At 34.4% G+C, this 144,179-nt stretch overlaps 7 protein-coding genes, 1 long non-coding RNA gene, 2 other non-coding genes and 1 pseudogene across 13 annotated transcripts; 7 read left to right on the top strand and 4 right to left on the bottom strand.

Moving 5' to 3' along the window:
• The first annotated feature begins 9,671 nt into the window (after nucleotides 1–9,671).
• On the top strand, nucleotides 9,672–11,521 carry LOC120175255 (vacuolar-sorting receptor 1-like). Of its 2 annotated transcripts, none has more exons than XM_039181925.1 (6): nucleotides 9,672–9,994; nucleotides 10,063–10,832; nucleotides 10,917–10,986; nucleotides 11,075–11,158; nucleotides 11,229–11,301; nucleotides 11,422–11,521. In XM_039181925.1, exons 1-5 carry the CDS (start codon nucleotides 9,700–9,702, stop codon nucleotides 11,294–11,296), a joined length of 1,287 nt encoding a protein of 428 aa, XP_039037856.1. In that variant the 5' UTR covers nucleotides 9,672–9,699; the 3' UTR covers nucleotides 11,297–11,301; nucleotides 11,422–11,521. The 2 variants fall into 2 exon arrangements, with proteins under 2 accessions (XP_039037856.1, XP_039037857.1); XM_039181926.1 differs by having other exon boundaries at nucleotides 11,410–11,521.
• A 12,772-nt stretch (nucleotides 11,522–24,293) lies between these two features.
• On the top strand, nucleotides 24,294–26,202 carry LOC120175191 (vacuolar-sorting receptor 1-like). Its single transcript, XM_039181874.1, has 5 exons — nucleotides 24,294–24,570; nucleotides 24,739–25,505; nucleotides 25,621–25,690; nucleotides 25,763–25,846; nucleotides 26,144–26,202. The coding sequence occupies exons 1-5, from the start codon at nucleotides 24,294–24,296 to the stop codon at nucleotides 26,200–26,202; spliced, it is 1,257 nt and encodes a 418-aa protein (XP_039037805.1).
• A 16,890-nt stretch (nucleotides 26,203–43,092) lies between these two features.
• Nucleotides 43,093–45,436, bottom strand: LOC120175056 (serine/threonine-protein kinase STY13-like). The gene is made up of 6 exons (XM_039181765.1): nucleotides 44,980–45,436; nucleotides 44,516–44,648; nucleotides 44,244–44,439; nucleotides 44,011–44,135; nucleotides 43,482–43,640; nucleotides 43,093–43,391 (listed from the first exon to the last, which is right to left on the bottom strand). Exons 1-6 carry the CDS (start codon nucleotides 45,141–45,143, stop codon nucleotides 43,104–43,106), a joined length of 1,065 nt encoding a protein of 354 aa, XP_039037696.1. The 5' UTR covers nucleotides 45,144–45,436; the 3' UTR covers nucleotides 43,093–43,103.
• Nucleotides 45,437–62,069: 16,633 nt separating this feature from the next.
• Nucleotides 62,070–82,655, bottom strand: LOC120175052. Its single transcript, XR_005521223.1, has 3 exons — nucleotides 82,440–82,655; nucleotides 66,459–66,460; nucleotides 62,070–62,081 (listed from the first exon to the last, which is right to left on the bottom strand). It is a non-coding gene; the product is annotated as an uncharacterized LOC120175052 (long non-coding RNA).
• LOC120175051 (calcium sensing receptor, chloroplastic-like) lies at nucleotides 76,157–82,869 on the top strand. 2 transcript variants are annotated; one of them, XM_039181761.1, is made up of 14 exons: nucleotides 76,157–76,240; nucleotides 76,595–76,700; nucleotides 77,290–78,201; nucleotides 78,371–78,471; nucleotides 78,567–78,681; nucleotides 79,048–79,125; nucleotides 79,214–79,306; nucleotides 79,714–79,797; nucleotides 80,234–80,332; nucleotides 81,012–81,074; nucleotides 81,287–81,317; nucleotides 81,639–81,685; nucleotides 81,944–82,002; nucleotides 82,482–82,869. In XM_039181761.1, the coding sequence occupies exons 2-14, from the start codon at nucleotides 76,653–76,655 to the stop codon at nucleotides 82,699–82,701; spliced, it is 1,950 nt and encodes a 649-aa protein (XP_039037692.1). In that variant the 5' UTR covers nucleotides 76,157–76,240; nucleotides 76,595–76,652; the 3' UTR covers nucleotides 82,702–82,869. The 2 variants fall into 2 exon arrangements, with proteins under 2 accessions (XP_039037692.1, XP_039037693.1); XM_039181762.1 differs by having other exon boundaries at nucleotides 76,171–76,236.
• A 2,677-nt stretch (nucleotides 82,870–85,546) lies between these two features.
• Nucleotides 85,547–86,303, top strand: LOC120175038. Its single transcript, XM_039181740.1, has one exon. It carries the CDS (start codon nucleotides 85,629–85,631, stop codon nucleotides 86,184–86,186), a length of 558 nt encoding a protein of 185 aa, XP_039037671.1. The 5' UTR covers nucleotides 85,547–85,628; the 3' UTR covers nucleotides 86,187–86,303.
• Nucleotides 86,304–98,783: 12,480 nt separating this feature from the next.
• On the top strand, nucleotides 98,784–106,444 carry LOC120175260 (cysteine synthase, chloroplastic/chromoplastic-like). 2 transcript variants are annotated; one of them, XM_039181928.1, is made up of 11 exons: nucleotides 98,784–98,904; nucleotides 98,944–99,115; nucleotides 102,358–102,467; nucleotides 102,977–103,034; nucleotides 103,808–104,071; nucleotides 104,152–104,289; nucleotides 104,537–104,588; nucleotides 104,692–104,771; nucleotides 104,939–104,998; nucleotides 105,397–105,477; nucleotides 106,196–106,444. In XM_039181928.1, exons 1-11 carry the CDS (start codon nucleotides 98,840–98,842, stop codon nucleotides 106,286–106,288), a joined length of 1,173 nt encoding a protein of 390 aa, XP_039037859.1. In that variant the 5' UTR covers nucleotides 98,784–98,839; the 3' UTR covers nucleotides 106,289–106,444. The 2 variants fall into 2 exon arrangements, with proteins under 2 accessions (XP_039037859.1, XP_039037858.1); XM_039181927.1 differs by having other exon boundaries at nucleotides 98,785–99,115.
• A 236-nt stretch (nucleotides 106,445–106,680) lies between these two features.
• Nucleotides 106,681–108,798, bottom strand: LOC120175043 (protein FAM136A-like). The gene is made up of 3 exons (XM_039181753.1): nucleotides 108,574–108,798; nucleotides 108,122–108,259; nucleotides 106,681–107,077 (listed from the first exon to the last, which is right to left on the bottom strand). The coding sequence occupies exons 1-3, from the start codon at nucleotides 108,700–108,702 to the stop codon at nucleotides 106,895–106,897; spliced, it is 450 nt and encodes a 149-aa protein (XP_039037684.1). The 5' UTR covers nucleotides 108,703–108,798; the 3' UTR covers nucleotides 106,681–106,894.
• A 4,922-nt stretch (nucleotides 108,799–113,720) lies between these two features.
• Nucleotides 113,721–113,854, top strand: LOC120175275. The gene has a single exon (XR_005521240.1). It is a non-coding gene; the product is annotated as a small nucleolar RNA snoR86 (small nucleolar RNA).
• Nucleotides 113,855–113,897: 43 nt separating this feature from the next.
• Nucleotides 113,898–114,028, top strand: LOC120175276. Its single transcript, XR_005521241.1, has one exon. It is a non-coding gene; the product is annotated as a small nucleolar RNA snoR86 (small nucleolar RNA).
• A 383-nt stretch (nucleotides 114,029–114,411) lies between these two features.
• On the bottom strand, nucleotides 114,412–117,498 carry LOC120175109 (annotated as a pseudogene).
• Between the last annotated feature and the right edge of the window lie 26,681 nt (nucleotides 117,499–144,179).

The raw sequence follows: 144,179 nt of genomic DNA, 5'->3' as shown, positions 1-144,179 counted from the left end.
AATTAAAATAAAAAAAATTGGGTTCGAAATATAAACATGCATAAAGTACAGTGGCTATTTCCTAAATATTCCATTTTTCCTAGCCTAAAATATATATTCGAATAAAAAAGGAAGAATTACTAAATCAGTCACTAAGCATTTTAAAAAAATTAAACAGCCACTACACATGACCAAAATGCAAAACACACATAAACATACAAGGACTAAAAAATAAATAACCCTAAAAATAAATATCATACACAAATATGGGTAAATTACAAAAACATTCCCTACAGGTGACTAACATGCAAAAACACGACTAAACTAAGGGGACTAAACAACAATTAAACAAAAAATTACATAGCATAAACATAAATGGGTAAATTATGAATCAGGTCCCTACACATGACTATTCTGCGAAAATACACTAAAAGTCAGGAGACTAAACAACAATTTTCCCCGAAATTTTTCTATAAATAACAACTTTTACTTCTTTTCATTTCAAACCAATATTTAAAAAAAATCCAAAAAACGCTCTCTTCTTTCCTCTCTGGTCAACCCACTGCCAGCCACCTTTCTTCGTCTCAGTCGCCGTCTGACTGCCTTACACGGTGGTCGAAATTCTCAAAATGAACCAAAACTTCCCCCGAGTCTAGATCTACTACCCTAGCCCTAAATATAAACCTAAAAACCACCTAAACGCCCCAAAAACAAGCCTCGACCATTCAACTTTTGGGCTTCCTAGCTAGCTCTGGCGACGACAGACCGGCTCGGTTCAACTCCTCCCTAACTAAGGTATCACTCGACCTCCTCTTCTCTCTGCTTTCCTTACATGCAAGGTTGCTTTCAAAAAAAAAATTAGTTAGTTTCGAAATTGGAAATAAGACAAAAAATACATATACCTTTTTGCTCTAAAAATGTTTTTTTATTGTTTTCTTCCAACTGAAAGTCAAGGGAGATGACCCATTTTACAAGTTTTGATCAGGGTTTTATAACCTTTATTTTACAACCTTTTTTCTCTTTTTTTTGGGATATGAAAATGATTACAAATAACATTTGTGTGTGGTGTTTGTTTAATTTGGCCTTGCTTGTGTGTTGACTACGTTTCTGACATGGCAGGGGCCCGGTTGGTGGCAGCAACGGTGGTCGGGGAGTGGGTGAAGTGGGCGGCAGTAGACACTCTATCTGGACCGTTGGATAGGTCCATATTCGACGGTTCTCGTTGGGGGTGGCTGGAGATAAGGGTAAAACTCTAATTGTCTTCTCATCTAGACTGTTTGGGCTTGTCTGATGGGCTTCGGGTACCGGGTCGAGTTGTAAATCGGGCTTGGGGGTTTGATGTAATTGGGGCCCAATTTTGGGTTGTTGTAATTAGGATCTATAAGAAATAAAATAGAATTAATAATAATAATAAACGGGATGAAAATCGTTGTCGAAAACTGCCCTCTTTGCCATTCTTGTTAACACAAGAATAGGGAAAAGACGAAGAGACAACGAGTTTTCGTCCTGTTAACTCCGTTCTTTGAAATTTGATGAGGGATTTGTTTCACTTCTTCTTGAGGGAAAATCAGATATAGGATCGTTGATTCATTCCATTGTTCTTTAGGGAAGATTGAATCGAGGCAGACTTGTTCCACTATTACTCAGGGAATATCAAATCTTGAAAGAGATTGATATGTTCTACTTCTTCCTTAGAGAAAATCAGATCTGGGGACGTTGATTCATTCCACTGTTGATTAGAGAAGATTGAATCGAGGCAGACTTATTCCACTGTTACTCAAGGAATATCAAATCTTGAAAGAGAGGGATATGTTTCACTTCTTCTTAAGGGAACATCAGATCCGGAGATGTTAATTCATTCCACTATCACTCAGGGATGATTGAATCAAGGTAGACTTGTTTCACTCTTACTAAGGGAATATCAAATCTTGAAAGAGATGAATCTGTTCCACTTCTTCTTGAGGAAAAATCAAATCTGGGACGTTGATTCATTCCACTGTCACTCAGGGAAGATTGAATCGAGGCAGACTTGTTCCACTGTTACTCAGGGAATATCTAATCTTTGAAACATAGGGATATGTTCCGTTTTTTCTTGAGGGAAAATCAGATCTGGGGGCGTTAATTCATTCCACTGTCACTCAGGGAAGATTGAATCGAGGCAGACTTGTTCCACTATTTCTTCAGGGTAGATCGGATCGAGAAATTTTGATTCATTCCATTGTTCTCCAGGGAATATTGAATCGAGGTAAACATGTCCCACTGTTACTCAGGGAATATCAAATCTTAAAAGAGATGAATCTGTTCCGTTTCTTCTTGAGGGAAAATCAGATATGGAAATGTTGATTCATTATACTGTTCTTCAGGGAAGATTGAATCGAGTTAAACTTGTTCCACTGTTACTCAAGGAATATCAAATCTTGAAAGAGATGTATCTATTCCGCTTCTTCTTAAGGGAAAATCATACCTGGAAATGTTGATCCATTCTATTGTTCTTCAGGGAAGATTGAATCGAGATAGACTTGTTCCATTGTTACTCAGAGAATATCAAATCTTGAAAGAGATGAATTTGTTCCGCTTTTTTTTTAGGGAAAATCAGATCTGGAAATGTTGATTCATTCCACTATCCTATAGGGAAGATTGAATCGAGTTTGATTCGCTTCTCTTGTCTTCAAGAGTATCAAATCTGAAAATTAAACATTACCACTTATTAGTATATGTTTGAAATTTTGAAAATTCATACTTGAAGATTTAGATTTCAAGATAATCTTTGAAAATTGATTTTTCTTGTGGAAACTTGTCTCGCAGCCACCGAATATGGGAGTTTGCCTCCTAAACATAATTCTCTACATTTGAGGTTTGAATTCTAGCTTCCACTTGTTGGGATTTTGATATAATGAATATTCTCTTTTTATTGGAAAAATTATAAAAACCATACGTTTATGTGTGAAATACAAATGCAATGTAATGCATTTTCTTTTATGAAAATGATGTTCTCATGCATGCATAAATGCTGATTCAATTTTCCTTTGACTCCAAAGTGGGGAACCATGCCTTCTTCCTCTTGATCACTCTTCTCTAAGGTTTACCCAGATATCGGTGTAGCAACTCATAATTTTAAGCTTGCAACTTCTGAAGACCTGCCCAATCATCTCGCGGTCCTTGTTTTCTGTCTTTATTTCGGAAAAAATGTTTTCTCTCTCGAATTCTTGTTGCGGTCAGCAATATAAACTTGATGCCCCTTTCCGTCCTTGGAATAATTACACTTGCAGAGTTGTTTTTTTTTTTGAACTCTACAGTTAAGTGATGCTGAACTAGTTTGTTTTACAAGGTAAGCTCTGTTCATATTCATGGTCTACCCCTGACACTTCAAGTTGTGAGACTCATTCTCAATGTCTTTTTGGTATGGACGTTGTTATCTCAACATGATCTAGGTTTCTGGTCATGCCTCAAAGTGTGTATTTTCATGACCCATCCCTATTTGAGTGCCAAAATTTCATCATTGACTGGTCTCACTCGTGCATTCTGCTATGAACTGGGATATGTGCCCTTTTCAAATAAGGCGATCATCTGCTTCTTGATGGGTTACCGACAACGTTACGAGGAAGTGTTACAAGATCTATCATTTAGTCATTATGATATCTCGGACAATTTGCTTTCAAGATTGTGGAATGCTTCATTATTATTGTAACACCCCCAACCCGTACCTGACCCGGATATGAGTCAGAGATACTACATTGACTTTAAAACACAACTTTTAACAAATAATAGCAAAATATTTGAACTTATATTAAGAAAATACGATAATATACATATTGTAATATAAGTTTACCAAAATATTCAGAGCATACACAACTTAACCCTTTCATTACATGCCAACTACCATTTACATAACAAAATGACCTACTGATTAAGTTGCTTCTGATCTGGTGGTTGCAGGAGTAATGTTGTCAAGTTGCTTCACCTGTCTCGTCTATTTTCTCGGATCCTACGTGTGAAACACTCACACGCTAAGTCATCGACTTAGTGAGACAATAATAATAACAAGGCAATGTAATGAAAATGTCATGATCATATGAAATAAGATGCAAACATGTACTTAATCAATGTAGTCTACATCATCAATATCCATACCTGTAAGCGTATGACTTTAACATTCATGAATTTGTATTAATAAGTTTATTGGCCCATGATATCATACTGAGAACCTAAGGTATCTGAGTAATGTGAGGTTGTGCACTATGCTGTCACCACAGCTCGTATAAATGCACCGAAGTGCCGCGTAGAATTGCACCGTAGTGCCATATAATGATGTCCATAAGGACCACATATAATTCCTTAAGAATCATATACATATACTAGGGATCAAGTATGTGTCTTTCCAAGACTTCACACATGTTCCACAGAATATATATATATCCCGAAGGACCGCGTAGAATTGCACCGTAGTGCCATATAATGATGTCCATAAGGACCACATAGAATTCCTTAAGAATCATATACATATACTAGGGATCAAGTATGTGTCTTTCAAGACTTCACACATGTTCCAAAGAATATACATATGTCCCGAAGGACCGCGTAGACCCTCTACCCTTGGCATGCCAGCTATACCTATAGTTCTCATCTACATAACATGGGCTTTTACATTTCACGTAGTCTATATCGCGTAGACATGTAAATTCTTACCTTTTCACATAGCTCATAACTTTTCCCACATAGTCATGTCATATAATGCATTTTATATTAACTCATGTCATGTCTCATAATACAAAATATGCTCATGTACCAAGATATAAAATCTAGACTTATCACAAGTCTAGAATGGAGTATATTTCTATAATTATGCTATGCATATGCACTCACCTATATTTCTTTGCCTTTTCCTCGATCGATCCTACTTGTAGATTGTTCCCGAACTCGTGTAGGCTCAGTATCTACATAATAATTCAATGATACTTATCAGTATACTAATTAATATATTCTAAACTATCATTCCTTAGACTCATAGAAAAGCCAATTTCATCCTTTAATGAGGGTATGCATCGATGCACTACTGATGCATCGGTGCATAAAATGCATTCGATGTTGTATTATTACTGGGATGCATCGATGCATGACTTATGCATCGATGCACTAATTGCATTCGATGTTTCTATTTTAAAAGAGTGCATCGATGCATTACCAATGCATCGATACACCTTCAAATAATTTCTGGGTTTTAAACTTTATGCATCGATGCACTATGAATATGCATCGATGCACTCTGCCCAGAATCCTCTTTTATGCCCGAAAATCCACTCTTTTCAGCTTAATACTTCATATATCATCCTCTTTCTTATTTCCTAACTTGCATACTCTTACTTAAGCTAATTATTATCCATTAAATATTTCTAAAACTTAGAAATCTAATTCTCCATGTAGAATTTAAGAATCTAACCCAAATTCCAACATGTTCTAATTTGAATTCTAACACCTCATACTTCTTAGTTAGCTTATTAACAAGTCAAAAATCTTATTCAAACTTCAAAAACTCATCCATATCAAAATTTCATCTAAAAACTCATTTTCCAAATCTATCTCTAAAACATTTATCTTGTTATCTTAATGTCATATAAGCTTTCCTTTAGCTTATATAACATCCAAACTTCAATTTCCAAGCTAAACATCAAAGAAACTACCAAGGTTCAAATTCTTACCTTTACTTGCAAGCTTCACGTTTGGAGAAGGAAGAGAAGAAGATAAGGAAGAAGGAAGAAGAAATGAGAGGATTCTGGAATACTAATGCCCCACGTGGGTTATAATATAACCCCATAACATTTTTTTAATTATAATTTTCCTTACAAATGACCATTTGGTCCTTACATTCATTTCATATTTACTAACCATTCTTTTTAAACTATATAATTATTCTACTTTAATCACCAAATGTTGAAACTTTGCAAATTAATCACTAACCCGGCATGGAGGATGTTACAATTATGGCATCACTTATTCTTTTTCTCCAATAGAGGCAGAATGAGCCTCACCTGCTTCAATGACCTTTCGCATTTGAGATTGTCATGTTTGAAAATGTTTTTCTTATTTCTTTTAATTTAGAAATCAAAGAATGAGAGAATTTTTTAAAGTATTGCCCCTTAATTCAGGCTCATAATCGAAACAAATCATAAACATGAGTTCACAGAATATCAAAAGAATCAACATCTCTTTAATATTTTCAAAATTGATGAGTTGGTTTCAGGTTTGCTTCATATCTTCTAAGGTTTTAGTCATCAATTCCTTCTTCTTGCCATGATCTTTGGAATGTTGTACATGCCCCTTATTTCTGACTTGGCATTTAATTGGGTGCAAACAAAATGTCGCAACTAGTATAATCAATTGTTAAATATTATATAACACTTCTATTTCAGTCCTCTGAAATCTTCTATTCGTTCAAGCTTTGTAAACTCCTCTAACAAAGGCAATGCACAAATATCGATCTAAAAATGAATTTCCCGAGTGCTCGTGTAAAATTAACTATCACATGTATTCCTTAACTCCCTTAGTCCATCTGTATCGAAAATCTTTATTTAGTAAATTCGAACTAATTGACCATTGTTTAGCTAGCTGAATTCAGCTTTATTGTATATGTATATATATATATATATATATATATTATAATCACCTTTATCGGGCTAGCTGAATCTATCCGTAAAGCTGGGTCGTTTAACCAATTGCTCCAGAGGGATAACTCAAGCTTTATCGTATACATATAGTTACATTCTGGGTATACATATTCAATTTCTTAAGCTTGTCAAGAAGAACATGTTATAGTCCAAGTGTTGTTAAAAGCAAGAAAATCCCATCCTTAGAGTTAAATTTCTAAGCAACTGATCTAAACTAGATTCACCTACTTGACTATTCCATCTGTGAAGATCATGATCATCATTGAACGTCATCAACAAAAGTAGAAACCAATAAGCTTTGCAATATCATGTGCAAGATACCCCATTTTTTTCCACATCCTTACATACCTGAATGCCAAGTCTTTAATTGTCTCTTTATGCGGATAGAAGGCTAGCTTGGTCCCTGCAAGACAAGGGTATGGTATTCGAGTGTATCTTATGGGATAAGGTCAAGGGTCGTTGTTTTATTAGTTTTCAATCTTGTCACTTTTTCAAAGAACCATAACTCTAATAATTTAAAGAGTTTTTAATTCATTTGATATTTAAAGAACTTTAAGATTGCAAATTTGATTCAATGCTCACCATCTTTAAAGTAGCATAAATTCATTTAAATATCCTTACAAAAAAAACTGAGAAAGTAAAAAAAAAAGTTCAAACAAGATGCTACAAACATAAGGTGCGACTGTGGTAGAGAACGACCTTCACTTGTTTAGCCAGAAGGCCCTATTTCTCCTAAAATGGTGGGTGTCCAATTGGATTAGAGACTTTACCCTTACTTGCTCCCAATCTCTCGATTATTTCTCTTGTCAGGACTCATTTGTCAACGAGCTTTTCTATCTCTTCCATCAATGGTATGCATTTGTCAGTGTGAAGGCCCAATGCCCCAAATGAAAATCGCATGCACTATTCGGGTCATAGCCATACGAAAATGGGCCAGTCTTCATTTTCAAAGGACTTGGAGTGAGGTATTGACTCTTGATTAAAGGGGATAGCGAGTCAGAAAAGGGCACTTGAAAAACCTTAAGGGTCGTATTTTTCTAAGACATCTTTTGTGGCCAGTCTCAGATTACATCTCTTTTAATTTCCTTCTCGTCATTTCCCACATCTTTCTCTTTTTTTAGCGTCAGAGAAGTCTCGGGAGTTGAATCTTTTAACTCTGCCTCACACACCTCGTTTTCCTTGATTTTACTCTTTTCTTTCTTCACGTCCTCTTCCGTATGCACTTCATTTGTTTCGACCTCACTAACTCCATTATGGGGGATGACTTCCAAATGTCTGACTGAAACCGACTGATCGTTAACATCCACCTCTATAGCTCCATGAGCCAAAAGGTCTTGGACTTGTCGTTTGAAGTTACTGCAATTCTCGATGGAGTGTCCTTGGGCTCTGGCGTGATATTCACAAAAAATTTTCTCGTTATACCAACTTGAAAAAGGGGGTAGTAGAGGCTTAGCTAGACATAGAGTAATCAGTAGGGCTTTGAGCAACTTGGGATATAACTTGTTGTACGAAAATAAAGGAATAATGAGCATAAGCTCTTTTGACCTCACTTTCTCCTTGTCACTATTATGACCATCTTGAAGACCTTGTGACTGATCATTGAGATGTTTGTTTTGAAGGTTCAACTTTTGACTAACGTCTTGCGAGAGACATTGGTTTGAAGATTTCCCTTTATCGACAAGTTTTGAGGTTTTAGGGGTACAAAACGTTGATTGGTCATCGTTTGGTTATGATTTCATAGGGTTATTGATCACCCGTGGAGGTGAGATCAGATGAAGCTTCGTCGACAGTAAATAGTGGCAATTGATGTGGGTTTAGGGTTGAAATAAATATTTTTAAAGTTTTGGGGCTATTTCAATTTTTTTTGTGTTTTTAAATATAATTTTTTTAAATAAAATTTTTAAAACACCATTAAGTGACACGTGTCACTTAATGAAGAAAATTAACAACATTTCTGGTCTGGGTATCTAAAATGATAATGTTTTGTAACGTTAGATACTTGGATCATTAAAAAAAGGGTTTGGACCTATTTGTGGGGAAATGATCACGTGCGGCAGCCTTAATATATGGTTAAAAAAAAGCGCTACCGGTTTTGTTATTATTTAAATAACAAAACCGGTAAAAAATTACCGAAAACATTATTTTTTCTACCGATTTTGTTATTATTTTTTACTGATTTTGTTATTATTGGACACTTTATCGAAAATATTAAAAAACATCAATGTTTTCAATCCTTTCCATTAAATAGCTAACGAAAAATACTATATATATATATATATTATATAATGAACTGAGTAAACCACTAAAGATACAAAACAAAACCATAAAAACTCTTACAGTAGCTCCATCGTGAAAATATCACTGCTCTCTCGATCTTACTGTCATTCTTTGTCTATCATCATCAATCAATATTCGCACTTCACCCGGTGGATCCAATAAGCCATACCCACCAAATGGTCCTTTCCATGTCAGTATCGTCATTGCATCCGCAACTCTATTACCTTCCCTTGGGGTAAACCGAAACTCCAAGTGTGCATTCATCTCCATTAAATTGAGTATGAGAGGAACCATAGGTGAGATATGATCCATCGTCGTTCCTTGTTTGAGTAAGAGCCACTCTCCTTTAGAGTCAACTTCGACACAAAGTTGCTTAATTTATAGAATAATAAATTTTAGGGTAAACTACATTTCATCAAACTTTTAGGGTTGTTAAACTTTTAATTCATTTTCAAAAAGATTCCTGACATTATCTCTCATTAATTTTATATGCTGCGACATGTTTTATACGTTGTTGTTTGTGGTAGATACGTACGCTATATACCATGTCAAAATTGGGTTATGTAGAATTATTATTATTTTTTTAATTTCTATAAATTAATATTTTATTTAAAATTTATAATACTTACCAAGTTCCAAAGCAAATGCATTGGAAATTGCTCCAGCTTTGACCCAGTAAACAACTGGAAGCAATCAAACAAAGCAACTTTGATGTTGATATATTGAATGCAAGACTGGGCAATTTTCATCATTTTTCCTTTTCACTTTGGGTGAAGCAAAGATGAGAGAAAAGTTTGGATTTTTAATTAGCATAGGCATTTTGTTATGGGGTACTTGTTTCTGCAGCTTTGTAGGGAAGAACAGCTGCTTGAAAGTGACATCGTTATGGTCAATCAATGGAGATTTCGATTCCGCCGTCGGAAACTTCGGGGTTCATCGGCCTGGCGGAGTCTTGAACGGCACGGTTGTTTATCCTAGACCGAACAAGCGTGGATGCAAGTCCTTTGATGAATTCCACATCTCGTTCGAATCGGGGCACGCCGGATGCCCCATTGTTCTCCTCGTTGATCGCGGAGGTATTTCTTTAACTCGGAATCACATGAACGAATAACTCGAATAATCTGAATCCGAAATGTTGTGGCAGATTGCTTCTTCGCCTTGAAGGCGTGGCGGGCTCAGCGAGCTGGAGCTGCCGCTGTTCTTATCGCCGACGACATAAACGAGCCGTTGATTACCATGGCTACCCCTGAAGACGGACAAGGTCACGGAGATTACGAGCAGGATATCACAATTCCATCAGCCTTCATTAGTAAATCAGTAGGCGACCGCATCAAGGAGGCACTTAGTAATGGGGATATCGTTGACATACAGCTTGACTGGAGGGAGGAGTCCCTCCTACGTCCCAACGAGCAAGTCGAGTACGAGTTTTGGACGAATAGCAACTACGATTGCGGTCCGAAGTGCGATAGCCAGCTCGAATTCATCGAGAACTTCAAAGGTGCTGCTCGAATACTTGAGCAGAAAGGGTACATTCGTTTCACCCCGCACTACATGACTTGGTATTGCCCCGAAGCTTTTGTTTTGAGCAAACGATGCAGGTCACAATGTATCAACCACGGTAGGTACTGTGCCCCGGGTCTCGACCGAGTATACGACGGTAAAGACATGGTGATTCAGAATCTTCGCCAAGCTTGCCTGTTCAAAGTTGCTAATGAAAGTGGGAAGCCATGGCTTTGGTGGGATTACGTTACCGAGTTTGCGAACCGCTGCCAATCGAAAGACAAGTATACCAAAGAATGCGCAGATAAAGTCATCCGATCTCTCGACATCGATCTAGTTAAAATCGACAATTATATCGGAGACACCGAGGCCGATGTGGAGAACCCTGTTTTTGAAGCAGAACGACATGCATGGGTCATGTTACTTCTTAAACTTTATTAGCCATCTTTGTGTATTTTTGCCATAACATTCTAAATTATGCTGTAATTTCGGTTTCAGATAGGCAAAGGCTTCCGTGGAGACATTACTATATTGCCAACTCTTCTGATAAACAACATACAATACAAAGGTTCAATTCGAATACGAATTTACCGTCGGAGGCGACGGCGATACGATTGCATGAATTACCTAATGTAACCTTTTTCTGATGGATTCAGGGAAGTTGAAGAAAGGAGCAGTTCTCAAGGCAATTTGTGCAGGTTTTCAAGAGACAGCGCTGCAATCATTTTGTTTAAATGAAGGTAATCATCTACTGCATGCATGCACTCAATTCACAAGCATTTTCTCATTATATCCGATTATGATAAACAGTCTTACCGGATATACAATCTACCGGCCGGTCGCTGGAGCCGCTGTACATGCCGATTTCAAGTGCATGATCCCGGTAAGATGGTTGCTGTGCTCAGGCCTCAGAAATCAGATATTGTTCCTGTTTATTTCCTTGTAGATTATAGTGTCTAGAATCATTTGTTTTTTTCTATCGACGATGAAGAATTTGATGCAGAGGCGGATGGATTCCCAGATGTGGCGATCGATGGCGGAAGACACGGCGATGAATAGAAAAGCATCAGAGGCACCACCTAAGCTGCCTATTATCATTATGTTTAATTATGTGTGTTATTATTAAAAGGTGTGAAATATTCAGTCTGTTGCTATACATGTCTCCGGTGGCTCTTGGACGTTATATTGGTTCTTTTATCTATATTATTAAGGAAAAATTAAAATACTTTTTTTTATGAAGTAATGATGAAAACTACACAAACTTAAAACTCTGCTGCCAACACACGACCAACAGCTTCCTGTTGCACGCTTCCTGTTGCACCAAGTTGACAACTTCCATTGGTGGAGTGTAGAAAACCATGTGGACTTCACCTCTTGCTGTAGCTAATTTTGCTAACGTATCTGCCACCTTATTTGCATCCCGGTATATATGCTTCAAGATCACATTCCAATCCCGGTTTAACAAGCCATTAACACAGTCTAAGAGCGTGATAATCGAACCTCTTTTATAACTTTACTGCAGCATTCGAACAGCCTCCAAACTATTAGTTCCCACCATTACTTGCCTCCCCAAGATTCCAAGCATGAGAAAGACCTTCATGGATACCCTACAATTCCGCTTCAACGATAGAGCAAATTTCGATCGTTTTAGATAATCCAATCATCCAACCACCATTCGAGGATCGAATAACACCCCCACATATAGCAAATCCATTACCTATTTTAAGGGAACCATCGGTATTAACCTTACACCAATTAAGAAGAGGCGGAATCCAAGGATCAATCATATTCAATGAACGATGAGAAGATTGAGCTAAGGATAAGGTTGAATCTAATTCACGACTAGCTTCACGACTAAGGCACCTACCCTGCACTAGGACAGAATCATTCTCAATATAATACGGGTCAAAAATTCTCCTATTCCGATCCTTCCAAATTAACCACATAATCAAACCAAACAATAAATCCCAATCCCCTTCTTCTCGCGCATAAAACCCCAGGGAAACGATATTAATCTGCACCCATTCTCTAAGGTCACTTGTGAAAAAATCCTCTATCTTTTCAGTTTTAATTAAAGATGCCCAAATTACCATGGCCGAATGACATTGGCGAAATAAATGGTTCGTTGTTTCACCCGAACTCCCGTAAATTCCACAGATGGAATATGTTGCCATATGACGTCTTACTCTTTCGGTATTCGTAAGTAACTGATCATTCACTAATAACCATAAGAAAATCTTAATCCACTGTAACCCTCGGTATTTCGATATCACATCCCATACCTTATGTATATCGTCGCTTAAACATTCCCGCCTCAAATCATAGGATGATTTAATCAAGAAATGTCGATCAACATTTCATTTTCAACCCAACGCATCCATTCTACAATTATGCTCAGGAGGCATCGTTGTTGCCATTCTATGCACAATATCGCTTGGTAATTTATCGATAATATCCTCCCATCGCCATTGCCCATGTCTATCTACCATAGTAGCCACCGACACACTTAGAAGATTAGATCTCTCTGCTTGATTCACAACGCAATTTTCCAAAGGCCCCACATCGCTAAGTCAATCGTCCCACTAAAAGTTCACACTACACTCATTGCCAACATTCCAAACCAAACTTTTTCATACATCCTTCCACACGTGAGTGATACCCTTCCAAATATACGAGCTACCTGTACGGTTAATAGTTTCGGGAAGCATATCCACTCATTTATATTTAGATCATAGCACTCTAGCCCACAATTGATCGGAATTAACCACCAGTTTATAAGCTAGCTTCATGAGAAACGTATCATTTTGAATGTTTAATTTCTTCATATCGAGGTCACCCTTGATGGTTGGTTTGCAAATATTCTCCCATTGAACAAGAGATACTCCACCTCTGGACTTAGTACGACCCCAAATAAAACCCTAAATTAATCTTCTGATCTCTTCGTAAATCTCTTTCATAAGCTTAGTTGATTGCATGTAATACGAAGGGATCGCCGATAGTATTGCTTTTGCCAATGTGATCATCATGGCCAATGATAGAAATTTTGCCTTCCACCCTGTGAGCTTATCTCTAACTCTCAAAACAATATAACTATACGAAGCCCTCGTAACCCGAGAGTGAAGAAGAGGCACTCCAAGATACTTGCCCAAATTTGAACCTCTTGGAAACCAAAGGATGAATTGATGGAAGTTCTAAAATCCGATGCCACATTCTTCGAGTAATAGATAGTAGTTTTCTGAATGTTAATTCTATGACCCGAGAACTTGCAGAATAGGTCCAAGATTTGCCAAATAACATGACATTGATCAATTGAAGCCTTTTCAAAAAGTACAAAATCATCCGCAAAGAAAATATGAGAGAGAGAGAGCAGGCCCATTACGGCATAAACGAATAGATTTTCATTGCCCATTATTGACCTCTCTCAAGATTGCATGTGCCAACCTTTCTCTACACATCACAAACAAATAAGGTGAGAGCAGATCACCCTGACGTAGTCCTCTTGTGGGAGTAAAAGATTCAAATAAAGCACCGTTCTAAAGTACTTGAGTCGAGACAAAAGTTACACAACGCATGATAAGCATCCTTAGGACCGCTGGTATGTTAAGCTCTCTTAGAGTATCTTCGATGGAAGGCCATTCCATTCGGTCATAAGCTTTCTCTAGATCAATTTTTATGGCCATATAGCCGATCTTTCCTTTCTTCAATCTCATGGAGTGCACTACCTCTTGCGCAACAATAATATTATCAGCGATTGACCTGTCCGGAACAAAGCTCGTCTGGATCTCCGATATCCAATGGCTCATCAGAGGCTTCAGCTGATTCACAATAATCTTTGTAACCAGCTTGTATAAAACAGAGCATAGACTAATAGGGGTGAAACTGATTAAACGATTCCAGAGCTTTAACTTTTGGGATTAACACCAAAAGAGTATGATTGAGCTCATTATCAAAATCACCTCCTGCAAAAATATTCTAAATCAATCGACACACACTATAACTTACTATATCCCTATTCCTCTGATAGAAAAATCATGTAGTCCATCTACTCTAGGTGCCTTTAGCGGACTCATGCTAAATAAGATGTCACAAATTTCTTTCTTGAACAGTCGTCACGTAAGGTCGCTTAACTTAGAATCAGGAATTACGGGGAAACAACCCTGGACCGAGTACCCATCATCGTATTCATTGGTACTAGTGAATAGCTCCTTATAAAATTTTACCACCATCAAACAATGATTTTGTTAATCTGATACCCAACTACCATCCAATGCTTTAAGAGTACCAACGTAATTATAGCGACATCTCATCATCGTGCATGCATGAAAGAATTTTGTTTTTTTATCCCCATGGAGAACCCATTGATTTCTTGACTTTTGAAACCATAAACTTTCCTCTTGTTGAAGGACCTCTTCCAACTCACTTTTCAATGTGAATTGCAATTCCACCAAACGCCGAGAGTAACAAGAGCTTAGGGCCTTATCAATACCTTGTATTCGTGCTATTAGTTTCTTTCCTCCCTATATGCCCAAACACCTTCAAGTTCCATTCAATAGATTTTCTTTTGAAGGAATTGACATTGGTTAAAACATCTACATCTTTATTCCAAGCTTTCGAAACAAGGCTCTTGAATTGAGGGTGATCTTTCCATGCAGCAATAAAGCGAAACGGCCTGGACCCATAAATCCTCGTGATGCTCTGTACGTGTAGTAAAAGAGGGCAATGATCCGAACCCACCCTGTCAAGGTACAACACTATAGTACCCGAGAAGGCATCAGCCCAACAACTATTCATAAGACAACGATCCAATCGTTTACAAAGATTGCCTCTTCTCCACGTAAACGGAGATCCCCTATAGTCCACTTCGAGTAATCCCATAACAAAAATAAAATATACAAACAAATTACTGACCCCTGATCCACGACTTGAGCCTCCCATCCTCTCATTAAGACGAATGATGGAATTAAAATCACCACTCATGATCCAAGCTTCATTCTCGCTTGGATCAAGGTTCATAAGATGCTGCCATACTAATCGTCGTTTCTCCACTTGAGGGCTCACATAAACTGCAGTAAAATATAACCATCAAGATACTTCATCATAGCAACATCTACCATGAATAAATTGATGCGAAATTGTTATGATTTCAACATTTATCCCGTATTTCCAAATGATCCAAATTCCACCACTAAATCCATGAGCTTCAACTCTAAAAGAGTTTTGAAAATCGAACAGCCGAACAACTTTATCTGCAACCATTCCACTAATCCGAGTTTCCATCAAAGCAACAATACCAGGTCGACTTGACCGACAATGTTCGCGAAAATAACGTCTAAAATTAGAGCTTCCAACTCCCTGACAATTCTAAAATAGAAACTTAACCATTAAAGAATAAAACAACCGAGAGCACACCATTAATGGGGTAGATTCAGGTTAGCATTCTCTCTATCTGGGAATATGGCTTCTTCAGTTACTGTCGTTAATGAATTCACTACAGGCGGGTTTACTTCCTCCCTTTCGTTTCCACACAAATTGGAGGAACCCTCTCTATGCAACGTTCTACAATCAAGTTGAGAATTCAATGTTGCATTCCGCAATCAATCCGTTAAAATTGTCGGGGAGAATTTAAAATCTTTATTATTTTTTTTTACTTTCAACCCCTTGAAACTATCCCCCACCGCTCTTTTATCAAACATAGTTCGAGTATTCTGATTTGCACCTTCATTTTGACCATCCTCCGAAATAGTAACCACTGAATGGTTACCCCTTGATAAAGCATTGCGATGTTCAGTGACTTGGGGAAGCACCACATCCTCTATGGCTATCACATTGACCTATTGAAATGTTCGATTAATCCCAACATTCACCGATCTAACTGGATGTCCCAGACTGCTAATATCCGCCTCCGTTATACCACTACCTTGTAACCCTTTTCCTTTTACTCGTGTCTATGTCTGAGATTTTTCCTGTGTGTTTCAACTACTGCAGTATTATCTCTATTGTAGTATCTTGGGGATTTTTCCTGTGTGTTTCAACTACTGCTTCCTCTGGAGCTATTGCAGAAATCTCATCCAAATTATTACTTTTATCACCTAAAATAGCAAAATGAGAACCTCTCGCACCGACAATGTTTGCTTTAATATTTGTTCCAGGATTTTTCCTCGTTCTCCTAAGGCGCGTTTCGGCGATCATCCATGGCCCAAAACCAGCTTCCTCACCACCTAAATCTTGATTTATTTCCGCACTAGTACCACTTATTGTTCCTCCTTTACTTGTATTCACTTCTGCCAACCCACAACTTTCTTTTGAATGCCCATAAACCCCACATTGGAAACATGTTTGTTGCAAACCTTCATATTCAATCTTTTGCTAGAAACCATTAAGCTTGAGACATGGTATTAATGACTCATTTAGACTTAATAATATTGCCAAACGAGCAAAACGACCTCTCTCCCTCGAATTTGTGTTATAGTCAATCTTCACAACCTATCCGATAACCATAATAATTCGGCGAAATATCGCTTTGGAATAGTATCGATATGGGAGGCCCGACAATCTAACCCAGACAATAACTTGTGATTGATGTCTTTTCATCGTGGAAAACGTATGACTCCATGGTTGAACTGTAAGATAGCTTCCAAAGATCATCCACGACCCTTCCATCAAGACGTGGATATAGTCCTGCTCACTCTCAAATTTCACCAGAAAATACTCATTCTCCAAATCGATCACTTGGTATTGCCCTTGTAACTTCCATAATGATCCAATACGATTCAACAACGTGTTGTAACCAATGGCTCGTCCAAGAAGCCATGTAACATCCCAAACTACGTGTTAGTGACTAAATTGTAAAATTTTAGAATTTGAGGATAAAAGTAGAACAGTTGAATAGTTCAATGATTTATGTTGAGATATTTCCTGAAATTTATTAGTAATTATTAAAAGAATGAAAGGGCAAAATGGTCATTTGACTTAGAAATGATAATAAAATGATATACATGCATGTGGGGGTAAGGATGAGGAGATATTTTTCTCCACTTCTTATTCTTCTTCATCATACGAGAGAAAGAAAGCCAAGCTTGCAAATGTAAGTTTTCTAATTATTTGATTATTTGTTGATTTAAAGCTTGGGTTTTGATCATTAGATGATAACTAAGCTTAAGGAAAGCTTAGGTTATCTTAAAATCAAAAGATAAAGGAGTTATGATAGATTAAAGAAAATGGGTTTTTAAGTGAAATTTTGAATAAGAAGGTTTAAATGAATTTGGAGGATGAATTTGACTTGTCATTTATGAGAATAAGAAGTTAGAATTAAGTTTGGATAACATGGAAAATTTGGTATGATTCTTAGCTTTAAGAATTTGGACGAAATATGGAAGATTATAGGGTGTTGGAATGATAGGAATTGGTTAAAGTTGTTATAGATGAATTTAGTAGCATGATAAGGATTTTATACATGAAAATTTGGGTGAAGTATTGATGAATTTCGGGCTATTTTGGACAGGTGCATCGATACACTATGAGTATGTATCGATGCACTAAGACAATTTTGAAGGTGCATCGATGCATTTAAGGGATGCATCGATGCATAGATATTTCGAAGTTATTTTGGGTATCGATCCACCCATAGTGCATCGGTGCACTCCTAAAGGAAAAGCTGAAATTTGGTTCATTAAATTATCCTAAATTATTAATACGAAGTTATAAGGTTTATGCTTCTGAAAATCGTCTTGAAATTTATGTTATGTAGATATCGAGCCTAAATGAGTTACGGAATAATCGAAGAGTAAGGATTGAATCAAAGCAAGGCTAAGGTGAGTGAATTTAAATTGTACTTATGTTATTGAATAAACATTGGCTTGCGATGAGCCAGTGACAGAGTTACTATGGTAAGAAGTAACTTTTAAAATGTTATGTGATTCTTATGTGTGCATTAGTATATGGAAATGGGTGTATGTTATTATATGTTACATGATCTATATGCTTACATGAATATGCAATATGTGATATATGATGTATATATGAACATATGTGAACAAAATATGACATGCATGTTTACATGAACACATGATAAATAATATAAGTTATATGATACGATTTATATGATTACATGCACATGTGATATATGTTATATGATATGGATCTATGTGACTACGTGAGAAAGAATATATGTATATGAAAAGACATAAGAACAAGGTATAAGCTATGTGACATGTGAATATGAATCATTTGAAAATGTTTTACGTGTAAGTGAACTATGTGCCGATATGAATATGTAATAAATATGAAAGATAATGCCCATGTTATGTGTCATGAGATCTAGAGGTATAGTTGGCATGCCAAGAGTAGAGGGTCTACACGGTCCTTCGAGATAAATTCTACGTGGTCCTTCGGGACATATTTGTATTCTTTGGAACATGTATGAGGTCTTTTGAGACACCTACTTGATCTTTTGTATATGTATATGATTCTTAAGGAATTTCTATGTGGTCCTTATGGACAAATCTTATATGGCACTACGGTGCAATTCTACGTGGCACTTCGGTGCATTTTTACGCGGTTCTTCGGGACAAATTCTACGTGGCACTACGGTGTAAATTTATACGAGCTGTGGTGACAACATAGTGCACAACCTCACAATACTCACATACCTTAAGTTCTCAGTAATGTACATGGGCCTATAAAAGACATCAAAAGTATTTACAAGATTCATATATGATATTGTGTGTATTCCTAAGTGAAATGCATTTGTTATATGAGATTGGTAATTGTTTATGCAATGGTATTGGTAATTGTTTATGCAATGGTGTGATTTAGAGTTTACATTATATGTTGATATGGTATATAAAGAAATTAGTGATGATAGAATGAGAAATGATAAGCATGTTAATGATGTTATGTCACATGATATATACATGTATGTATATATATTACAGAAAAGAATATATGATTTGGTATGATAAGGTAATATCAAATGTTCATGCATTGTAGAATTTACAGTTAGCATATAATTATGTTTTATATGCCTCACTAAGTCAACGACTTAGCGTGTGATTGTTTCACGCGTAGGTTCCAAGAAGAGGAAGATTGGTAAAAGTTATGTAAGACAGATCAGTTTATCCTTTCCAAAGATCAGATCAGAAAAGAAATGTATAGTATGTATTTTATAATAAAGAAAGTGGTTGGCATGTAAATAAAGGATTTAAATCCGATATGTTCTAATCGGTTTTGAAAAGTCATACGATTGAGTTTTGTAATGTGTTAAATGCGTATATGAAATTGATAAATTTTATACGGATGAAAGCTTAGATTTTTACGAATTTATATGTATTTTTACGAAAGTTACTGTATCAGTACTGTAGCAGTGCATCGATATACAATTTATATTCGAAATTTTCATTGTTCATGGTACTTGTAACATCCCAAACTATGGGTTAGTGACTAAATGGTAAAGTTTCAGAATTTGGTGATTAAAGTAGAAGAATGGATTAGTTCAATGATTTATCTGGAAATAAATCCTAAAAGTTGTTAGTAATTATCAAATGAAGTAGAGGACAAAATGGTCATTTAACCAATAAATGAATTAAAAATAAATATGATAAGGATATATATGTTAGAGGGGATAAGGATGAAGAGACATTCTCTTCATCTTCTTCTTCTTCTTTATGTACGAGAGAAAGAAAGAGCCAAGCTTGCAAAGGTAAGATTCCTTGTTAGCTGATTATTTGTTAATATTAAGAGTGGGTTTTGATCATTAGGTAATACTTAAGCTTATGGAAAGCTTAAGTTGTCCTAAAATCAAAAGATAAAGAAGTTATGAAAGATTAAAGAAAATGAGTTTCTTAAGGAAATTATGGAAAAGAGTTAGTAAGTGAATTTTGAGAAGGAATTTGACTTGTCATCAATCTAATTAAGGGATATGGAGTGTTAGAATTAGATTTAAAACATGTTAAAAATCTGGTATGATTCTTGAAGTTAATAAAGAGGAGAGGATATTAAGGTTAAAGACTAGATAATTGATTATAAATGAGTTTAAACATGTATATGAAAGTTAGGAATATGAAAGGGGATGAAATATGAAGCATTTGAGTGAAGATTTGATGATTTTCGGGTTCAAAAAGAGGTTCTGGGCAGAGTGCATCGATGCACATTCATAGTGCATCGATGCATCAAGGTTAAAACCCAGAAATTTGTTTGAAGGTGTATCGATGCACAGGTAGTGCATCGATGCACTCTTTTAAAATAGAAACATCGAATGCAATTAGTGCATCGATGCATAAGGCATGCATCGATGCATCCCTGTGATAATACAACATCGAATGCATTTTATGCACCGATGCATCAGTAGTGCATCGATGCATACTTTCATTGAAAGATGAAATTGGCATTTTTCTTAATCTAAAGAGTGAACCATTAGAGTATATTAGTTATAATACTAATATAGATCTATGTATGATTATGTAGATATAGAACGTGATCCCGTTATGAATCAATTGAAGGATTAGAATCGAATCAAAGCAAAGCTAAGGTGAGTGCACATTATTTAGTATATGATGTTAAATGGAAAATAAGACTTATGATAAGTCTATTTCCAATAGTAAAATGCATGAATTCATAGAGGTATGTGTTTGTTATGATTTATATGTGTGCATGAGTATATGTGTTATCGATATGATTCTATGATCATAGGATGTAAACTATGTGATAAGTGATAAGTGACTATATGAAATTATATGAGAACAAGAGATGACAATGATTTACATGTCATATGAAAACCAGAGAAGTGTTATAAGCAAAGTGGCATATATGTGATAAATGAATGATATGAAAAGTGAGATAAACAAAGTATGGTTGATATAGGGTAATATAAGAATAGTTCATAGGTGATATGATAAAGATGGAACCATATAGGAACATTAATTGAGTACTTGTTAATAAGTCATATGAAATGATCTACGTGAATACATGCACTTGTGATACATGTGATATGATATGAGATATATGGTTACACATACATGTGGTATGTGACAGAAGAGAAATAACAAGTGATATGAAATGTTATAAATGATAATGCCCATGTTATGTGATATGAGAGCTAGGGGTATAGTTGGCATGCCAAGAGTCGAGGGTATACCTATGTTCTACATAACATATGGACAGAATTACCTATGTTTTTCGAGACATATGGACAATATACCTATGTTCTACGGAACATATGGACAGAATTACCTATGTTTTTCGAGACATATGGACAGTATACCTATGTTCTACAGAACATATGGACAGAATTACCTATGTCTTTCGAGACATATGGACAGTATACTTATGTTCTAAGGAACATATGGACAGTTTACCTAGGTTCATCGGAACCTATAGACAGTTACCGAAGATCTTTATGACCTCTGGATAGGTCCATCGGGACATTTATATGAGCTGTGGTGACAGCATATGTGTGCACAACCTCAATGTACTCACATACCTTAAGTTCTCACTAGTGTACATGGGCTAATAAAGAGATTAAACAAACATACTGAATGTGATATGTATACTATGGGTTTATAAATGGTTATCAAAAGTAAGTGGTTTGAAATGTGTTACATGAACCATATGATGTTATATGTGTTTCTTAATGATGATATATGTTCATGTATGCTTTATGTTATATGAAATATTATATGTTTTATATGCCTCACTAAGTCATCGACTTAGCGTGTGATTGTTTCACACGTAGGTTTGGAAAGCGAAAAGAGAAGTAAAGAGGAACAAGACAGGTCAGGTCTCCTTACCGAATGTCAGATCAGAAGAGAGGTGAATAATATATATTTTTGTATATAAAGTTCTAGTTGGCATGTAATCAAAAGAATATATTGTATAAGCTCTGAATAGTTTTGTAAATGTTTTGAATAAGTTAAATGTTACAAAAGTTTTTAAAATTAATCACTATTTTATACGAATAAATGTTTGAAAAGTCAATGTGACACTTCGGACTCGTATCCGGGTTGGATACGGGTTAGGGGTGTTACAGTACTGTTCACGGCACTGTTCACAGTACAGTTCATACCGTATTTTACTGTTCATAAAACATATATTTTCTTAAATTGGTTATAACAATCATGATTCAACATTATATTATCGTATTTTCTTAATATAAGTTCAATGTTTTGATATTTTGTAAGAATATCGTTTTTAAAAGTCAATGTGACATCTCGGACTCGTATTCGGGTCAGATACGGGTTGGGGTGTTACAAGCCGAACTATCACCAAACGTCGCATGCTATAATCGATCCTATCATGGACTTGATCCGCAAATTGGATCACAGGATATGGACCATTGTTGTCCACAATACATTCACCATCAAGAACCACCACGTTGTCCATAGCCTGGAGCGAAACAACGTCTACTGTCTATATCGATTGGCTAATGAATGCACTGGCATAGGATTGCTTCGCCTATTGCATAACATCCTCTCCAATGATTTTCTCATTCGGCTGCATCTCCATTCTATTATGGTCTTCCTTCATACGATCAATAAACTTCTCTTCATTCCTCACTTTCTTAGTGGCGCATTGGTCCTCGTCCGGAAAGGGTGAACCCGGTCTCTCCAGAGACGGAGTTGTCGACACTTTAATCTCATGAATATTCCCAGCAAAACTACCGCCGAGCGGGAGAGATGCCAGTGATGCAGGAATAGTCAGCGATGGATTAACATAGTCCCGTAGGGGAGAAGTAGGGTTTTCCATTTTATAAATCCTTTGAGAAGTAAGGTTTTATATTTCCAATATTTGTAAGATAAACAACTTTTAGTTTCATAAAATTAAAAGACTTTTATGAATGTATGTATCTTATTTCATAAAGATAAACCAAATGAATGCAGATATATAGGAATAGAGAAGAGAAAACTATAATTATTTTTATTTATGTTAAAAAAACTATTAATTAGAAAATAATTAATAAAAAAAACTAAAAAAACCACAAGTTATGAAATAACTATAAAATTATTTTTTATTCTTTATAAAAAATAAAAATTATTATTATTTTTTAATTTTTTTGCACCTTTAATGGATTTTTGCAAAATCTCTCGTGCTCGCTTTGCGATCTTTGGATATAATTTTTTTTTCAAATGCGGATTATTTTTCACCTTAAAAAATAAAGAATAATATCATTGTTTTGGATACATATGACTTGTCACATCAACAATAAATATTGATCGTTTGTCAACTAACGTTTTCATTCAACTGGTGATATTTTATCCCCCAAATGAAACTATGGGATCATAGTGTTTAAAAAAACCATGAGCAAAAATAATTATTCAATCAAACTTTACATATTTTTTCACATCATGTCAACTTTAATAGTTTGAGCTACGATATGTTTATGAATGATTTTGATTACTTTTTTTTCTCAAGAAAACGAGTCTTGTTAAAAATGTATTCTAAGATCTATAAGGGAAAAAGAGTGCTTTAGGACATTGTATTATCAGAAGAAAAATCATTAGATACAACAGATGTAATAATCTCGGGACAAACATAATTAGAATGCGTCCAGACTGCAAAGCCTATGTTTTCTTAATTACTATATATAAAACAAAATTGTAACAAAATCAAAGTGAATGAATTAAGACGGAGTTGTTGACAAGACATGGAATTAAACTTGATTAGTGCATGTTATTTCATAAATATATGTTTATAATTATACATTTTCTAGAGTATAAAATATTTCAATGACATAATGTTTGATAGTGATACATTTTAATACTTGCCAAGTTCCAAAACAAATGCATTGGGAATTGCTTCAGCAAAGTAATTTTGATGTTAATATATTGAGTGCAAGATTGAGCAATTTTCATCATTTTTCTTTTCACTTTGGGTTAATCAAAGATGAGAGAAAAGTTTGGATTGTTAACTAGCATATACATTTTGTTATGGGGTACTTGTTTGTGCAGCTCTGTGGTGAAAAACAACTGCTTGAAAGTGACTTCTTTCTGGCCAATCAATGGAGATTTTGATTCCCCGACCGGAAATTCCGGTGTTCATCGGCATGCCGGAACCTTGAATGGCACGGCTGTTTATTCTAAACCAGACAAAAGCGGATTCCACATCTCATTCGAATCAAGGCATCATGGACTTCCCATGGTTCTCCTTGTTGATCGAGGAGGTATATTTTTTTTAACTCAAAATCACATGGACGAAGAACTTGAAAAAGCTGAATCCGAAATGGTCTATAGGTTGAAGAGGATAATGACATTAGTTGAAGGAAGTTTACATTGATTTCAACTTGCTTAATCTGTTCCTGCTTAGTATCATAATGTTGCTGTTATGGCAGAGAGCTTCCTCACCTCGAAGGCATGGTATGGTCGGCATGCCGGAGCAGTTGCTATTCTTATCGCCGATGACATAAACGAGCCCTTGATTACCATGGCTACCTCCGAAGATGGACAAGCTTATGGAGAATCCGAGCAGGATATCGTCATTCCAGCAGCCTTCATTAGTAAATCACTAGGCGACCGCATCAAGGAGGCCATTAGTAATGGGGACGTTGACATACATCTTGACTGGAGGGAGTCCCTCCTACATCCTAACGAGCGAGTTGAGTACGAGTTTTGGACGAATAGCGACTATGAGTGCGGTCCAAAGTGTGAAAGCCAGCACGAATTCATCAAGAACTTCAAAGGAGCTGCTCGAATACTCGAGCGGAAAGGGTTCATTCGTTTCAGCCCCCACTATATTACTTGGTATTGCCCCGAACCTTTTGCTTTGAGCAACCGGTGCAAGTCACAATGTATCAATCACGGGAGGTACTGTGTCCCCGGTCTCGACCAAGGATACGATGGTCAAGATGTGGTGGTTCAGAATCTTATCCAAGCTTGCCTTTTCAAAGTTGCTAATGAAAGTGGAAAGCCATGGCTATGGTGGGATTACGTCACGGAGTTTGCGAACAGTTGCCAGTCGAAAAAGAAGTATACCAAAGAGTGTGCGTATAAAGTTATCCGATCTCTTGCAGGTACTGAACTAGATAAAATCGACAACTGTGTTGGAGACACCGAGGCCAATGTGGAGAACCCTGTTCTTGAAGCTGAACGAGATGCACGGGTCATGTTACTTCTCAAACTTTATAACTTAAAATGGAATTGCCTAAGTCCCATCTTTGTTGTATTTTGGCATTGAGAGCCCCACCCTCTAAATTATGCTGTAATTTCGGTTTCAGATCGGCAAAGAGTCCCTTGGAGACATTACTATACTGCCAACTCTTCTGATAAACAACAGACAGTACAGAGGTTCGAATACGAATTTACCTTCGGTTACAATTGCATGAATTACCTAATGTAACCTTTTTCTGATGGATTCAGGGAAGTTGGAGAAAGGATCTGTTCTCAAGGAAATTTGTGCAGGTTTTCATGAGACAGCGCAGCGATTGTTTTGTTTAAGAGAAGGTAATCATCTACTGCATGCATGCACTGGATTTACGAGCATTTTCTTCTTGTGGTTTGCATTGGTAGCATGTGCTACGCCCTTTGCCGGGTATATCCGATTATGATGAACAGTCTTACCAGATATAAAAACTACTGGCCGGTCGCTGGAGCCGCTGTATATGCCGATTTCAAATGCATGATCCTGGTAAGATGGTTGATGTGCTCAGATATTAGATATTGTTCCTGTTTATTTTCCCCGTAAATTAAAGGGTTTAGAATCATTTGTTTTTTCTATTGACAATGATGAATTTGATGCAGAGGCAGATGGATTCCGAGATATGGCGTTAGATGGCGGAAGACACAGCGATGAACAGTAAAGCATCAGAGGCACCACCTAGGCTGCATTTTATCATTATGTTTAATTATGTCTGTTGCTATACATATATACTTATCTCCGGTGGCTGTGGGACTTTATGTTGGTTCTCTAATCTAAATTATTAATGAAAAATAAAATACTTTTATGTATGTATGTATCCATTTTTCACATCAAGCTTGCGCTCTTATCTACAAAAACAACATCCTCTATTTCATTATCTAGACATGGAGGTATTGGTGGAAGAACCACATCTTTTTTCTATATGTTGGTCTTGAATTTAAGGTATAGAGTTGATCAAGAATATCCATAAACTTCTTGAACTGAATTTCATCATTATACTTCTTTAGTCTTTGCAGGAAAACTTCCTTAACTGCGCGAGTCAGAATTACTTTTACCTTGGTATCAGAATTTTGAGCTTCGACAGGCTCACTAGTAGAACCATCCTCCTTGTCCTTCTCGGCAATGATATCATCATGTAATTCAACTTCAACTTGTTCGGCAATGGGGTAAAATCATCATGTTGTGTCCCCCAACCTCTTATTGTTGTTTAATTTTCGTTCCGCTCCTAACAGTCAACACATTGTATTGTTCTTTTCTACGCGTTTTAGTGACTTCAGTGTCACTTGGCTAATGTCCTTGCTGACGCTCTTGTAATACTGCAACAATCTGACCAACTTAACCTTCCAAAACTCTCAAAGACGAGCTATGACTTTGAAGTAAGGCGCCTTGACTATGAAGCAAAGCTCCTTGATTTTTATTTAGAGTATAATAGTCTTACAACATTGTCTTCATTGTAGATATGAAATCTTGAATTGTAGCTTCCAAAGAACTCATGATCGCTGAAGATGAAGATCCTTTGTAAGCATTATGCCATGGCATAGTGTTTTGGTAGCCTTGAGATTCAGTATGATTCTGCTAACGAGTAGGTTGACTAGCATTATGAGCTCCTTGATTACCCCATGATAAATTGGAGTGCTGACGCCATCATGCATTATAAGTGTTAGAATATGGATTGTTATTATTTCTATTGAAATTACCTACAAAGTTGATGGACTCATGATTGGTTGGGCATTCGCTCTCGTGATGATTGCTTTGGCATAATAGACATGCCAAGCTAGTTGCTTTCACTTTCTTTACCTCAGTGAAACTTTGTAAATTTTCAGCATATTAGTAATAGCCAAGAGTTGAGCGGACATCGAGTCCTTGGTATCTAACTCGAATGTTCCAGGTGCTTTCCTCCCACTCCTAAACATTGAGGAAAGAAATTGATAGTCATTGTTGGCAATTCTATCCAAAATAGCAAATGTCTCAGTATGTGATTTATCCATCAATGTCTCATTTGCCGACACATCAAGCATCATCCTCGTGGGTGCATTGACTCCATTGTAAACATAAATACTTGAGTCCAATCGTGAAAACCATGATTTGAGCACTTTCGAAGCAAACTCTTGTAATGATCCCAACACTCATACATAGATTCGTCATCGCCCTGGCGAAAGGATGTTATGTCATTCCTTAGCTGAGTGTTCATGTTTGGTGGGTTATATCACAATAAGAAAATCTTACAAAGATCGACCCATGATTTCATCGAACCAGGGGAACACCATTCAACCAAGCCCTTGCTCGGTCACAAAAAGAATATGGAAACATCTTTAATTTTAGCACATCCTCGTGCACTCCTTCTTGGCGGAAAGAATCACAAACCTCTAAAAAGTTGCGAATATGTTGTCTGGCATATTCAGTGGACATACCCCCAAACTGCCCTATGGAATTCAACATATTAAACATGACTGGTTTAAGTTCAAAATGTGCAGCTTGAATTTCGGGTACCACAATTCCATGATTCAGATCATCTAGCATCATATTTAAATGATCAAGAATAACACGAGGCCTATCATTAGGACCAACATTTTGTAATGCCTCGACATTCTGAATTCTGTCATCTTGACCAATGCCCTGGTTCCCAATTTGATACATATTTTCTCAAGCACGTTGATCATGTTTCCTTTGCCTGAAAAGTATCTCAATCTCAGGTTCGATTGGTTCCAATGGCTCGTCAGAATGTCTTTTAGGCATACACCAAATAAGCCTGAAAAGGAATAAATAAAAAATATCAAGTAAACTATACAAAAATAAAGAAGCAAAAATAAAATGCTCTAGCAAGACTAATTAACTTCACGTTGTCAGTCCCCGGAAAAGACGCCAAAAACTTGTTCACGTATTGTGAGTACTAAATATGGACATGAAATATGTTCAAGTATACAAAATCAAACAAGTAATAAAGTGATGAGTGAGTATCGTCTCCATAGGGATTGGTGGAAATTACTAAGTTTAACCAAAGCAAAGCACTACTCTATCTAAGTATAGTTAGTAATGGTATGCACTAATGATGGATGTCAAGGCAATAAATATTGGTGGGGATGGAATGATGCATAATAAAATGGTAATGTTGAGGCAAAATGGATGTAAATGTAGTGGCAACAGAGCAAATTATAAGGTAAACATAATAACAGTACAAAGGCAACACAAAATGATAAAAACAACAAATAAATGAAATGACTTGACAATCCTCACAAGGGAAACTACTTCAAGAATGAGTGATGGGGAATGATTTAAGGATCCTAAAACTTATCTCTCTAGCAGATTTAATCTATTCAAGCTTCACTTGCTTTACGGAGTTTGCTGAAAGTGCTCTCACTATCTCTAGTCAAAGGAACCTAATATAATATAATTTCACGACATCTCCTCTCAGTCTCAACTATGGCAGCCTACGCTATTGATAAAAAATACCCCTTTTAGTCGTTGAAATCCTATATTAGTCTCTCTCAAGCACTAAGGGATTTGGATACAATACCATCATGTTGGGTTTAAGCTTAAGTAAACTACTACACCCCATTGCTTATGTGGATCTTAATTGTGTTTCTCTTGAATACTCCAAGCATTAATGACTACGTTTCTCTCGAACACCTACCCTTCATATAAGTAATGGACACTCTCATTCCTCCTACAAACTTAGAAGATGAAGCCTTCATAAGCAAAACAAGTAAATGCAAAAGATAAACTTCAATCTACCATTAAAACAAAATCAAACATCCATAAAATCAACCCCACCAAATAAGGTTAGTTCATGGTGGGGATCGAATATTCTATGAAATAAAACATGAAAATTATTCGTTCCAAACAACCCAACTAAAATAAATGAAAGAAAACAACAAATGGATGGAGGAAAAAGCCTTCGACGCATGCTATCGGAGCTCTCCTCAGCACCATGAACCGCCTTAGCTCACTAGCTCCTTTAAGAAGCCTAGCTCACCGCTCCCTCGAGCTTCACCAATGGAGGAACACCACCAAGAAGATGAAGGGAAGAAAACGGTAGAGAAGATGTAGAAATTCAAGTTGTCGCCTGTAAGTGTGTAACCTCTCTCCTCTCTCATGTGAGGTGTATTAAATAATAAAAATATCTAAGAGTATTCATGGGATTTAGCACTCCAAAATACCCATCATACCCCTAGAGTCACTCCTTAGGCATGATGTCTATCCTCACAGGTGGCAATGGTCCCCAACAAGCATTTATAACCATGAGACACGTGCCTAACCAGTTGTCAATTTATAACAATTTTTTTTTCCTTTTCTACGCTAGAAATGCCAAGACATTTCTATCTGCTACAGCAACGTGTGATGCCACAGTTTTCCTTCCCAGCTCACCCCTTTTCTTACTGTTTTCCTGCACATCACTAAAAATCATACATTCATCCTCACAAAAGCACCTTAACAACATAAAATAACACAACCACCATAAATGCAATGATATACATCTACATGCATATAAAATGACCTAAATGAGCCCTTAAATAAACAATAACTTAAGTGAAAAAGGCCTTGAAAGTAGCCTTTTTAAGGAGTTATCAGTAGTCCATACTAGGGTGCAACATAACTTCTTGATCGGGGAATATCGAGTTTCACAATCAGTGATCTTCTTATTGAGATAATAGATATCTCGCTCTTTATTTTAGGTCTCATCGTGTTGTACCAATACACATCTCATTGAATTTTTTAAAACCGTTAGCTACAAAATCCAATGGCTTTCCTAGAATTGGGGTACTAGAACTGGTGCGTTTGATAAGTAGTTCTTGACTTTATCAAAACTTTCCTGACATCTATTATCCCAAATTCATGGGTCTTACTTTTTCAAAAGGTGAAAGGTTGGATCACACTTTTCTATCAATTGAGAGGTAAATCGGGTAATATAATTCAGTCTGCCTAGGAATCCTCAAACTTTTTTTAGAGTTATTGGCGGTGACAGCTTCCGGATTGCTATAATCTTATCAAAATCTATCTCTATCCCATTTTCACTGACTACGAACCTGAGCAACTTCCCCGAAGTGGCCTTAAAGGTACACTTGGTTGGGTTGAGCTTCAATTGGTATTTCCTTAATCTCAAAAAAAAAACTTCCTCAGAACTTCAACATGTTCTTATTTGGTTTGTGATTTGGAAATCATATCGTCCATATATACTTCTATTTCTTTTTGCATCATGTCATGGAACAAAGTGACCATGGTTAGTTGATATGTATCCCCGTCGTTCTTGTAACACCCCCAACCCATACCCGACCCGGATATGAGTCAGAGATATTACATTGACTTTTAAAACACAACTCTTAACCAATAATAGCAAAATATTTGAACTTATATTAAGAAAATACGATAATATACATATTGTAATATAAGTTTACCAAAATATTCAGAGCATACACAACTTAACCCTTTAATTACATGCCAACTGCCATTTACATAACAAAATGACCTACTGATTAAGTTGCTTCTGATCTGGTGGTTGCAGGAGTAATGCTGTCAAGCTGCTTCACCTGTCTCGTCTACTTCCTTGGATCCTACGTGTGAAACACTCACACGCTAAGTCATTGACTTAGTGAGGCAATGTAATAATAATAACAAGGCAATGTAATGAAAATGTCATAATCATATGAAATGAGATGAAAGCATGTACTTAATCAATGTAGTCTACATCATCAATATCCATACCTGTAAGCATATTACTTTAACATTCATAAATTTGTATTAATAAGTTTATTGGCCCATGATATTATATTGAGAACCTAAGGTATCTGAGTAATGTGAGGTTGTGCACTATGCTGTCACCACAGCTCGTATAAATGCACCGAAGTGCCGAGTAGAATTGCACCGTAGTGCCATATAATAATGTCCATAAGGACCACATAGAATTCCTTAAGAATCATATACATATGCTAGGGATCACATATGTGTCTCACCAGACTTCACACATGTTCCAAAGAATATATATATATCCCGAAAGACCGCGTAGAATATTGTCCCGAAGAACCGCGTAGAATATTGTCCCGAAGGACCGCGTAGACCCTCTACCCTTGGCATGCCAACTATACCTATAGTTCTCATCTACATAACATGGGCTTTTACATTTCACGTAGTCTATATCGCGTAGACATGTAAATTCTTACCTTTTCACATAGCTCATAACTTTTCCTGCATATTCATGTCATATAATGCATGTTATATGAATTCATGTCATGTCTCATAATACAAAATATGATCATGTACCAAAATATAAAATCTAGACTTATCACAAGTCTAGAATTGAGTATATTTTTATAATTATGCTATGCTTATGCACTCACCTATATTTCTTTGTCTTTTCCTCGATCGATCCTACTTGTAGATTGTTCCCGAACTCGTGTAGGCTCAGTATCTACATAAACATAATTTTCAAGATGATTATCAGATGTCTATGTCTTGAAATTAATCTTTAATAGCCTACCAATTTAAGGAATTAATAGTTTAGTCTTTCTCTTTTTTTTATATAGGGGAATCGGTTCCCCCCCTGGGGGTATCGATTCCCCTCTAGCATTCTGGAAATTCATATACGTTGAGGGGGTATCGATTCCCCTTGAATGGGTACCGATTCCCCTAGCCCAGAAATCCTATTTTGAGCTCGAAAATCATCTCATTTCAGCTCAAACATTCATATTTCACTCCCTTTAATACTCTTAGCTTTCATACACTTACTTAAACTAATTATTATCCATTCAATACCTCTAAAACTAAAAAAACTAATCATCCATGTAGAATTTAAGAATCTCACTCAAATTCCAACTTGTTCTAATTTTAATTCTATCACTTCATACTTCTTAATTAACTTATTGACAAGTCAAAAATCTTGTTCAAACTTTAAAAACTCATCCATATCAAAATTTCATCTAAAAACTCCTTTTCCAAATCTATCTCTAAAACACTTATCTTGTTGTCTTAATGCCATATAAGCTTTCCTTTAGCTTATATAACATCCAAACTTCAATTTCCAAGCTAAAAATCAAAGAAACTACCAAGGTTCAGATTCTTACCTTAAACTTGGGTCTTCACGTTTGGAAGAAGAGAAGAGTGAAGAAGAGAAATGTCTGGAACCTTGTTTCCTACTCAAGCCCCACGTGGGTTATAATATAACCCCATAAAATTTTTAATTAATTTTTTCCTTGCAAATGACCATTTTGTCCTTAAATTCATTTCATATTTACTAACAATTATTTTTAAACTATATAATTATTCTACTTTAATTACCAAATTCTGAATTTTTACAAATTAGTCACTAACCCGTTACTTAGGATGTTACAAATCTCTCCCCCTTAAGAAAATTCGTCCTCGAATTTTCATTGCACGAACAAATGAGGGTATTGATTTCGCATATCTTCTTCACGCTCCCACGTTGCTTCTTCTACTTTGTGATTTCTCCACAACACTTTGACCAAAGGAATAATTTTATTCCTTAGTTGCTTCACCTCGTAAGCTAATATATGAACAGGTTCTTCCTCATACGTCAAGTCAGGTCGAACCTCAATCTCTTCTGGTGTCACGATATGAGAGGGATCAGATCTATATCTTCGAAGCATTGAAACGTGAAAGACATCATGTATCTTTTCCATCTCAGGTGGTAAAGCTAGCTGATATGCTACAGGTCCTACTCTCTTTACAATCTCATATGGTCCAATAAATCGAGGCCTCAATTTTCCTTTTCGACCAAATCTCAACACCTTTTTCCATTGAGACACTTTTAAAAACACTTTATCTCCAACTTGAAATTCAATTTCTTTCCTTTTTAGATCTGCATATGATTTCTGTCTGTCTGCTGCAGCTTTGAGATTACTCTGAATTATTTGGACCTTTTCTTCTACTTCCTGAATCAACTCAGGACCAAGCACTTCTTTATCTTTGAGCTCGTACCAGTTCAAAGGCGTACGACATTTCCTTCCGTAAAGAGCTTCATAGGGAGCCATTTTAATACTCGACTGATAGTTATTGTTGTAAGCGAACTCTGCCAGCGGTAAATACTTTTCCCATGATCCTTTAAATTCCATTACGCATGCTCTCAACATATCTTCCAATATCTGAATAGTTCTCTCTGATTGCCCATCAGTCTGAGGATGAAAAGCCGTACTAAAGTTTAAACGAGTTCCCAACGCTCCATGCAAAGATTTCCAGAATCTAGAAGTGAATCGAGGGTCTCGATCAGAGACTATGGAAACAGGTACTCCATGCAATCTAATAACTTCTCTAATATACAGCTCTGCATACTTTTACATAGAGAAATCCGTTCTAACCGGAAAGAAATGCGCTGACTTAGTTAATCGATCAACAATTACCCAGATTGATTCTCTTTTGTTCAAAGTCAAGGGTAACCCCGAAACAAAATCCATCGTAACATTTTCCCATTTCCATTGAGGAATGAAAAGCGGTTGCAATAATCCTGATGGAACTTGATGCTCGGCTTTGACTTGTTGACATGTCAAACACTTAGACACAAATTCGGTGATGCTTCGTTTCATCCCTGACCACCAAAATCGATCATTCAAATCCATATACATCTTGGTTCCACCCGGGTGCATCGTTAACGGACTGCAATGAGCCTATGCTAATATTTCTTTCTTCAAGTCGTCATTGTCGGGTATTACAATTCTTCCTTTACAATATAGATTTCCATCTGACTTAATCTCAAAGTCTTTAATATCTTTGTTCTTTACTTGTTCAATTCTTTTCAAACACACTTCATCTTTACTTTGCAATTCTCCTATTCGTTCCAACCATGCTGGTTTAAGGGTTAATTCTGCACAAAGACCACCGTCTCCCGTTAAAGATAATCTTGCATCCATAGCTCGTAAAGCTGCAAACGTCTTTCTACTCAAAGCATCTGCTACCACATTCGCTTTTCCGGGATGATAGTCAATTATCACATCATAATCCTTTAAGAACTCTACCCATCTACGTTGCCTCAAATTCAATTCTTTTTGAGTCATCAGGTACTTCAGGCTCTTATGATCCGTATATAAGTAACAACGCTCCCCATAAAGATAATGACGCCAAATCCTGAGAGCGAATACTACATCAACCATTTCTAAATCATGAGTGGGGTAATTCCTTTCATGTGGTTTCAACTGTCTCGATGCATACGCTACCACCTTTCCTTCTTGCATTAATACACACCCCCAACCCGTTATGGGATGCGTCACTGTATACTACAAAATTCTTTCCAGATTCCGGTTGAACCAATATCGAAGTTTCCGTCAGAATTCTCTTTAAAGCTTCGAAACTTTCTTGACATTCAGAAGTCCAAACAAATGGTACGTTCTTTCTCATTAGCTTTGTTAGAGGCAGCACAATCATCGAAAAATTCTTAACGAATCTTCGATAGTAACCGGCAAGTCCAAGAAAACTCCGAACTTCAGACATATTCTTAGGAACTTCCCAATCCATTATAGCTTTAACCTTCTGAGGGTCTACTCTAATCCCAACTGCCGAAATCACATGCCCCAAGAAAATTACTTCGTTTAGCCAAAATTCACATTTGGACAATTTCGCATAGAGATTTTTATCCCTGAGAATTTGCAAAACTAGCCTCAGATGTGTGTTGTGCTCTTCAATGGACTTCGAGTAAACCAGTATGACATCAATAAAGACAACAACAAACTGGTCCAGATAGGGCTGAAAAATCCTGTTCATGAGATCCATGAAAGCAGCAGGTGCATTCGTTACTCCGAATGGCATTACGATGAATTCATAATGACCATATCTCGTTCTGAAAGCCGTCTTCGGAATATCTTTCTCCTGGATCTTCAATTGATGATAACCCGAACGTAGATCGATCTTTGAAAATACCGAAGCTCCTTTTAGTTGATCAAACAAGTCATCAATGCGCGGAAGGGGATACTTGTTCTTGATGGTCACCTTATTAAGCTGTCGATAATCAATACAGAGACGCATTGATCCATCCTTCTTCTTAACAAATAACACCGGAGCTCCCCAAGGTGACACACTTGGTCGAATAAATCCTTTTTCTAACAACTCTTGCAATTGATTCTTTAACTCTTGCAATTCTTTCGGAGCCATCCGATAAGGTGCCATTGCAATTGGAGCGGTTCCTGGCATTACTTCAATTTGAAATTCTACCTCTCTATCCGGAGGTAATCCTGGCAACTCAGCCGGGAAAACTTCAGGGAATTCTTGAACTATTGGAATCTCCTCTAACCTTTGCTCTTGAGCTCTTGAATCAATCACATTTGCAAGAAAACCCTGACATCCTTGTAGCAATAATTTCTTGGCAGACATCACTGATATTACATTTGCTAAAGGATTAAACTTTTTACTGCTCACACTTATCTCTATTCCTCCTGGACTTTTCAGGGTTACCTTTTTCAATCTGCAACTAACATCTCCATAATAACGGAACAACCAATCCATTCCCAGAATCACTTCAAACTCGTCAAAGGGTAATTCCATCAGATTAGCAGGGAATTCAATTCCCTGAACCTTTATGGGACACCCCTTACAGACTTTATTCACCCGGGCACTATGGCCTAATGGAGTTGTTACTATAATCTCATTACTCGTAGCTTCTAAGGGAATCCTCAATTCCTTTACTAACTTACTTGTAATATAAGAATAATTAGAACCCGGATCAATCAGTACCAATACTAATTTATCATACAACTGAAAAGTACCTGCTATAATATCAGGGTCATCATGGTCTTCACTTGTTTTTAGATTGTATACCCGAGCAGTAGATTGAACTTCAGGTTGAGCAGAGAATTCAGACGGGTTCCTTCATCTGCCTCTTCCTCGTCCTCTTTGTGAGAAAGAACCAACTCTTCCAGATGGTTCAGACTCACCAACAATCAATGGACAATCCCTGATAAAATGTCCGGCATCTCCGCATCGAAAACAAGTCCCAGCAGCCATCCGACAAGCCCCATAATGGTTTTTCCCACAGTGCTGACACTGTCTCCCTTGACTCGGAGTAGATCTCCCAGCACCAGATTCCACTGACTGCGTCTGTCTAGGTCTTGCTTGACTTGCTCCCCTAGCAGACGATGCAACTGATTCTGATCTAGCTTGTGATCGAAATCCCGAGTCTCTTCCCCTTTTTGATGGTACCGAACTAGAAGAAGCACCCGCTCTCTTTGATGTTTGAACTCTAAAATCCCCGAATCTCTCATTCTGAGCTCTTTCAAGAGCCTTGGCGCGATTGATCACCTCTTGGAACGAGGACAAATTCAACACTATCAACAATTCTTTAAGTCTAGGGCGCAAGCCCTCCACGAACCATTCGCAAGCATCTTTTTCAGTAGGCACAAGCTCAGCTGCAAACCTGCTCAACTTATTAAACTCACATTCGTACTCATATACAGAGCGGCTCATCTGCTTCAAATTCATAAACTCCTGCTTCATTTGTCGGATAAACTGATCTCCAATATACTTGTTTTTAAATTCTTCTAAAAACAAAGACAAAGTCAACTGGTCGGTTGACATCCTCATGGTGACGTTCGTCCACCATATCCTCGCCTGACCCCTCAATAAAGATACAACTCCATCTAATTTCTCCACTTCGGAACAGTGGAGACCATCTAACATGATTTTCAAATCATTCAACCAAAGATCCGCTGACACTGGACCTTCCTCAGCTTCTCCCTTAAATTCGGGAGCTCCTAAACCTCTCAACTCTTTTGCTACATTTATTCTTTGAGTTAGTGGAGCAGAAGGTTGAAGACGCGACAGAATAGCGTCTAACGTTCTGAAGAACGTATCTTGATCTTGCACAGGCACTCCTTGAGATGCCTGTTCTTCACCTTGCCTGGCCAGGGCAGGTGAATTACTGCTTTCAGCATGCCTATCTTCTCCCGCTTCACTTCGGGAGCTATTATGTTCGGACATCTAATAAGAATAAACACATTGTTCTATTAGCAAAACAACATACTCATACTATACCAGATCAGAAGTTCTCACTATTTGTTGGCATGTATTCCATTTAAAGACTCTATAGACTCTGGTTTATGCCTAGAATCGGCTAAACCATAGCTCTGATACAATTAAATGTAACACCCCCAACCCGTACCCGACCCGGATATGAGTCAGAGATATTACATTGACTTTTAAAACATAACTCTTAACCACTAATAGCAAAATATTTGAACTTATATTAAGAAAATACGATAATATACATATTGTAATATAAGTTTACCAAAATATTCAGAGCATACACAACTTAACCCTTTAATTACATGCCAACTGCCATTTACATAACAAAATGACCTACTGATTAAGTTGCTTCTGATCTGGTGGTTGCAGGAGTAATGCTGTCAAGCTGCTTCACCTGTCTCGTCTACTTCCTTGGATCCTACGTGTGAAACAGTTACACGCTAAGTCATTGACTTAGTGAGGCAATGTAATAATAATAACAAGGCAATGTAATGAAAATTTCATAATCATATGAAATGAGATGAAAGCATGTACTTAATCAATGTAGTCTACATCATCAATATCCATACCTGTAAGCATATTACTTTAACATTCATAAATTTGTATTAATAAGTTTATTGACCCATGATATTATATTGAGAACCTAAGGTATCTGAGTAATGTGAGGTTGTGCACTATGCTGTCACCACAGCTCGTATAAATACACCGAAGTGCCGAGTAGAATTGCACCGTAGTGCCATATAATAATGTCCATAAGGACCACATAGAATTCCTTAAGAATCATATACATATGCTAGGGATCACATATGTGTCTCACCAGACTTCACACATGTTCCAAAGAATATATATATATCCCGAAGGACCACGTAGAATATTGTCCCGAATGATCGCGTAGAATATTGTCCTGAAGGACCGCGTAGACCCTCTACCCTTGGCATGCCAACTATACCTATAGTTCTCATCTACATAACATGGGCTTTTACATTTCACGTAGTCTATATCGCGTAGACATGTAAATTCTTACCTTTTCACATAGCTCATAACTTTTCCTGCATATTCATGTCATATAATGCATGTTATATGAATTCATGTCATGTCTCATAATACAGAATATGATCATGTACCAAGATATAAAATCTAGACTTATCACAAGTCTAGAATTGAGTATATTTCTATAATTATGCTATGCTTATGCACTCACCTATATTTCTTTATCTTTTCCTCGATCGATCCTACTTGTAGATTGTTCCCGAACTCGTGTAGGCTCAGTATCTACATAAACATAATTTTCAAGATGATTATCAGATGTCTATGTCTTGAAATTAATCTTTAATAGCCTACCAATTTAAGGAATTAATAGTTTAGTCTTTCTCTTTTTTTTTATATGGGGGAATCGGTTCCCCCCCTGGGGGTATCGATTCCCCTCTAGCATTCTGGAAATTCATATACGTTGAGGGGGTATCGATTCCCCTTGAATGAGTATCGATTCCCCTAGCCCAGAAATCCTATTTTGAGCTCGAAAATCATCTCATTTCAGCTCAAACATTCATATTTCACTCCCTTTAATACTCTTAGCTTTCATACACTTACTTAAACTAATTATTATCCATTCAATACCTCTAAAACTAAAAAAGCTAATCATCCATGTAGAATTTAAGAATCTCACTCAAATTCCAACTTGTTCTAATTTTAATTCTATCACTTCATACTTCTTAATTAACTTATTGACAAGTCAAAAATCTTGTTCAAACTTCAAAAACTCATCCATATCAAAATTTCATCTAAAAACTCCTTTTCCAAATCTATCTCTAAAACACTTATCTTGTTGTCTTAATGCCATATAAGCTTTCCTTTAGCTTATATAACATCCAAACTTCAATTTCCAAGCTAAAAATCAAAGAAACTACCAAGGTTCAGATTCTTACCTTAAACTTGGGTCTTCACGTTTGGAAGAAGAGAAGAGTGAAGAAGAGAAATGTCTGGAACCTTGTTTCCTACTCAAGCCCCACGTGGGTTATAATATAACCCCATAAAATTTTTAATTAATTTTTTCCTTGCAAATGACCATTTTGTCCTTAAATTCATTTCATATTTACTAACAATTATTTTTAAACTATATAATTATTCTACTTTAATTACCAAATTCTGAATTTTTACAAATTAGTCACTAACCCGTTACTTAGGATGTTACAGTTCTTTAGTCCAAACAACATCACCTTATAGCAAAATGTACCCCACATTGTTACAAATATTATCTTTTCCATATCCTCGGGATCCATATTGATTTGATTATACCCTTAGAAGCCATCCATGAAAGAGAACAGAGCATGTCTAGTTGTGTTGTCATTCAGGGTATCAATATGAGGAAGTGGAAAGTTGTCTTTAGGGTTTATATGATTGAAATCTCGATAATCAACACACATTTGAACTTTCCCATTTTTCTTTGGAATGGCCACAATACTAACTACCCACTCGGGATACCTGGATGCCTATTAGAATCCAATATCGAACTGTTTTTTCACTTCTTTTATTTTCAACAACATGTCTAGCCTCATCCTTCGAGGATTTTGATGTACCGACTTGCATCCTGGATTTATTAGTAGCTTATGTACAACAATGTTTGTATCCAAACCCATTATATCCTGGTATGACCAAGAAACACACATCCTTAAATTCACGTTGTAGGTTTATGTGGTCCTGCATTATTTCTACTGAGAGTGAGGTACATATTTTGATCTTCTTTTTGTCTTCCTCTATCCCCAGATTCACTGTTTCAGTACGTCCTGATGAGGCAAAATCTGATTATTTCTTGTTCAATCACCCTGAAAAGTTCAGGGTTAAACTCACATTCCTCATCATCTTTATAACCCTCATATTCCTCTAGACACATATCATTTTTAAAATCAACATTTGGTTTAAAAATATCATTATTTGAGCAATTGATATCTGGAGACCTGCGAATGGAAAAGAACGTGTTTGGGCTATGGACAAGAATTTTATTATATATATTCACCAAAATAATAATAATAATGCAATAAAGAAATAAATAAAATGTTTGACATGAAGAATATGAAGAAAATGCATCATTTCATTAAAGTAATGACAAATAACAATTTTTTCTTTTACAAAAGAAACCTTACTATATTCGGGTTACAAAAAATAACATGATTGTTACTATGCATTACTTTGAAACGAGCTTGTAGAATATAGGCAGTTCTTTGACAGTATAGTTGTCCAAAAACTGTCCAGGGGCAAGGCCGAATCGAAGCTCATGAGCATTCAGCAGTTGACTCATCTGTGATAGCATTGATGCTCAAGTTTTCCATTATAGCCTCAATTTCCACAACCTTTTTACCAACCAATGGGTGCTCTAATGCATCAATCATGAAACCCCCTAATAAGAAGGTCTGAGTGATGTGCGATATAACAATAGGCTTCCAAGTAATATCCTAACCACCTGCCCTTGCATTTCTTCTTTCCCTAAGCTTATAGGCATCCTTAATCATGTCCTAATGAGTGTGTTTGTACATAATTCCAAAGCCATTTCTTTTGGGCACTAAAGCCGAAACCTCAGTGATTCCTTGTAACCTCTTTCCAAATTCTTTCCCAACTTGAGCTCCTCGAGCTATGGTTTCCTTCAACTGCATTATAGTGCTCATTGACAATCTGGGATAGGGCATATTCTTTCCCGAAAGTAGCATTTACAAACTCCAAGGACTGGAATGAGACTCAAGTTCATCCTCCTTCACCACCACATATGGTGCCTCAGTGGTGACAAACGCTATAATTTCTTCTTCAACCTCGACAGTCACCAAAGTTCCTTCAGAAATGAACAGCGATTTTTAATGTAATGATGAAGGAGTTGCCCCATCAATATGTATCCATGGCCTTCCCAGCAGACAATTGTAGTTTGGATGGATGTTCATGAATACAAATTCTACCTCAAAGGTAGTTGAGTCAATGCGAAGGGGAATTGTGATTTTATCCATAATATTCCTTTCAGTGCCATCGAATGCACGAACAGTGTTACCATAGACCTTCATGTGTGAAGTCTCAACAGGGAGTCTATTCAATGTTTCACATGGCATGACATTCAACGCTGATTTATTATCTATCAATACCCTAGACATAATAACCTCTTTACAATAAACAGTTATATGCAATGCCTTGCATATACCTTTCCCTTCATCTGGTATCTCCTCGTCATAAAAGCATATAAAGTTATCAGCATTGATGTGATTCACAAACCTATCAACAGGCTCTATTGGTATATCTTTTGGCACAAATGTCTCATTCAACACTTTTAGTTATTTTGGTCCTTATTTTTTGAGCATTTTAATTTCTAATGTTTCTTTTTTTAGACAAAAAGATCCTTTGTAGATGAAAACTGTTAGTCAACAAATGATCAACACTCTAAAATAAAAGTCATTCTATCTTAAAATGAAATTTTAGCTCAAAAATGCTCCGAAAGAAAAATATAGTTTAAAGTGGTTATTTAATAAAAGTTAGAGACCTTTTTGCTATAAAATAAAATGATGGAACCAAAATACCAGAAAAAGAGTACAAACTAAAATAATTATTTAATCAAATATTAGAAGTATTTTTTTAATATTATACCATTCATTTATTATAGACTAAATCAAGACTTCTATTTTTAATCAATTATAAATTTAACTTTTTCCGATCAGTTGAATCTTAAAATCAAGAAAACAAAATTATTGAATAAAAATTAAATTAATTAATTTTAAATCAATAAATTAAATGAATTAATTTCGAAAAAAATAAATATTAATAATATATTTTATTTTCTATTTTTAATCATATAAAAATCTATTCAAAATTGAATCATAACCTCGAAAAAATCACAAATATCAAAGATTTATATAAAATTTAAAACTTCTTAAATTTTTGTACACATTTTTGTATGTTGTCAATTGCTAAGCAAGATTCCGAACGGATCGCACACTGCTCAAAAGAATGTGTTAATGAAGTAGCCACTTACTGAAGCAAAAAACGATAAACCCCTCGGCAGTTGGGATCGATCGATGTCTTAAACAGATCGATATGGTCCGCATGGACCACGACACAAGGCATTGCATGGTTGTTCAGCTATGGGGCCATGGCTTATACAACCAACCATGATTCTTGAGCTTCTTCCCATGCCATTAGTATCATACCATAGATGAAAGACCCTTTTTCTATTATCAAAAACCATTCTGTTCTGACCATTGAAGAGTAACCCCAAACCTCGAAAACTCAAAAATATACCATAAAACGAACACGAAACATGCTCGGAAAATGAAAAATCGCGGTATGATTGCCTTTTGGTGATGATGAATGTAACATTTAATATCAACATGACAATGTCAAACAAGTGTATCTTCTTTACAGCAAAGTCTAATAGACAGTGTAAATGGTGCTGTATCTTCCTTTTATGTTGCCCGAGGAGTTATAACCCACCAACATCCTTCCTACATTCCCTTCATTTGATGATAATCATCATAAAAATAGGGATGTCTAAGACGAGGTTCGGTTAAAATACGTACCTAAAATATGGCGTGCGTTGGCATGAGAAAGAAAATATTTTTTTTCTTCAAAACTTTAACCTCAATGAGAGTTTCTTGTCTTCTTGGCAGTGAACAATTGGCGAAGGAAACCAAACTTACCCTTTGTTCGAGAGGATAACTCGGTCATGGCTCCGTTACTTGTTTCTGCAGTCTCGCTGGTGTCGGATTCCGGTATGGACGGTGGGGGCGTGAGCGTGAAGAGAAATGCATTCAGCATACGCATTATCTGGCTGAAACTTGGCCTCATGTTAGGGTCCTCGACCCAGCATGACTGTATGATAAACGCCAGTTCGGGGGATATATCGTCTGGAAGGCTAGGTCGCTCTTGCTGCACACTCGTACGACATCAAACTAATTAGTTATCGATGATTTTGAACAATTTATCATGCATAACGGATTATGCAATAAAGACTTGCACCTTAAAAGCAGCAGCATAAGCTGCCTGTAGATTCGACATGCCCTCGAATGGCATTCGATTGGTCAACAGTTCCCATAAGACAATTCCAAAGCTGTAGACGTCAACTTTGTTACTGTAATGCTTTTTCTCTCCCCGACGCAACGTCACCGTGCTATACAACTACAATGACACAAATCGAAAGAAAGATTGGAGTTAATTCTACTAATAGAGATTAAAACAAACGATAACCACGAGAAGACGATGAAGAAAACTGCCCGACATTATTGTCAGTTGTATGTCCAAAGCTCAAACAGGCGTTGAAGAGGTTAATGAGTACTTTACGTCCACTAATCCAGCCATCTACTGAATATAACACTACCAGACAACCCATGAATCTATGGCTATTCTATCTATACAGAAGACTTGAGGCCTCTGAAGAACATTCATCGACTTAAGTATCGAAACCAATGAGATGGGGAAAAAAAAAGAATCAATTTTCATTGAAAATAAGCTTCTTTTTCTGATTTGCTAATGCAATAATGGCACAAACCTCAGGGGCCATCCAACGATAAGTTCCGGTCTCTGCAGTCATCATCTCTGTCACAGTTTCTTCCCTCGCAAGACCAAAATCTGCGAGTTTCACGGACCTCTGGTTTGCAGTAAGCAGCAAGTTGTCTGTATTATTAAATTTCCAAGTAAGGAATCAGTCAAAGGACTTGAGAAATCGATACTAAACTGTGAACAAATGCATTTCATCAAAGAAGAAGTATGTTCAAGAAATACCAGGCTTTAGATCCCTATGTATAATCCCATTGGCATGCAGACAATCCATGGCTCGGGCGATGTCCAGTGCAAAATTCAAAGCCACGCGGAGGTCCAAAACCTTCGGACGGATGCTAACTAAATACTTCCGGAGGGACATTCCCGGTAACAGCTCGGTCACTATAACCATCAACGGGTCCTTACAAGCTCCAAAGAACTTCCAAGGCAACAAATCAATAAAATCAACAGATTACATCAAGTCATATTTAGCATTCCAAGCTTCGAACAATCACCTTGAGAAGGTTATCGTGTTTCACTCGAGACATCATGTTAACTTCGCGAACAAAACGACTCTTGAGCGCAGCCCTTTCCTCGGCGGTCCTCCCTTGGTGAAGAACTTTAATCGCAACAATCCGAGCACCATACCTGGAAAAATATTAGACTCATCCCTATGTAACTAGAGAGCAACCCTCGATGCACAATCTATTATTTTTTTTTTTACAAATTTCTATCCCCATCATTCATTTTCAATAACACAATAAACAAGTTATAACTTCTACAAAATTCTTACAGAAATAATAACAATGTTCTTCATATATTGACTGTTCCTGTTACATCCACGCAAGCATATACATATACATACACATACACACACATATATGTGTGAAATCTAAAAGATTTTTTTTTTAATTTGGGATAATTAACAACAAAAGTTCGGATTACAACAAAAGCTATCACTAGGTGTTTTGAGACTGACCTTCCTTCGTAAACTTTACCGTGAGCTCCTTCTCCGATTTTGGAGCCGATAAATAACAATTTCGGGTCAATGAGCAAATTTTGATCGAAGGTCAACTCTTGAGCAGCCGTCATCGACCCGTTCGAAACGACGACGTTTCTTGTTTCTTCTTCGTTGCAACTCATAGTTTCTAAATTATTCCAGAATTCCTCATTTCAACCAAAAAAAAATCCGTTTGTTCTTCCAACCAATCTTCCACATCAGCTTCAAAGCTCAAACCACCGAACCTCATAACAATCCCTCTGATTCGTAACCATCCAACTAAGCTCTTTTTTTATAATATTCTCTCTTGTTTTTTTTTCTGGAATTTGGATTGAGCTCAAAGGTACAGCCTTTGAAGATAATGGCCAAAAACGGACACGAAACCCTACGAAAAGAGAAACAAGATGAAGCAAAAGCAACTTACGGTCCAAGCAAAACTAGGCCAAAAAAATATTAAAAGGAGAAGAGGCTTAAGCTTTCACTTGAAACAGAGAATCGTATACATACATATATATATATATATATATATATATCGGATTTAAACCGAAAAATAAACAAATAACGAAAAGAAAGAAGAGAGGAGCTTTGGGGTTGGTTTGCTCTATCTAAAGCAAGAAGCTTTTCCGATGAAGATTAAATATTCTGCGATTTTCCGATGAGGGTTTTTACTTAATTAAAGAAAAAAAATTGGAAATTATATTAATAATAGTAAAAGAGATGGGAAAGGGTGAGGCAGAAGGACTAATCAAATAATGACAAGTGGATAACACAGCTTCTTCTCGTTTTCACAGCATCAGAGATTTTGACGTGGCTGGTCCAGGACGGAGGCTTACTTGTCTCTTTTTTTTTTTATACTGAAAAATGGGCTTTTTAACCGAAATATCATCTAAGAAGTAATAATTACCTATCACACACCTTGTTTCCAAATTATACTGATTTAACATTCTTTCGGACAAGACACATATCGTCATCCGCATTTTTATAGAGTTTCATATGAGTTGGCATCACGTCTTGAAAGGTGTGGATGGTCATCCGCGCCTTATTCAAGCTAGTATCACGTAGAGACAGGCGTGAATCACCATCTGCTTCTTAGCATTTTAAAAAATATATGTTTTAAAAAATTAAAAAAATAAAACTATAGGAATTAATATCATAATTTAATACATATTAGTTTAATGAATTGAAGAACTTACTGAGGTAAACTTATATTATTTCACCATGTTCTAATTGCTAAAGCATGCATGAATATTTTAATTCAGAAAACAAGTTCTCTTTGCTTTGAAAATTTTCTAAGTGGAAGAGGTTTAAAATTAGTGATTTTCCTACTAAAACTTTTTCTTTTTACCTTTCTAATGGTAGATTTTCACTCTTGAAATTTTAACATGTTAACAATGAAAGATACCTACTATGAACAGAAAATGGGTCCTTGGTGAAGGGTAATCATTTTCTCTCCAGTATTTGTGTTTTCCTATGTAAATCCAGTAACTGAAGTGAAAAAAACAATGAAAAAGTATGGCAAAATTTAGAGTTATCACAAGATCTCTAATAGGGTCATTAAGTTAACCTCAATATCCTACATTGTCAAGAAATATAACCTAAACACTCTAATATGCTTATATAAATTAACTCCATTAAGCTCTTCAACTCATGAAACTAATATGTATGGAACTAATATATATTAAATTACAATGTTAGTTCCCATAGTTTTATTTTTTAAAATTTTTTAAAGCATATTTTTTAAAAATGCTAAGGTGCGGATGACAATCCGTGCCTTTTCTTACGTGGTGCCAGCTCGGACGAAACCCCACAAAAGTGCATATAACAATTTGCGCCTTGTCAGAAAGGGTACTAAATCGGTAAATTTGAAAAAAGAGTGTCTGAGAGGTAATTATTACCTGTCAGAATGATATTTCGGTAAAAAAGCCTATAAAATGGCCTCAATGTAATCTAACATGGGATTATTTCTCCATCTAGGATGAATTGCACAGTATCAACCCAAAGACGCCAGATGTTCTATTGGTTTTCAAGCCAAATATAAAGACTTCACGACTGTATGACGTCTTCAGACAAATGAAAAAGACTCTTGGATTGCACGGCGTCTTCAGAGAAATAGTGAAGGCTCTTGAATAGCATCGCGTCTTCAGGCCAACGGGGAAAGACAACAAGATTGCATGGCGTCTTCCCAATGTCCTCTGTATGTCTTTGCATGGCAACTGTTACAGCATGGGGAAACGGGAAGGCTGAAGCTGATGTTGGAAACAGATATGGTGTCATTATTGGGCACCAATAATGCAGCATACAGTTGAGTTATAAAATGGGGGAGTTGGGTTTTGGGGTGAAAAGAAAGAGAGTCTGTCGAGAGAGAATATGAAAAATAAAAAGGAAAGAATAAAGTTCAAACAAAGGAATAAAAGATTTGAATTTGAGTGGTCTGGTAAGTGATTTAGTATGTTTAGTGTAAATTTTATTGCTTTATTTTTATTTTTTATTTTAAATATAAATTAATTAGATTAATTATTTTGATTTTACAGATTAAACTGTATTTAGATGGTTTGATAAGTTTAATTTAAATTTTATTGTTTATTTATTGTTTTTATTTTAAATAATAATTTTTAGACCATTTATTTTAATTTTACATATTAAATCGTATTTGAGTGGTGGTAAGTTTAGTGTAAATTTTATTGTTTCATTTTTATTTTTATTTTAAATATAAATTAATTAGACTATTTATTTTGATTGCATAGATTAAATCATATTTGAGTGGTTTGGTAAGTTGAGTTTAAATTTTCTTTAATTATTAGTAATATTATAAATTAAAATATTTAATTTTATTTACATATATATTGAAGCATGGTAAAACAAAATGTTCTTTTGAGACTAGATGATCGACATATTTCTAGTCATTTGGGAGCATTGGTATTATTATTGAATAATATATTTTATTTGATAACGATGAATTAATTATAATTCCACGGATTAATAAATTACAGGATGACAAACAACGAGTCCTTCGTAGTCGAGTGAACATTTGTGATAAGCCACATCGTCTTATTGTTCAGAATTTGCAAATATTGGGCTTTTGTAATATAACATTTATAAGAGAATATAAGTTGGTCACCGGTTTGATTAGTGCATTAATTGAACGGTGGAGACCATAAACTCATACATTTCATCTTTCATATGGTGAATGTACGATCACTTTAGAGGATGTAGCTTTACAACTCGGGGTCCCTATAAATGGGATGGTAGTGGTGGGGAAAAATAATCATGACATGTTTGAAATGTGCAAGGCGTACCTTGAGAAGGTGCCAAAAAAAAAGTTACAAAAGGGTCATGTTTGAGGTTATCATGGTTAGCGAATGAGTTCAAGCTCGATCGTTATAGTACTGAGCAAGACATTATATATGCAACTCAAGCATATATATTACAGTTGATCGGGGAAGTCTTGATGCCGGATAAATCTGGTAATCTTGTTCATATACAATATCTTTCATTTTTGGACAACTTTTTGAATACCCGTTACTATAGTTGGGGATCGACAATATTGGCGTTCTTGTACTGTGAGATGTGCAAGGCGTCATTACTTGTAAATAATATGTGTACGATGGAAATCGGTGGATGACTGATATTTTACAATCGTGGACTTGGCACATACTTCCATGGTTAACATCGATTAGCCGAACTGCAATTGACTTTCCTCTTGCTATAAGGTAATATTGATTTAAAATCTTTATCTTAAATTAATTAACGAAAAAAAATTATACGAAAATAATTAGCTAATTTTATTTTGATTGGTATACAGATGAAGGCATAAAATAGAAGGAACGGGGTTGGTGCACAATAATGTGAAACAATTTAGATTTAAAATGAACATTAAATACAAAGTTGAGGTATATAATTAATTTGTTTAATTTATTATATTGTTTATTTATTTAGTTGAATTTTATAATTAATTAATTAATAATTATATAATTTTGTTTTATAGTTTATTTGGAGGTCGTACGATGATGGAGAAATTATATCGTGTGTGCCGCAACATATTTGGGAGGGTTGTCAATATTGGTGTGATGTTACATCATTGATCCATTTCGTTTTTATTGAGTTCCAAATTTTTGATAGAGTGTTGAGACAGTTCGGCTTCCACCAACCTATTCCGCAAATTCCCGAGAATCATGACGCTCTCCACATATTAGATGGGCGGGGTAGGCACGGTGACGATTGGGCTGTGAGGCATGCCAACTATATCAATCTTTGGAACAACAAAGCTTCATACTTCCCAACTCTCACTCCCATTCAAGCGAATAACTTTGACTTTCAGAATTCAGATTACCTAAATTATTATTGGGAACATGGAAAATCGTTCTTGACAACAAACATAGAAAGACAATATTTATACAATATAAGAAAATTTTTGGTAAAGCCAAAAAATCAAGATGGAGTGGGACTGAGAGTTCGTCTCACCATGAAGCAGAACAAGCGGCAATGAATATTATCCCATCAGAATCTTTTGGCTGTACAAAATCATTTCATCAAGTGTTTGGTGATTATGGTGTTAAGGCCTACACTCCTCAGCTTATTCCTCATCAATCACCCATGTTCTTTCTCATATTTAGAGCAACATATGATTTTGATCAGATGACATCTATAATGTCAAATACAAGTATTTATCCTCAGGTGTGAGAGCAAAGTGGTGGTGGGCATGTATTTACAACATCGGATCATATGCCTCGGTAAATGATCAGGTTGGTTATGATGAACAAACTCCTGAACAACTGCAACGGCCACAACAAAATCGACGTACACCTCGACATTATTATTCAACGACACACCGGCACCGATAGGAGTTGTAAACGCTTCCTTGACTTTTGTAAGATAATTAATATTAAATATTTTTTCTTCAAATGATGGTATATATGTTTAAATTAATTAATGTTAAGTTGAAACTAAGATTGATGTATAATTATGTTATGGCCTTTAGATAATTTTTTGAATCATTCATTTAAAATATCGATATTATTCACATTCATTCAAATATAACATCAACAAATATTCATCACATTCATTCAAATATTGATATTAATCACATTTATTCAAATATAACATTAACAAATAGGCAAGAAATTCAATTATTCGATCAAATAGAAATAAGACTAATTCTAAGCCATGTACCGTGGTAGGTTTCAACAATTTTTTTAATAACCTTAACCTCTACATAATTTACATCTCTTCGGTTGACCTTTCTCTCTGATATGAATATCTATACTGGTATGAATATGAATGGACTCAGGTCGACCCGTTGGACTTATATGAAGCATTAGATTTGGCAACCATTCATCATGATGCTTTTTCAGCCAATATGATTCATTTGGGATTTGTATGAACTCGTGGCTATAAACATTTAATATCCTCTACATGTGAAAGCACTCATCAACATAAGTGTATAAATTTATTACAGTGTGCATACATGCAATGACTGCATGAGCACACGGATATCTCCATGCTTGAAAGCGGCTATAATCACACCATCTTTGTCATAAATTGACTCTAAATGTTTCTCGCTCTGCTCATTCATTGCGACATATGCACGCGATGACAACAAAAATATGTCCAATTCGATCGAAGTCATGAACAAACATTGAGGTTTTCAATCACTCATTTGCTTTTATTGTTTCCACAACTGTCGTATCCCAGATTTTACCTCGATTTATCAGACACTCAATCTCTTTCCCTTTATCAGACCAAACTTTAGCCAACCTAAAGTACGTCTCTTTCACCACACTCGTTATTAGGAGATGACATTTACCTTTTAGTACTGAATTAATGACCTTATCAAGGTTTGTTGTCATGTGTCTGTATTGTCAATCACCATCATATGCTTGTGACCATTTTTCTCACTCGATTTTCAACGCCCACTTCTAAACACGCTCATTTGTGACCTTCAAATTCTCCAATCTCTTATCAAAATTTGGTTGGCGTAGTTCATATCCTCTTTCATAATATATATTGTGTTAATATCAATTTATAAACAAACACATAAATTGATACACGTGTTAAAAATAAAACTTACCCATGCTGACTATCTCACTACAAATGCGGTCATTATGAAACTTCTCAATACAATTCTTACCAATATGGCAGAACAATATGAAGGATATACTTGCGGAGGTGTCCAACGACTTCTTAGTCGTTCAATTTTTACCAAAAGACATGTTCCTCGATCAAATATCAAGCAAACTTCATCTTCTCGGACGACATACTTACCTAGATTAGTCAAAAAGAAATCACAAACCTCTTTCGTCTCTCATTCAACAATGGCGAATGCAATCGGGAAGATATTTCGTTGATCATCCTACGCAATTACTATCAATAATATATGTTTATATTGACCGTATAACCACGTACTATCTACCTGGACCATACGTTTACAAAATGAAAAACCTTCTATGTATGACTTGAATGCCCAAAAGAGTCTATGGAATATTATCTTCCCTTAAATAAGTTAACCTTTTAGGTTATATACAAACATGGTCTGAGACTTCACTATAGTTCCAGGTATGAATCGTTTCATAGCTTATAACAAATCAGGTAGCTCATTGTATGATATATCCCAATCGCTATATATCGACATTATTGTTTTCTCCTTTGCATGTCAAACTGGTTTGTATTTTACATTGTATCTGAACTAGTCTCGAATAGATTCATATAACATTGAATAAGAGATCCTTGGATTTTGTTCAACCAACACCTTCACATATTGACATATTACATCAGAGTCTAATAGTTTGTGATCTTGTTCGATAGAGTTTTGCAAACTTGTGTGTGGACCATTGTACCTTGTGATGACCCAAGCATCTTGCATCTGCATTTTGGACACTCTGATCAGCCACTTACACTCGGGCCCATATTTAAAATACTTTGCGTATAGAGTTTTCTGATTGGACTCTGCAACCTTGTAGTCTACATGATCTTTTATGTAATACTCTTTAATCACCAATGTAACTTCTTTTTTCCTTTAAATTGTTTCCCCACTAATAATTCACCAGAGTTTTTGGATGATTCCGTCATGTGGCCTGAAGTTAAATGTGGCATCTCTGAGAATTCAGGTGCCCTCATCACATCATAATATATCTCGTACAAGTGAGGGGTAGGCTGATATGGTGTCATTTATTCATCAATGGTCATATCAAGTTCATCACCATCGAAAATATTGTTATCCTCAACCATAACGGGTTCCTCAATTTTTTTCATCTTCACTGGAATCATCATGTATTTCTCCCTAGCGATTTTTAGCGTTAACATCAATAGTCGAATGCGGATAATGTATGTTTCTTGCCCCATACTCTGCGGCTGCAGTTGTTCCACTGGCTTCATTTGCACTTTCCAACATCGCCACGAGATTGTTTATCGACCTATATATCGGGTTCTCAATCTGACTTTCGAAATCCATTTGAGATGAAGTTCCAACCATATTTCTTGATGAACCATGAACATCAAATATATTATACACCTCGACAAATAACTCAATAATTGGAATATTTGTTGAGTCATGTAATTCAATCATAGTTGTAATGTCATCATCTTCTTCAAGTGGTATTGCAGCACACCTTACTAGATTGAGACATACCATAAACCTGTACCTCAAACTATCATTTGTAGCTTCGATTTTCCTTTCTATAATCTCATTCATTTCTACAAATGTGATGTATCTTTTAAACATCATATTTATAGGTCATTCAGACTGAAAAATAACTCCGACCTTATTTTCCATAATCTGTCCATTGTAGCGGACAATCATGAAAAATTTGTTGCTCATTATTTCTACATATAAAAATACAGATATTTAGAATAAATAAAAAATAAAATACATAAATAAAACAATTTGTGACATTTTATATATATTATATTAAGGTTATTATTAAAATGAAAATAAAAATAATTATTTTTTACATTTTTACTACAAATACTAAATTAATATTATTAAAATTATAATAATGATCCATAAGGTAAAAAATTAAAATTATACTAATAAATAAAATTAAATTCATTAACCATATTAAAATAAATTTATTACTAAATTATTATTAATTTAATTATAATAAATACTATTAAAGTTACAAAAATGTAAATATATTAACAATATTTTTTAACATTTTTACTAGAAATACTAAATCAAATGTTGATTTAATTATTTTAACATTTTCACTACAAATACTAAATCAATATTATTCAAATTATACTAATGATTCATAAGGTAAAAATGTAAAATTATACTAATAACAAAAACTTAAAAATTATGATTAAAATTAAATTAAATATTAATTATTAAAATATTATAAAACCTTGCAAAAAATGTAAATATATAAACAATATTTTTTATCCATTAAAATAAGAATTTTATATCTTCATTCGTTTAATTTTAATAAATACTATTTGAGTTATTATTTCGAATTTTTTATAACTACTTATGATTAAATTATAATAATGATTAAATATAATTAACAATATTATTAATTATAATAAATACTATTGAAGTTATTATTTTTCACCATTATAATAATTTTTTCAAACATTATAATTATATTTTTTAACATTTCTACTACAAATACTAAATCAATATGATGATCTAATTATTTTAGCATTTCTACTACAATTACTAAATAAATAGTGTTAAAATTATAATAAATGATATTTACATAACAACTAACAATAAATCGTAAAATAGTTTAAATAAAATATTATCACGTTTACTTAAGAGTTCCTTCCGACAAGTTGATGTTATAAAAAAATCTTTTCGAAATTCTTACTCACTTCTTTTTTACCTGCAACAACATATTAAAATTAATTTTTTATTTAAATAATACGAGATAAAATAGAGAAATTTTATATAAGTTTTTCGAATAATACTTACATATTAAATAGTAAAAGAAAATTTCATTCAAAATTTTTTCAAATATTCTTCCCGGGTGCTCACTCTTTTAATTGTTCTCCCCGTGTAGCTTGTTATCCCCTCTCATCACCTGTGTTGTGTTCCCCAATTCTCAATCTAGACACCCCATTTTATAACATGTTTCTCGGGGTATTAATGGTGCTTACCTGTTTTTCGTTCTGAAGCAACCTACCCGGGCTATTAATTGGTAATTAATAGTGCCATTATTACTTACATGTTTCTCGGTCTGAGGCAAGCTACCACATTTTTCATTGGCCTGAAGACGCCATGCATTATTGGTGTCTTCCCCCATTAGCCTGAATATGCGGTGTTGTTCAAAAGCCTTCACTATTGGCCTGAAGACGCCGTTCAGTCATGGAGTCTTCTCTATTTGCCTGAATACGCCAAATAGTCGTGGAGTCTTCATATTTGACTTGAAGATTTTAGAGCACCTGACATCTATGGGTTGATAATGTACAATTCACCCTAAATGGAGAAATAATCCCCAGGTTAAATTATATTTGGAATTTTTTTCCCACATCATTATTGCAGCCATTTTTCCATTTTACCTCGTGTTGATTATTATAATCAACCGATTTTTTTTTATTTGAAACAAATTTAACTCTATTCCAGCCAGTCATCCCAATAAATTAAAAATTAAAAATATTTGTTAGATGGTTTATTTAAGAATTAATTATGATAATTTTATAAAAAAAACATATTTAATATATTATTAATGGCTTTCATATAATTTAAATATTTTTTATTTTCTATTAATAATTCATTTTTATATTTTAAATTTTATAAACTCGTCTCTTAAAATTTATAATTTTGGCCCATCGTAAAATCACGGTTATGTATCGAATCATAATATGTAATAAGACTTTAAATTAATTGTCGGAACCGTCTTTCGGTTGTGCCCCGGAATTGGGCTTCGACTTGGATTAAATGAATTGGAGTCGCCACCGACCACTTTAAAACGAATTTAGGTGGGCCGGATACCATCTTACCTGATCTGCGTCGTACCAGAAACGTGTCGGGTTCGGGAGTCGGTTACGGTCAAGGAAGGATTAGCACCCTTGAACCGCCCTTTCGGTACCAATTAATTTTCCGGTTGTCTTTAATGGCGAAAATTTAAATTGAAATTTAAAAACCCGATTCAAATTACTTACCTTTGATCAGTTAGAACTTCTCTACAATGTTAAAAATGTTAGAGAACACAAATGAATACTAAATAAATACTAAATAAAAAATAAAATAAAAATAAAATAAAATAGCATAAAATAAATAACAAATAAAAAAATCAAAGTAACGATAAAATACAAGAATACGAAAAATGATCAAGTAATAAAAATATTAAATAAACCAGAAAAACAAAGTATGAGATGAAATAAAAAATATAATAATAAGAGGTAATTAATAATAAATAATAAAAACATATATACAAAATTAAAAATTAAACGTAAAAAAACAAATAAAACATAAAAAGGACTAAAATAATGATTAAACCAAATGTAAAATAGTGATTAAAATAAATTTTACATAAATTAAAGAGTCAAATTTGAAAATCATCAAACATAGTGTGCTACATGAATTAGTGACTGAAATTATAATATCACAAATGTAGTGGTCGAAATTCAACTCTAACAAACATAACAGAAACGTGTAATAATGGACTAAAACATAATAATTGAAAATAAATGCTCAAAATCATGTAAAACAAAACTCTATTAAAATGCTGAGACATAGCATTACAAAAATGAAAGGACTTGTGTGGGGGTTATACCACGAATGGAAAAACACGGAAATCCCTAGGCTTAAACGACGACGTTTGGTTGTGATATACATATATGTTACTTAAGCCCAACGATCGATTCAACCCTCACATTTTCATACTTACCTCTCCCTCTCTTCAAAATGAGAGAACAAGCTTCTCTCCAGATTCTCTCTATGCAATATTCCCGATCTCACGCAGGCCGTCGCCTGTGGCCGCTAACTGGCGCACCGACCACCTTGCTGACCGCCGGCGATGGTGGTCGGGTAAACCCAAAGCCCTCAAAACACTCCTCTCGTTCCCGGTAACCAAAATCCTAAACCCAAATACCCTAAAAACCACCCACCAATCGTAGATCTAGGCCACAAGGTTCGATTTTTTTACCTTTCCGATGGTAAATCCTTCGTTTTCCCGATGTGCTTTTATCTGTACCGACGCGTAATGGTTTTTGCGTTATACTTGCATGTGGGTTTCGAATGGTTTTGCTTGGTTTGTGTTTGTAGGTTTTTTCTCTTATTCTTGACTTGTGGTTCGTTGTTGATGGTGATGTCCTTTGGTTTATTGTTGATGTGGTCTCCCTTGGTTCGTTCTTGGTTTACTGTGGCTATGGCTTTCGATCTCCTCCCCCTGTGTGACAGGCTTGGTGGGGTATTTATACCCCACCGTTGGTGGCTCATTTCCGGCGAACTCGGGGTTGAACCCGGATATTTCGGGGTCGTTCCCGATCTTGTTACGACCTGCGTTCTATTTGGCGTTGTGGAACGTGCTTGTTCCGATTTTGTTGCCTGTTTGACCGTTCCATTTCCGGTGACACTTGAGATTGCTCCTGGCCGTTGGATTGGGTCAGATCCAACGGTCCAGATCTGGCTGCATAAATGAAGTCTTAGGGTTTTCCCCTGTGCGCCGCCTGTGTTAAACGTAAACCCTATCTCCTTTGGATGTTGGCTATGGGCTGGTTCAGGCCCAATTTGGACTGTTGCTGGACCAAAGCAATTGACCTAAAAAAAATAATAATAATAATTAAATAATTAAATAAAAACGGGTGAATAATAATAAATAAAAACAATAAATAAAAACTATATAATATATATTTTAAAACTGTTTCTTTTTTTTTAAAACTATATACTATATATAAGTTTTAAAAAATGTTTTTCAAAAAACTAATAATTTTTAAAAATGTTCTTTTAAAAATTATATAATTTTTAAAAAATGTTTTAAAAAATTATATATTATATATAAGTTTTCAAAAATGCTCTAAAAATTATATGTTTTATATTTTCAAAATATTTTTTCAAAAATTACATATTATATATTTTTAAAAATGTTTTGAAAATATATATAATATATAGTTTTTTTAAAAGTGTTTTAAAAACCATACATTATATACGTATTTTCAAACCGCTCGAAAATTAGTGTCTACAGCTGCCCCTCTTTGTCCTTTTTCGTGGAACGAAAAATAGGACAAAGATAAAAAGACACAAATTTTCGTTCAGTAGAGTTGAAGAATAACTCCCTGTCGAATTGAGCTGCGGATGACCCCTCCGTCGCGAAGTCGAGTCCATCTCGAAATAATATGGAATTGAAACCGTAGTTCGAAATTTGAATCGGGATGCGGCTTTTTATTGCCCAATTGTAGTCAACTTCGGTCTTCTTCTTGGTTTAAAGACCTTGGTTAAGAAATTTGGCTGTAGAGTGGTTCTCTGACTCCACCATGTGTTTGATAGGCCCTTGAGCTGAATAAAACCAAACTCGAAAGGTCTTCGTCGACAGATGGCTTTTCTCGACTTAAGCTATGCTGTCGAAAAGCGATTTTTTTTTTTGTCACTAAGGCACGGTTAATCCAGGTGTTCTTCTTGACTTTGAAAACCTCGATTGCAACCAGACAGTAGTGTGATTGAGGTGTCATCGAGCTGATTGGACTCGAACTCGACAATTTTATTGACAGATAACCCTTCTTGCCTTGAGCTATTCTGTAAGCTTGATTTGTCTCTAAGTTGAATATAATCGAACTCGAAGGTCTTTAGCAGATAGCCCTTCTCGACTTAAGCTATGCTGCAAATGTTGTGCCGTTGAGCTGAATGTAGTCGAACTCAAAGGTCTTTTGTTAGCAGACAACCCTTCTAGACTTAAGCTGTGCTACAAATGATATGCCCTCGAAGCTGAGTGTAATCGAACTCGGGGGTCTTTGGCAGATAGCCCTTCTCGACTTAAGCTATGCTGCAAATGATGTGCCGTTGAGCTGAGCGTAGTCGAACTCAAAGGTCCTTTGGTCACAGATAACCCTTCTAGCCTTGAGTTATGCTGTAAATGATGTGCCCTCGAAGCTGAGTGTAATCGAACTCGGGGGTCTTTGGCAGATAGCCCTTCTCGACTTAAGCTATGCTGCAAATGATGTGCCGTTGAGCTGAGCGTAGTCAAACTCAAAGGTCTTTTGGTCATAGATAACCCTTCTAGCCTTGAGTTATGCTGTAAATGATGTGCCCTCGAAGCTGAGTGTAATCGAACTCGGGGGTCTTTGGTCGGCAGATAACCCTTCTCGACTTAAGCTATGCTGCAAATAGTTTGTTTAAAAAAATGGCTTCCCTTAACGGGTCGAAGCCGGTCATGATTCTTCAGGTGGTTCCTCTGAGCGAGAATCAAGTAAGACAATCTTTGGATGACTCCCATTTTATGGGAAAGCCCGTTGATGAATTCTGATAGCCAAATATCTTCCGTTGTGGAATTGAAATCTGGCTTGAAGACATAAACTGGAAACATGTTGCTCATTGTTGAGTTGAGCTGAACTGAATTTGATCTGAATTGGTTCTCGAATCCATCTGAAATTGGTTCTGAGATCTGTAGATATGTAAAGTCGGTTGAGGTGTAGCTTCTTGCTGCTGAGTTACACGATCGTTCTTTAAAGGTGCCTCCAAGTCGAGTAGCCTTCATCCTGAAGTCGAAGCTTGACTCTGAAAGCTGCAAAATTATGCATGCTAAAATGATGGATGTGATGCACCTAGGTATGTCTAAGATGCATGCAATCATGAATGAATTATGATTTATTTCTTGGATGGAGTCTCGTGCTTTGTCTGCCAATCTGGTCTTTGTAATCGATCGTGCCCCATTTGCTTCTCGAGCTTGGGTTTTACAGACATTTCATATCTGAGATTGTTCTGTTTGAAAACGTTTTTCTCCTTTTTCTTGTTTTAGGAGAGAGAAATGATAAAAATGTTGTAAAGTATTGTTCGCAATTGAATCAAATTGTAAATGTGAGTTCAAAAAATATCAAAGGAATCAAGAGCTCTTTTAATGCTTTCAGAGTTACAAATCTTTGACAAATGTTCAAAGGGACGAGTCGGCTTTAGGTTGGCCTCCTTTCTATGGTTTTTGGTAAAAAATGTAATTTTTTTTTAAATATCGCAACATGCTTTGGCACTTTAATTGGGTGCGGACAAAATGACGCAACTAGCATGATCAATTACTAGACCTTTTATCTCAGTCCTCTGAAATCTTTCATTTGTTCAAGCTTTGTAGGCTCTTCCAACAAAGGCAGTGCAAAAAATATCAGTCTAAAAATGAAATTCTTGAGTGCTCGTGTGTAGTTGACTATAACAGGTGTTCCTTAACTCCCTTAGTCCATTTTACCGAAAATTTCTTAGATAAATTTGATTTAATTTGTCATTATCTGGCTAGCTGAATCCATAAAGCCGGGGCATTTAACCAATTGCCTTAGAGGGACAACTTATCATTATAATCACTCTTATCAAGTCAACTGAAGGGTTCATCTCATCACAGAGTCTTCAACCTGACAAGAGCAGTGGAGCAAACACCGAATTGCCAAGTGTCCAAGCAATGTCATGGTTTGAACGTCATCTACTCATAAGGCCAGGGCTTTCAAGCTTCCTCTATAACCAATTGCCTTAGTGGAATAGCTCAGTTTTTACGGATTTAATTTCTTAAGATTGTTAAGAAGAACCTGTTATAGCCTAGGTATTTGTTGAAAGTCAAAAATTTCATCTTTAGAGTTCAATTTTCAAGCAACTGACCTAAACTAGATTCACTTACTCGACTATTCTATCTGTGAAGATCATTATCATCACTGAACGTCTTAAATAAAAAGTATAGTAATCTTCATATGCAAACGATGCCCCATGTTGTCCGCACCTTATGAAAGGAAAAAGTTATATTGCAAGAGTAGGGTATGGTGTTTGAGTGTATATTCTGGGTAGGGTCAAAGTCCTTGTTTTTAAATCATGTTACTTCGTCAAAGATCTTGTAACTTTGAACCATTTACAGAGTTTCTTAATTCAGATGATATTCAAAGAATTGCAAGTTTACAAATGTGATTCGTTGCTCGTCATCATTAAAGTGACATAAACTTATTCAAATGTTCTTACAAAAACTTGAAAAAGTGGAAAAAAAACAAGTTCAAACAGAATGATGAAATGATATTCCTCACTTGGATACCCCCAAGTTGTTGAAGTCGATCCAGTTCTGGTTACGCATCTTTTGTACGACCCTCTTGAATGCGTAACAGTTCTCAATTGTGTGCCCTGGGACTTCGCCGTGATATTCACAATACGCATTCTCATCATACCACTTGGGGTATGGGGGCTTCATGGGTTCTACTGGATATGGTGACACCACATGGGTGTCAAGAAGTTGCTGGTAAAGTTCTTTGTAGGTCATGGGAATAGGGTCGAAATGTTCCCTTTCCCTCCTGGAATCTTGTTTAGAAGTACCTAACGGTACAGCTGCAGTTGATTTTGGGCTGGAGATTGTAACACCTTTGCTGGAGTTGTTTGATGTTATTAACCTCTCCATCCCTCTCCCTCATAGGAGGCTTTTTACTGGCTTCCCCCATCCTTAATCTTGCCTTGCTTTATGGCCGACTCGATCATTTCTCCGGCCATAACCAAGTCTGAAAAGCTCCCTGATGTGATCGCCACCAGATGCCCAAAGTATGGAGCCTTCAGAGTCTGCACGAAAAGTTTCCGAGTTTCCTTTTCATCTAACGGTGGATGAACTTGCACAGCCAAGTCCCTCCATTTTTGTGCGTACAGCCTGAAACTCTCGTTATGCTTCTTTTCCATGTTTTGTAGCATAACTCGATCTGGCCTTATATCATTGTTATGTTTGTATTGTTCCAGAAATGACTTGGCCAGGTCCTTCCAGGTCTTGATATTTGATCGGCTGAGCTGGTTGTACCACCGAATGGCTGAGCCCGACAGACTATCCTGAAAACAGTGGATGAGGAGTTGGTCATTTCCTCCATATCCTGTCATCTTTCGGTAAAACATGGTGATGTGAGCGGATGGGCAACTGTTCCCGTCAAACTTCTCGAACTCTGGGGACTTAAATTTCGGGGGAAGAACCAAGTCCGGGACTAGACTAAGTTCCGTTGCATCGATTTCATGGTAGTCACGGTCTCCTTTGACTATATTCATTTGGTCTTCCAATTGTTTGATTTTTTCCTCCATCTTCTTCGCTTTGTCCTCTTCGTCCAAATCCGGTACATGGTAATAACCCGGATTGTCCTTAAGGTTAAATACAGAGGACGAGGGCTTTGCTTTTGCCGTCGATGAGTCCCCTCGATGTTCTGGTAAGATTTCAGGTGAGATAACCACTTGTGGGGTAGGTTGTATAGTTACCCCTTCCGATGAACCTGCCTCAGGCGCACTGGTCTGTTGTAGGCCAATTAACTTGGCAACGATCTGGTCAACCAAGGACTCTTGGTTCTTTGTGATTGTTTCCAGAATATTTCGACTGTTCTGGTTTATCTTGTCCTCTAACTCCTTCTGTAGTTTTAACATATTCTCCTCGATTTGTGTAATTCTGGCTTCCATCCTCTTCTTTTTCAAATGAGTGTTATGTGGATGGGGTGTGTCCAATACTTAAGGCGGTGTATCCAGTATTTGCTCCCTTTGATGAGACATGTTTATGTTAGTTAATGTGAATGCAGAGAAAATAATAAAATGAAAAGAAAATAAAAAAAATGCAAAATGTCTAAATATATGATGCATGAAATGTCCGAGACATTGATCCAAAAAATGTGCCTGTTATTCTGAATAACCCTCATTGGTGACAAAAGTGTTACGTCTGAAGAGACAAAAAACTCTTTTTGATGGTACGAATCCTGTACAGCTTCTGACAAGTTGATTCGTCTTTTTCACTAGTTGAATATCCTGTCGAACCATTCCGGCTCCTTTGGCTAAAATGTGCGAATAATGAGATGCTTGCCCCAAAAAAAAAATCTCGAATGACTGTATCTCCGACTTTCACTTTCTACCGAGCTTGTTTCTAACGAAAGTGTCATTGGATCCCTCCATCAAGAGAAACTATCCGAAGCTTGTTTCTTGAATTCGTCAGTAATGGCATCCAGCTCAACTAGGGTTTCACCATCTTGTTCTCGCAGTTTTCGAAAGGAGCGACCGAGTCAGTGACCTTTTCCTCGTATTGCCCCTGCAACTTTGTCTTTGAGTATTCTTTGATCACGGTTGGACTTCTGAGCTTTTTATCTCTTTGTATTATAACCCATTCGTCCATTAATGCAGATTATTCATGTTTAACAAACATATTTTTGGTGGATCAACCCATCGTTTTAATTGATGCAAACGATGAACAAAAAATAAAAGAGAACAACAAGTAAAAGGGTTAGTGAGGTAAATCAAAACAATAATAAAAATGAAAAATGCTACCCCACATGATATCTACCCCACATGCTTATTACTCCTACACGGACATGATCTCTATCCCGCATGCTAATTTCAAACAAAACCTAACCACATGTTTGTCTAGTTCGCATGCTTTGAACAGAAAATAAAGTAGGAAATAAAACAGCCTAGGGTTTGGAATGAGGTTTCGGGGTGGGCTCTAATTCCCTGTACTCTCCCGGTTTAGGTTCTAAAAACGGTACTCGAGTTCTCCTTGCCGGTGCCCCCTTGGGCTTGCCAGACCCTTAGTCCTAAACCCATCACAGGCTTGTGTGGACTAAGTTAAACTCGAGAGGACACATTCCCTTATGCCCATACGGAGAATAAATTCACACGAAGGCATAAGGTATATGAATCCCGAAGGCTACTTGCTAGGCATATGCGGTGAATAAATTCACACGAATGCGTCGCTTTCACCCCCACTTAAAATGGGTTCGGAGCTCGGGTTTAGAGCTAGAGATGGAAGCTTTTTAAAAAATCTGAAATCATTGAAAAAATGTTAGTACAACTATTTATTTGAAAAATAATCAAAGGTAAATAATCTGAACCGAATAAATAAATTAAAATTTAAACTTACAATTTTCGCATAAAAAGACAATCAGAAATTAATTCTGGCCTGACTCACTTACCTGTCCCCAGCGGAGTCGCCAAGCTGTCGGAACCGTCTTTCGGTTGTGCCCCGGAATTGGGCTTCGACTTGGATTAAATGAATTGGAGTCGCCACCGACCACTTTAAAACGAATTTAGGTGGGCCGGATACCATCTTACCTGATCTGCGTCGTACCAGAAACGTGTCGGGTTCGGGAGTCGGTTACGGTCAAGGAAGGATTAGCACCCTTGAACCGCCCTTTCGGTACCAATTAATTTTCCGGTTGTCTTTAATGGCGAAAATTTAAATTGAAATTTAAAAACCCGATTCAAATTACTTACCTTTGATCAGTTAGAACTTCTCTACAATGTTAAAAATGTTAGAGAACACAAATGAATACTAAATAAATACTAAATAAAAAATAAAAAAAATAAAATAAAATAGCATAAAATAAATAACAAATAAAAAAAATCAAAGTAACGATAAAATACAAGAATACGAAAAATGATCAAGTAATAAAAATATTAAATAAACCAGAAAAACAAAGTATGAGATGAAATAAAAAATAATAATAAGAGGTAATTAATAATAAATAATAAAAACATATATACAAAATTAAAAATTAAACGTAAAAAACAAATAAAACATAAAAAGGACTAAAATAATGATTAAACCAAATGTAAAATAGTGATTAAAATAAATTTTACATAAATTAAAGAGTCAAATTTGAAAATCATCAAACATAGTGTGCTACATGAATTAGTGACTGAAATTATAATATCACAAATGTAGTGGTCGAAATTCAACTCTAACAAACATAACAGAAACGTGTAATAATGGACTAAAACATAATAATTGAAAATAAATGCTCAAAATCATGTAAAACAAAACTCTATTAAAATGCTGAGACATAGCATTACAAAAATGAAAGGACTTGTGTGGGGGTTATACCACGAATGGAAAAACACGGAAATCCCTAGGCTTAAACGACGACGTTTGGTTGTGATATACATATATGTTACTTAAGCCCAACGATCGATTCAACCCTCACATTTTCATACTTACCTCTCCCTCTCTTCAAATGAGAGAACAAGCTTCTCTCCAGATTCTCTCTATGCAATATTCCCGATCTCACGCAGGCCGTCACCTGTGGCCGCTAACTGGCGCACCGACCACCTTGCTGACCGCCGGCGATGGTGGTCGGGTAAACCCAAAGCCCTCAAAACACTCCTCTCGTTCCCGGTAACCAAAATCCTAAACCCAAATACCCTAAAAACCACCCACCAATCGTAGATCTAGGCCACAAGGTTCGATTTTTTTACCTTTCCGATGGTAAATCCTTCGTTTTCCCGATGTGCTTTTATCTGTACCGACGCGTACTGGTTTTTGCGTTATACTTGCATGTGGGTTTCGAATGGTTTTGCTTGGTTTGTGTTTGTAGGTTTTTTCTCTTATTCTTGACTTGTGGTTCGTTGTTGATGGTGATGTCCTTTGGTTTATTGTTGATGTGGTCTCCCTTGGTTCGTTCTTGGTTTACTGTGGCTATGGCTTTCGATCTCCTCCCCCTGTGTGACAGGCTTGGTGGGGTATTTATACCCCACCGTTGGTGGCTCATTTCCGGCGAACTCGGGGTTGAACCCGGATATTTCGGGGTCGTTCCCGATCTTGTTACGACCTGCGTTCTATTTGGCGTTGTGGAACGTGCTTGTTCCGATTTTGTTGCCTGTTTGACCGTTCCATTTCCGGTGACACTTGAGATTGCTCCTGGCCGTTGGATTGGGTCAGATCCAACGGTCCAGATCTGGCTGCATAAATGAAGTCTTAGGGTTTTCCCCTGTGCGCCGCCTGTGTTAAACGTAAACCCTATCTCCTTTGGATGTTGGCTATGGGCTGGTTCAGGCCCAATTTGGACTGTTGCTGGACCAAAGCAATTGACCTAAAAAAAATAATAATAATAATTAAATAATTAAATAAAACGGGTGATATAATAATAAATAAAAAAATAAATAAAAACTATATAATATATATTTTAAAACTGTTTCTTTTTTTAAAACTATATACTATATATAAGTTTTAAAAATGTTTTTCAAAAAACTAATAATTTTAAAAATGTTCTTTAAAAATTATAATTTTTAAAAAATGTTTTAAAAATTATATATTATATATAAGTTTTCAAAAATGCTCTAAAAATTATATGTTTATATTTTCAAAATATTTTTTCAAAAATTACATATTATATATTTTTAAAAATGTTTTGAAAATATATATAATATATAGTTTTTTAAAAGTGTTTTAAAAACCATACATTATATACGTATTTTCAAACCGCTCGAAAATTAGTGTCTACATTAATTTTTAGTGATTAGAAATAATTGTTTAAATTATTTAGATAACATGCTTAAAATAATATTAGAGGTATTCCAAATTTAACAATGATAAAATTATAATAAATACTAAAATCATTATTTAAATACATGTAATACTGTTTAAGTATTAAATTGTTTTTCAGTTAAATACTTGAACTCGTTTTTTAGATACAAATTGATATTTAAATTTAATTCAATAATCTAAATAAATCATTTACTACAAGTACTAATTTAGAAAAAAATAATTAAATATCTATATTAATTTGAAGCAATAAGATAAGTTGAAGTACCTAACTAGGGCAGTTATGGTGTGTGACATTTTATTTATAGTTAATTTAAGACGATTTTAATCTAAAATATTATCATGTTCAATATAAAAGATTATAACAATTGGTAACATTTTGGCTAAAATTAAAAAGTTATAATAAATAAAAGTATATAAATTTGTAATTTTTATTGAAATTGAAAATAATATAAAAATATAACATTTTTGGTTGATAAATTTCTTATTATAATTAATTTTTATGTTATTAACCTCATATTAAGAGTTTTTACTCAAAACTCACTCAAATATTATAATATTACCTATTAAGCATCGTTTCTCTAAATTTTACCGATCTAGCATTCTTTATAATAAGACGTGTTACGTGAAACGTGCATTTACTTAAATGTTTCATTAGATTGATTGGCAATAGTATCTAATACAAATAAAAATATCTAATCTTAATTAATAAACCTTAATTATAAATATTAACCTAATATAATTTAATAATAGTGTATAAGTAGATTAATTAGATATATATATATATATAATTAAATAATACACTTTTTATTTTTTATCTTACATTGTCAAGAAACATAACATAAATACTCTAATATGCCTATATAAACTAACCTCGTTATGTTCTTCAAGTCGTAGAATTAATATGTATTAAATTACGATGTTAGTTCTTATAATTTTATTTTAAAATTTTTTAAAACATATTTTTTAATATATGTTTTTAAGGAATCTGATGTGACAAGAAAATTTTGGAGGAAAAACCCCTTAAAACGTGCATTTGTATGTGATGTCATGTAAATATTTTTCCTGAAACAATGATTTAGGAAATACGCCTTTAGTTCACCTAAGCATATTTTACGTAACGCATCTTATTACAAAGATTTATTTTAAAGAGTACTAAATCAATAAAATTTATAAAATTTGGATGATTTTTTTTATTTATAAAATCGCTTTCATATTAATAAGCTGTAGTTTAAAATTTTCGAGAGTGGACCCACAAGTGTCAATCAGCAGCCCTCGGATACCGAGTGGGCCCAATTGCCTCTGACAACTCTCACCTCTCAATATCATTCGTGTGAAACATCTCCTTCCATTTTGTCCATTTGTCTTAATGTTGTTTAACACGTGCGGAAATTAAAAATTAAAATAAAGATATTTCACTATTTATGGGATAAAATAATTAACTTGATGAAGACCATAATTTGCCATAATATCATCATTCAATAAAATAAAGTAGAAGAAAGTTTTACACTACGATAATTTTAATATACGATTAAGGAAATATGTTATTGAAAATATTATTTTTTAATATTTTTTGATAAATAATTACCTAAAATATTAATGTACTTTAATATTTCTAGTAAAGTTCTCAATATTAATATTTCAGGTAGAAAAAATAATATTTTAAATAACGCTTTACAAGATATGTTAACAAACCATGTAAAGCACCCAATAATAATATTTCCGATAGAAATAATAATGTTTTAACTAATTTTTTTACATGAAATGTTAAAAAGATAATACCATATCCGATAACGTATTTCCTTAGTCGTATATTAGGCTGCTGCACGTGAGACTTCCCCAAAATATGATGACAAAAAAACTCTCAACATTCTGTTAAATAATTATTACGATCTATTTTTGAATTATTTTAATCCTTAATATTTTATTTAAAGATAAAAAAATTATTTGTGAATAAAAATTATTAGATAACAAATGATAAATTTAAGGATAAAAATGAACATAGAAAAAATATAAGTTAAAAAAATTGTTTAATTAAATATTATGGATATTTTTACTTTAAAATAAAATACTATAACCAAAATAATCCAAAAGATAAAATCTAAAATAATTATTTAATTAAATGTTAGGAAATTGTTTTTACATTTTACTTAAAATAATCCAAATAAATGAATAAATTAGTTCAAATTTGATCAGCTACAATGATTCGAGGTGGTATCAATTTATGATTAAACAAGAGTTTCGAGACTAAAATGAATAAAGTTTAAAAGTTAAAATTAGCGATGAAAACATAATTGAAAAATAATTCGAACCAAGCGACCTAGTGGTAAAGAAATTGTTGTTATTTCTTGAAGTCCCGGATTCGAGCACTAGAAATATTAAGAATATAAACGTTCAATGTCAAATGATTGAGAATCATAACAAATGTGTTAGTGACATAAATTAGTAAAACCATAAATATCATCCCGTAATTGACATAAATCTTTTAAAATTTAAAATTTTCCTTATTTTAGTGAAATTACCAATTTAACCCTAAACTTTATAATTCTTTTAATTTTTATTCTCGTCCTTCAATTTAACACTTCCTTACTAAGAGTGTCACGTTTACTTCTCTTAATCCACTAAGGTGATGTTTGTTTGTCTCTTAATGGAACAATTCAGCGTTGAATGCTGAAGCGTTCAGCATTCAGCGTGTTTGTTTCGCACCTCTGAATGATTCAGTGCTGACTTATTCAGCAAAACAGTGTTGAATGATTCAGCACAGAAGTACATTATGAATGATTCAGCACAGAAGTACATTCTGAATGATTCAGAGTCATTATCAAACAACATGTCACATTCAGAGCTAATTCATACAGAGCCTCTGAATCATTCAGCATTTAAATCATTCAGCGTTTGATCATTCTAAAGTAAACAAACAACCCCCAAGTTAATTTAATGGAATGAGCCACACTACACTACTCTATTAAATTATTTGATTAAAAAATCGAATATTAGTGATTATATAAAAAAAATTTCTTTTATTATTAAATTATTGTCGTCGTTATCATCATCGTATCTAAATAGTAGTTAGGTATAGGTATATTATAAGACAATTGGTTGAACGAGATTAGCAACAAAATAAATTATAAAGTTATGAGGGCCTAATCTATAATTTGACCTTCGAATTTAAAATTTCGATCATGTTAATATTTACACTATAGTTTTATGTCCAAAAAAGTAACAACAATGTTTTTTGAAAAAGAAGTTAACATTAAAAAATAACAATTATAGTAAGAATATGATACGTTATAGATAAAACTAAGGGTAAATGAATCGAGCTTGAACGAACAAAGTTATGTTCGTGCTCGTTTATTTATTTCTGAAGATGTTTGTGTTCGATTCGTGTTCGCTTAAATTTTCAATATGGTGTTATTGCAACTAGAAGAACAATGGTCATATTTTGATCTTTACTCGTTAAGATTTGTGACAATGGGTAAGGGAATTACCCGCACAAAGTTTTGAGCACAAGAGCCACAAATTTATAGGATCTTATCATTTGATATATCGTACTTATTGTAGACTTTTGTACTATATTTGACATTATATTTTACATTATATTTTCGAAATATTAATTCGATTTTGATTTCATTTTTGTCATCTTGAAGATGTTAGAAGTCTTTTTACTTAATGCATCATTATCGATGTTGTTTAGAGTTCTCGTATCAATGAAATTAATATCAAATACAAACATTTTTAGTACCATGATTAAATATAGATAAAATAATTTCAGTAATGAAAAATGCCTTATAATATACGATTTTAACCAATTTTTTTGGATTTGTAAAAATAACCAACAAATTCGCAACGCGAACTCCTATTTCGCAACACAGTTTCCAAATTCGCAACGCGAATTTCACAAATCGAATTCGCCAATTTCGCAACTCAATTACCGATACGGTAGAAAAAATCTGGTAAAAAATCCGAATTCGACAATTTAAAAACTGAGTTGCGAATTTGGCAAATTCGTGTTGCGAAATGTAAAAATCTCGCCTCTTAAAGAAAAAATTAAAGGACATAAAATGCACTGGAGTGGTTTTCAACCTGGGACATCCCAGTTGCTAAGTTCACGTATGAATCACTCAACTAAATGAATTGAACAAACACGAATGAGGGTATGTTCATGTTCGTTCGTTCATTTAACTTTAACCAAACAAACGACCTGTCGAAATGATTTTTTTCTTTAAGAGGCATGATTTTACATTTTACAACACGAATTTGCCGAATTCGCAACTTAGTTTTCAAATTGGCGAATTCGGATTTTTGACCGAATTTTTTCTACCGTGTTTACCTATATCGGTAATTGAGTTGCGAAATTGGCGAATTCGATTTGCGAAAACGAAATTCGCGTTGCAAATAGTTGTGTTTACCTATATCGATAATTAGCGTTGCGAAAATTTCCATGTTCAAGTTGCGAATTTGGAAACTGTGTTGCGAAATTGGAGTTCGTGTTGCGAATTTGAAATCGCGTTGCGAAAATTTCCATGTTCGAGTTGCGAATTTCAAATTCGAGTTGCAAATTTGGAAACTGTGTTGTGAAATAGGAGTTCACATTGCGAATTTGTTGGTTATTTTTGCAAATCTAAAAAAATTTGGTTAAATCGTATATTATAAGACATTTTCGGTCACTGAAGTTATTTTCTCTTAAATATAAACTTATTGAGTGATTTCAGTAGTTAAAGAAAAGGTCGTTCTCTTTAGAGGTTTTGGGTTCGAACAGCTACGTCTGAAGAGTATGTGCATGTTATCAATGGTTAAGAAAGATTCTAAACAAATATCACCTTATAATCACATTAAACTATTAAAATATCTAATAGTTTTTAGGTAAAGTACACAAATGGTCCCATGACTATATGATATTGCTTAATTTATTGAGTTTGTTGACTATTAAAAGTTACAACATGGTCCATCGACTATAGAGAGTTGCTTTGTTGAATCCCTCGACTATTAAAAGTTAAGAAATGATCACTCAACTATTCATTTTGTTCCAAACTCGTCATTTTACATTAAAAATCAATGATCGTTTGAGTTGGAAGTTAACATACTGACTGAGATATGATAGTCGTATGAGATTATTAGATCATATTTTATCATAACTCAATCAACATGTTAAAGTACAGCTCAGACTGTCGTTAAATTTTTAACGAAAAAATACGAGTTTAGAACATAATAAATAATCATTTTGTAACTATTAATAGTTAAGGGGACTCAACAAAACAACTCCCTACAGTTAGAGGATCATTTTGTAACTTTCAATAGTTAATGGACTTAATAAAGTAATATCCTATAGTCGGAGAACCATTTATGTACTTTACCCTAGTACTTACATTGCTTAAACGACGAAGGATTCATTTCCCATGTATAAAAGGTATCAACTATCTGACATTGAACGCTCACACCCCTGACATTCTTAATGCTCGAACTCGAGACCTTAAAGAATAACAACAATCTTTTTACCACTGAAATCATTCGGTCCTTGCAATTCAAACAATGTTTAATTAAGAGACTAACTAGATGATCATCTTCAATGGCATTATACATAATATTAACAATTCACTTCACATTTAAATCAAACTCCTCATAATTTAACTAATGAATTTTCAGTATTATTATTCTTTAACATAAAATCTCGTATTCGATCACTATTTTAATAACAAAAAAATATAAGATAAGAGTTGTAATTTAGAATTTGATGTTTCAATCATATTTCCTTTAACGACAAAACAATCCTTAAATTATTCAATTATTTAATTAAATAGGTTTGTGTTGTATTTAAGTATGCTTTTTATTTTTCAATTCCAAGTGGCCATGAGCATTGAGCACATGCATACATTAAATAGTACTCGCCATTAAAAACTTATCGCGTTTAGTACTTAAACTATCAATTTCGGTCTGTTTTAGCACTTAAACTTTCAAAAAAAATTCAAAACTTAACATTAAATTTTGAACAGGTACTAAAATGAAACAAAAACTAAACTTTTGATATGGTTTTGAAAAAATTGAAAGTCTAGGTACTAAAATAGATAAAAAATGATAGTTTAGGTACTAAACGTATAATTTAACATTTTTTGTAAATATTCAATAACTTAAAGGTAAATTATATGTTTAGTACCCAAGTATCCTTTTTATTCTGATCTAGTCAACTAATTATTTTTTATCTTAAGATTATATTGAATGTTACGTCTCAGTTTTATTTTGGCCACTGATTGTTAAAAAATTAACGATGTTGTTAATGTGTTATCATAAGGTAATGCCACATCATCATTGAATTTTTAAAAAAAATATCAAGTCAGAAAGTTTGCTAATTTTTTTAAGGAATGATACCTTAATTATAGGACATTGATTAGTTGAGTCATCGACTATTAAAAGTTATAAAATAGTCTCATGAATATAGAGTTATGCTTTATTGAGTCTCTCGACAACGGCTCGGGTTTTTGGTTAACATGATCCAACCCGAAAATTATATATAATCCATTCAACTCGACATGACCCAAAAATATATATCCTCTACTCGACTCTGACCTGACCCGACCTCACCCTTTAAAAAATTTGACCCGACCCAAACATAAATTTAAAAAAAAAACTAACCCTATCGGATCGGTTTAGGTCAGAACCCGTCGGTTTTGGGTTAAAATGTCATCATATTCTCGACTATTAAAGGTTATAAGATGGCCACCAAACTATTCATATATTTCAAACTTGTCTTTTTCCATTAAAAATTTGACGACCGTCTGAGCTAGACGTTAATCTACTGACTAAGATATGGTAAAATTTAATCTTATATTTGTTTGAGTTGTATAGTCATTTAATATTCTATGATTGGATTTTATCATATCATAGTCAGTAGGTTAACATTGTGCTTAGACGATCATCAAATTGTTAACGAAAAAGGACTAGTTTGAAATATATGAATAGTTGAGTGACTATTTTTGTAAGACCCCAATTTAGGGGTCAAATTATAAGTTTTTGAAACTTATAGTCAGCTTTAGAAAGTTGCTAAACGTATAATTTAACATTTTTTGTAAATATTCAATAACTTAAAGGTAAATTATATGTTTAGTACCCAAGCATCATTTTTATTCTGATCTAGTCAACTAATTATTTTTTATTTTAAGATTATATCGAATGTTACGTCTCAGTTTTATTTTGGCCACTGATTGTTAAAAAATTAACGATGTTGTTAATGTGTTACCATAAGGTAATGCCACATCATCATTGAATTTTTTTAAAAAAATATCAAGTCAGAAAGTTTGCTAATTTTTTTTAAGGAATGATACCTTAATTATAGGACATTGATTAGTTGAGTCATCGACTATTAAAAGTTATAAAATAGTCTCATGATTATAGAGTTATGCTTTATTGAGTCTCTCGACAAGGGATGACAACGGCTCGGGTTTTTGGTCAACCTGATCTAACCCAAAAATTATATATAATCCATTCGACTCTACTCGACTCTGACCTGATCCGACCTCACCCTTTAAAAAAATTGACCCGACCCAAACATAAAATTTTAAAAAAATATGAACCTATTGGATCGATTTAGGACAGAACCCGTCGGTTTTGGGTTAAAATGTCATCATACTCTCGACTATTAAAAGTTATAAGATGGCCACCAAACTATTCATATATTTCAAACTTGTCTTTTTCCATTAAAAATTTGATGATCGTCTGAGCTAGACATTAATCTACTGACTAAGATATGGTAAAATTTAATCTTATATTTGTTTGAGTTGTATAGTCGTTTAATATTCTATGATCGGATTTTATCATATCATAGTCAGTAGATTAGCATTGTGCTTAGACGGTCATCAAATTGTTAACGAAAAAGGACTAGTTTGAAATATATAAATAGTTGAGTGACTTAAAAGTTATAAAATAGTCTCATGATTATAGAGTTATGCTTTATTGAGTCTCTCGACAAGGGATGACACGGCTCGGGTTTTTGGTCAACCTGATCTAACCCAAAAATTATATATAATCCATTCGACTCTACTCGACTCTGACCTGATCCGACCTCACCCTTTAAAAAAATGACCCGACCCAAACATAAAATTTTAAAAAAAATGAACCTTGGATCGATTTAGGACAGAACCCGTCGGTTTTGGGTTAAAATGTCATCATACTCTCGACTATTAAAAGTTATAAGATGGCCACCAAACTATTCATATATTTCAAACTTGTCTTTTTCCATTAAAAATTTGATGATCGTCTGAGCTAGACATTAATCTACTGACTAAGATATGGTAAAATTTAATCTTATATTTGTTTGAGTTGTATAGTCGTTTAATATTCTATGATCGGATTTTATCATATCATAGTCAGTAGATTAGCATTGTGCTTAGACGGTCATCAAATTGTTAACGAAAAAGGACTAGTTTGAAATATATAAATAGTTGAGTGACTATTTTTGTAAGACCCCAATTTAGGGGTCAAAATATAAGTTTTTGAAACTTATAGTCAGCTTTAGAAAGTTGCAGGAAATTCGGTGACCCAGCCCTGAATTTACCCATTTTCTGTTGGTAGTGAAAAATAAACCCGAATAATTCGCTTCCAAAATCCCAAAATTGGAAATAAAATTCCTAACCCAAACCCTAATCGTCAACCCCTTCATCACCTCACTTCATTGCCGTCCAACCGCCCCAGCTTGCGCCACATCGCCCTCCGAACTCGCCATCGACCGGTGACCTCAACCTAAGTTACCCAACCCATAGATCGCCCAAAACGCCCGTCGTCCGTCACGAATTGGGTGAAATAGCCAAAACCCCGTCGCTTTTCCTTCCTTCAATCCGCCTTGCTTCGGCTGTCGATGAGCGTCACCGCCACCTCCAGTTGAAGCACCGTGACTGTCTGACCAAACCCTTCAGGTTGATCGTCAAAAGTCGTCTTCGTTCACCATGAATCATAGATCGAATGTTCATCGGAAAACATTAGTGTCGCCTATTGTTTTGGTTGATTTCGGCCACCACGTCCATCGGTTCATCACACTGCCTGTCTCGTTGAGTTCCTAGTGTTCTTTCGATCAAAACCCAGTTGCGTTTATCTTTTCATCGTCTTCCATCCGTCCACCGTAGTTGGGTAAGTAATCGAATCTTTTTTTTTTCGGTTTGTTTTCCTTGCTTTTGGATGGTTTTTGATGCGTTTTAGGTTAATTTTGTCAAGTGCCTGAACAGGGTGTAATCGACCGACCACCCTGAAGTCGTCGCTGCCGTCACGCGCCACCACGCGCGTGGGGCTCTTCCCCAGCCATGGTGTCTTCTAGAAACGGTCCAGGTGGACCGGACCGCTCCGAATCGGTCTGAACCGGGTCTGAGTCAACTCGTCCGAGTCAACTCATCTGAGTCAATCCGTTGACTTTGACCGAAAGTCAAAATTTTAAAAATGTCATATTTTATGTTTTTCGACGTCTTGAGTCCGAATCCGAAATCTGTTTTGCCAAATTCACACTCGATAAGTTGTTTTTTGGTGTTTTATCTTCGGATTCAAGTTGGTTTTTCGATTAAGTTCAGTTTTTGACGTAAATTTGGTTGCTATGTATCAGAGGAATTATTGGGCGTTGAATTCTAGTTTGAGAGTGATCGAATGGAGTTTAAATGTTCGATTGATGGAGCACGATTGCGGGTTTTCACAAATACATTAGAATATCTCAACCTCTCTATATAGAACTCTAGGGCATTCTTCTCGATCTTCATACTGCCTGGGATCTTGGCTTTGAACGTGTCTAATGCCAAACATATTGAATTGAAGCTTACAAACTCGCCTCCTCAAGTGATTCCATCTCCAGTCCGGTTGCCACTGTGAGAGCAATAACAAACATGGCTTCCAAATCCTGGATGGTTGACTTCACCTTTATCCACCGTGAAGCTAACTTTGCAGCTGACACCATTGCTAAGATGACACCAAAACCTGATGGCTCCACCGATTACATCTTGACTCCTACGCAAGTGCTTGACTGCATGTTCAGAGACCTGCATGGTCCGTCCCCCTTTTCTAAGACATTAAATCTTGTTTAGGCCTTGGCCTCCTTTTCATTAAAAAAGAAAGGGTAGACATGAGACAAAATCAGAACAAGCATGTAAGAACTGAAAGAAAATCAATAAAAAAAAGCATATTTTTACAACTTCTTTGGTGTTGTTTCCGTTTTTCGTGTGCTTGCATGTGATTTGTGGTCGTTCACAGCCTTACTTCGTTGGAAACCTATTCGATTGAAGAATTCAATGAGCTGAGGTAATTGTTTTTAAAATGATCTATTCTAGATCTAGCACCCTCGGAGAATTTCCAATAAGAACTACGATGGTGTTTTAAAAGAGAGTTGAGTGAGCTTCAAAACGATGTAGAAGTTTAGGGATTAAAATAAAAATTAAACTCTTTTAATAATTTATACAAATAATGGCGTCCAATGTTCCAATGACCAAAATTTAATAAAACCATAAAGTAAGTGATCAAAATTTAACCTTTTTTATTTTAGGGAGCAAAAGTGTACGAATATAATACATAGGTGACCATTTCGGCATTTTACCCAATAAGAAACCCGTTTAATAAACCGGTTTTGCCCAATAAGAAACCAGTTTTTCTATCGTCCCTAGACAGTTGAAGTGGAAATGCGAGTCTGAAAATCTGTCCCCACACATAACAAGAGGCAAAGCGTTGCGCCAAGTCAGCCACTGAAAGGATTAAGTACAATCTAACAGCTTCAACAAGCCACACGATTTTCCATCGTCACCCATTTCTCTGTCGTCATTTATATTTCATTTTCTTCCAATCTTTCCACTCTCCTTCCTTTCCACTCAGCTTGTTTTTATGTTTCATCCGCCTTCAATTTCGTTAGAAAGTTGGTACACATTTTGATATTTGATCTTATTTTTAGTTCTTTGTAAAGCTTACGAGTGTCCCATGTTAAAGAACCCTTTTTTTCTGCCATTTGGGTGTTGTTTAGTTTATAATATTGTCCGGAGATTAAATTTTAAGAGATATAAAAGAAGGAAAAGAGCTAAAGTTTTGATCTTGTTGTTACAAAGAGGAAAATGGGTTGTCATGTAGAAAAAAAACCCATTGACACTTTTGATTCATTCGACTGAACTTTCCCAAAAAAAGTTGCTTTTTTTTGTTTGTTTGTTTCCCTGGCTTTCATATTATGAATTTGTTATTTATCGTTTGATGTGGGTTTTTTGTTGTTGGAATTTTAGCAGATATCGAAGTTTGTTGAGTTTTACCAAGTGTGGTTTGCTATTGAGCTCTTTTTGAACAATGTTGCCCGTTTGCTCAGCCGCTGCTGGCTGTTCTTCACATTCTCAGGTAAAGTTTTTCTTCTGCTATACACTATTTGACTCGCTTGTTTTGATTTTATGGGTTTAAATCTTTTCTGAATTCTTGAATGTTTCAACTTTCAAGCTGGAATAGCTAAATTCTAATCAAAGTTATGAAATTTAACTGCTATGGAATACTGAATCGGTTTCAATGTCGAGGAGTTGATAATAGTTGGTTTGTAAGTGGATAAAGCTGCATCTAGGGGGAATGCTCTGTGTCAGTGAAGACCATAATGTGTCCTGATCATTTTGGGAATTTATGTTTATAGGATATATTAGTAAATATTGCTTGTTTATCTTACTTTTTTCGAGGTATACCCTTTCTTATGTAACAATTTTCCCCCAAATCCCAGCGTACCTTCAAATAATTTTGCTTCAAGAAGTAGTTCATTCGTGTATTTGGAATGATGACATTGTACTAGAGCTGCATTTAGGGCGTGCCTTTGCCAACGAATGGATTTCTTTGTGTAACAAATGTATTTCCTGCATTGTGAGTCTTGGTGTATCTTTAAAATGGCACTGGTTAATTGTCTTTTAAGAAGCAGTTCATTCATTATTCGAACTGATGCCATTAGCAGATTTCATTCCATGGCGGTTTGCGGCCTTTCACTCCATTTGAGAAAGACTTTCAGTTCAGATGTAACTATCAAGACAAGTCTGCTTTGGGCATGTCAAATGGAAATCATCTCCATAGAATGTTTAAGCCACAAGCAAAGAAATCTTTATACTCCAATTCTGTTGAAATCACCGAACAACCAGTATCTATGGACCTTGTTAACAGTTATTCTTGCCCAGATGAGGTAGTTGATGTTAAATGCAAAATTTCTAATGAATGGAGTTCTTCGGTTGAAGCAATAATGTCACCCGCAGATGTCGAACTGAAATATGTTGAAGATTCTAGTATATCTGCTGCAGAAGAGAAACTTGCCGATTCGTCAAACCAGTTAGTTGAAAATGCCAACGATTACATGGGTTTGGAGGGACCGGAAACCATATCAACTATTGACACAACACCCGAGACTTCCACTGCAGCATCTAGCTCCCTGAACTTCGATAACGATTCACTATCCAATGTGAAAACTGGTCTTGATGATTTTCTGTCTGGGGTTAACGAGACTGTTAACTCTTCGCTAGACAAGGGAGAGAATGCTGTGAAAAGCTTATTGGAGAAAATTACTTCTTCTATAACTTCTGTTAAGACAAGTGCTTCTGAAGCTGTAGATAATGCTCAAGTATTAGCTGACAACAAGCTTTCAAACTTGTTAAATGACTTGAAGGAAGCATCAAGTAAAGCTAATATTTTTGCTGTCGACTTGTTGAGGCGTACAATTGTTGGAGTGGAGGATTCTTTATCGAACGGGGCTTCCTCTTTTGTGTATTATTATGCTTCTGCTAAGGACCGTCTTCCGCCAGAGATCAAAGACACACTAACTTTGTATGAAGAGAAAATAGGAAAAGCCTTAAAGCCTGTTGGGGATGCCCTGCAACAGGTATTCTTTTAGTTGGTGTTCATATCAGTTCATGGCTCATGGTTTTAGTGTTCAAGCATATAAAACCTGTTAGAATTCTATATTTTCATCAAATCCATTATTTATTCAGTTGTGAGCTTCTTCTTCTTCTTCTTCTCATTTTTATTTTAATTCAATTTGTTGTAAGCAGATTTACATTGGCATTGAGGGGCTGGAAAGGAGTGTAGGTTTTGATCCGAATGATCCCATTGTCCCCTTTTTCCTTTTTGTTGGCTCCTCAGCCACTCTATGGTATGAATGTTCTTATGTGCTCATTTTAATTATAAGTTTTACCGAATATTTTCTTTTTCGTGTGGGGAGTTATATTTTGTATCAGATCTGTGCAGGGTGTTTTACTGGGTATGGGCATATGGTGGTTACTCCGGGGACTTATCTCCTAAACTAACTTTGGAGCTCTTGTCCGGAAAGGAGAAGGCTTTACTTATCGATGTGCGGCCTGAGGCAAGATACCGCAAACACTTGGCTCTTCCCCCCCCCCCCCCTTTTTGTGTATTTGAGTAAGATGAGAAAGTACGATAGCTCAAACTTAGGTTCTCAGTCCTAAGCCTACCCCACAATCCCACCTGAGCTGCACTCCAATGTGTTTCAGGCCATCTGTTTTGTAGCATGGATTATGTTCTGTATTTTGAAATTCAATTCAAAGAGACTTAACCAACCTAGTTCCAGAGTGTTCTCGTGCTCCTTTTCCTAGGGTGCTATTTTCCCTCATAGATGATTAATAATCTATTATTTTTCTGAAGTTGAAATTTGTTTTTCCTATTCTATTGAATCTGAAGTGGCTTATTTTTGGGCATTAACTCTGTCAAGGTCTTAAGAGAGAGAGATGGCATTCCCGATCTTCGAAGAGCAGCACGGTCTCGTTATGCTAGTGTATATTTACCTGAGGTCTGGTTAAACATAATCATCTTACTTTTAAATTTTACTTTATTTGCTTTCCTGAAGCTTTATCTTTTATGGTCTTCGTTTTCATCAGGTTAATGGTTCAATACGGCAATTAATGAAGAGCGGAAGGGGCCTTGATGATTCCTTGATTGCTGTTGTTATTAGAAACTTGAAAACCATTGAGGTTTGTATCTTCTTATATTTCATTGTTTACCTCTTCCCTGGTTTTAGTTGCTTTTTAAGCTAGAGCTTTTCAGAAAGAGCGAAAGAAGAACTTAAGGTCAGACTAACCAAACTCAGGAATGCATTCATATTTAGGCTACTAAGAACAATTTAGCATATGATTTTGTAGCTTCGTATGTTTATGAACTTTCGTACTTTTTGCTCTTCTTTGTCAACTTAGTTTTATTGTCATACTAAATCCATGGCTCGTTGGAAAGGTTGGAGGAAGAGGGAGGGGGAGTTGATCATGCACATCCAGTCTTTTTCTTATTTGATGTAGCTAAAGTTAACTACTGAGCGTGACTATTATTATTGGCCCTCGAATAGAACATCATAATTTATGTATATTTTCTTTTCTACCACGTGTAGGGCAGGTCGAAGGTCATAATTATGGATGCTGATGGTAGTTGTTCCAAGGGAATTGCAAGATCATTGAGAAAACTTGGGGTTAAGGTAAGCATGTCTGAATTTTCAAAGTTTAAGAAAATAGCTTTTAGATGCCCAAAACTAGGAGGGTGGAGGGGAATACGAGTTACGATACCTGTAACTCATATGTTGTATTTTTTTCTTTTCTTTTCACGAGTTGACATTCATGTCTTAATGTTGTGTCTGGCTGCTCGAATGTGAGAGATACTACTATGCCTCTCTGAAATGTCACAGTTAGATATTTGAGAGTCTTGATCTAAGGAGTGAACATATTCAGCTCAAATTCAATTAACTTTTTTTTATTAATTTGGCCTTTTATAGTTTTTGAAGACTTGTGGCTAAAACCAAACTGAAATATGCAGGACCTAAATGGTTAAATCTGTAAATCCTAATATCTCATTTTGGTAGCTGAACATTGCATTGTTGCCTTCTGACTCAGTTTAATAAATGTTTTATATCACAGAAACCCTACCAGGTCCAGGGAGGTTTCCAGTCATGGGTGAACCAGGGTCTCCAAATTAAGGAACTAAAACCAGAGACATCACTTACGATACTCAATGAGGTATTTATTATGCCGTATTATCTTTCCTGGAAGTTTTTATATAGAAAATGCAGTAGGTTGACTCATAGGATTATGATTCAATTGATTGTATTTCTTTTTCTTCTTTGTTTATTGTTCAATTAGAGGACTCCAAGTAGCTCTGAATTCATTTGTGACGAAACTGCCTAAAGTATGTCCGTAAAATATTGGACCAAGAATAAAAGAGGGATAAAGTCACATACTTTATCGGTAAATACTTGGTTATCATGGAACACAATCACAATTTCTTATGCAGTTACGCTAATGTGATTGATTTAGGTAGTTTTGTTGCATTTCGTCTTCAATCTTCGATGTTACTGGATGTTACTGCTACCAAGTAATATAGCTATTTTAGAGCTGATGTTTAAAGAACCACATCGAACAGTTACAACTAACACATCCCCACCATGTGATGGAGAAATGAAGAAATAGAGAAACAAACAGCTAGGATGTCCATATCCTGTTAAACATCTATCCTTAAAATCTGATTCGCTACTGCTACAATGTCCCACCTTAATATAAGACACTTCCAAGCCTTACTGATCTAGGATTTCCAAATATGTCATCCATGAATGGTTTGAATAAAAAATGCTTTCGACTGTTTTATTTATTTATTTATTTTTTCATTTATGTAACAAATTTTACCTTGTGTTCATCCCAGGAAGCTGAGGCATTCTTAAAAGAAATTAGTCCTTCTCCAGTGCAGGTTCTTGGTTATGGTGTGGTAAGACTCAGGTTCCTTTTATGATATATAAGTTTTAATAGTACATGTACTAGCTAAAAGAAGGGCATTCCTATTATTACACTAGCTTGAGCAATATTCGAAGCATGTTTGGTATCTCGTAAGGTGGTCCAATGTCATCATTATCCTCACTTGTAACAAGTTAATTATATCAGTTAAAACCCATAAAATGCTAATGTATATCTTTGTGGCAGGGTTCTGTAGCAGCAATTTACGCGCTGCTAGGTATGTATCTTGTCCTTCCTTGAATCATATCAATTCCTTTTTGTTTTTTTTTCTTTAAAAGAAATTGAAACCTGGAAGCAATAATTGATTGCGATTTATAACAAGTTAGTCTAGCAATATGCATTTTGCAGTTCTTAAAACTTCTGAAATGCTCATTTGTTGTGAGTTTTGATTTGTTAATTATGGAGAAAGAGAGAGATAGAGAGATTGCTATTTAATATATCTTCTCTCTAATATATTTTTCCAGGTATTTTTCATGCATGTGCCCTTCGTAACTCTTTATGTCGTTTTTATATTTACCAGAATTCCTCTTCTTTGTAGAGTGGGAGAAATCATTACAGCTGATTGGCATTCTTGGTCTAGTCGTGGTACGTAAGCCTCCTGGTTTTACACGCTCTTGTCAAATTCTCGGCATTTGATATCCATTTCCTTGTTTTTCTAAATTAAAACAAACTTATGATGTTTTGAAGGAAAAAGAAAAAAAAAATGTGCCGTTGCTTTGTACTCTTTTCTGAACATCTTTTCTCCTATATTTTACATTGAAGAGAATGTTTTAGCGGCTCTTTTTAGCTTATTGATAATCGTGGTTCTAAAACTTCTTCATCGCCGGTTTATAATTTTTCCAGACCATTTATCGGAGGGTCTCTTCATATGAGAGCTCTGAGGATCTGGAAAAAGACATAAGGTACACCCTTCTTCAAGACATTTATAATACCGATACTGTGATATTCGAAAGATTGTTTTGCTGCATTCATGATTTTTCTTGAAGTAATTGTGTCTGATCCCATGTCCAACTCCAAACTATATGGCTATTAACAGCGTTGTCCTACATAAAACCGTTGTCAAAAAATAGTTGTGGTAGCTGTTGCCAATGCAGTATTTCCGACGTTGTCATGTCTGCAGAATGATGAGAACTAAATAGATCTTATGGACTAGGTACTCGAAAAATGTCTTTTCATCGTCAGTCCTTGGTCTTCCTTCTTTTGTCATCTATGAGTTCGCCGCTGATTAAGTTATTAGGAATGTTTAATGTGTAATTTTACATAATATTTATCTTACTCATGGACCAAGGATCAAGATTTAAAATCCTTCTAACCAATTATAGTTGGATTTTACTGAAACCTTGACCACAGTTTGTTCTTCCAACTGAAATGCTTCTTGAAGGTTGTTGCTAGCTCCTGTCAGATTTGGAGCTCAGGCGCTTTCATGGGTTTCCGGTAACTTAGAAACCAATGGCATTGGACTTCCAACATCACCCTCATCGTCAGATGTTCAAAGCCGAGTGTTGCAGGCTGCTGCGAAGCATGAATCTAAACCATCCGATTCAGAAGATCCCGACGCAATGGCTCCGATGAATGAGAAAGTCGACCTCTCCGAAGCATAGGTGTAGTGCATTTTTTCTCGCGGTAGAATATCTCATTTGATCATCAGATTGGTGAATGCAAGGTGACCGACCCTGATCACTTGGATATAGTGAAAAAATCATTTCTGTTCTATAATACTCATCAAACAATCATACCAACTGCAATCAATAAAGAAGCTTGGTTATTCATTATGGATTTACTTCCGTGCTGCTTGTTATAGAGAAGTAGACGGCATTATTTACTCCGGTTATGGTGCTTCTCTGTGGTGCATGTGCTTGTGTCACGCCTTGAAAAGGTTAGGGACATTACTCCCACATCGGAAAGGAAAAAAGAGATCCGGTTTACAAGCGGTGATGCTACACATCCTATCATGCATGTCTTTCGGAAAGAGGTAATGGACCTTATATCGATGGATGTTTTTCAACCAGTTCAAACCCGAAGCTCTCAAGCTTTAGCATACATCAATCACCTTACTAAGTTCACTTGTAGGAACCTAGTTTCCTTACCGTCGGAGAAATCTGCATCGATTACATCCCCATCAGACCCCTTGTTTGACGAATATGAAGGTCCGTTTTCACCACCAGTGGCACCACCGGCGCCGGGTCGGTTGTAGACTGACTGGCCAAGCCGCATTACTTCTCGGTTGAGGTCTGCCATGGCATCCGTTGAGCTCTAACCCAAATTCATGCGCTGGTCCTTGAAAAACACTTCAAACACTCCGTTACCAACCTCAAGCACTGCACCAATATTACCAAATGCACAACAAAGCTGCGCTTTGACATTTTTATGGGTAATTACATCATTTATCACATTACTATCTTCTAACTCTTATTTTGATCACTAAAGTTCGAAAATTTTCAATTCAACTACTCAACTTTCAAATTGCTCATGTTTTCATCATTATTTTATTAATATATATAATTAGAATAAAAATAAAATTTAAAAGTTAGAGTGATTAAATTATGAGTAATTTGAAAGTTAAGTAATTAAATTAAAAATCTCATATTGATCCCTACGTTTGATTTTTTTATACATAACAATGATATAATATTTTAACAACCAATCAAATTATGATATGTGATATTTAATCAACACAAAAACTGATTTGAGAAAAATTGACAAATTCATATATCAATTTGTATAATAAACCTGAATTCCATATGATATTTATTTCTTTATTAGGTAAACTACGCATTTAGTACCTAAAGTTTCATTTTTGGTACGTTTTAGTACCTAAATTTTCAATTTTTACAAAATCATACCTAAAGTTTAGTTTTTGTTTCATTTTAGTATCCCACAGTTAACCGTTAAAAACTTAACGGCAGAACTAACGTGAAAATTTTAAATTATTTTCTTAATGTTTAAATTATTATTTAAATCACCACCATATTAGAAATGCAACAAAGGAAAAATCACCTCAAAAAATTATTGATATCAATTTGTTGAAGTTTGTATTTAACTTATATAAACTATAACTATAAAATAAAAGAAATTTATTAGATCTATTTTAAAATTATATTTATTAAATAAATATTTATATATATTTTATAAAATTAATATTAATTTATTTTAAAAATTAAATTTATGATATTTATTATAATAGAATACAAGTTTTAAACTATTTCTTATTTTGATATTAATTTAAGATTATAATAGTATAAAATTATATTTATTTAAAATGATTTAAAATTTGTATTCTATTATGATAAATATCATAAATTTAATTTTTAAAATAAATTAATATTAATTTTGTAAAATATAAAAATAATTATTTAATTATTTTTATTTTAAAACTAAAAGAGAAAATATTTAATTTTAATTAAATGTTTTTATAAGTTAAATATTAATTTTAGCATGTACTACATCAATTTTTAAGCTTATTTATTGGTTAAATATTTGAATATTTTTGTGATATGTCTTAAGTTCAAATAATAGATCTAATAAATTTCTTTTATTTTATAGTTATAGTTTATATAAGTTAAATACAAATTTAAGCAAATTAACATCAATATTATGTCTTATCCTTGTAGACTCATTTAAGGATATTTTTCCTTTGTTCTATTTCTAATAAGGTGGTGACATTAGTTGAATAAGACTAATTAAATAATAATATAAACACGTTAAGTTTTAAATGTGAGATACTAAAATGAAACAAAAATTAAACTTTAGGTATGATTTTATAAAATTGAAACTTTAGGTATTAAAAGCGTAGTTTACCCTTGTTTATTTTATTGAGAAACATTGTAAAAGAGAAAAAAAATGCATCAGAGGTCCTGCACTTTTAAAAGAAAATATCAATGTGGGCCAACATATTTTTTTTCTGTTAATGTGGACCTGTAACTTAGAAAATAAACTCAATGTGGTCTTTTGACCAACATTTTTCGTCGTTGACCGTTACAGTGCTGATATGACAGTTCATTGTACTAACATGGTGATCCAAGATACTGACGTGACAATCCACAATGGTTGATAACGTTTTTCGTTGTTGATCGTTATAGTACTGATATAACAATCCACAATGATATGTAGATTGACTAAATTGATAATTCAAACATGATTGAAGGATCGCCATATTAGCACTGTGAACTGTCATGCCAGTATCGTAACGGTCAATGACGAAAAAATGTTGGTCAAAGGGTCATGTTGGATTTATTTTCTAGGTTAAAGGGTCACATTGGGAGAAAAAATAATACGAATTATGTTTATTTTGTTGAGGAACGTTGTGAAGGGGGAAAACTAGACGTTTATAAAGTTTTTGAATTTCTTTTTCAACGGTCACCATTTTTAAAAAATTCGAACGTTGACGCAGAAACTCGTCACCTTTATATACGTGTTCTCCTTTCTTCAACCTAAAGAACACCTTCAAATCTTTCTCCAGAAACAAAATTTCAAGCTCGAAATTTTGATATTCCATCCATCCATCGAATCCAATTCAAAGCTGTCATCAATGGGACTCTCGGTCGAGAATTCAGTAACAGAATCCCACAGCCGAACCCACAAAATCTTCTTAATCAGCAATTACCTCCTCTTGGGATCCGCCTCGAGTTGCATCTTCCTCACCCTCTCCCTCCGTTTATTCCCTTCCCTGTTCGGCTTCTTCTTCATCCTCCTCCACGTCATCGCCATCGGCGGCGCCGTCTCGGGGTGTTCCGTCGCGATCTCGGGGTCCAACAAATGGTACTTGTCTCACATGGTCACGATGGTGCTGACATCGATATTCGAAGGCTCTGTTTCGGTGCTCATATGGACCCGAACCCCAGATTTCTTGGGCTACTTGAAGTCCTACGTAAGGGAAGAAGATGGGGTCCTGATACTGAGACTGGCCGGTGGGCTGTGCGTGGTGGTTTTCTGCTTGGAATGGTTGGTTTTGGGGTTGGCCTTTGTGTTGAGGTACTATGCCTTTGTTGAAGGTCATGGGGTCGGCAATGGCGGATCGCTGAAACAGAGGGATGGGAGAGTTGGAGATGAGGATTTGAAGAACTGGCCTTGGCCTTTCCAAGTTTAATAAAAGCTAGATTCTGGGTTTTGTTTGAAATTCGATTATGTTATGGTGTAAAATAGTGGTGATTTTACTGTTCTTGTACTGTATTGGTGGCTGCCTGTGTGTTGGTGATCTTATTCATTTGATTAAAACTTCAATAAATTGTTGATTTCTGATTCCATATGATTTTTGCTTATCCATCTAAATTTTTGTCTTCTCCACCCAAATTAGTTTAAAAGGAACAAAAGTTAGTTTTTTCCGTATAATAGAAAGTTATTGTAGACATACGATCAAAAGATCTCGAGTACTAAAAGGGTGGCCGAAAATTTATCTTACGAAAACTGTGTAGCTAGCAACAAGTCATTCTGATCACAAGATCAAATATAAAATAGCAATTTTATTTCCTTTTGATCCTCTTGTATTTTAAAGAATTTGATTTCTCTCTTTTTTGACTTTTTCTCATATCACAAGATCAAGTGAGATTTTTTTATGGGAAGAAAAGAGAGATATTTGGGATAAAAAGAAGAAGAAGGGCAACGAGGAGAAGGAAAGGGATAGAGATGGCACGTAAGTTTAGGATGTTGGGTCCTGAAAAGTGAAAAGAAAATAGGGATGGAATGGAAACGTCAATTATGCTGTTGGAGTGATGGGTTCTCTGACATTTGAAGAAGATGATATGACACACAAGGACGACTTGTTTGGTAATGCAAGTAACGATCCAAGTTATGACACCTTGTGTGATTCGGATCAACACTAATTAATTAATTAATTAGTGATGGCACGTAAGGAAAGCTTTTTAAGTGCCACTGTTGGTGGTAGTCATGGCTTCCACAACAGTTCCACTTGTGTTGTTAAAGAAGAGGAAGAAGTATTAGAAGAAGACAGCTTGTTAACTGCCATTGTTGGCTTCCACAACAGTCTCACTTGTGCTGTTGAAGAAGAGGAAGAAGAAGACAGCTTGTTAACTGCCACTGTTGGCTTCCACAACAATCCCACTTGTGCTGTTAAAGAAGAAGAAAAAGGGCTTTGACGGAAGTTATTAAAAATGAACTAAAAATTAAATGACTGTATTATAAATTTTAAAAATTAAATGACCAAAATATAACCGTCCTAAAAGTTTAGGCTATTTATTTACCCTTAACATAATTTATCGACCTTTAGAAATGACTATCCAACTCAGTTGGTAGAGCACAAAGTTCTTAATCTTGAGGTCGTGAGATCGAGTCGCACGGAGGATATTTCATAATATGAAGGTCTCCCACGGAAACTGCTCTCAATCTGACGTTGGGGGCAACCTACTATCTTACCTCCCCTTATCGTATTACATATTAAAATAAGGGTTAACTAGTTTTTTTTTATAATTTATCGATCTTTGTGTACTGTACGATGTTTTCTAAATCACACGATAAGCAGCCCAACTTGGGTCGTGAAACTGACCTCTTCGACCCTCGAAAGGCTGTGTAATTTTTCGTCTACATTCATTGAACCTACACACTATTTTCTTAAATATTTTTTCTAATATTCCTTTTTTTTAGAAAAATATAACTTGCTTCGCGAATGATATTAGTAATACATGAGGGGTTAAACTAAGGATCGGTATAGGTCAGGTTTAGGTCGAGTTTCAGTTAATTTGATTTGATCTAAAAATTTTATATCCTTCATCCGATTTTATTCGACCTGAAAAATATATATATCAACCCGACTCGAATTGATCTGATATTTTTAGGTAAAATCAAAATATAATTTGACTTGACCTGAAATAATAATAAAAATATTATTTTATTCAATAAAAAATGTGATTTAATTAAAAAATAATATATAGAGGGGTGTTATTATAATTATTTCTAAATATATAAGGTAAAATTATATTTTTTGGATAGGGTCTGGTCGGGTTAGATATTTTTCACCTTAAATCTAAATCCAACTCAACCCGAACATCACCTTTAAAAAAACCGATATGACCCGACTCGAACCTGATTTTTTTAATAAAAAAATTTGATCCGATTAAGTCGGGTTCAGGTCTCATGCCCATCCCTATGAGAAATAGTTGAAAATTTGATTATTTGTTTTGATGTAATTATTGATGTTTAATTTTTGATGAAAGAGTATCAAATTAAAATTAAAATTAAATTTTAGGTATAATTTTAAAGAAAAATAAAGTTCATATATAATAAAATAAAAATAAAAAATAAATTATTAAATATATAATTTACCTAATATATATTTACCATTATATCTATTGTTCGATAACATGCGTGATTGTGAGCGAGTAATAATAAGGAGTCTAAAGAATGACAACATAATTTAAGGCTAAATAATAGTAGAGAATGAGTGTGACTAAAAATGTTATAAAAATATAATATTTTCGATTGGACACAATTTGATATGTTAATTTATTTCTAACATTTTTGGTTGATCTAAAATATTAGATTTTTCTTAATATTTTAATTCAACTAAAAATATTTAAATTAATATTGTTTTGATTAAGCTAAAATGATTACAAAGTAATATATGTTCTAAATAGTCTCAAGCATATGACAATGAACGTTATATCACTCTGTGTACAGGGTGGCGTTAGGAATTTCAAAATACAGTGTTATAATTTTAAATTATGGTATTTAAATAAAGCCATATAAATTAATGTGTAACATTAAAATTTGATAAATTAATGTAAAATATAGTTAAACTAACATAAGACTATAACAAAGCTATTAAAGCAATAATAAAAAAAATATACATACATACTAGGGGTGTTTATTTTTTGACTTTAATTGAATTTATCAACCGAAATGAAGTAATTCTGTTGAGTTAATCGATTGACGGAATTGGCCAAGAGGGGGTGAATTGGCAATAAAAATTTTGGTGGAAGCTTTTGCAGAAAATTGAAAAAAATTGCACAGCGATTTAGAGTGGTTCGACTTTCTCAACCAAAGTCTACGTCCACTACCTTAGCTATCCACACTAAGGATTTTCCACAAATTCACTAATTTGTCTTTCTTTTGAGGACAAAGAGTAACCTTACAAACCCTCAAGAATTATACCCCAAATTCTTGATAACACTCTCTCCCAAAGAGAACAATACAAATTTGCAAACTTACAAGGAAATCCTCACAAGGTAGATTGTTTGCACAATTCTAGAACAAAGAAAAGAATACTCAAGAATGAATACAATTGAGCACAATAAGTGTTCTTGAAAGCAAAATGAATATTGAATGAAAAATAGGCTTGAAATGCTCAAACTTGAGGTTTGATGCTTTCTCTTTGATTCTCTCTTGATTCTAATTGCTTGATGTTTCTTGTTGTTCATCAATGGCTTCTAAGCTTGCTTAAATACACCTTGAATCACTTCTGAATGTTGGGGATGATTAGAGAAGATAATATAGTCGTTTTAGTGTGAAAATAATTAATAAAACAACTTGGAGTGTGGGGGGAATAGGTACCCCCTATGGGGAATCGGTTCCCTAAGTGTAAAATTCAAATATTTCGACCGTTACACAAGGGGGGAATCGGTACCCCCTGGGGGGAATCGGTTCCCTCCGAGCATACTGGAATTCTCGGAGCCAAACCATTCAAGGGGGAATCGGTACCCCCTTGGGGGGGAGTCGGTTCCCTCTGAGCAATTTGGAATTTTTGGCTTTGAAATGGTTTGAAATACTTTGTAAAATTATTTTGAAATTGTTTTAAGATTAAAACTTAATTTTACACTTGAGTAAGGATTAAAAATGATTTTTGAAAGATTTAGAGTAATGTTTTGATATTCGAATAATTATATCGAATATACTTAAAAAATCTTTTTGGAAAATCTTAAAATTCATTTAACTTAATTTGTTATATCGAAATATCAAAATATTTTCAACAATCTCCCCTTTTTTGATATAACAAAACATTTTAGTAATTTTAAGATTTTGAAATCAAAAACGACGTTTTTGAAAAATTACTCCCCCTTACTTTAACACTTCTCCCATTTAAAATATTTAACACTTCTCCCCCTTTTTGTTAAATCAAAAAGATTCGTAAAAGATTTTAAACAAGGTTTTTGAAATCATTTAGCCAATTTGATTATAGTTTAAGCTGCTAATATCACAATCAAGAGAAATGTTAGCCATTAGTTTCATAATTAATATTCATAAACAAATTCCCATGGTTTCGGTTTCAGTTCGGTTTTTAACAAATTCTTATGGTTTCGGTTTCGGTTCAGTTTTTAACACAAACGGCATTAGAATAGAAAATACGAACAAGTTGATGGTAGACAATGGGTTCAAGTTCAAAGAGTTTGTTAAATTTCCACTATTGTAAAAGAGGAAGATATTTAAAATTAATATCTAACATAGCTTGACGAGAAGGAATACGTTATTCTCTAATTTTGTAAGAGTCGAAATATTGATAATACCAAAAACGATGATTTATAGGACCAGGATGATTGAAGCACGAGTTTTGGATAGTCAAATTAGGATCAATGAGATTAGGATTAGGAATTGGATTTTCAAGAATAGGATGAGGATTTGGATGTGGATTTGGTTGACGGTGTGAGCGACTAGATGATGACCTAACACGTTTAGGATTGGACATGGTTTAGGAAATCAGAATAGAATGGATAACATGTAATTTTGAAAACACATGTATGCAATTCAATCAATCCCAAAACTCAATTGAGTCCTCAATATTTCAAGGTTCTCTAAATCAATCCTAATGGGCAAAGTTTTTGAAAACTTTTGAAATATACGGTTTTGAGAAACAATATATGTATAGTTTTCATAACAACAACATAATTCAATCAAAACATAATAATTTGTATTTTTTTTATTTCAAAATTTTCAATAATTTTTAGAAAATTCTTGTGTTTTTGATAAAATTAGTTGTAATATCTAGTTTCTAATCACTAAACAATCAATGCCCGATCACTATTTCTATCTAGAACTAATTAAAACTAGTCATATGTTCAAAATCAATGAAATAGAGAGTTTAGAAAATTTTACCTTGAAGGATGAGATTGAGTGGATTTTGATGTTGTTTGCACGATTTTAATGATGATAGCAAGTTTAGAAGATGATATTTGAAGTGAATTCCGATTAAAACCGATGATTTGAGGCAAAAATGGAGATTTGAGAGTTTAGAGAGGAGAAATGGTGGAAGGAAGAAGAAGAAGAGGGTTTGAGCAAAAATATGAGGTTCTGCCCGATAAATCTAGAACCCCAGGGGGTATCGATTCCCCTAGGGGGAATCGGTTCCCCTTAAAAGGGGGAATCGGTTCCCTCATGGGGGTATCGATTCCCTCTCCACCAAAATGCTAAAATCCAATTTTAAACACACAAAATGCTAAATTAATTTTCTCTAGTGGTATTGGCAACTCATATATTGAAACTTAATCATATTCAAACAATCAAATTATTCTTTAAACGATATTTGAACATAAAATTAATTTTTCATCAAGAATCATAAACTCTCCCTAACTAATAGCAATAAATGCAATTAAAAATTAACATTTTTCATTTAGTCTTAAAAGTGCTAAAATTATTTTAAACACTAAGTGAAGATAGTTTGGTTAAACCTAATTCTCTCCTAAGTGTCCAAAATCTTTCCTTGTCTAAAGGTTTTGTAAAAATATCCGCTAATTGGTGCAAAGTATCAACAAATTCTAGAACTACATCTTCCTTAGTGACATGGTCTCTAATGAAGTTATGTCTTATTTCAATGTGCTTAGTTCTAGATTGTTGGATTGGATTTTTAGAGAGACAAATAGCACTAGTATTGTCACACTTGATAGGAATGGTACCAACTTCAATTCCATAATCAAAAAATTGTTGTTTCATCCATAAAACTTGTGCACAACAACTACCAGCTGAAATGTATTCGGCTTCAGTGGTAGATAATGCAACATAATTTTATTTCTTTGAAAACCAAGAAATCAACATATTTCCAAGGAATTGGTAAGTACCGGAGGTGCTTTTCCTATCTAATTTGCATCCTCCATAATTCGCATCAGAAAAAGCATGCAAGCTAAAGCTAGAGTCTCTAGGATACCAAAGTCCTAAACTAGGAGTGTCTTTAAGGTATCTAAAGATTCTCTTAACAGCTAGTAATTGTGATTCCTTAGGGCATGATTGAAATCTAGCACATAAGCAAACACTAAACATAATGTCCGGTCTACTTGCAGTTAGATAAAGTAGAGATCCAATCATTGACCTATATAATTTAACATCTACACATTTACCTCTTTCATCTAAGTCAAGATTTGTTGAAGAGCTCATTGGAGTGTCATGAGGTTTTCCATTTTCCAGTGCAAACTTCTTGAGCATATCTTTGACGTACTTAGCTTGATTGATGAAGATGTCATCTTTTCTTTGCTTGATTTGGAGTCCCAAGAAAAATGAGAGCTCCCCCATCATGCTCATTTCGAATTCACTTTGCATTAGCTTGGAAAATTCTTGGCAAAGAACATCATTAGTAGAACCAAATATTATATCATCAACATAAATTTGAACTACTAATAAATCTTTACCTTTATGCTTTAAAAACAATGTAGTGTCAACCTTCCCTTTTGAAAAACCTTTTTCAATTAAAAAATTTGACAATCTTTCATACCAAGCTCTTGGAGCTTGTTTTAAACCATAAAGTGCTTTTGTCAATTTAAGAACATGATCCAAAAATTTTGAATCTTCAAAACCTGGAGGTTGTTCCACATACACTTCTTCTTTTATAAAACCATTTAAAAATGCACTTTTAACATCCATTTGATATAATTTAAATTTATGAAAACATGCAAATGCTAGTAACATTCTAATTGCTTCCATCCTAGCTACGGGAGCGTATGTTTCATCATAGTCTATGCCCTCTTCTTGAGTATACCCTTGAGCAACAAGTCTAGCCTTGTTTCTCACTATATTACCACTCTCATCAAGCTTATTCCTAAATACCCATCTAGTACCTACAGTAGATTTATTACTAGGCCTTTCAACTAATGTCCATACTTTACTTCTCTCAAATTGATTTAATTCTTCTTGCATAGCCATAATCCAATGTTCATCATTTAATGTTTCTTTAATATTTTTAGGCTCTATGCATGAAATAAATGCAACATAATTACAAATATTTCTAAGAGAAGATCGAGTTGTTACCCCTTTGGATGGATCACCTATAATCTCACCATCATTGACATAGTTGTACTCTCTTGGATAAGATACTTCATTTTATTCAATAGTTGGATTCTCGAGGGGATCATGAGTTTCCTCATCTTTCGTTGCTTCTTTTGATGATGATTCTCCAACGTCATGTCTAACGTCATGTCTAACGTTATTTGTATTTATAATACCTACATCATCATTAACACAAGAATCCTTCCTCGGAAGGGGATTATCATCGAAAACAACATGTATAGACTCTTCTACAACTAAAGTTCTTTTATTAAATACTCGATAAGCTTTAGAATTTAAGGAATAACCCAGAAAAATTCCTTCATCACTTTTAGCATCAAATTTGCCAAGGTTTTCTTTACCGTTGTTCAAAACAAAACATTTACATCCAAAAGGATGAAAATAGCTAATGTTAGGCTTTTTATTTTTGAAAATTTCATATGGAGTTTTCTTTAAAACTGGCCTAATCATTACTCGATTTACAACATAACAAGCGGTATTTGTGGCTTCCGCCCAAAAATATTTTGGCAAATTATTTTCATAAAGCATGGTTCTAGCCATTTCTTCTAAAGTTCGATTTTTCCTCTCAACAACTCCATTTTGTTGAGGGGTTCTAGGTGCTGAAAAATTGTGACTAATACCATTAGAATTACAAAACTCAGTAAATCCAAGATTTTCAAATTCAGTGCCATGATCACTCCTAACACTAGTTATAGAGTAACCTTTATCTTTTTGGATTACTTTTGAAAATGTGATGAATTTTTCTAATGCATCATCTTTAGTACTTAAGAATAGAACCCAAGTATATCTAGAATAGTCATCTACCAAGACAAATGCATATTGTTTTCCACCCAAGCTAGTAGTTCGTAGTTGGCCCAAAAATACCTATATGGATCAATTGTAATACTCTACTAGTTGATACGTCATTAATAGATTTAAAAGAAACTCGCTTTTGTTTTCCTTTAGCACAAGCATCATAGATTTTATTATTATCAAATTTAAGCTTAGGCAACCCTCGAACTAAATCACCTTGAATTAGCCGTTGCAAAACACTCATACTAGCATGTCCTAGTCTCCTATGCCATAACCAACTATCATGTTCATCCTTAGCAACTAGGCACAAATTAGTCATATCAATAGAATCTAAATGCACCATGTATAAGTTTTCTATTCTATGACCAACAAGCATAATCTGATTAGATGCAATGTCAATGACTTTACAACCATTAATATTAAACATGACATTGAATCCCTTATCACAAAATTGACTAATACTCAATAGATTATGCTTTAATCCATTCACATATAAAATATTCTTAATTTGTGTGGAAGAGGTATTACCAATAGTACCAATACCTTCAATGTGACCTTTTGAATCATCACCAAAAGTCACTTCTCCTCCATTTTTGCCATTAAGCTCAATGAACCGGTTTTTGTCTCCGGTCATGTGTCTTGAGCATCCACTATCAAGGTACCATGAATTTGGATTTGTTTCCCGTTCCTTGTAGCAATGCTCCTTTTCCTACAAACATAGATTAATTTCTAATTTTTGGTACCCAAATTCTTTTGGGTCCATATTCATTAGTTTCCAAAATCCTAGTCCCCTTAGGTATCCATTTGTGTAGGATATCCTTATCTTTAGTAGTAATGAGCTCCTTAGGAACCCATATACTTCTAATGATTTTCCATTAGAGGTTCTTTGGGGACCACTATGATTGTAGTTTTTAAAACTTTTTCGAATTTTCTCCACTTTCAAAACGTTTTGTTCCAACTTTATCAAAAAAAGCTTTAAGATCATCAATTTTCTTTTGATGATCATCATTGACCTTTGAAAGTAAATTTTGCAAATCTAAATTTTTCTTTTCAAACTCTTCTAGTTTTATTTGCAAATCTTTGATTTTACTTTCAAGATCGTTGTTGGTTTTGGATATGAGTTTATTTTCATTTTTCAATTTTGAAATATCATTTTTATATTTTAAAAACAATTTCTCATAATCCGAAACCAACCCATTATATTCCTCTAATAGCTCATCATAGGATAAATCATCAAAATCAGATGAGTTAGAGGTTACCTTAGAATCTTCCCCGAATACGATTAAGCACAAGTTTGCTACTTCTTGTTCCTTTTCATCGGAACCTTCTTCATCGCTCCATGTAGCCACATGAGCCTTGTGCTTATTCTTTGATTAACCTTTTCTCTTCAATTATGGGTAATCATATTTGACATGCCCCGGCTTTTTGCATTCATAGCAAATGATCGGGTCCTTCTCTTTTGGTTTATTTTTGAGGCCTTCATTTCGTTTGAATTTTCTTCCTCGGTAAGGTCTCATCATTTTTCTGAACCGTTTGGCAAACAATGCCATTTCCTCTTCATTGTCATCTTCATCCGAATCACTCTCATTTTTTATGGATTTGAGAGCAACTCCAATGTTTTTCTTCTTCTCATTATCCTCTGGTGTCTCTTCAATCTTATCAAGGTCCACCTCATCTTCAAGCATCATTTCATGAGTGAGGAGTGAACCGATTAGCTCTTCAAGAGTTGAGGATGTTAGATCCTTAGACTCGATGATTTCCGTATTCTTTGATTGCCACGATTTTGGGAGGGAGTAGACTAACTTCATCATAAGCTTTTCATTTGAAATGATCTCTCCATATGATTTGAGACCATTGACAATCGTTGAAAATCTATCTGTCATAGCTTTGATATCTTCATTTGGTTTCATCCTGAAATTTTCATAGCTATGCGTTAGAATATTAATTTTAGATTTCTTTACCTCATCGGTACCTTCATGAGTGACTTGAAGTTTGTCCCATATTTCTTTGGTGGTTTTACAAGATGAAACTCTTCCATATTCATTTGGTCCAAGAGCACAAAATATGATATGGATGGCTTTGGAGTTGAGCTGGAACATTTTTGTCTCTCATTCACTCCATAATCTTGGATGAGTGAGAGGCTTGAAGTATCATTCTTCTACGACATTCCATGCTCCCATGTCACTTGCTTGAATGTACATCATCCTATTTTTCCAATAGGCATAATTAGCCCCATTGAAGAAATGAGGCTTGTTGACTGGCATCGAATCGAGACCGGAGTCGAAGTTTGAAGTAGAGGCCATTGATGACTTTGATTATCGATGTAACTCTTCCCGAATCGACTCAAGAGGCGATTAAACCTTCAAATGAGTTAGGCTCTGATGCCAATTGTTGAGTTAATCGATTGACGGAATTGGCCAAGAGGGGGGTGAATTGGCAATAAAAAAATTTTGGAAGCTTTTGCAGAAAATTGAAAGAAATTGCACAACGATTTAGAGTGGTTCAACTTTCTCAACCAAAGTCTACGTCCACTACCTTAGCTATCCACACTAAGGATTTTCCACAAATTCACTAATTTGTCTTTCTTTTGAGGACAAAGAGTAACCTTACAAACCCTCAAGAATTATACCTCAAATTCTTGAGAACACTCTCTCCTAAAGAGAACAATATAAATTTGCAAACTTACAAGGAAATCCTCACAAGGTAGATTGTTTGCACAATTCTAGAACAAAGAAAAGAACACTCAAGAATGAATACAATTGAGCACAATAAGTGTTCTTGAAAGAAAAATGAATATTGAATGAAAAATAGGCTTGAAATTCTCAAACTTGAGGTTTGATGCTTTCTCTTTGATTCTCTCTTGATTCTAATTGCTTGATGTTTCTTGTTGTTCATCAATGGCTTCTAAGCTTGCTTAAATACACCTTGAATCACTTCTGAAAGTTGGGGATGATTAGAGAAGATAATATAGCCATTTTAGTGTGAAAACAATTAATAAAACAGCTTGGAGCGTGGGGGGAATCGGTTCCCTAAGTGTAAAATTCAAATATTTCGACTGTTACACAGGGAGAGAATCGGTACCCCCTGGGGGGAATCTGTTCCCTCCGAGCATACTGGAATTCTCGGAGGGCCAAACCATTCAGGGGGGGAATCGGTATCCCCTTGGGGGGGGAATCGGTTCCCTCTGAGCAATCTGGAATTTTTGGCTTTGAAATGGTTCGAAATACTTTGTAAAATTATTTTGAAATTGTTTTAAGATTAAAACTTAATTTTACACTTGAGTAAGGATTAAAAATGATTTTTGAAAGATTTAGAGTAATGTTTTGATATTCGAATAATTATATCGAATATACTTAGAAAATCTTTTTGGAAAATCTTAAAATTCATTTAACTTAATTTGTTATATCGAAATATCAAAATATTTTCAACAAATTCGGTTAAAACGACCTACCACGAAATTAGTAGAGAACAATTTTTTTTAATATTTAATAGTTAATTCGATTTGAAATCAGTTAATTAATTGAAAATATTATATATATATATATATATATATATATATATATATATATATATATTAAATACATATTTTAAGTTCAATTCTATTAAGAATTAAGACTAATTTATTTTACAATCTCACTAGATCCATCAAATTACGAAGATATAATTAAATTTTGACACAAATAAAAAAATATCTATATTAAATTTAAATGAATCTAATTAAAAAGTATATTGAAAATTTTATTAATTCGATCATCGATCGAATTAATCAAACTTTATTCAATTCGATTCGGTTAAAGAAAAAATTAATTAATTCGATTAATAAAAATTGGATATATTGGTGATTGAATTACATTAATTTAATACATATGGTGTCAAAACATTTTTTTTAAAAAAAGGTGAAATTTTCTTAATTTTTATTATTATATATAAAATTTATATAAGAAAAAAATTAAAAAAAAATTAGGGTTGTCAATCGACACCCCTCAATGGGTACCCGCTCCGTTAGTGCTTGTATAGTCATTAGTGTTTGAACCGTTATTTCTAAAAACAACAACGATTCTTTAAATCAATAATATAAGATGATTCATACTAATATTTAAATTACTTTAACAAAAATATTATACTTTTTATACCATATTTTATTACATCGTACTAAAACATTTCTTAACCTAAATTACCTATCACAAAAAATGTTATTGGAAATATTAATATTTTTTTTAATATTTCCTGTAAAACGCTACTTAAAATGTTATTTTTTATCAGAAATATTAATTTCGCTACCTAAAATAAATATTTTCAATATTAATATTTTCAGTAGAAAAAATAACATTTTAGATTATGTCCAATATTAATATTTTCGATAAAAAAAATAGTTGTCCCTTGTTCTCATATATAATGGGATAAGGGGAGGTAAGATAGTAGGCTGCCCCCAACACTAAGTTGAGAGCAGTTTCCGTAGGAGACCTCCAAATTATGAAATGCCCTCCATGAGACTGTATCCCACAATCTCAAAGTTAAGAACCTTATTCGATAAAAAATAATATTTTAAATAATACTCTAATCAAAATATTAAAAAATTATTAACATTTTCGATAATATATTTATATTTCTAACCTTATATTATTGTGGCTTTCCTTCTACGTCCTGGAACAATGCCAAGGGACGCAACACAAAGAATCAAAGCATAAATATCAGCGGGCTTTTGTAAACCAACCAAAAATAGGAAAGCAAAACATGGCTGCAGCTTCTTCTTCCTCTATCTTCTCCAATCCCTTGACTTCTCAACATTGCAACTCCAACAAGAATAAGCCCTGCTCCGACCTTTCTGCGGGCGCTCTCAAGCTGGGTTTTTTTGGTCCCGCCACTAACACCGCCGCTGCATCACTGAGATTCAAGAAGCCGAATTATGGCAAAGGATCGCCTTCTGGTTTCTCTCTTGTGTGTAAAGCTGTTTCGGTTAAGCCTGACACCGAGATCGAAGGGCTTAACATTGCTGATGACGTTACTCAGGTCCCATTTTCATGGTTTAATTTATGTTTCTCTTGAATTTCTGTCGTGATTGAGAAATGGGTTGCTTTTATTTTCGGAGAATTTGTCTTTCAGTGTTTTGCTGGACTATATTTTTGAAGTGTGTCGGATTGTTTCTTGGAAATTTTCAAGTTCTGCCTTCTTGGTTCTTAATTCTGGTGCTACTACATGGTTTTCTGGTAGATTTTGTGGATTAAATTTTGTGCTTTCTTGTAGGTTGATTATTCGATAGAGTCGACTGAGTTATCTGGTTTTTTTTTTCGAGTTCAATTCAAGCTGTTATAGTTTCCCTTTAAATTTAATTATAAATATTTAAATGTTACTGGCGTAACTGATTTTCGTCAGGACATGAAATTTTTACTTGGCGGGAAAAATAACGTGAATAAATAAATGTTTTTTATTTAAAAAAAAATTGGTAGTCGCCATTGATCTTTTTGGGTTAGTAAGGTCAAATACTTAAAAACAATCTTTTAAAATAGTTTTTAAGAAAACATAATTTAAAAGATAAACTGATCTGAGTATAACAAAAAATTTTAGTAAAAAATGATTCGTGGTCGATTACATTTAGAGAATGATTATCACCCCTATAATGTCCAAAATTAGTACTCGTTAATTATAAATTGTCTCTATTATGAGAAATTTAAAAATTCAAAGATATATTTATAATCTTGTTATTTCAAATTTATTATTATAATTTTAAGAAAATATATTAATTTATATATATATATATATGTATATAAATAAGATATTTTTTTATTTAAAAATATCAGAAAATAACTTTTAGGTGCTTTAAGACAGTTCTTTTCTTAATATTCAAAAATAAATATTAATAAAACATTTATATAAAAATAATTAAAAATAGATTAATATATATATTTTATAAAAGTAGGATATTTATTTATTTAAAAATATCAGAAAAAGACTTCTATGTGCCTTAAGATAGTCATTTTCTTAATATTAAAAAATAAATAAATATGAAAATATGATTATTTTTCCTAAAAATAATTTATATAAAATCAAATTTATAAATAGGATTTTTATCTAAAAATATAATAAAATAAATATCACTTATTATATAAATATTTATGACTAAACAACAATACTAATAATAATAATTAAATATATTAAAAATAAACATATAAAATTAAAATATATTTAAACATATAAAATAAAATTTGTAAAAAAAATATAAAAGTATTAAAACTAGTGACTAAATTATAACATATTAAAATTAAATACACCAATTTGTAATTAACTATTTAAAAATTACAGGGACTAAACATGCTATTTTACATTTAATTCAGTGACTAAAATAAAATTATATCAAATTCGAATATTAAATTAAAACAAATTAAAACATGTTGTTCGAGACTAAAATATTATTTAACAAAATTATAAGGACTAAATCTATTATTTACCTAAAATATATATTATTTAATGTAAAGGATTAAAATAAATAAAATTAAAATTAAGAAACCGAATTGAAAAGATCTAAAATTTGATTAAGTGACCAAAATATAAGATTATAGAATTGTAATGGCAGCGGGTATAGTTTACCCATTATCAAAATTACACAAAGGCCCTCACCAAAACTAAGTCGTTTTGGTGAGGATATTTAAACCCTATTATAGCTGGCCCTTAAGGGCCATTTTCTCATTTGTTCTTTCCTCTTCTCTCTCTAGCTGAGAGAGTTAAAAAAATCTCTCGCATCTCTCTAGGATTCCCTCACCGGAGGGAATCCAATCGTCAGCGGGCAGTTGTCTGCCGCCGCCAATCTCACCGCCAGCCACCGCCTCTGATGGCCGGAAAATATTATTTTACACAGAAATAAAACCCCGATTTTCCCAAGGCCGAATATAGCCTTAGTTTCCTCTAAAAGACTCCTAATCGGAGTAGATCTAAGAAAATACCTTCGATATTTTCAATTTTCCGGCGGCGTTTGATGTTTCCGGCGATGAGGCTTCAAGGGTAAGTTCTTCTTTTCTTTTTTTTCTTCGAATGGTTGATGTTGGTTTTCTGGCTTGCTTCGTGTCTTTTTCTTGGTAGGGGCTCGGTGGCTTTTATAGCCACCACCAGTGATGACTTCGAACTGGGTAATAGAGCGATTTTTGATGAGTCACCGAACTATGTAGTGACTCATCCCATAGCTGTGACGTGGACGGCTGGAGTTGAACTTTCTAGAGCCCTTGGTTTGAACGTGGCAGCGGCTGAAATGGAGTGGAGCGGTGGCAAAAACAATGGCTACCGCGTGGTCCTAGGGTTATGATACCCTAGGGTTTCAAGCTGGTGCATCTGGGACCATTGGATCAAGATTAGATCCAACGACAACAAGCAATGGCGGCTGGGAGTAGAGGGAAACCCTAATATGATTTCAGAGTTTAGCTGGGCCGGTTCTAGTTGGGCCTGGTAGGGTTGGATCGGGCATGTATTGTAAACGGGCTCTGATTTTGGGTATGTAATATGTAATAATAATATTTATTAATAATAATAATATAATAATAATTATTATAACAATTATAATAATAATAATAATAATAATAATAAAATGGGCAAAAAATTTAGTGTTTACAGTTACTATACTAATTGATTTCAATTTAAATAGTTTTTTATAACCATATATAACATACATGTATAGTTATTTCATATATTATATAAATTTATTTTGTAGAGTTGAGAGACTCAATTTGAACTTGAAAATCAATCTACTTATTATTATTATTAAACATTTTGAGCTATTTGAGTCCTAATTTATAACCCAAACTTTTTTTGAAAATTTTTCGAGTTGGTTTTAAGAAATTACTAGTTGAGTCGAGTTAAATTGAGTTTTTCAATTGAGTCCTGTTGAAAAATTCAGTTTTTTTAGTCGAGTCAGTTTTGTTCACCCCTACTTTTGCTACCTCGATAATTCTAGATTGGTGTTAAGATTAATTGATTCGAAGTTCTTTGTTCCTTTCATCAGGATGTTATATATCTGAGTGAAGACTATTTGTTCAGCACCCAGAAAGATTATTTCTTGAATAATGTCTAGAAATGATTCCATTTATAAAAGTACGGTGTCCGAGTCTCTGGTTTTTCTATATGAAACTCTTTACTATTTTTCTCGTAGCACATGCTATCTCAATGGCGAAAGAACCGAACTTGTTTAAATTTAATAATCAATGAACCTTTCTATTTTTGTTTTGCTGAGTTATTTATTTAGTTCTATTGTTTGTTTTGTAACACAGCTTATTGGAAAAACACCAATGGTGTACTTGAACAATATTGTGAAAGGCTCTGTCTCAAATATTGCAGCCAAGCTTGAGATTATGGAGCCATGTTGCAGTGTGAAGGACAGGCAGCAAAATTTTTTCATAAGCATCATGTAGCTTGTATGCATTAGTTAGCAAGCTCGTTGTCTGCTAATAGTTAAAAAACATTACCTTGAGATCTAGGAGAAAATGGTTGTTATTTTTGCTGTACCCTCTGCTAAAGGTTTGATTAGGATATCTTTTAAGTGGAGTTCATTCATGCAGTCTTATTCGTACATATATGGACGGACACAAGATTTTATGCTGGGGGGAACTTATAAAATTTTACGAGGAGATGAACTTATAAGATTCTAGGGGGCTTACAAAGAAAATATCTAAAATATATGATAATTTGAAATTTTTAGGGGTGCCTCCCGCCCCGGGGTCCATCCCTGCGTACATGGGTATTTAAGTTCTTCTCAAGCAAAATTCATTCATTTATCCTTCCTTAAATTCCAGAATCTCCTGGATGAGGCTCGATGCTATCTGTTCTGTCATTAAACTTTTAATATAAGGAAGACCAGACGATTAACAGCATTTTTAAAATTGGTTTCAGGATAGGGTACAGTATGATTGCTGATGCTGAGCAAAAAGGACTTATAACAGCTGGAAAGGTAATGGGAGGTAGATGGGACTTCTATCCATGTGTGCTGTATGTTAAACAGCAAATATATAGTCACGATTTGCTTTCTCACACCGTTTTGAATACTTTGTCTTATTCGGCATTCTTGGATGGTCTCTGAAAAGGCAAGTTGGAGTTTTGTTTTAGGTGTAGGCTCTCACTGTTAGATCAATATGCTCTGCTATTTCAACAATCTTGAGTTCATCAGTTATGCCTAAAACTGTGGCTTTAAATATATACCGTGAAGCATTCAGAATTTCACGTCAAATTAGGCTGTCCTGCTGCAGAAAGAGAGGCCTACCTTTATAACATAAGGTCCGAGTGATGTGTGGCCCCATATAGGCCTGTATTTTACTATATCATCACACCAGTCACTAGGCGTATTTCTCGTTTGACTTATTTGCTCCTGCATGGACTCATGACCCAGCCTTACATCTTATTTTTTGGTTTTTCGTTATAAGTTTTTAGTGTCAAAGTCCTGTTCTATTTTCTTGCTAAAGGATTTCCTAGCTCTCTATGTTGTCCACTGATGAATAGAGCCTGTGCTCCGATCTGAGTGGAAAAATATGATATAATTCTTTTTATCTTTTCTATTTTATCATTTATATGCTTACATTTTGGAGATTGTGATTTAAATTTAAAAAGGTCCTTTCTAGATCAATCTTAGTCTCCACTACTGTTAAACTCATGTGCGATTGCTACTTTTTTTAATAAATGTGGTTACTTATGCGCTGATGCTCACCATTTACTCTTAAACATCTTTAGAGTATTCTTGTGGAACCTACAAGTGGAAACACAGGCATCGGCCTTGCATTCATCGCTGCCTCAAAAGGATATAAGCTTATCTTGACAATGCCATCATCAATGAGTTTGGAAAGAAGAGTTCTTTTGAAAGCATTTGGAGCTGAGCTTATTTTAACTGATCCGGCAAAAGGCATGAAGGGGGCTGTTCAGAAAGCTGAAGAGATTGTGAAAAGCACACCCAATGCCTACATGCTTCAACAGTTTGGTAATCCAGCAAATCCTAAAGTCTGTATTTGCAACTCCTTATTTGTACCATGCTGAGTTTTTGAGGCCTTGGTAAAAAAAAATCATATTTCTTTTTTCAGATACACTATGAGACAACTGGCCCAGAGATCTGGGAAGACACCAGAGGCAAAGTGGACATTTTTGTTGGAGGGATTGGAACTGGTGGAACTATATCTGGAGTTGGTCGGTACCTTAAAGTAAAGAATCCCAACATAAAGGTGATTATCCACTTTTAACAGACTCTGAATGGAATTTATATCACATGCCCCTTCCGAACATTATCACATTGAATTTTGGAGATTTATTTTAGAGAGTTTATGATCAAAGTAAATCAATTTTTAGTATCAACTAACACTACTGATTTTCTGTAAGGAATTCTTTTCATTTTATTTTTTTTCAAGAAGGGTCTTGCCTTATTTTCCAACCGAATAATTGATTGTTTGTTTATGACTTTGGATGTATCAGGTTATTGGTGTCGAACCTACAGAGAGCAACATACTTTCTGGTGGAAAGCCTGGTAAGAGGAGATAACCTTCTTTTTAATATAATTATCTTCATGTGTCAATTTTTAGGAATATGCATCTTATATTGACACCCCACCTTCTCCTTTTCAAATACAGGTCCTCACAAGATTCAAGGGATTGGAGCAGGGTTTATACCTGGGAATTTGGACCAAGATGTGATGGATGAAGTTATTGAGGTCTGAGTTCTGTTTTCCTTCATGGCTAAATTTTGTGATTTCTGTATATTACTTTTATGTGGCCTTACTGTCACCAAACTGGTAGTTGAGGTTTTCTTAGTATTAAGTTTCTGTATTGGCTTCGGTTCATGAAATCACGTATCCTTCTGATGGATTTGAATTGACAGATATCCAGTGATGAAGCTGTTGAAACTGCAAAGCAATTAGCCCTTCAAGAAGGCTTGATGGTAAATTCTTATTCTTCAACTTTAAAGTGACTTCAAACTTTGGACTGAAAGCTAAAATAAATGGACCTTTACCGACATTAATTTGTTATTGCCATGTTGTTAATCCTAGCAATAGGAAGTTAATACAAATGGGAAGCAGTCATTTCTCTTTATACATATGACCTTAGTAACTCAAAAGCTTGACCTAAGCTTAAACAATCGGAAGGTTCTTGGACTTGGCTCATTCAGGTAGTAAGCCATATGGTTTGTGTTTGAGGTAGACTTTCGAAACCCTTTGGAAATAAAAAATAAAAAAATGAGCAAACAGAGACGATTATATTCCGTTTGAATATCATGTTCTACATGTGCTATAACATGCCTTCATTGCTAATTTGATTCATTATACTATGTAATATCAGGTTGGCATATCCTCTGGTGCAGCAGCAGCTGCCGCCATGAAAGTTGGGAAAAGACCGGAGAATGCTGGGAAGCTGATTGCTGTAAGTATTCTTTTTGCATATACCAAGAACTTGACCTGCAGTTTTCAAGTAGGATTCTTGTATTTTTGGAAATCATAAACATCAAATAGAACGTTAAAGCTAGAAACAAGTATGAAGGTTTCATCTTTTGTTAAACTATAGGAATGACATATATCAAACAATCGTCACGGTGAATAACTGAGTGATATTAAAGAATGACATGAATTAAGATTTGCAAATTCTAAAATTAAGGAGTGGGAAGTAAGTAGAAGCTTCCAAACATAAGAATAGTGAACTTTGGATCGAAGGTTATGTAAAGTTGGCTGTGGTAGTCTGCTAGAAAATAGCTGGGACTTGGTCTTTCCTCGTAAAAGTCTCATCTGAATACGACCAACATGAAGCCAAACCCTTATGTTATAATTGTATGTCATGAACCTGCCTAATTTAGGTGTTATTCCCGATGTTAACCCTTCCCTCATCTTGTTTTGTTCACTTCTTTGGTGCACTTGTACGTTCATGCACGCCTGTATAAGGAACTAAAAGCAAAACCGACTTGTCGGTGGCTAATAGTTTTAACTGTATTCTTAATTACCTGACCGATGCTCTGTGCGTGCGTGCATGGATTATTAAGCGATTGTTTGAACAACTGCATGCTGAATCTTTTCCCATTTTTGGTAGCTATACAACTGTTTTCAAACATTTAATATGATATAACTTGCAAGTATATGAATACCTTCAGGTCGTGTTTCCAAGCTTTGGTGAGCGATACCTCTCCTCGGTACTCTTCCAATCTATTCGAGATGAATGTGAGAAAATGCAGCCTGAACCATGAAGCCTCTTTGTATTTTTCTATGAACAAAAACAATTTTTCCTCCATGGAGATGTTGGACCATTTTGGTAATGGTATGTAAACCATTGAGAAGGCATTTCCTTGAAATTCTTCAACTATGAGTTATGGCAACAATAAATTTGATTAGAATTCTGCTGCAATTTCATAAACAAAATTGTCTGATATTAAAGATCTATAAAACAGTTCCTTACTACTGAGTTTTTTTTTATTGTTCATTTTCTTAAAGTATTCGGATATTTCGATTCTTCATTTTGTTTAAATGTTCGGCAAATTTTTTAATTCGAGTTCGAGAATAACATCCTCAGATCATTCTTCACATAAAAAGAACTTCTGATAAAAGTTAAAAACATACCCATGTTATACACACATTGGTATTCATCCGAATTCAAATAAAATATGTATTGCCAAGAGCAAGGTTTATTAATAAACGCATGAAATCAAGAAGCAGTTTCTCAAATTCAAAGCAGAATCAACTGCCAAGAAGAAACTGTCACAAAAGGTCATTAGTTTAAGGGTATTGTTGGCCAGATGCCCTATAACATATAATCTCAAGCTTTGAGTTAAAAATCTGTAAGTAAAATTCTGGGCTCAAGCACTGATGTTGAAAGAAGACTTCATTCTCCTGACAAGGTGTGGCAGTGTCTTCATGTTATCCTCGATCGACTGGTTGACACACGACTCCATCTCATTGACTGCATCGGTCTTATTTTGTTGAAATTTAGCCGATTCAAACTTATCTTGGCAGACCATCAAGGGTCGGTTTAACCTTTCCTACATCCATTACAACAATTATCCATCAATGTATTATTATGGTGTAATATCTGGATGAAAGGTCAATAGAACAGAATCTAAACATGGAGAATCCTCAGATTGCCAAGGTTGTTTTCTCCAGAATAAAAGCTGAAGAATCATACACCGAGAATTCTCTAACATTGGATACAACCAATGGCTATATGGTGAAATAAATTTATCGAATGATTAACATAAAGTCCCAATTGAATATTTGAAGATACTATCATATCAACAAAGTGACTAGCAAAGCAACAGGAAAACACTTATGGATTTCAACTTTTCTAAAGAACTCATTTCCCTCTTCTTTTTTAGTTGGTTCCTGTAACAACATCCAAAATCTATGATACTAAGGTAGATATTAAGTTCCAGCTACTTTGGAATCATTAATCACATTCAATCAGGTGTGAACTACGAATCGCTTTCCACTAATAACTATTTGTCATTTTGCATCTTCTTCAGAACTTACAAACAAACCTTAAGATGTCATATGCTTCCTTTGAGCATTTTCTAATGAGCATGAAACGGCAGTAGCTTATCATAGATTTCTATCTTGACTTAACAAAAGGGGTTGGACATCAGTTCAATGATGCTTGATGTGAACATTTCTCGAACATCATTCAGAATCATGGGCAGCCTACTGGATGATTAGAGTAGAGGGACAGTGTATTGCCATTCGATCACATCCACTCCACAGATTAACTATTCTCTTTCCAGAAAATGCATGAAGTGACAGAACAAATGTAAGGGGCAATGGGTTCAAGTTGCTAACTTTAGGAAACCACCCTTCTAAAACAAAACTCCAGAGAAAGCATAAAGTACACAGACTAAGAGCAGCTCGATCTTAATACGACCATGGAAAGGAAAGGTCCCTAAATTTGTTAGGACAGAAAGAAATGGTAGGGTGGAAGTAAGAAAGTGAAACGAAAATTTTAACCATAGAAAAGTTGGAACTGTTCAATGAAGAGAACACTAAAGCCCAAGCATCTTCCTTGAAACAAAAGTTTGTAAACATGTGAAACTCACTTGAAACTGGGCCATTTCATTCTCGAAATGCTGTTGAGCGTTAACAACAGGAACACTGCAATGTTCAACACAATTGCTTACCTCGTCTTGTTTCCTTGACCTATCAAAGCATTCATATGCACACTTGAAATACGCTTGCTGCAACCACTCATCACAACAAATTTAAACAAAATAAATAAAACCAGCGCAACCAAGAAGGTTATGTCATTATACCCCCAAGAACATGCAAAATATTTAATATCTAAATAAACCAGCAAGTTCAAAGCTTTACAATCTAATAATCAATTTAGTTCCAACAATTCCTAAGCAAGAATTAAACAGAACCCATTTACCAGAAGCAACCAAATAGCCCGAAGAAATCATGGTTTCATGGAAAACATAAGGTTACGGTGACTAATATCAATTGAGAAAAATGGAAGCAAGAAAAAGGGTAAAGATTTGAGCTTGGAAACCTGAAGAGTGAAATTGATGTGGTCTTGGACAGGAGCAAGGTGTGCTTGAGCTGCTGTGTTTACTTCATTAAGTTTCCTCCTCATTCTTTCTGAAACCATTTGCTGTTCTACTGCTGCTATGTGATCCATTTCTTGTCTTCCTTTTTTCCTTCCGGCAATCTGATTCAAGAAAGGGACACAGAGAATTAGTTTTGGGGTTTATAGGGTTTTTGGTTGCTGTTGAGAGGGTTTCATTTAAGTCTCAACTTCTCTCTTGAAGAGTTCTTTGGGTCCAAAACCCCAAATTCAACACCCATTGGGCTCACTTAGCCTATCAACAGTGATGTAAAGGTCTAAGTAGGGATAGATATAAGTCAGATTTTTAACCAAATCAGTTAAAATATTTTGGGTAAATTATATCGTTCCTCTTTGAATCTTATTTTCTCTTATATTTTACTCACTGTACTTTCAATTTTTATAATTTGTTTGTAGAATTTGATTGAATCATTTTGCTCTCTTTGTTATTAATTTTGTAATAGTGTTATTATATGACACAAGCATCAAAGCGACGTCGTTTTAAAAAACTCAAATATACACCAAAATGACGTAGTTTCGAATACTCTTCTTTCCCTCCATTTTCTCTCTACTTTGCAAATAAGATGTTTGGTTGCGACCGACGATCACCACGTCAATTTTCATTCCGGTCACTGTTTACTGTCGTTGATGGTGGTCATTTGGTCTCAAAATTCATGAATCGATTCGTCTCGACCCCTGAATCCGAATCTGGTGATTATTTCACCGGAATTCCAAAAACTTGTGAATCTCGACTGAAACGTTTCATCTTCCTCACTTTATATCTCCAATTCATGAACTTTAGAGCAAGTTCTGACAAAATGGTGGTCGAATTTGGACTCAATGTGTCGATTCGAAGCGACTAATGAAATTTGAGACCGAACGACCACCATCTATGACGATCGACGGTGGCCGACAGTGACATCTAGTCACTTTCTATTTTTATTTTATAATTGGTGAGCATATTAAAGGAAGAGTAAAGTTCAACGAGCAAATTAGAAAAATTGAAAATACGGTGAGTAAAATAGTAGATAGAGTAAAGTTCAGTGAGGAACAATATAATTTACCCAAATGTTTTTTTCACCCGAAGTTTGATTCAACTCGGGTTTAGAATAACTTCATCCAATCCTAATTTCGATCTACTTTTTAAGATAAAACTTAGATCTAGACCTGATATATATATATTTCTTAGTTTTTTTTTGATAAAATAAAGATCTACGTGAAAAAAATAATATTATTACAATTATCCATGAATATATAAGATATAATTATATTATTTAACAATCAAATCGAGTTATGTTAGATAATATAATTAATAATGACATGTGGACTATGGGTTGCAGAGGATCAATGAAGAGGTGAGGGATTGGATTAATGGATCGATGGGGCCCGAGCACTAGAGTATTGTAGAGGGAGAAACGCTGTGGTTTGGTTGAGGAAGTTTTCGGATGAAGAACTGTGATTGTTCGCTTCTAGGACACGTTCTCGCTACGATCCCTGCGAACAGGATGATAATGGGTCATACGATTCAAGTCGTTGGAGTTGAAGGTCGGTTCTAACTCCTTCAAAATCACGGCGCATGAAATTGCGCATTCCTTTAAACCAAATTATTGGGTCCTGACGAAGTCGATACTCTTTAGATCTTGTTTATTCAATGGTTGTAGGTGTTGGTTTTCTTTTGTGTTATGTTTTTTTGCGTTGTTTTTTTCCTTTTTGCTGGAGGTGTAATTTAGAAACAGAGTGATTGTCGATTGGGTTTTCTAGTAGAAGATGTGGGAGTTTTAGGTTTTTCTGGTTTGTTTTAATGGAGTATTTCTCCATATGAGGATATTCCGTGTTTCCATATGTATTCGATATTATTATTAATAAACTACGATGTATTCTTTTCTTTCTTCTAATGTTCGTTAACATACTTCTTAGTATGTTGATAAATACGAATGGAATTTTTAACGATACCTCCAACTTTTATAAAAAAGATGGAGAAGGTTTTGGATTGTTGATGCCGGAGCAGGGGTCAAAAGAAGTCGAAGTGAAAGCTTAGCTGTTTCGAGTAAACTAAGCTACCGAAAGCCGTTACCTCATTAACTGCTGCACATATATTCATTGTATGAATTTGTTCGATCGATATGAAGATTCCATTAGCAATTCGGCCGCTGACCGATTCGATGGGAGCTTCATGATGTTGCTAGTGTTTAACCATCGTCTCGAAAAGCTTCCCTGCACAGCCAGACATGACATGACTCTTGTATTGGATTCTGGCAAATGAAAAATTATGGTGTTTATGTTATTTATGTTCTTCCATTTTCATGGTATAAACGCAGATCCGTGTAAGAACTGGTCTCTGCATTGGTTATGCTTCATCTCTGGTTAAGTGAGTAACCAAACCGAGTTTTACCTTCTGTCATTGAGTACTTTGTAGATAGGTGTGTAAGCAAACTTAGTTATGCAATTTTATTTTGGATCGAACTCGAACTCGATCGAGTTCTTAAACTTTCAAAGTAAAACTCGATCGAGCTTAAAAAAAGTAAACAATTTTATGGTGTTTTTATGAGGTTTTTGTGGTTTGTTGCTTAGAACTATGCCTTCAACATTGAAGCTTATTCTATTTTAGGTGGATGGGGATTGAGGAGATGAAAGTGTAAATTTTTGGGGTGTGCAAATCGGAGTACCTGCTGGGTACCCGCAACATCCGGGTTGGTGATTTCTCGGCCCGTGTCCCGACCCGGATGTTGTGTTTTTTTTTTCATTTTCAAATTATTAATTTTAAAAAAATACATAAATTTAAATGTTCGAAACTTCGAACTACATACTTCAACATCTGAACATAAAATTTAAAAAGTTCGAAATACAAAATCTAATAATCCATAATATAAACAATTCATTATATATATATATATATATATAAAATAAAAACTAACTGGGTACTCGGGTAACCGGGTATCCGAAAAAACTCAATTTTGTGACCCGGGCCCAACCTGGGAAATGTCGGGACGGGTACTCGACCCGGTCGGGTAATTTTTTTTATAGAAAATTACTCGATTTTTTTAAGTTCGGGTCGACGGGTCGGGTATTTTTGCACACCCCTAGTATATATATAGTTAATCGGATTCCAATTCAATTAAAAGAAGATTAAAATACTTTTTCAATGCACTAACCGATCAATTTTAGTGGTAAAGGAATTGTTGTTATTTATTGAGATCTCGAGTTTGAGTACTAAGAATGCTAGGGTGTGAGCGTTCAATCTCAAATAATTAAGAGTTATCTTTAAACAAATATTATTTTATACTTATACCATATTAATTAAAAAATAATTTTTACTATAAATTAATATATGGATAAACTATTCATCAGCCTTCGAAATTTAGTTTGTATCAATTTGGTAACAAAATTATAAACCATTTTTAATTTTAGGATAAACTACTCATTTAGTATTTAACTTATCAGTTTTGATATATTTTAATATTTAAACTTTCAATTGTTTTCAAAATTGTATCTAATGCTTAGTTTTTGTTTCATTTTAGTACCCATCATTAAAAACTTAATACATTTAGTATCTAAATTATCAATTTTAGTCCATTTTATTACCTAAATTTTCAAAAAATGTTTTAAAAAATTAATGTTAAACTTTGAACATACATACTAAAAAAATAAAAACTAAACTTTAGATATACTTTGAAAAAATTAAAAATTTAAATACTAAAACTAACCAAAATTAATAGTTTAAGTACTAAGCATGTACTTTATCTTTAATTCTAGTATTGAACTTTTTACATCTAACTTTTTTTTAAACAAATACTTATCATCGTTCGAATTTTCAAACAAATATTTTAAAAACCCTCTAATTTAAGAAAGTTATCAAACCTTAGAATAATAGTTTTCTTCTATACAATTTTGTGAGTTTTGGGGTAAAAATCAAACTGCTAAAAGACAATGAGATGAATTCACGGTATTAAGGGTTGTCATCAAAGATGTCGAAAAATGATATTTTACGACATCTAAAAATGGATAAAAAATCTTATATGAAAAAGATGATAAAGTAAAATATTGTTATTTTTTTACTTTCTTGCTAATATTAAATTGTTATGTCAGTCATTCGTATGTTAATAATTTAACGACCAATGATAGTTTTAAAGTTTAGTGACCAAATCGATATATGAATCAAAATTTAGTGAATAATGTGATAATTTACGCTTAATATAATTGAATGATATTAACAATTTAAAGATTGATAAAATTATTTTAAAATTGAAGTGCCGGTTTAAAATATAATCATAATTTAAAGATTAATATATAATATATTAAAATTTAAAACCGGTTAACCCTAACCCGTCTCAATGAATATTTATATTATTTCATTAACATGCTATTAGTTTTATTGATATTTTTGGAGATTCTATTAATTAAAATTGTGACCTAAAAGAATTTAATATGTTTTTGAAGTTATTAGAAATTTTTTAAAGAGTCATAAGTCTAATTTTATGACCTTGGGAAATTAATTTAAATATTTAATTAGTAGAATCAATGACATGTTAACAAAAAGAGAGAAATGAAATAATATTGATAAAAAATGGCGTTATTGATTTTGTTATTATTTAAATAATAAAATCGGTAAATTTTTTTACCTAAAACCTTATTATTTCTACATAAAACATCAATGTTTTTAACATTTTCGATAAAGTGACCAACAATAATAAAATCGGTAGAAAAAATAACAAAATCGATAGCGCTTTATCGGATATATTACCAAGCTCGGTAAAACGGCCAATAATAACAAAACCTGTAGCGTTTTTTTTAACTGTATGTTAAGACGGCCGTACGTGATCATTTCCCATTACAATTATCTCGAAAAATAGGTAAATGAAAAAAATTATACAAGGATATTTTAGTCATTTTGATGTAATTATGGTCGTTAGGGTTTTGGTTCCTCACTTTCCACCCCCTATATAAACCCACCTTCACCTCTCTCCTTCTGCAGTTTCATATGGGATTTTCATCCGTTCCTTTTCAAAGTTTAATATTTTGTTTTCACTTAATTTCTCCACCGGTTATTTTATCTTTATTTTCTTTCCCATTCAGTTTAAGGAAGCCAATTTGCAGAGCAAAGGCGTCAAATCTATTTGTAAAATGGCGTGATTTGCATTGAAGGTTGGCGACAACATTAAGCGATTCTCCGTGCCCATCAAATCTCGATTTTTCGTTTTGATTGTGGCCTCGAACAAGTCGCAACATCATTCTTATTCGTTTTCCATTCAATTAAAGAAAGCCAATTTGCAGAGCAAAGGCGTCGAATCTTTTATAAAATGGCGTGATTTGCATTGAAGGTTGGCAACAACATTTAGCGATTCTCCGTGCTCATCAATTTTGATTTTGGTTTTGATTGTGGCCTCGAACAAATCGCTATATTTACTTATTTTTTTTATTTCAAACAAAGTTTAAGTATTTTTTTAACATGTTTTTATGACTATGGAGCAGGTAATTGATCTTGGGTCGTCGTTGTTTTCATTTAAAGATGTCCAATTTCAGTTGAATGTGGTTTTTTTGCCGTGGGTTTAGGGTTCTTTTAAAGGTTAACGAATGTTTTTATCATCCAATTTGAATGGATATTTTGAGTTTTTCTTGAAGATGAAAAGCAATGAAATTTTAAATTTGGAGAACATGACTGCAGTTCTATGGCAAGAGGATTAGATCTTCAAAACACAGTTGCAATTAATAATAAGCAAACCCAATTCATAATACACTCAATTAAGAACACCAAAATTAATAATCAGAGGGGACAGTGGAAAAAAGTCACACAAATCTGTTAAATGGCTTCCTTCCATTTCCTTCCATCAGTTGCACTGTTAGGCGTAGAAAGTGTTGAATCAACACTCATATTGCTTACAGAGCCTTTGTTTGACCTGAATGATCCGACCCCTCGTGTTAATGGGTATGAAAGCCTCCGGTTTGACTCGCTTCGGGGAGTCCCGATGCACCTCTCTTTCGGATTGCTGCTAGCTCTCACTTTGGCTTTTGTTGAAATTGTTGGATTCATGTAGTTAGGAACCGAAAATTGTGGGCAGCTGATAAGGCTGTCATCGTCCTTAATGTTCGTGTTGAATGTTGAAGCAACTCTGCTTGATCTTGGATATGGACGTTTACCAGAACTCGAAGGTGGTGCTTTCATCCGTTTTGTTGCAGGGTGAATGGTGGACCTAGTGGATTTTGGTGTGGGAGTTTCAATAAAGTTGCTACCGGTGAACTGCCTTTGCTTGCTGCTGCTTGACTGTGGCCGTGAACTAGGCTCCCATTCGGAGTTTTGCCTTGGTGGTGTTCGGAAACTCTTCATGCCTTTGCTTTCATGAGCACTGAGGGGTGGTAGATGACGATCTAACCGGTTCCACCACCATTGAAACCCGCTGGACAGTCCGGAAACACCAGCGCGAGCTGTTTCTGGAGTACCTCTCCATAGCTGTATGAATGGAAGTTAGCAGTAAATAAAATCTTCCAGGATATATGGATATGATTAAGTACCAATGTTTGTTTATGAGGCAAAAGATTTGAACACTATAAGAAAAACCAAAGTAAGCAATATAGTTGTAGATCGACCAATGTTGTACAGATAAACCAGAGTAGGTTGGTAAAAGTACAACTACCTGGTTCGAATATGCATATGCCATGTCCCTTTTCCTATTGATAGCTGCCTCCTCTTTCCTCTGTTTTCTTGTGTCCCTTTCTTCTTTTGTCATAACGCTATCGTCCCAGTTTTCATTGCCTGCCTCAGACTGATCAGACATTCAACTAAGTTAGGCATTTAACGGTAATAAAGAGAGCAAACTCATATGAATAATATTTTGATTAGCTCTTATGAACCAGAACTCATAGGTGAAGAATTGTGTTGATTGTGATAGCAACTTGAAAGAAATACGACATTCAATAACTAACAACTTACTGCCTGGCTTATCCATTTGCCCAAGGTACTCTCAGCTTCCTTATCGTTCTTAAACTGATCCTGTGTTTGGTTTTCGAACAACTGGATCCTGCGTGATTGAATCTGAGACTGAACTCGCACAAAAAGCTGCATGTGTTTCATGGCATTCGTAGTTTGCCGTCTTGCATTCTGACCTCTCACAACTCCTTGAAGCCTCAGTAGGCCTTTCAAAGATCTAAAATTTTTCCTTGCCTGTATTATAAGTTTCAAGAAAATCTAGTTGGAAATCAAATACCAATTCGGAGCATGTCAATCTAAAGGTATCTACTGTGCATCACACAACATGATAGCATGGACCAATACCGATTCTGTAGCATATTGTTTCCATGGGTAACTATGGTCATTTACGAATACTAATATTCTGTTAATTAGATTTATATAGGAGTTACCTTATAACCTCTATAGGCTGCTTGAATTTGGGTTGCTGAAGCGTTCTGGTTCCTTAAAGTTGGTTTTGGTTGAGGATCAACAATCCTAGGAGGAGGAGCTTTTGGAGTAGCACCTCTCGGAGAAGCAACCCGTGGAGAAGCAGCTCGTTGTGGTGGAGGATGAGGTGGAGATGGAGAAGCAGCTAGTGTAGGTGAAACAGATTTTGAAGAAGCCCTCGAAGAAGCGCCCCTCGGAGAATGAACCTGTGGAGATGCAGGTCTATGAGGCACAATTGGTTGTGTTATTGGCCGCTCCGGAGGTGAGGGAGGCCTGAATATCAGGTTATGCTCTCGTTCAGCCTCCCCCAAGATTTTCTCTGAACAGTGGAAGGAATGAGTTGGTTTCTCCACGCCTTAATTTTCCAAGGCCTTTCTTCTTTTTCTTATTACTTCTTTTATCTGATTCCTAAAATGATTTAACCATGGTAAACATCCTATCGGTAACATTTAGTGAAATTCATGATTTTCAAGCCAAGAACGCTAAACCATGTCTATGACAGGGACAGAAGGTTCTGCTCCGTATGTACCGGATATGCAGTAGAATTTGCTAATGCCATGAGATCGAAAACATAAAAATCAAACTACAAAATCACAGATGAAGTGTTCAAGTCTGAATGCACCACTGCTAAAATAACGACTTACATTATTTAGCTTTTCCCTTGAGCATGGTAAGAAAAATCTTTTAATTGCAGAAAACCAACTTCCCTTCTTTCCCATTCTGCCGACATTAGCTTGTCGGACTAAGCATCGGAAGAAATAGAATTAACGAGATATCGGCAGTGCGGTCGATCCCCTATCTGCAAGCATGCATAAGAATGTTTATGCTACGAACAATATAGCGATGTTTTCCGGCAAAGAATGTTTCATGCAGACTCGAGAATTCATATCCTCAACCATGAAATCGGGTTAAACTCCCCGATAAGAATCATGACATTGAACTTTTCATGCCTTCATGAATTCGATCCGAAATTCTCTCGAAGAAGAACAAATATCGAAACTCGGAAACTTTCATGAACACAAAAATAAGGAATTAGCTTGATGACTTGAACGATTCCCAGGAACTAGGAGTCCCCAGTTTCTACCAACAACAGGCCTGAAGTTCTTATCACTACCAGAAACATATCAAAACAAACAAATACAAAATCTTATGAACAAAGGGTACAAAGAAGAAACATGGTAATCTTCATAACCAAACCCTAAATACAAAATCTTCCGCTTCTCCAAGAACATAATCTACACACATCCAAAAAGGAAGCTTACCCTTCACCATGGACTACATAATTAACAAACACCCAAAACCTTAATTCACAAATATACTTCATGAAAACCCAAAAAAAATATAATTTTAACAAAAATCATACATATAACATGTATGGTACCTTAAATGGAGAGCTTCCATATCCCAAATTCCACAACGAACCCTTCAAAAAGCTGAGTTATAAGAAAGAAAAAAGTAGTAGCATCCAGCCTTAAAAGACCCTCACTCTTTTTCTTATTTAATTATCAACTAAAACAAAAGAACTGGGATAATTGTCTTGTGTGCCCCTTTTTTTTTGTAGCTTTGGGTGCCATGAATGTACTACTTTTCTTTCGCCACCTTTCACCTTTTGTTGAATTTGGAATTGGTGCTGGGTGTTTTTAGATTGAGAAAGGAGGAATACATTCATCAGGCTAATCATAATGATGATTAATAATGTTGGAATTAATAAGAAATGGAGATAGGTTGGCCACTTTCCAACTCAATGTACTTCCCAACTTCAACTCCCTTACTTGTATGAGATGACTATTTGGATTCCATATCTTATTTTGGGTATTTTTATATGTAAAAACTAATAATAAAATCAATTGAGTTAACACTCACTTGTTATTATACAATTATTTGATCACATCTCTTTTGTATGTATATATATATATATATATTAATCTAGTGTGCTTATCAGGGATAGTATATGTTCTAAATTTTTTTAACCATTTGATAATAAACTTTAAAATACAATGCAGTCTCTGATGCTCGAACTTGAGACCTTTAAGAATAAGGCTTAATTAGAAAATAAGTGCCCAAACAACACCCTTTTTCTCCCAAATAGGTGCCTAAACTTTTTTTTAATTCATCTAGGTGCCTAATATTACAAACGTTATCACTTTAGGTGCCTCAGCCGTAATGATCGTTAAATTCTACCCTAAAGAATACGTTTCACATTCTGGTAATTTAAAAAAAAAATTATTTAGAATTAAAAAATTAAAATTATATTTGAAAAAACCCAAAAAATTTGAAAAATTTAAAAAACTTTAGGAAAAACCCAAAACCTTGAAAACCCTAATTTCAACCCCTAAATCCATACTGATCGTCGCCCTTTGTCGTCGACGAACCTCCACCCGATGATCGATAACCTCATAAAAAGCTATCGAAACAGGAGTCAATCAACATGTGTACCCCGACGAACCTGACATTGCAAATCAACGGTAAAGAAGGCGACATATGACTAAAAAGATGATAAGAATGATGTCGGCGACGGTGGTCGTGGTTGGCAAGGATGACGACAGCGGGTTAGTGATAGGGATTTAGAATTTTTAGGAATTTGGTATTTTTTTGTAATTTAAGAGAAATTAAGTTTTTTTATAAATATAATAATATTTTAATATTTTTAAAATAAAACTTTTCAAAATTATCAGAACGTAACATGTGTCATTTAACGGAAAATTTTAACGGCTATTACGACTTGAACACCTAAAGTGATAATGTTTGCAATGTTAAATATCTAGATGAACGAAAAAAGTTTGAGAAAAATAGTATAGTTTGTACAATTATTTTTTAATTAAGCCTAAAAATAATAATCATTCCTTTTACTATGATTAGTGCTTTCTTTTATATATTCTTTAAAGTACTAATCTGTCAAATTTCTATTTAATTCAATTAAAAGATTTTTTTTATTTAAACTGATCCAGACCTATAATCATTATATGTTACAAATAAAGTATTAATGATACTTTGTTAAAAAAATGAATGATAAAAGAAATTTTAATTAATATTTATATATAAATGAAAATATGGATACAAAACAATGTTACTTTTAGTCCATTTTATTTAGTTCATTGCTAAGTAAGTGAATTATGTGATAAAGAAAACATGAAAACATAAGGAAATTGAAAAAAATAACCATATTCGGATCGAATTAATGGGGAATTTTATCTAAAAATACTTAAAATAATAAAAAAAATACCAATTTAACATCTTTTTCGAATATGTACCGAATTAGCAATATTTCTGACAAAATAGAGGAAGGCGCTGTCGCAACCGTCTTTCGGTTGGGCTCCGGAATTGGGCTTCGACTTAAAAAATGTGGATTGGAGTCGTCACCGATCATTTATTTAAAAATAAATGAAAAATAAATGGGTTGATCGGATACCCTATTTCTTACCTGATCTGCGTCTTACCAAAAATATGTCGGGCTCGGGAGTCGGTTACGGTCAAGGAAGGATTAGCACCCTTGAACCGCCCTTTCGGTACTACGTAATTTCCAGTTGTCTTAATTAAGAAAATTGTAATTTTAAATTAAAAGGTAAAATTTGATCATGAATTACTTACCTCTGATTAATTGACGAAAATACCCTTAAAAAGTCATAAGATGTGTTAGAGGGAAAAAATGAATAAATGAATAAATGAAAAAAAATGAAGAATAAAAATAAGTAAAAAAAATAAAAAATAAAAGGAAAAATAAATAAATAAATGAAATATATATATATATATATATATATATATATATAAATGAGTAAAATAGAAAAATAATAATCATAACAATAATGATAGCAATATGAAAATATAATATAATATAAACAAATAAAAAAAACCAAAAACAAAAATAAATAATATATAAATCAAATATAAAAGTATACATATAATGATAATTGGCTTATAAATAAACTATTAAAACATATATACGTATAATGATAAAGTAAAAAAACTAAATAAAGATAATTACAATATATATATATATATATATGGTAATAATACGCTTATAAGTAAAATATTTAAAATATATATATATATATATATATATAAATAATAATATTAAAAAATAATCAAATGAATATAAATAAATAAAAAATATATGAATATATAATAATAATATATAGTGTAAAAAAAATCAATTGAAAATCATTTAAAAAAATATACGTATATATATTTATATAATGACAATAATGTAAATAACAAATAAATAAAAATATCCATACAATAAATAAAAGGACTAATATGAAGAAAAATAAAGATTGGGGCCAAATTTGAAAGACAATTAACGTTGATATTGCGCATTAGGGGGATAAAAAATGAACACGCCTCGGGGTAGATCTAGGTTCGAAACTTCGAAACCCCACCCATTTTTGGTCATCGGCGCAACCTACGTTTTGGGTTATTCGAACCAAATCTCAAGAAAAATAACGTGCACATGCGAGAAATGAACGAATCAAAAAAATGCTACCTTTTATTTCCTTTTCGAATCGTTTACAATAGCTTTGCCTTTGTATTTTCCGTGCTTTCCTCTGTATTTTGTCTGTAAATCGTGTGTTACAATAGTAAGTTACAATGACTATTTATAATGCTTGTGAATCCTATCTTTAAGAGTTTAAATCATAGTAGAACTCTATCCTATTTTTAGGAGTTTGAATCCTAAAATTCTATCATATTTTTAGGAGTTTGAATCCTAGTAGGACGAAAAGGTGTGTTGACAGCTGCCCCTCTTTGTCCATAGTCGTGTAACGAGGATAGGGCAAAGATTAAAAGACACACTTTTCGTTCAGTGGAGTTGAAAATTGACTGATATTTCAATAACTCCCTGTCGAATTGAGTTACGGATGACTCCTCCATCGTGAAGTCGAGTTCATCTTGAAATGATATGAAATTGAAGCCGTAGTTCAGAATTTGAATCAGCACGTGGCTTCCCGTTGCCCTCCGGTCTTCTTCTCGGTTTAAAGACCTTGGATCGGAATCAAACTCAGAAATCTTCATTGACAGATAGTTTTTTCTTTACTTAAGCTATGCTGTTTGAAAATGGTTGCTTGTCACTAAGGCACGGCTAACCCAGGTCCCCTTCTCGACTTGAAAACCTCGACTGCAACCGGAAAGTAGTGCGATTGATGTGTCATCGAGCTGAATGGAATCGAACTCGACAATTTTGATGGCAGATAACCCTTCTAGCCTTGAGTTATACTGTAAATGATGTGCCTTGGAGCTGAGCGTAGTCGAACTCGAAGGTCTTTGTTGATAGATAATCCTTCTTTGAGTTGGATATCCTTCGTCGTGAAGTTGAAATCCAATATAAAGATGGATGATGCTTGTGTGCACGATTCCCTTCGCCGTGAAGTTGAAACCGCGGGTGGCCCCTTCGTCGTGAAGTTGAGCATGGAATTGGATATCCTTCGTCGTGAAGTTAAAATCCAAGTAAGTAGGATTGTTCCGAGTCCAATATCCTCCGTCGTGAAGTTGAAATTGGCTCTGGAATCGGGAAATTGTTTGTTGACAACCAGCCGTCCCTTCGTTGTGAAGTTGAACTTGTGTTGTCTCGAGTCCAATATCCTTCGCTGTGAAGTTGAAATTGGCTCAGAAATTGGGAAATTGTTTGTTGACAACCAGCGGTCCCTTCGTTTTAAAGTTGAACTTGCATCGTCTCGAGTCCAATATCCTTCGCTGTGAAGTTGAAATTGGCTCTGAAATTGGGAAGTTGTTTGTTGACAACCAGCGGTCCCTTCGTCGTAAAGTTGAACTTGCGTTGTCTGGAGTCCAATATCATTCGTTGTGAAGTTGAAATTGGCTCTGAAATTGAGAAGTTGTTTATTGACAACCAGCGGTCCCTTCGTCGTGAAGTTGAACTTGCGTTGTCTGGAGTCCAATATCATTCGCTGTGAAGTTAAAATTGGCTCCGAAATTGGGAAATTGTTTGTTGACAACCAGCGGTCCCTTCGTCATGAAGTTGAACTTGCGTTGTCTGGAGTCCAATATCTTTCGTTGTGAAGTTGAAATTGGCTCTGAAATTGAGAAGTTGTTTGTTGACAACCAGCGGTCCCTTCGTCGTGAAGTTGAACTTGCGTTGTTTGGAGTCCAATATCCTTCGCTGTGAAGTTGAAATTGGCTCAGAAATTGGGAAATTGTTTGTTGACAACCAGCGGTCCCTTCGTCGTGAAGTTGAACTTGCGTTGTCTGGAGTCCAATATCTTTCACTGTGAAGTTGAAATTGGCTCTGAAATTGGGAAGTTGTTTGTTGACAACCAGCGGTCCCTTCGTCGTGAAGTTGAACTTGCGTTGTCTTGAGTCCAATATCCTTCGCTGTGAAGTTGAAATTGACTCTGAAATTGAGAAGTTGTTTGTTGACAGTCAGCCGCCCCTTCGCTGTGAAGTTGAGCTTGTGCTGTCTTGAGTCCAATATCCTTCGCTGTGAAGTTGAAATTGGCTCTGAAATTGGGAAATTGTTTATTGACAACCAGTGGTCCCTTCGTCGTGAAGTTGAACTTGTGTTGTCTGAAGAAAAATTGTCTCAAGGGAGACAAAATTTGTTTCAAGGAAGACTGTCTCAAGGGAGACGAAATTTGTTTCAAAGAAAAACTATCTCAAGCGAGATAAAATCTTGTTTTAAATGAGATTGTCTCAAGCGAGACAAAATTTATATTGGAAATGTCGAATCTGAAGATGAATGTCGATCTTTCAATCTGTCGAGTTGGTTGAAGTGTAGCTTCTTGCTGCTGAGTTAAGTAACCAACATCAATCTTTAAAGGTGCTTTTGAATCGAGTATCTTTCGTCTTGAAGTCGAAACTTGACTCTAAAAGCTGTAAAAAATTATGTATGTGGAAAATGATAAATATAATGCTCTAAAATGTATGCATAAGATGCATGTAACATGAATTGGTTATATTTTATCTCCTGAAAAAGGCCTGATAATTTGCATTAGGATGTTGAATCCCCAAATGATGCCCCAATATCCAAAAATGTCCCAATATTTGATGTTGAATCTCCAAAAATGCCCCAAATGTTCCTCATTTCTTGCTTCAGCATTGATTCTGAGCATGAGTTTTGTGTCTAAGAGTCACATGTCATTTACCAAGATCCACTCTAGAGAGACTATCTTGTTTGAAAAAAAAAATGTTTTTCTTTCTCTTTTATTTTCAAAGTTATGAAAATATCAATTAAAAGAATTTTGAAAAATGTTTGATCCAAAGTTTTGAAAATATTGTCACTTTCACGGTTTTACAATTGAGACGAATCATAAACTAGAGTTCATCGGATATCAAAGAATTAATTATACTGTTAATCCTTTAATTAATTATAGCTATTTGACAAGTGCCAAGATCAAAGCTATTTTTGGGAAGTGGTTAAGTAAGGAAAGGATAAAAAAAATCTCAGGTTATTATGTTTAGTCAAAGGTTTAGCATTTGATGCTCAAAGGTTTGGCATTTGATGCTCATAGGTTTGGCATTTGATGCTCAACGGTTTGATGGGGTAGCTTGCATGCTCCTCTACTGGAAGTGTTCTCTGACTCCCAACCTTCGTGATCACACTCGGGTTGTATGATGCCGTATCAAGGAATTTGTGTGATCGCCTCAGTTGCACAATTTTTATATTCGAGCTACCTTTTCAGGTTTTCAACTCGAACCCTCCTTTGGTTTCAAGACGTTATTCAAGATTTACGTCTTGAACCCCCCTTTGTTATTTTTCTCTACCATACATTAATTACATTGTTTTTTTGCAAATAAAGATTAATCCTGATGGGCAGGATAAAATCTGAAGATAGTCTCTTCTGTTTAGAAATCCATGTATGATTAGAAGGGACTTTTAAGGCACGTAATATAGGCCAGGGTTCATGGTTATGAAAAAAATGATAAATAGGCTCAAACAAGTGTTTCAGGGTGTTGAACCAAGGATCAATTCATTTTGATGCCTTCAATCTTGCTCAAAATGTTTCTCTCTCTTGATGCTCTATGATCTTCGAGTGAAGTGATTCAGTGATTCGAGAATGATTATGCTTGATAATCTTATAGTTTGAAGCTTGATGTGCCATTTTTCTTTAGGGAATCTTTGCATGTGCTTTTTGTCCCTTTTTCTTTTTGATTTTGTTCTTTCTTTTTTCTTTTGTTTCTCTTTTTTCTTTGTTTTTGATTGGATCTTCGCACTTGCCATTTGGTCCACCTTTTGGTATCTTCTTTGGATTGATGTCTTCACTCATGTGAGCAAATTTCTTCCACATTGCCCCCAGTGTGAAGGGTGATCCTTGGTTAGGGTTGAATCAGAAGAAAAATACTATAGGCTCAAAAGGGGACACAATGGATATATATTTTCTCCTGTTGTGAAGAGATAAAGAAAGAAAGCCGTTCATCATTTTATACATGTAAGTATTCACAGAAGAGGTATCCCCAGGGGGATAGATTTTCAGGATTAACTTCATTCACATGAAAATAGTGTAGTTAATGCGTGATAGAATTATTTCGAATGAATTATTCTTCTTTTTGCTCCCAACATGTCTCAATGTTTAGGCTCCCGGCGAGATGCCCCAAATTGTGTCTTATAAGAATGCTCATGTTCAAATAAACAACTCAATGCCTTGGGTTTTAATAGAAAAAAGGTTAATTTTGAGCCTAAAAAGACAGTGGTGTGATCTTATTGACTCAAAGAAAGGTGTGGGTGTATCAAAAAGATAAAGTTAATGTTCAAAAATTTCAAAGGGAAGTATGTCAAAATTTGGTCTTTTGGTAATGACCATGAGTTATTTTGGGTAAAGAATCGAGGTATTTCATTTTGGGGTTTGAAACAGGATAAGAAAGGCCTAATCTTGTCACATGTCAAAAATCTATAATTCTTGAAGAATTAAAAGAATCCTTAATTCATTTAATATTCGAAGAACTAAAGATTAGAATTTGTTCAATTGCTCTACCTTAGAAAGTAGCATAAATTAAAAAGATTAAGAAAACATGAAAGATCAAAGACGTGTTCAAACAAAACAATTCTCTAAGTGCAAATGGTATATGCCATGCCCCTTTCTTCGGCAAGCGCCTTACAATTTTCAGAGGAATGTTTGGGGCTTCTTATGTGGTAACAGCTAACAGCTTCAACATCGTAGCCCTTAAGATATGGGGATTCTTTTCTTAGATCATCCTAGCAGGCTTAGTCATACAACCAACTGATCGGGCTCCCATTGTATTGTTTTCAGTTTTTTTCTTTTGATGTTACAATCTTGCTTCTTTGTGGTGTTATCGAATCCTCCGTGAAGAAATTTCATGTTTATGAAAATGCTTAAAATGAATGTAGATGCAAAATGCAAAATGCAAAAATGCATGAGATGTTCGAGGCATTGATCCAAGAAATGTGCCTGTTATTATGAATAATCCTTATTGGGGACAAAAATGTTTTATCTTTTAAGAGACAAAAATATCCTAACAGTTTCTGACATGTTGACTAGTCTTCTGCTTTCGTCTTTCATCGGTTGAATAACCCGTCGAACCGCTCCGGCCTCTCTGGATGAACCGTGAAAATGTTGAGTTGTTTTTTGTACTGGTCCAAGAAGTCTCGAATGACCGCATCTCGAGCATTTACTTTTGTTGAGCCTGTTCCTAACGAATTCGTCATTGGAGCCCTTAACTGATAGGAACTATGTGAAGTTCATTAGTCTGTTTCTTGAATTCGCCAGCAATGGTCTCTAATTTCAGCTATCATTTTGCCATTTTCGTGTTTAAAGGTACTTCCAAGATACATAACCTTCATCTTGTCCCTGCAACCTCTGCCAGTCAGTTCTTCAAAGATAAGCTTTCATTGTGCTTGATGTAGACTCGGTTCATTCTGAGTCCTTTATAATGCAGCAGAGTGATACACTCTTCAATTATGGGCACCACGTCTTCTGGATTGAATGTGACACATAGTCGCCTTGTAGACTATCCTTTGTATTTTCATCTCTTGTATTACAACCCCTTTGTCCATTAATGCAAATTATTCATGTTTAACAAACACGTTTTTGGTGGATCAACACCTCTTTTAAATGATGAAAGTGATGAAAATAAAATAAAATAAAATAAAATAATATAAAGATGAAAAGAGTTAGTGAGGTGAAAAATAATCAAAAATGATCATAAAAATGAAAATCCTACCCCACATGATATCTACCCCACATACTTATTATTCCTACCAGGACATGATCTCTATCTCGTATGCTAATTTCAAACAAATCCTAACCGCATATTTGTCTAGTTTGCATGCTTTGAACAAAAGGTAAAGCATGAAATAATTTCGGCATCCTAGGGTTTGAAATGAGGTTTTGGGGTAGGCTCTAATTCTTCAAAGTCTCTCGGGTTATGTTCTAAAAAAACGGTACCCGAGTTCTCCTTGCTGGTGCCCCCTTGGGCCTGCCTGACCCTTAGTCCTAAACCCATCACAGACTTGTGTGGACTAAGTTAAACTCGAGATGACACATTCCCTTATGTCTATGCGGAGAATAAATTCACATGAAGACATAAGGTATATGAATCCCGAAGGCTACTTGCTAGGCATATGCGATGAATAAATTCACACGAATGCGTCGCTTTCACCCCCACTTAAAATGGGTTCGGAGCTCGGGTTTAGAGCCTTAGATGAAAAAAGACTTTAAGGGCTGAAATCATTGAGAAAACGGTTAGTACAACTATTTACTCGAAAAAATATAATCAAAAGTAAGCAATAAGGACCGAAATGTTACCTTAAAATTTAAACTTACCCTTTTCGTTAAAAAGACAACTGAAAATTACCTTAGCCTGACTCACTTGAGAATCTCCAGCGGAGTCGCCAAGCTGTCGCAACCGTCTTTCGGTTGGGCCCCGGAATTGGGCTTCGACTTAAAAAATGTGGATTGGAGTCACCACCGATCATTTATTTAAAAATAAATGAAAAATAAATGGGTTGATTGGATACCCTATTTCTTACCTGATATGCATCTTACCAAAAATATGTCGGGCTCGGGAGTCGGTTACGGTCAAGGAAGGATTAGCACCCTTGAACCGCCCTTTCGATACTACGTAATTTCCAGTTGTCTTAATTAAGAAAATTATAATTTTAAATTAAAAGGTAAAATTTGATCATAAATTACTTACCTCTGATTAATTGACGAAAATACCCTTAAAAAGTCATAAGATGTGTTAGAGGGAAAAAATGAATAAATGAAAAAAAATGAAGAATAAAAATAAGTAAAAAATTAAAAAATAAAAGGAAAAATAAATAAATAAATAAATAAATAAATGAAATATTAAATATATATATATATATATATAAATGAGTAAAATAGAAAAATAATAATCATAACAATAATGATAGTAATATGAAAAAATAATATAATATAAACAAATAAAAAAAACCAAAACCAAAAATAAATAAATATATAAATCAAATATAAAAGTATACATATAATGATAATTGGCTTATAAATAAACTATTAAAACATACATATATACGTATAATGATAAAGTAAAAAAACTAAATAAAGATAATTACAATATATATATATATATATGGTAATAATACGCTTATAAGTAAAATATTAAAAAAAAAGTATATACATATATATATATAAATAATAATATTAAAAAATAATCAAATGAATATAAATAAATAAAAAATATATGTATATATAATAATAATATATAGTGTAAAAAAAATCAATTGAAAATCATTTAAAAAAACATACGTATATATATTTATATAATGTAAATAATAAATAAATAAAAATATCCATACAATAAATAAAAGAACTAATATGAAGAAAAATAAAGATTGGGGCCAAATTTGAAAGACAATTAACGTTGATATTGCGCATTAGGGGGATAAAAAATGAACACGCCTCGGGGTAGATCTAGGTTCGAAACTTCGAAACCCTACCCATTTTTGGTCATCGGCGCAACCCACGTTTTGGGTTATTCGAATCAAATCTCAAGAAAAATAACGTGCACATGCGAGAAATGAACGAATCAAAAAAATGCTACCTTTTATTTCCTTTTCTAATCGTTTACAATAGCTTTGCCTTTGTATTTTCCGTGCTTTCCTCTGTATTTTGTCTGTAAATCGTGTGTTACAATAGTGAGGTACAATGACTATTTTTAATGCTTGTGAATCCTATCTTTAAGAGTTTAAATCATAGTAGAACTCTATCCTATTTTTAGGAGTTTGAATCCTAAAATTCTATCATATTTTTAGGAGTTTGAATCCTAGTAGGATGAAAAGGTGTGTTGACAGGCGCGTTCTGTAAAACGTGTCTTGCTGAGTTGTCAATAAGACACGTTTCTAGGGGCGTGCTTTCTAGTTGAGTTAGCACCATGTGAGAAGACGCTTTACGGGGGGCGCCTTTGTGGGATTTTCACGCCAGCTGGGAGGTGCGTTGCAAGGGCTGCGCCTTTCATCCCTTCATATCTCCTGCCCGTTAATCCCGCCCATGGTTCTTGCCTAAACCCCCTCCCCTAAATAAATCCTTCTCCATCTTCAAACAAATCTAACAAAAAATATTATCTTTTTTTCCATCTTTTTATTAGAATTTCCTTTAAGTAGGTTTATTAAAATATTTTGAAAGTAAGAATTTTATTTTAATTTTTAAAATATATTTATTAAATATTTTTTATTTTATTAATTATTTGTAATTACTATATTTTTATTTTTTGTAATTATAAAATAGAAGATAAGATGCTGCGATTGGATGCCATCATATCTCGAGTCATTTTTTTCGATATGGTAAAATATTAAATTATGTTATTTTATTAATTTAAAACTTTTGAATATTATTTCAAATTATAATTCTTAAAATATTTATTAATTAGGGAAATGATCGTATATTAGAAGTGTTTATTCGTAACACTAAGATAAACACAACGCGTCGTATTTGGATGTATTTATCTGAGACTAGATTTAGTTACATAGCCAAAATTGTAGGAGGTTGTAAACTTGAACCCACCCTTATTTCTGTAGTAATTGAGAGGTGAAGACCAGAGACACACATTCCATCTTTTATGTTGGGAGTGCACCATTACACTAGAGGATATTTCAATACATTTAGGATTTATGGTAGATAGAAATGTTATTTGTGGTGTGGCAGATAGTGATTAGCATTTTTTGTGCATAGAGTATCTTGGAGCTTCTCTGATTGAGTTCAACAGTGGCTGAATACTGTCATCATGGCTGAAATCCACTTTTGAAAAATTGAACTATAATACCTTAATCCAGTCCGACACGAAGATCACTGGATCATGATGTCACATGGGACCATCGAAGTGGCTAACCCAGATTTTTTTTCTTTTAAAACGACATGTGAATTGTGATACGTAAAATCCATTCATAATGATAGATTAAAAACATAAATAAATTGAGTTTACAAGCACATGGGAGCTCCCAAAATATTCAAAATAATATAGCAATGACTTTAAAATCAAAATAGAATTATATATGACATATAAATAGGGTCTATAATAGTACTTGTACTCTAACCAAGATCAAGATGTACTCTGAAACTCTGTTAAGCTAGAACGATTGAAGACGATAATGCTCCGTTTCACCTATGAACCATGCACAGAAACACAATTCGAACGCTGAGCTTACGAGCTCAGTGCCACACTAGTAAATGTGCTATACTACATGCATTCACTAGATGAGCTGACTAGCGACACATGTATGAATACATGTAAAATACCGATATGTATTACTGAAATAGGCATCATGGTGCGGTTGAGGGTTATGTATCTTGGAGCTCACATATCTCCCTACCCTTTCTGAGATACCTTCGGGTATCTAGGGTGAAATCCAGAGATGTATCAGAAACGTACACCTGACCAACTTATTTCGTCGAGTTTTGGGGTATCTGCGCCTAGTCGACTATTGAATTTTCTTGGCATTGATTGAGATATCCAACTGATTTTCATATTCTGCTAAAGAGACTCAGGTATCCTGGCTGTTTCATTAGAGTCAAACAAAGCTAGTTTTATGTTATCATACTTGTTACTATTTTTAGCTATTATGAGTTTATTATTGTTCTCACTTGTAGTTTTATATCTTGATATTCTGATGTTATTGGGCCCCTCAAGTATAATCCCTAAATCATTAGATTATTTATCCAAATTTATCCACTGGTATTGATATTGACCTTTTAGTATCGATAATGTCCCCTGAGTATCGATACCCACCTCTTGGTATCTATACTAACTGGCTGAGTTATGCTGATAAGGGGGAATATTATTGATACTCTTGACTGAGTATCGATACTGTAACACCCTCAGACCGATTTGGGTGACCCGATCTGATCGGAGGTGTCGCATTAGGGCCATCAGAGCGACCCATAATAAAAATCAGGGAAAAATTAAAATTTTGTTAAAACGTGTAAAATCATAAAAATAATTTATAAATAAAACACAAGTTCATAAAACCACATATATTACAAACAAAATTAAAATCATACAAGTTTCAGACTCATTATATATAAAAAGAATCAAATGTGACCTCTATTCCCCTAATTACACATTGTATCATACTCTGCAAGCAAAGCCAAATGAACTCCCAAAATTAAAGTTGATAGATACACTAGATCGATTCTTTTAACCTGAAATGGTGAGTAAAAAGTGAGCTTTGGGAAGCTCAGTAATACAGAACTACCATATGAATACAATAAGCCATCGGGTATAAGGTAAAACATAAATTCCTTAGCGGGACAATCATCATCAGATTCTAGCTGTGAATTTAGATTCCATTAGCTAAGTCTTCAATTACAAACATGAATTTATGGTCTGAAGGAAGTATTCAAAGAGAGACAGATTCAGAAGATTGAATTGAGAAGTCTAGTGTGTTCCAACAAAACAAAGAAATACGTATAAATCTATTAAAATATTAGTAGTTTTAAACCACAGTAATACCCTCCAACTGAACACCGATATGCATTTCGCAAGAACTTCATTCATAAGGATTTACCCTAGGCCCATTCGGCGTATGCGTCAACCTAAGGGAACACCTTGGGTCTATAAGGTCTTACCATAGTCGAAGCGTAGGTGTCTACCCGAGGGGTGTGTCCTCAGGCTCATAAGTACCACTAAGCCTATTGGGCCTAGGAGCCCACCCAAGGGTCACCTTAGGTCCATAAGGAATTACCAGGTGATCGGTGTTGAACCTATATAAGGAATTACTAGTTTGATCAGAACTGAACCTGTAATAAGGAATTACTAGATGATCGGTGTTGAACCTATATAAGAAATTACAAACTTAATCAGAGCTGAACATGCAAATACTTCATACCAGATCCCATAATACCTCGAAGAAAAAAATTTCAGACAATAACCAGTGGCAGCAAGAAATCAGAGTTTCAGACATATTTATTTATCAATTAAAATAGTAACCAGAGAACACATATCATGTAGCCATAGTTCATAAACAGTAAATTAGTACTTCAGTAAATCCGTAATTTCAGAAAATCACAATCTAAAATAGGTAAAACAATTATATGGCACATAATGAACACACTAGAGGATCCATTTATTTTCTGGAGGTACTTAGCAATTATCAAGTGGGGGAACTTTTTGCAAACTGATTGAATTTCAGAAACAAGATCTTATAAAAAAGAAGTTTGATAGATGGCGAATTCATCAGTCATTCAGGAAGATATTTATCAAGATCATAGTATTCATACATTTTTCGGAGGGACTAAGTAATTAGAAAGGTATTCAGAATCTTTTACATCAGAGTTACTTGAGATTTCAGATATGACAGGAGTGATTCCATTATTCAGGCAATCAGAGGCATTTTAGACATTTTGGTTTCTCGAAGAATTCTTAGTAATTTAACCCAATGAGAGTAAAACATCCATTTATAGAATTTAGTATTTATATAGAATTATCACGATTTCGAGTCAAATTAAACTAACCAATCCCAACACTACGATACTTGCCAACCATTCAGACCGAGGTACTTCACCATTATTCACTTTCTAATACTGATTACTATAGTTGAACTAATCACCTTCAGAATCATCGTTGAATGGATCATAGAGATATGGACAGGTATTCCAATGGTATTTATGTTATTTCTGTATTGCAACAGTATCAAGAAATATCGGCGTGCTAGATTCGTGGTTTATAATCCTTATTGACAGTCCAACATATAAGTTCATCAGTGTTTCTAGACTTATCCCATTCATCCACTTAATTATAGAGCATTGAGGGTACTTAGGTCATTTAGTATTCAAGTTTATCCCGATCATTTTGAAGTAATTCAGACGTGTAAAGTACTTTCGATAATTTAGCCTCCGAGTGTTTGCTCAAGAATTAAGAATTCTAGGTCATTTTCCCATTTCGAGGATATTTCAGTCATTTTATTTAATTTTGACATATACATTACTTCTGGTAAATTAGTCTTTTACCATCTCAGAGGTTATGATTGATTAACAAGGTTATTTTCACTTTCAGGGACAATCCTTATCTTTTACATCACACGAGTATTTTCGTAGTTTCTTATCTAAGTATTTCTGACATTTAACCTTTAATGAGATTAATCAAAATTTATGAGTTGTAAGATTAATTGATTTACTGATTAAATCATTGAACTTAGATTTATCTGTTATCAATTTTCTAGTTCCTTACACGAGTCAATTAAGTCTTTTTGGGTTTACTGTCTTAATACCATATTTAATTCGAGTCCATTAATAATTAACTCTATGTAATTGACTAATAACTTCAATCATGCATTAACAAATCACCAATATGTATCATAAAGCATGCATAGGGTAGTAAAGTATTACCTCGATTTTAGAATCACATTGGTCAATCATTTTAATTCCATTCGATCACTCTTGAACTTTAATTCCACGTCCCATATTGTCCCGGATGCATGAAAAAATAAATTACATCAAAAACGAATCTTAATCGGGAAAAACAAATTAAATCGCAAGATAAAATGCTAAAAAACAGTTTACCTGGTTCTAATTTGGTGAAACGGACTTCGGATTCAGACTCAGTATGTCGAAAAACATTAAATATGTCTTTTTAAAAAATTTGACTTTTTGGTCAAAATTAACGGTCAAAATAGTCAAAGGTCAAAGTTAAAGTCAACTGGTCTGGTCAACAGTCAATGGACAGGTCAACAGTAAGGTCAAATTCAATCGTTCGAGTAAAGGTCAATGGGTTAAGCCGGTTCAGGTTGACTCAGGTCGTTTCGGGTTGACTCAGGTCATTTCGGGTTGACTCAGATCGATTCAGGTTGACACGGATCAGTTCAAATCGGTTTGGGTCAATTTAGTTTGGTTGAACAATTTCTAGAAGGTTTTCAGGAGAAAAAACAAGCCTCACATGCACACGACGACGTGTGGAGGTCGTGATGAGGTCCGATCGGTCGGCCGAGCATTTCTCGAGCAGTTAATCATCATTCACAACTTCAACAACTCGAAAATCAGCCAAGAACCGCAACAAATAACTGGATAAAAGTTTTTGGAAACTTACCCACGAAAGACGGTAAGAACAACGACAGTGGACGACGAACCCGATTGGGTTTTCATCGAACCGATGAGGGGAACTCGATAGGAGTGGCGGTGAGACCAACCGAACTTGGGATCAACGTAAAAATGACGAACAACACTCAGGTTCTTTTTATGTTTTCCGACAAGTTTTTGAACGCCTCAACTGGAAGAACGAATACGTTTCACGTAATGGGGATGATTGAGGTTTGGTCGGACGAGGAAGAGGACTTTAGTAGTGGTGATGCTGCGGTAAATCAACGACGAAATCATCAAAAATCAAAAGAAAACAGAGGTAAAAGTTGGTGTTTTTTTACTAGCTTGAAACAGTGATACATGACACACGACAATGGTTTTCAGTGAACTACCATAGGGGTTTTAGTTGCGGGAAGTCGCCTGTCACGCTGGTGGTGACAGTACATATTGATAACGGCTGAACAGGCGGATCAAGGGAGGCCGACGAGGTTTGATTTTACTTTGAATTACCCGATCATGAAGGAGGGAGATTTGCCTTTGGGGTTTATAACCCAACACAAATTATAATAAAATACATTTTTATCATTTTAATAACAAACATTGACTTAGGCCTGTTGGTAGAGTGATAGCTGGCCATACCCTAGGTCACGGGTTCAATACCCCTCAGTCACACCTAATCTTTTTTTTCCAACTAATAAACAGTGAGATATTTAGGGGGCTAGTCACTATATTTCTTGGATTTTCAAAATTAGCCCAAAAAGTTCTAGAAACTTACAATTTAGTCCTTAAAAGTTCAATTAATTTATTTAATAAATTTATATTGAAAATTGAGGGTGTGATAGATACTCTAATGCTAGGGTATTGATACTGATGAGTATCGATACCAAAATTAGGTTCGTTATTTTAAAAAATATCTTATTATCAGTAAATCTTCTGAGTGTATCGATACTGGTATCGATACTCATATGAGTAACAATACCAAAATTGCTTACTGAAATTTGCTAAGTGAACTCGGTATCGATACCATACTGTGAGTATTAATACCCTATCTACAATATCGATACCCATTGAAGGAGTATTGATACTCCTGTCTTAAAATTCCTTTTGTTTTTAACATATAAAGAACAATATCAATATTGTTCCTCTAATACATATGCTCGTGCCCAAAAATACCCTATCTTGTGCACGAAAAATGCTAATTTCCTTCCCAAAAACCCTAATGAGTTTCATAATTGTTATTAAAATGTTATGTCTGATTATAGGGGTCATAATAAGGTTATAAACATGCTAAAAACATCAAAAGATACAATCTACCATGGACATGTGTCATAACTCATGCAACCTACCAAAACACACTTAATGATCTACATGTGGTAGAGTTGAGTTAGAAGTGTGTAACATTTGATTTTTAAGCTACTAGAAGTGTCTAAGGTTCAACCCAAGATAAACTTTTCCTTCCCATTACTCTTGGAGTTTTCTCATACTTTTCTCACGAAACAAGGATTAAACACATGAATTACTAACTTGATTTAGAAGTTAGGTAGGGTTTAAGAACAATCCCTAGGGCTTAAAATTTCTGAAAACGGATTAAAACATCCAATTTCCTTAAACCCCACAAAACCCATATTTGAGAACCATGGACAAAACTTGAACTTGAGAGCTCCAAATAAGCTTGGGATGTGAAGATTATGATTCTTACCTTCACCAAAACGGACTATAATGGTAGACCATAAAGTTTCCACATTTTCTCAAGCTTCTAAAGGAAGAAGATGAAGTTTGAAGAAAGGAAATAAAATGAAAAATAAGAGTTGAGAAAAAAGGGGATGACAACGTGATATCATCTTCATTAAAAAGATATTTAGTTTTTGAAAATGAAAAAAGGTATAATTACTCCCATGGTCACTCTAGATTTGATCCCATCTTAAAAACACCAATTTGTCACATGTTTGGGCCAAACCCAAGCCCAAATGAAGGCTCACTTAGCCCAAGAATATCTATAAGGTTAATGGATTCATCTAAAACACTCTCGGGTCAAAAAAAATTACTAACCCTGTATTTGGGGAGTTAAATGAACAAAAATTATTTTGATAATGAGACAAAAACATTTGCTCAAGCATACATATTACGAATCATAAGAGGGATCTTGATGACATATAAATCGCACAACCAAGTTCATTGTATGTGGTTGCGTCACCTCGTTGATTTTGAAGTAGCTGACATATTGAGTTGGGGCTCCACAATTTTGGCATTTATGTTTAGAGAAACGTGTCGGGCAATACATCATAGTAAAACTGCTATTGGTGGTTGTCTCATTCTTCTCTAATCATGGGCGTGGTATCACATGCATTTTTTTATGTCCGATTGTAAATGAGTCATTTGTCTTCCCATTATTATTAAGCTTATTTCAATACTTAATTCATTTATAAATAATTTTTTACTATATAATGAAATATATTTTTATATGAAATAGGTTGTCACCAAGAAGAAAAAATCATTGTGATATCCCTTATGAATTAGAAGATATCAGTTACTCATTGATCAAAAAACTGGTTTAGATGTCTTCTTTTAAATTTTTATTTAATTATATTTATTTAATTAGAATATTATTTTGATAATAATTATATATTTTTGTTTTGGTTCCAATGGTTACCCTATTCGACCGATAAAATAAGGGCTTACATCTCACCTCACTTGAGTGGGCTATTAGATGTATGGGTGACTGTTGTGCCTCTTATATGTTACGCTATTGTTTAGTGGCATTCAATTGACCATGTGCTTCGTCAGTTTGGTTTCACACAATATATTCCTGGAGCACCTATGAATCTCGATAGTATGCATCACATTGATAGACGAGGCAAAAAAGAGGTTAGTTGGGTAATGAAGCACAAAGACTGAATAGTGATGAGGAGAACCAGTATTGGTGCATTTCTATTTGAGCAGTTGGATAGTTAATGATACACCTCCAAACTCGTTATTCTATAGAGGTCATTCATTGTCATTCATTCATAATCAAGAAAATGTAGTTTGTATCGATGGTGATGATGATACTGAAGATGAGGAGAGTAAAGAGGAAGACCAACCTATATGAAGAAACCCTCATCGAAATAGACAACCATTGTCTTGTGGAACACATTCAAGAAGAAGACATCGTTAGATGCACACTAATTGTAATGTTTTTGTGTAATGTTTTTAATATTTGTTTATGTTTAATGTAATGTTATCTACTTTTTTTATTTTTTTATACACCTTTTTTAACTTAAAAACCCTAAATTGTTAACCCTAACCATAAACCGAGATTAAAAAGCGTATATCCCGCAGTGGGCCTTCAAAAGCACATCCCCTGCAATGAGCCTTCCACCATGGCACCAAATCAATAAAACCCCATGGAAAATGTACCCTGTAATGCTCATTTCCTCCACATCAGCAAGATGTGTTTCGTGAAACGTACATCCCCTTATTCTGTCGGAAAGAGTATTAGTTTGGTACATATTCGGGAAAAAGGTGCCAAATTAGTGTTTTTTTATAGTTTTTTTTGGATAAAATTCCTTTGACTATTAAAAGTTACAAAATTATCTCTTAATTATAGGGAGTTGTTTTGTTGAGTCCATCGACTATTAAAACTTAAAAATGATCACTCGACTATTCATTATGTTCAAAACTCATCATTTTTCGTTAAAAATTTTATGGTTGTCTGAGTTGGATGTTAACTAAAATATGATAGTCATTTGAGATTATGTTCAGATTGTCGTGAAAATTTTAACGGAAAATGATGAGTTTGGAACATAATTACATGGGTTTCTATAAGCAGGAGATCTTTGTGCTTTAAGCTTCTCTTCTTCTTTAGCTTTGCTTGTTTTCTTTCTGCTTACTTTCATCATATTCGGTAATTATAATAATCTGAATTTCAGTTAATAGTAACAAACAATCATTTGAGTGAGTATTACAACAATTACTTTGCTCTTTGCAACAATTATAAACTAATAGGAAGCATAGCTTCATTTACCTAACAACTGAAGAAAAGGGTTAATTACATACACCCAGAACCAAATTGAAATCATTCTCAATTAAATATTCAAACTCAAATTAAAGTTGATGGTTTCTCACTAACTAGTACACCTTTCTAATATTGAGAAAATGGTAAGGCACTTTTACTGATATACAATGGTTCTTGACAATTAGATCAAGCCAATATAACTCTGGACCATAACCGTCAAATCAAAACCGGATGAGGGAATATTTACATCTTGCAGATAACATCTTTGGTTTAATGGTGCTTAGGTACAATCCTGCGAAGCTAGTGCAGAATCCAACAACATAACACGAAACAGATGATTCAATGATTTCAGTTGGGAATGATTGAGAGTTGGTGTCTCTGGACATGGAAATCAAAAAATGATTACACCAGAGATGACTGCAATCAATGTCTTACACCATGTTTGATAACCCCTTGCATGCTTCTAGTTTCCCTTGAACAAGTCAAGTGTTTCTTCGTCAATTATCAGACCTTCATTGCCGTTTAATGGATATAAAATATCAAAGACTTAAATAGAAGGAAAGGCTGCCATAACAAATGCAATCGAAATGTCGAATAAATCCACAAGTGAAAGGTGAACATGGCTGTCACTACTAGGATTTAGACAAAGGGGTTGTCAACACCATCTTCAAGCAACATGATAGAACTGTGAGCACAGATAATGTGTCAAGAGATGCGAGTTCGGGACCGAGATGTGTGCATTAATATCCACCCAAGATGTTTTGTACGAAGTACTGAGCTTTCCAAGACCACCAGACTTAAACGAGGGTGAATGATTCTTTTCGTATCAAGGAAAATTATGAATGATTCTTTTCATATCGAGGGTGATCTCCAATTTCAAAAAAATTAGTATTGTAATTATGTGATTCGATAATATTTAACATTGTTTTCTTAAACGAGAGATTTAGACTCATCTTAACCCTCCAAGTAAATCTATTTAAATTGTCCATATAAATCAATCTAAACCGTTCGTTGTATGTGGATTCGAATATAAATGATACTTTTTTCACCATATTTTTATCATTTAGTCTCGTAAATAATCATTCACTCAAATTCTCACTTGTTTTTGTGTGCATTTTCATCCCTTTGTTGTTTTCATAATCCATATTTAAATTGAAATCATTCCAGTCGAGACGTTCCTTTTAAAATCTGATGTCAATTAAAAATTCAGAATTTTATAAAGACGTTATCTCGAATAATTTACGAATCGAATTTTAAATAAAAAAATTCACAAAGTCGCCACTAAAAGAGAAAAGAAAAAAACATTGTGAAACGAAAAATGAGAATACATTAAAACAAAATGTATCATTTTGATTTCTCAATTTGTTGTGTTTTTTAGGAATTTTTTTTACCTAGCTTACATTTTTTTCTAAAAAACGTTCCTAAAAAATAAAAAAGGAATCAATTCTCTTTTTTTGTATTGTATGATTTTCACTAAAAAATTGAGAAAAAGAAGATACTTTACAACTTTTCTTTTGGGCTTTTATATAGGAACCTTCTTTGTTATAGAGAAATTAAAAAAATAATTCATTGTCATTTTGTCTTTTTGTTCATGTTATCTGATGAGGACGATCATACAAAGAGTCATTGTCTTGATGGATGCTATCATGGAGGGCTTCCAGAACCTTCTTGGCGTTTGATGAAATCAACTTTAGGGTTTCTCCACCATTTAGCATCCGACCTACTCCTATTTTGGGCCTCAACCATTAGGCTTCCATCGGGTTAGAATTAAATGGGTACTTGGGTTGTTGAGTTGCACTGGGTTTAGATACGAGTTTGAATGTAGTCTTGATGTGTAATTGGGGTCTGTTTATAATTCATGAAAAATAAAATAACATTCAGCATTTATTTTTAAAATATTTTAATATTAATTATGTAATAAAATTGTCTAATTGTATAACATATATATTTATAGAATATTATTAATGTTTAACATCTATATGTATAATTAATAATAAAATAAATAAATAAATAAATGAAATAACTAATAAAACCAAAATAGCAATTCATATAGAAGATCTGACAAAATTTATTGTCTACAACTACCCCTCTTTACCCAGAATAAGGTAAAGACAAATAGACACTAATTTTCGTTTAGTTGTGAATGACGTTGGAATTTTTGAGAAAGGTAATTCACTCCACTGCAACTTTAGGGTAGGTCGGATAAGGAAAAGAAATGAGATCTGCTCCGCTGCTCTTCAAAGTAGGTCAGATCGAGAAAGGAAAGGGATTTACTCCGTTTCTCCTCAAGGTAGGTTAGATTAGGAAAGAAGAAATGAGATTTTCTCTGTTGTTCTTCAGGGTAGGTCATATATGTAAATCAAACGTTATAACTAGTCAATGTATATATGGGGATTTGGAAATATCATACCCAAAAGTCATCACTTGGGAACTCTTTGAGAATCAATTTATTTTGTAAAATTCTATCTCAGATTCAATTGATATCTAGAATCTAGTGTTGAATTTCGTGACTTCTTGAATCCTTCATTCTAGAGATTTGAACTTATTTCTTTTGTTTGGTATCATTGATCTTTAGATTTTGAATTCTCTTCTTAAAGTTTAATTGTCATGAGTCCTCAATTTTCTCGAAAACCTATAAAAATGATTATCATAAATGTAAAAATTGCATGCATGAAAATAATGCACTCATTAATGCGGTAATGCGATTCATGTATATTTTATTCCTTGGGGGTCTCCTCATAAGAGGTGAAAAAAGTCTGAATAATGTTCTCATGAATGCGATTTAGACAAAAAGTCCTCAAGAGAGGTTAAATGAATGTTGTAATGTGATTCATGCAAAAAATCATCATGAAAGGCCAGAAGGCTAAATGAATGCGATAATGTGATTCATGCATTTGGAAAAGTCCTCATGAGAGGTCATAAGTCAAAATGAATGCGATAATGTGATTCATGCAAAAAGTCCTCATGAGAGATCAGAAGTTTGAATGAATGCGGTAATGCGATTAATGCAAAAAGTATTCATGAGAGGTCAAAACTCTGAATGAATGTGGTAATACGATTCATGCATATGGGAAAAGTCCTCATAAGAGGTAAAAAGTCAGAATGAATGCGGTAATGCAATTCATGCGTTTGGGAAAAATCCTCATGAAATGTGAAAATTTCAGAATGAATGCAGTAATGCGATTCATACATTTGGGAAAAATCTTCATGATAGGTTAGAAGGTCTTTAAGAAATGATCCTAAATAGACAAAGTTGGTTTCTAGAGAATCAATCTTAAGAAAGATGAGATTGAGGTTTCTAGGGAAACAATCTTAAGAAAGATTAGATTAAGTTTTCTAGGAGACAAGTCTTAAGAAAAAAAATGAGGTACCTCGAGGGGAATAACCTTTAACAAAGACTAAATTGAACTTTCTGGGATACACATCTTTGGTTTAATGGTGCTTAGGCACAATCCTCCGAAGCTAGTGCAGAACCCAACAACACAACATGAAACAGATGATTCAATGATTTCAGTTGGGAATGATTGAGAGTTGGTGTCTCTGGACTTGGAAATCAAAAAATGATTAAACCAGCGATGACTGCAATCAATATCTTACACCATGTTTGATAATCCCTTGCAGGCTTCTAGTTTCCCTTGAACATGTCAAGTGCTTCTTCGTCCGTTATCAGACCTTCATTGCCGTTTAATGGATATAAAGTATCAAAGAGTTAAATAGAAGGAAAGGCTGCCATAACAAAGGCAATCGAAATGTCGAATAAATCCACAAGTGAAAGGTAAACATGGTTGTCACTACTAGGATATTTAGACTAAGGGGGTTGTCAACACCATCATCAAGCAACATGATAGAACTGTGAGAGCAGATAATGTGTCACGAGCTTTGAGTTCGAGACCGAAATGTGTGCATTAATATCCACCCAATATGTTTTGTACGGAGTATTGAGCTTGCCAAGACCACCAGACTTAAAACGAGGGTGGATGATTCTTTTCATATCAAGGAAGATTATGAATGATTCTTTTCATATCGAGGGTGATCTCCAATTTCAAAAAAAAAAATATTGTAATTTATGTGATTAGATAAGATTTGACATTGTTTTCTTAAACGAGAGATTTGGACTCATCTTAACCCTCCATGTAAATCTATTTAAATTATCCGTATAAATCTATCTAAACCGTTCATTATATGTGGATTCAAACATAAATAGATACTTTTATTCACCATATTTTTATCATTTAGTTTTGTAAATAATCATTCACTCAAATTCTCTCTCTTTTTGTGTGCATTTTCCTCCCATTGTTGTTTTCATATTCCATATTTAAATTGAAATCATTCCGGTTGAGACGTTCCTTTTAAAATATGATATCCATTAAAAAATCGGGATTTTATAAACACGTTATCTCGAATAATTTACAAATCGAATTTAAAATAAAAAAGTTCACAGAGTCACCACTAAAAGAGAAAAGAAAAAAAACATTGTGAAACGAAAAATGAGAATACCTTAAAACGAAATGTATAATTTTAATTTCTCGATTTGTTAGGTTTATTTGTGGTTTTTTAGGATTTTTTTTACATAGCTTACACTTTTTCTAAAAAAAATGTTCCTAGAAATTAAAAAAGGCATCAATTCCCTTATTTGTATTGTATGATTTTCACTAAAAAATCGAGAAAAAGAAGATCCTTTACAACTTTCCTTTTGGGCTTTTATATAGGAACCTTCTTTGTTATAGAGAAATTAAAAAAAATAATTCATTGTCATTTTGTCTTTTTGTTCATGTTATCTGATGAGGACCAACTTGCAAAGAGTCATTACCTTGCTGGAGGCTATCATGGAGGGCTTCCACAACCTTCTTGGAGGTTGATGAAATCAACGTTAGGGTTTCTTAACCATTTAGCATCCGGGCTACTCCTATTTTGGGCCTCAACCATTAAGCTTCCATCGGGTTGGAATCAAATGAGTACTTGGGTTGTTGAGTTGCACTGGGTTTAGATACAAGTTTTAATGTAGGCTTGATGTGTAATTGGGGTATGCTTATAATTCATGAAAAAAATAAAATAACATTCAATATTTATTTTTAAAACATTTTAATATTAATTATGTAATAAAAATATCTAATTTTATAACATATATATTTATATAATATTATTAATTGTTAACATCTATATATATAATTACTAATAAAATAAATAAATAAATAAAATAACTAATAAAATCAAAATAGCAATTAATATAGAAGATGAGACAAAATTTAGTGTCTACAACTTCCCCTCTTTACCTATTATTGTGCAAACAAGAATAAGGTAAAGACAAATAGACACTAATTTTCGTTTAGTTGTGACTGGCTTTGGAATTATTGAGAAAGGTAATTCACTCTACTGCAACTTCAGGGTAGGTCAGATAAGGAAAAGAAATGAGATCTGCTCCGCTGCTCTTCAGGGTAGGTCAGATCGAGAAAGGAAAGGGATTTGCTCCTTTGCTCTTTAAGGTAGGTTAGATTAGGAAAGAATAAATGGGATTTGCTCCGCTGTTCTTCAGGGTAGGTCAGATATGTAAATCAAACATTACAACTAGTCAATGTATATTCGGGGATTTGGAAATATTATACCCAAAAGTCATCACTTGGGAAATCTTTGAGAATCAATTTATTTTGTAAAATTCTATCTCATATTCAATTGATATCCAGAACCTAGTATTGAATTTCGTGACTTCTTGAATCCTCCATCCTAGAGATTCGAACTCATTTCTTTTGTTTGGTATCATTGATCTTTAGATTTTGAATTCTCTTCTTAAAGTTTAATTGTCATGAGTCCTCAATTTTCTCGAAAACCTATAAAAATGATTATCGTAAATGTAAAAATTACATGCATGAAAATAATGCACTCATTAATGCAATAATACGATTCATGTATATTTTACTCCTTGGGGTTCTCCTCTTGAGAGGTGAAGAAGGTCTGAATAATGTTCTCATGAATGTGATTTAGACAAAAAGTCCTCAAGAGAGGTCAAATGAATGTTGTAATTTGATTCATGCAAAATGTCCTCATGAAAGGCCAGAAGGCTAAATGAATGTGATAATGTATTCATGCATTTGGAAAAAGTCCTCATGAGAGGTCATAAGTCAAAATTAATGTGATAATGTGATTCATGTAAAAAGTTCTCATGAGAGGTCAGAAGTTTGAATGAATGCGGTAATACGATTCATGCAAAAAGTATTCATGAGAGGTTAAAACTCTGAATGAATGTGGTAATACAATTCATGGATTTGGGAAAAGTCCTCATAAGAGGTAAAAAGTCCGAATGAATGCGATAATGTAATTCATGCATTTGGGAAAAATCCTCATGAAATGTGAAAATGTCCGAATGAATGCGGTAATGCGATTCGTACATTTGGGAAAAAATCCTCATGATAGGTTAGAAAGTCTTTAAGAAATGATCCTAAATAGACAAAGTTGGTTTCTAGAGAATCAATCTTAAGAGAGATGAGATTGAGGTTTCTAGGGAAACAATCTTAAGAAAGATTAGATTAAGTTTTCTAAGAGACAAGTCTTAAGAAAATTAAAAATGAGATACCTCGAGAGGAATAACCTTTAACAAAGACTAAATTGAACTTTCAGGGATACACATCCTAAAAAAGTCAATATTGAGATTTCTATGCAAAAAGTCTTAAGAAGACTAAATTGATTTTTTCAAAAAGAGATTTTAAAGACAATGCAGAATGTT

Source organism: Hibiscus syriacus, unplaced genomic scaffold (genome assembly GCF_006381635.1).
Source record: "Hibiscus syriacus cultivar Baekdansim isolate YM2019G1 unplaced genomic scaffold, ASM638163v2 tig00112159_pilon, whole genome shotgun sequence".
Classification (NCBI taxonomy): Eukaryota; Viridiplantae; Streptophyta; class Magnoliopsida; order Malvales; family Malvaceae; genus Hibiscus; species Hibiscus syriacus.
Note: the sequence above shows the minus strand (reverse complement) of the source record. Positions and strands in the feature narration are given on the sequence as shown.

Coding starts and splice junctions, on each gene's coding strand:
- LOC120175255 (XM_039181925.1), top strand. CDS start 9,700: ATGAGAGAAAAGTTTGGATTTTTAATTAGCATAGGCATTTTGTTATGG. Junction 10,987..11,074: donor AAACAACATACAATACAAAG/GTTCAATTCGAA, acceptor TGATGGATTCAG/GGAAGTTGAAGAAAGGAGCA. Junction 11,159..11,228: donor ATCATTTTGTTTAAATGAAG/GTAATCATCTAC, acceptor TATGATAAACAG/TCTTACCGGATATACAATCT.
- LOC120175191 (XM_039181874.1), top strand. CDS start 24,294: ATGAGAGAAAAGTTTGGATTGTTAACTAGCATATACATTTTGTTATGG. Junction 24,571..24,738: donor TCTCCTTGTTGATCGAGGAG/GTATATTTTTTT, acceptor CTGTTATGGCAG/AGAGCTTCCTCACCTCGAAG. Junction 25,847..26,143: donor ATTGTTTTGTTTAAGAGAAG/GTAATCATCTAC, acceptor AATTTGATGCAG/AGGCAGATGGATTCCGAGAT.
- LOC120175056 (XM_039181765.1), bottom strand. CDS start 45,143: ATGAGTTGCAACGAAGAAGAAACAAGAAACGTCGTCGTTTCGAACGGG. Junction 44,136..44,243: donor ACATAGGGATCTAAAGCCTG/GTATTTCTTGAA, acceptor TTAATAATACAG/ACAACTTGCTGCTTACTGCA. Junction 43,392..43,481: donor CTTATGCTGCTGCTTTTAAG/GTGCAAGTCTTT, acceptor ACGAGTGTGCAG/CAAGAGCGACCTAGCCTTCC.
- LOC120175051 (XM_039181761.1), top strand. CDS start 76,653: ATGTTGCCCGTTTGCTCAGCCGCTGCTGGCTGTTCTTCACATTCTCAG. Junction 78,202..78,370: donor TTGGGGATGCCCTGCAACAG/GTATTCTTTTAG, acceptor TGTTGTAAGCAG/ATTTACATTGGCATTGAGGG. Junction 78,472..78,566: donor GGCTCCTCAGCCACTCTATG/GTATGAATGTTC, acceptor AGATCTGTGCAG/GGTGTTTTACTGGGTATGGG.
- LOC120175038 (XM_039181740.1), top strand. CDS start 85,629: ATGGGACTCTCGGTCGAGAATTCAGTAACAGAATCCCACAGCCGAACC.
- LOC120175260 (XM_039181927.1), top strand. CDS start 98,840: ATGGCTGCAGCTTCTTCTTCCTCTATCTTCTCCAATCCCTTGACTTCT. Junction 99,116..102,357: donor TTGCTGATGACGTTACTCAG/GTCCCATTTTCA, acceptor TTTGTAACACAG/CTTATTGGAAAAACACCAAT. Junction 104,072..104,151: donor GTAATCCAGCAAATCCTAAA/GTCTGTATTTGC, acceptor TTCTTTTTTCAG/ATACACTATGAGACAACTGG.
- LOC120175043 (XM_039181753.1), bottom strand. CDS start 108,702: ATGGATCACATAGCAGCAGTAGAACAGCAAATGGTTTCAGAAAGAATG. Junction 108,260..108,573: donor ACATCAATTTCACTCTTCAG/GTTTCCAAGCTC, acceptor GAGTGGTTGCAG/CAAGCGTATTTCAAGTGTGC. Junction 107,078..108,121: donor ATGAAATGGCCCAGTTTCAA/GTGAGTTTCACA, acceptor TAATGGATGTAG/GAAAGGTTAAACCGACCCTT.